General features: G+C 44.6%; 3 protein-coding genes and 1 pseudogene across 12 annotated transcripts; 2 read left to right on the forward strand and 2 right to left on the reverse strand.

Annotated features, from left to right (window-relative positions):
• The first annotated feature begins 3813 nt into the window (after nt 1-3813).
• On the forward strand, nt 3814-27107 carry Slc7a9 (solute carrier family 7 member 9). Of its 3 annotated transcripts, XM_008759103.4 has the most exons (15): nt 3814-3935; nt 4321-4402; nt 4649-4756; nt 5113-5224; nt 7521-7668; nt 8459-8701; nt 9153-9278; nt 9664-9763; nt 11004-11048; nt 11544-11667; nt 12614-12717; nt 21049-21145; nt 22027-22176; nt 24752-24926; nt 26935-27107. In XM_008759103.4, exons 4-15 carry the CDS (start codon nt 5138-5140, stop codon nt 26997-26999), a joined length of 1464 nt encoding a protein of 487 aa, XP_008757325.1. In that variant the 5' UTR covers nt 3814-3935; nt 4321-4402; nt 4649-4756; nt 5113-5137; the 3' UTR covers nt 27000-27107.
• A 733-nt stretch (nt 27108-27840) lies between these two features.
• Nucleotides 27841-100198, reverse strand: Tdrd12 (tudor domain containing 12). 8 transcript variants are annotated; one of them, XM_063277999.1, is made up of 33 exons: nt 99982-100198; nt 95042-95200; nt 91802-91938; nt 89944-90063; nt 76383-76438; nt 75658-75743; nt 72513-72702; nt 72013-72105; nt 68949-69043; nt 68285-68361; nt 64231-64311; nt 58153-58213; nt 57711-57818; nt 55126-55200; nt 53888-54073; nt 52190-52346; nt 51481-51608; nt 50459-50650; nt 50021-50149; nt 49254-49371; nt 48436-48575; nt 47849-48069; nt 46051-46150; nt 43285-43472; nt 42411-42621; nt 40335-40427; nt 38321-38493; nt 31981-32090; nt 30901-30964; nt 30668-30781; nt 30431-30584; nt 30280-30346; nt 27841-29841 (listed from the first exon to the last, which is right to left on the reverse strand). In XM_063277999.1, the coding sequence occupies exons 1-33, from the start codon at nt 100003-100005 to the stop codon at nt 29747-29749; spliced, it is 4002 nt and encodes a 1333-aa protein (XP_063134069.1). In that variant the 5' UTR covers nt 100006-100198; the 3' UTR covers nt 27841-29746. The 8 variants fall into 8 exon arrangements, with proteins under 8 accessions (XP_063134069.1, XP_063134048.1, XP_017445552.1 ...); XM_063277978.1 differs by lacking the exon at nt 55126-55200 and adding an exon at nt 95315-95418 and having other exon boundaries at nt 99982-100191; XM_017590063.3 differs by lacking the exon at nt 55126-55200.
• LOC108349436 (40S ribosomal protein S2 pseudogene) lies at nt 34859-35829 on the forward strand (annotated as a pseudogene).
• Nucleotides 100199-108933: 8735 nt separating the features above from the next.
• Nucleotides 108934-120530, reverse strand: Nudt19 (nudix hydrolase 19). Its single transcript, NM_001004258.1, has 3 exons — nt 119828-120530; nt 115679-115886; nt 108934-109338 (listed from the first exon to the last, which is right to left on the reverse strand). Exons 1-3 carry the CDS (start codon nt 120476-120478, stop codon nt 109124-109126), a joined length of 1074 nt encoding a protein of 357 aa, NP_001004258.1. The 5' UTR covers nt 120479-120530; the 3' UTR covers nt 108934-109123.
• Between the last annotated feature and the right edge of the window lie 2614 nt (nt 120531-123144).

The raw sequence follows: 123144 nt of genomic DNA on the forward strand, positions 1-123144 counted from the left end.
TACACAAAGTAACATTAGAATCCTTTTGTCTGGGTCAATATCGTGTTCCTCAAAGAAAGCAGATAAGCTAAGCAATATGTGAAGTTTAATTAATTAATTTATTTATTATTATTATTATTATTATTATTATTATTATTATTGCCAAAGCCAAAGTCTCATTTGGAATGGTCGAATCTTTTCAGACAAATGGAGCCACATTACATTTGGTCCTTGCCATGATAAATTTAACTCATTCAAGATGGCAAAACCCGCCTTCAGAATGGCTGAGCGGTCTAAGGTGCTGCATTCAGGTCGACGTCTCCCCTGGAGGCGTGGGCTCGAATCCCACCCAAGATGACCAAAATGAATAACCAAGTAAGCTACTTTCTGTAGTTCTCTTTTATTTCTGACAAGTGCTTTGAACTGCTGTCTTGCTTTCTGATTTAAAATCATGTTGAGATCATCATGAGGCTCAGAAACTTGTTTTAAAAATGTATTCTCTCAACAACCATCTCACTTCAGTGTGTAAGAGTAGAGCTTTGTTCGCAGCACGCAACTTGTCGCACAGTTGGGAAACAGTCGCCCCCTTTACAAAATCACAGAACTCATGACTCCTTTCCCTACTTCTCGTAACTCTTGTGGCAGCATCTTCATTGCCAATATTTGCCAATGACGCATACGGTGAGTTCTGGTGACCTTACTGACTTGTCCAGTACCAGATGTTCACATCCGGATTGATGTCTTAGGATAGTTGGCATGCTGTCTGTGCAAACCAAGAGGTCTTACGGTCTTTCGGAAATGAACCAGCTGCATCAACTATGTCACATGGAGTAGCTGTTTTTTTTAAGAAGTTTGCAGAAAAGAAACTCATCTTTAATGTCATCATCATTAATACGCCTCACATAAACCAGTGACTTTGAGCACTTTTCGATGTCCATAGACTCACTGAGTTGCTTACGAAACACTGAAAGTGTCCTTGATTTCCTGGATTCCCTGAGCAAGAGTATCAGCAGGTATGTCGGTAGGCTCTGATCTTTTAAAACCTGTTTTAGTTAGGGTTCTTAAATGCTTCAATCTCCCTTTTATCCCACCGACCAGAGGTAGCAGAGAAAGGAGATTAATAGACAGGGTTGTGGAACTGTTTAGAAATAGTTCTTTGGGGGTGATTTTAATCTTTGTTGTCAGGATACCAGCAGTTTCAGTCCAATAGCAAACTCCAAACATGAATCAGTAGCAGCGCCTCCCATCCAGCAGAAACTGCAAGGCTCCACCAAATTGGCATGAGAAGCAGCCAGAGTCAGTCGGAATACCACAGAAGTTCTTTGGTGCATTTCTCTCTGTGAAGACTAATGAAGCATTACACGGCTAGACCAGCATAGTATTACAAGGCAAAGCAATGCAAGAGTGTCCTTTCACTGTCTGTGGGGTTATAATTATAGTCTTTCTAAACATCAGACACCCTCTCAGGCATCCGTTCCTGTTGCAGACAAATTTAATCCCGACCCGGGGTTTCTGCACCATCTTTGACCGTTCAGTAACAGATAAAAGACCCACACAACCTTTATATTTATAATAAGCTTTAATTGGCACAAGAGCTGGGTAAGTACCTATCCTCTATGCTATTTCATCTATTTTCCAGTCAATAATCTCATTATATAATTTGCCATGTTTTGTCTGGGTTGTTCTTAACTCCAACTAGCCAACCCATGTGGCCATTATTTTAGGATTCACCTAACACATGGCTGCTTTCTCCTCTCTTCACCTTCTCCCCGTCATGCTTCTCGTCCAATCCCAAGCCTGGGAATCCTAAACCCCGCCTATGTCTCTTCTGCCCAGCTATTGGCTGTCAGCATCTTTATTAACCAATCAGGTTTAACTTGGAGGATCAAGGTCGCACGGCATCATCTGGGTCTATGTGCAAACACTGTCTCTAGGGCAGCCAGGTCTTGGGCGCCAGCACTTAGCATTACAATACACAGCAGCAGGCCGAATCTCATTGTGGGGCTGGAGAGAGAGGGGCCTTGTGGGCTCCTGCCCTTCTGCCAATGTCTCAGCTATAGCTTCAGCTCCAATTCCTCATTTCTTAAAGTTAAAGGAAAAAATACCTAGACCATTGGCAGGCAGCAGGGTTGACCTAGGTGTCTTTCTATTGTACTCAGCAGACACAGGTAGGCCAGTGCTAGGAAGTGTGGTGCTTGGAATGCTTAGGGACAGGCCCCTTGATGGCTTCCAGCTCACCCATCCAGGGACCCAGTAGCCAGGAGCAGCTTTCTGCACAAGGCACTGGTCAGCCAAGGGAGGAAGGGACAGAGTCCTTTCGTTTTTCTTTCTCCTTCCTGTCCTCCTCCTCCTCCTCCTCCCCCTCCTCCTCCTCCCCCTCCTCCTCCTCCTCCTCCCCCTCCACTTCCTCCTCCTTCTTCTTGCCCATCTCCTTGCCCCACCGGGCAGTTTTGTTGGAAGTTGATAGGAGGGAAAATTAGGCTAGTTTGGAACTCAGAACAGGAAGCCGTTTTGCCCTTAGGCATGAAGGGCTAAGTTCAATTCCCATCCCCAAGGAAGCAGAGAGCAGGTGGATCACTGCCTCAGTAGCAACTCCCTTGGCCTCACCCATAAGCTGCAGTTCAACAAGAGACCCTGTCTCAGAAAACAAACAACAACAAAAAAGTAGGGTCCCAGGGATCAAACTCAGGCTGTCAGGCTTGGTGTCAAGAGCCCTTCCCTGCTGAGACAAAAGTTGTTCTCTGACCTCCACACTTGTGCACAGCACACACCCACACATATACCCTCAGGGTTGAATTGACCTCTGTCCTCACACCCATTGGCATTCGTGTCCAAGTTTATACCCAAAGAAAAAGGGAAAGTAGGTGGACTCAGCAGTGTAAAAGTCTAAGATTCACTGCACTAGGGGAAGGCAGGACAATGGCGGGTATCTTCAGAGACAGTGGCAAGTAAGTAGTGTCTCTAGCAAGCAGACAGATTTCAGCGGGTGTCCAGAGAAGGGCACAGAAACACAAGAAAGTGGGTTAAACTCTGAGCGCCAAGGGCAGGCTAGCAGGCTGAGTTCAGATAAACACATCAAGGACAGGGCTGGGGCATTTATTTATTTATTTATTTATTTATTTATTTATTTATTTATTTATTTATTTATTTATTTGGTTCTTTTTTTTGGAGCTGGGGACCGAACCCAGGGCCTTGCGCTTCCTAGGCAAGCGCTCTACCACTGAGCTAAATCCCCAACCCCAGGGCTGGGGCATTTAAATGCCCAGCTTTTAAAACTAAAACAAAAACTAAAAGCAAACAACTTCTCAGTCAGTGCTCTGGCTCTGGGACAATCAGTGTCCCTTGTCCTCCAGAAGGCCACAAAAGAGTACTCTGAAAAATGCATTACCCCACTCTCAACCCCACAACTCCTGCGCTAAACTTCAGTCCCACTCCACTCTTGAGGATGTCGTTAGATCTTACCCTGGGGGAGTTAGTGCTGTTACATTTAAATGAGGAGCTTTGGGGCTGGAGGGAGGAGGCCTTGCTGGCTCCTGCCCATCTGATAAGGTCTCATTTCAGCTCCACTGTTGATGTGAGAAAAGGGGGTGGTCGAGGCCTGTGGAACCAGTAGCCAAGAACCCCATTTGAGCCCAGCCAGGGAACCTCTGGCTCCTCCCACTCAGATCGGAAATACAGGGTTAGCCTCCTATTGCAGGCTCTCTCTGGGCCTCAGTTTCCCCATGGGGGAAGTGAAGATAGAAGGGGGAAGATGTGTTCCTTTCCCCCTCTATGGTCCAGCGATCCAGTCTTGGGCTCCTTGAAGAGCACGTGATAGGACTCTGAGGGCACTTGGCTGGAGTCCTGCTGAAACAGAGCACCCGGTGAGCCCTCCCGCCTTTGACGGGAAGGCCTCACCCAACCTCCTGCCTGCTCCCTCTTGGGCACCAGCACTCCCTGAAGGAAATTCCTGGGAGGTAGCAAAACAACTGGGAAAGGAAGTTACAGATTCAGCACTTTTTGTCGGGGGATCAAGTCTCCAGAGCCAGCCCGGGGAGATAGTAAAGGGCTGGTTCCAAAGTTTATTGCTGCGATTCCTCAGTTGATGAGCGGTTTCCATTGCTGCTCTGAAGAGATTTCTCCTCACAGGAAGTAGCCGATCTGGAGGAATCCGTTTTACTGCAGAAATGATCTAGATAAACAAAACCAAAATGGGGGAAGCTGGACTTGTCTGACCCCCTTATTTTTTGTCTGGTGGTGTCTATCAAGGCTTTGTTGCTTAGAAGGAAGAAAAAGGGGGAGATGGGTGTTTAATAATTACCTCTGTTGACCTCTGTACCTTCTGGCTTCCTCCACGCCTAGGCACAAGACATGGCCCTTCCTGGGGCCTGGCCCTGAGTTGCGGGCTGGGTGGTGGTCAGCAAGGCAAGCATCATCGGCAAAGGTAAGGCCCGCCTTTGTCCAGCCTGGGGTCTGGACGGAGAAGGGATCTAGACACAGGGTACCACCATCACCTCTCTGTATGTAGTAAGTTGAGCTGGTTTACTCCAGCAAATCATCCCTGCCTTAGTATGTTTCGCTGTTTCGATTCTTGGTTTATTTTTATTTATATTTTGTCTTTTTTCTTTCTTTCTTCTTTCTTTCTTTCTTTCTTTCTTTCTTTCTTTCTTTCTTTTTTTTTCTTTTAAAGACAAGAGTCTTTCTACGTATCCCAGGTTGGCTTGACTTGCTGAATAGCCCAGGCTGGCCCTGAATTTATCATTTTTCTACCTCAACTACCTCAGTGCTGGGAGTTCAGGTATGTAGTAATACATGTGCAGTATGTAATAATGTCTTCATAGCTTTGAAAAATAGTGGCACTGAGTCTTGGAAGCAGAGCATTTTTAAATGTACTGGGGGCAGGGAGGAAGACACAGATGACTTTGGAAGAGCTGTGGGGAGCCCTGTGGCTTGGACGCATTCACGTCTGACTTTCATCCTGGAGTGGAACAGAGTGTTCTTGGGGGTGGGGGGATCGAGGACTGCGCTCTGCTCAGAGGGAGCAGCTCCTTGCTTGCGGTCAACCACCTAGATGGTCCAGCCTGAGAGAGACCCTCATAAGCCCCGCCCCTTGCATACGTATTTGCACCAACTGACTCAAGAGACTCCTTTCAGCCCTTGGAACTCACAGTGAGCAAGGATGGAGGAGACAAGCCCGAGGAGACGGAGAGAGGATGAGAAGTCCGTCCACAGTACAGAGCCCAAGACCACAAGTCTCCAGAAAGAGGTGAGGGGGTAGGAGAGGTTGGGGTTGGGCAGTATTGGTCTCACTGGCCCTTAAAAAAGCACAGGATTGCTTGCTTGCTTGTTTACTCAACCAAGATCTCCCTATGTAGCTCTGTCTGGCCTGGACCTAGAGAGTCTTCTGCCTCGGCATCCTAAGAATTGGGATGACAGGCAAGCAGTACATGCCAGCACCATGCCTGGCAACGTCTCTTGTTGCCGTTGTTTTCATAGTCTGTGCCAAGTCTTCCTGGAGCTGTAACTACAGTAATTGGGAGCCACCGTGTGTGTTCAGGAAATAGAACTTGGGCCCTCAGGGCAGCCCTCACTCTAAACTGCTGGCTGACTTTAGGACATTTAAAAGTGAACAGTTATCTGGACCTGTCTCTTGCACACCCAGCAGTGAGTTTAGTAAACTCTTTTGAAGTCCGTGTATATATACTTAAAGTCCATGCATGCTTTTCTCTGTGTTAGCAAGACATCTATCCTCCCAGAGAGTCTGTAGACCAATGGCCTTTCCAAAAAGGATCAGAGAGGCCTCTGATGGCTGGTTCCCCTAGGCCTCCAGTCTCCTCACCACAGCTGGCTCTCAACTGTCCCAGCTGTGGTGCTAGGAATGGTTGAGTCTCTAGCGACTGTGCTGCTGTGCACCAGAGAGCCCAAGCTAGCGGGGAGGAGCTGAGAGGTGGGGCTAGCTGAATGCACAAGGGTGCTGGGTGGGTAGGGGTTGGGGGCTGAGATCCAGGGTAAGAGTGGAGGTGGATTGGAGCCCGGCATGCCACTCAGCACCTGTCCCAGGTACGTAGGCAGGGCAGGAGCCAAACAAGAAGGGCTAGGAGGACTTTTAGGCTCACGGATGAGGGCAACATTGGGGGACTGCGTTATGGGTGGGACACTGGGTCCCACTGCCTAGCAGTGGTCAGGAGAGGGATGACATGAAGCTATGTGGCCAGGTGGGGGATAATATATCCTAACTGAGGGTCAGCATGGTGTCTTTGTCCCCAGCGGCCAGGCTCTGGGCAGTGACATTGTCCTCTCTGACAATTGGAGTCCTGATCCCGGCAGTGTCTTCTTGGGACCCCATGACCCCAGCACAGCATGAAAACCCCAGGTGTCTACATTCAGGCAGCCAGATGCTGAATGGCCACTGATGTCCAATTTGGAAGCTACCAGTCTCTCTGCAGGGGGAAGGTTCTGGAGGTCTCCGGTGACACTAAGACAAGCCCACACCCGGGGAGGGAGGAAAGGAAGCCCAGGCAGCCTTGCTCAGCCTGAAGGCGAATGGAAGCTGATCTTGCTTCTCGTGATTCTCCATTTGTGTTTGCAGAGAGCCCTGGGCAGCCTCCAAGGGCCAGCGGTGTTAAGTAGAAACCTGCGGCAGCTTTTTCCTTTATTTTATAATTTTACTTAGTTTTTTGACTCATTAATTGGTATTAAGTTTATGCAAAATAAAATGTGCAGATCCCCTCCTTTTTTTTTCTGAGACAGGATCTCATGTAGGAAAAGCTTTAAACTTACCATATAGCCAAGGATGACTTCAAACTCCTGATCCCCCTGCCTCTACCTCTCAAGTACTGGAATTTCAGGCCTGAGCCATGTCACTGTCTTCCTAAAAAATGTTCCTAGAAAGCTCAGGCCTCTGAAGTGTCACAGTAGGGCATTTTGTCACTCTCACCAGTGTTCCCCAACTGGGAGGTCCCTACTGTTCATGTGGCCAGGGCTCAGTCTTTGAGTCTTTTCCTTTCCTTTCCTTTTCTTTTTTTCCTTCCTTCCTTCCTTCCCTCCTCTTCTTCCTCTCTCTCTCTCTCTCTCTCTCTCTCTCTCTCTCTCTCTCTCTCTCTCACTCACTCACTCACTCACTCACTACGTAGCCCAGGCTGGCCTCGAAGTCAAGCATCAGCTTCCTCAGTGCTGGAAATGCTGGTCATCGCACACACTGAAGAAGTCCGTTCTGTTCTGACCGACTGAGAGGCATTTTTTTCACAGGCTCTTCTTTCTGGAAGCCTGTTGTCCAGGTCAGCGTTTACATGGAAGGCAGGAATTCCTTCCTGGCTGTCTGCCTCAGCACCCCAACCCCAGCCCCAGTGAAATGGGTGTGATAGGCTGTGCCAAAGCACAGGGCAGTTCTGATGCCTCAGCGTAAGGCACGGGCCTGGTGCTCCCATGGCAGCAGCACAGGGCGGACATGCCTGGGGCATGAGTCAGCTTGGGTTCTTCTGGCCTCACTGGGGTTGGGGGAATTTATCTCTGGCCCTGTGAACGCCCAGCTGGTAGAATTAGTTCTCTTCTTGCACATGCAGGTGGGTCTTCTCAGTGGTATCTGTATCATTGTGGGCACCATCATCGGCTCCGGGATCTTCATCTCCCCCAAGTCTGTGCTGGCCAACACAGAATCCGTGGGGCCCTGTCTCATCATATGGGCAGCCTGTGGAGTCCTGGCTACACTGGGTAATAGAGGCGACAAGCCACGCAAGCACAGGGTCTCATTTGGTAGCCCAGGCTGGTCTCAAGCTGTGGTATGCCTGTTGTGGGATGTAGCCGTGGTTCCGAGTCCTTCTTCTCAGGGTGTTTAGACACCAGGCTGGAAGGATGAAGCGGTGTCTGAAATGGGTAGGGTTCTGCGGGATCCAGATGAGGCTGGGAGTGTCGGTGTGTCTGTGTGTGTGTGTGTGTGGGGTATTCCCTGAGGATCTTAGCGCTACAGCTCTTCTAGATGAAGGCCTTCTCTGACAGTCACCAGTGAAACAGCTCTCTCAGAGGATCTTAGCTTGTATGCATACCTTTATTCTGGGTTGGTTTGTACACATCCATTTTATTCAGGGTGAACTAGGGATATATACGGACCTTTGGAGAATGGGAAGAGGTTCTTCTTAGGGTGAAGTTTCATTGGCTGGACTTAAAGGTACTAGGAACACCTCCTTTGCATGGAGAGGTGTTCCAGGAATCCCACGTACTTGCTTGGGGATTGAACTTGTAGTGCTAAGGACTATTCGACCTTCCCCATCTAGAGGCTAGGGCTCCCCAGAAAAGGTCCTAAGAGTTGGGATTATAGACTTGTACCACCATGCCCAGCTGGCTTCCTTTTGCAGTGGGTGTGTGGTAAATAAGGGTGAATCTGCTTGCAGTTAAAGGTCCAGCAGCTAGGACTGGGCTATTCAGACTGTGAGCCCCCAAAGGAGGAAGGTTCTGTGGATTAGGATGGGACCTCATAAGGAGTGGGCTCCCTCCTGTGTTCCAGGCGCCCTGTGCTTTGCAGAGCTTGGCACAATGATCACCAAGTCAGGGGGTGAGTACCCCTATCTGATGGAGGCCTTCGGCCCCATCCCTGCCTACCTCTTCTCCTGGACCAGCCTGATTGTCATGAAGCCCTCATCCTTCGCCATCATCTGCCTCAGCTTTTCAGAGTATGTGTGTGCGGCCTTTTACTTAGGCTGCAGGCCTCCTGCTGTGGTAGTGAAACTCCTGGCTGCTGCTGCCATCTGTGAGTTACCAGCCAGGGTGGGGGGATGGGAGGGGAGACAGGGAAGGCCCGAGTTGTTGACATCTTCGGAATCTAGTCTTGGCTCTTCCTTACTTAGCACAGCAGGCCTGCAGGGCCTGGTGAAACAGGCCCAGGTTGGCCATCCCAGCAGGTGGTGGGCAAACCCCCAGGCCTGTGGGAGCTGCCGGAAGGGGGTTATCCTGGAGCTGCAGGAAGGGGGCTATCCTGGGTTTTCCTTGTTCAGGGCCTGGCTGCTTCTCCTTCACAGTCTGAGATTGGGCTTGATTTTGAGTGTCAACATTGGTGTATCTTAAAGTTGCTAAAGCCAGTTTATTTAATTCTACTCCCTTTATTGAGGGTCTGGGGGTGGTGGGGGAATAGAAAAGAAGGGCTTTCCAGGACCTTGGGAAGAACGATGAATACAGAATGTTACCCGACTTGCGCCTTCCAGTGCTTATCACTACAGTGAATGCGCTGAGCGTGCGGCTTGGCAGCTATGTGCAGAATGTCTTCACGGCAGCCAAGCTGGTGATCGTCGCCATCATCATCATCAGCGGACTGGTCCTCCTGGCGCAAGGTGAGGTGTGGCAGGATGGGAGAGCAGGCCCCGCCTGGCATGTGACTTCCTGTCTTCTAGAGCAGTCTTGCCCACGAGCACGTGTGTTTTATGGTTTATGTATTTGTGCTTGCTTGTTGGCATTGATGATTGATCTATTGACTGATTGATTGATTGATTGATTGATTGACACAGGAACTTATCATATAGCCTAGGCTTGTCTCTAACTTACGATGCTCCTGCCTCAGTATCCTGAGTGCTGGGATGACAGACATGTCCTATCACGTGAAGTTTCGGTTCCTTTAATAAATGGGTCAGGAGTCATACCCTTCTTCCGGTAGAGAGGGGAATGAAGTCAGTGTCTGGCTAGCTGACATTCCCGCTTCACTGTCTGGCTTAATTTCAGGAAATGTTAAGAACTTTCAGAATTCTTTTGAGGGTTCACAGACCTCTGTGGGCTCCATCAGCCTGGCATTTTACAACGGACTCTGGGCCTACGATGGGTGGTAAGCGCTCCTGAAACACTCCCAGTCCACTGGTGGGGTCTTTACGAAGCTTCAGTTTCAGCTGCTATGGAGAGCAAAGATGTCACCTTTCCGGGGTACAGCATCTTTAGCTTTACCTTCACATGAAATGCTCAAACCCTGACCTTCCCACATCCCTGGGACACCATAGATGAGATCATGGGGCCACATGATCACCTTAACCCTTTCCCAGCCCGGAATTGGCTCCGGCCCCTGACAGTGCCCGGTGAGGGTGTCGTTGGTGAAGCTCTGTGTACCTGGAGAATTCCATCTGAGCTGCATAGAGGCAGCACAGGCTGCCCAAACACCTGACAAGACCAAGGATTTTCAATGGTACTAGCCCGGCAGTCCTGCAGACATTAGATGGACTGTGCTGTGTCCCTCAAGGCAGAAGCATGGCCGTGGTGATGCTGGCCTCCCCGTTACCACTGGTACAGGGTTCATCCTTCTTCCAACCTCTTTCCAGATTTTCAAAGTACCCTGAATATTCTTGGAAATTCACATGATTTCCACAGAGGTCAGAGACTTAACCCAGTATCAGACAGCTAGCACTTGGAAGTTGCAAGGAAGACTTGTCACCACCAGGACCTAGGGAGCAGAAGTTACCCTGCACTGGTGTGAAAGCTCTTTTTGGCCTTTTGTTTTTCTGTCAGCACTCCTTGCATTGTTTTATTTTTACTGTTGAGGATGGAACCTAGGGCTCTGTATATGCTAAGAAAGCATTCTATTGCTGAGCCTCACCCCCCACCCCTCACTGGGGGATTCTAGGCAGGGGCTCTACCACTGAGCCACGCCCCCAGCCCCTCACTGGGGGATTCTAGGCAGGAACTCTACCACTGAGCCATGCCCCCAGCCCCTCCCTGGGGGATCCTAGGCAGGGGCTCTACCACTGAGCCATGCCCCCAGCCCCTCCCTGGGGGATCCTAGGCAGGGGCTCTACCACTGAGCCACGCCCCCAGCCCCTCACTGGGGGATTCTAGGCAGGGCTCTACCACTGAGCCACGCCCCCAGCCCCTCACTGGGGGATTCTAGGCAGGGGCTCTACCACTGAGCCACACTCCCAGCCCCTCACTGGGGGTTTTTAGGTAGACACTGATGCTGAGTTATGTGTCCTACAGTAGAAATCTTAAAATGAATCAACATTTATCATTGCTCCACAAACTTAGCCAAGAGAGTCATGTAGCACGTCATGGTGTCATCCTCGTTACTTTTCTTTGTCTAGGAACCAACTTAACTACATCACTGAAGAGCTTAGAAACCCTTACAGGTAAGAGCATTGCATGGGGCAGGAGGTGATGCTCCCACAGCGAGATTCTCCTCTCTGGGCAGAAAGTGGAGCTGCTGCCTCTTTCCACTGTTCTGTTATTCTGAGTCTCTCCCACTCAGTCAATTCCTGCTCCCCGCACCTGAGGGCGTGGAGCCCAGGGCCTTGAGCGTTCTGGGCAAGTGCTCTATCACTGGGCTATGCGCTGCTGCTGAATGAAGAGCAGCATAATATGTGCTCATTATCCCTTTAGTCTGTCTCTGTCGGACAGTGGCATGGTTGGTAATTGGAAGGAAGAACATTGACTTTCTTTATCTCTGCTTTATTTTTGCTTTAAGCCATTCAATTCTCCTGCCCTGGAGTATCCTTTGAAAATGTCTCTTGTTTCTGTTGGGGCTCCTGTAGGGAAGAAGCAGGGCAGAGAGGAGGGAGGACGTAGACCAGTTTAACAGGATGCTCTGGTGTGACTCTGTGTTCCTGTGTCTTTGTCCTTCTCAGAAACCTGCCCATGGCCATTGTCATTGGGATCCCTCTGGTGACAGTATGCTACATCCTCATGAATATTGCTTACTTCACAGTGATGACCCCAACGGAGCTCTTGCAGTCCCAGGCTGTGGCTGTGGTTAGTGGCTGGCGCAGTGACCTTTGGAAGGAGGGAGACGCAGAGCAGGCAGACTGGGCACTCATCCAGCCTGGGGGCCAAAGGCTGTGGGGGAGACTGTCATCTGGCGGTCTGTGCACAGCTCCTGGGGCCTCAGCCTCCCTCCTAGCTACATATAGCAATGGCTGAAAGACCCTGGGCTGGAGTCCTCAGAGGAAAAAAGAATGCAATGAGTGACAGGAGGTAACTTTAGTAATGAATGGGTTGTTTGACCAAAGGTGAGTAAGGGTCTCAGAGCACCTAGGATGTAGAAAGGCCCATGAACCCTGAGACTGGCAGTTAAAACGAGGTCATGCTGGGCTGGGGATTTAGCTCAGTGGCAGAGCGCTTACCTAGGAAGCGCAAGGCCCTGGGTTCGGTCCCCAGCTCCAAAAAAAAGAACCAAAAAAAAAAAAAAAAAAACACGAGGTCATGCCCTGTGAGAGGATCAACAAAGTAAGCAAGGTAGGGTTAGGAAGTGAGGTAATTAAGGTGAAGCAGCTCCAGGAAGTTAGGCCATTAAGATGAAGTGGGGCCAGGAAGTCAGTGAGGTGAGCTAGGGCCAAGAAATAAGATAAGTAAGATATGTCCAGGGAGGTGAGGCGGAGCTAAGAAACTGAGGTGAGAAGAGGTAGGGCCAACAAGTGAGGGTCAGGACAGTGACGTGACTGACAGTGACACCAGGGTGGTGGGCAAGGGTCCTGTCACCTGCAGACAGGGCTGCTCTGAAGGCTTCTCCCTTCTCTCCAGTAGAGGGCCCCAGAGGCTGTGCCCAGTGCAAGGACATGGGGCTGTGGGCGCCTGTTGAAATGACATGGGGCTGTGGGTGCCCAGTGAAATGACATGGGGCTGTGGGCGCCCGTTGAAATGACATGGGGCTGTGGGCGCCCAGTGAAATCCTTCAGGATGGTATTCTGCCTTTCTGCAGACCTTCGGAGACCGTGTTCTCTATCCGGCATCTTGGGTAGTCCCACTTTTTGTGGCATTTTCAACCATTGGTGCTGCGAATGGGACCTGCTTTACGGCGGGCAGGTAGGGTAAGCCCCCCCCCCCCTTGTCACACTCTCAGGGGACAAGAAAGTCAATGAGGGGCCTCCTACATCCTTAAGCCTCTCTGCTGGCTAAACTCCACATGGGGGCTGAACCCAGAGCACACTGGCTGCACCTATATAAACTGAAGTCTAGACAAGGGATGTGTGCACTTTGGTGGTCCTGGGCTCTAAACTAGGGAACCTTGCCACTTTAGGACGAGGCAGAGGGAAGGGCCACTGGGTGTACAAGGCATGGCTTCCACTTGGCACTTTCTGCGTTTCATTTTTCTCCCTGAGCATCCCTGATCCTTCCTTTTTTTTTTTTTTTTTTTTTTTTTTTTTTATCGGAGCTGAGGACCGAACCCAGGGCCTTGAGCTTGCTAGGCAAGCGCTCTACCACTGAGCTAAATCCCCAACCCCTCCCTGATCCTTCCTGAACATTCTGGTCATTTTAATACCTGCACAGACTGACCAGGAATTGACAGATGTCAGTGGCTGTAGGCTTGAGGGCTATTATCAGTCTGCCACAGCTCAGTTCTGTGGAGCCCTGGCCTGCTGTGGGGCTCGTCACATGAGCAGGTGTAGTTTGCCACTCTCTAGATCCTGCTGGCTGTGCCATTCCTCTTTGTGGGGCACACGCTTTGACTAAGCCCCTGGTGATGGGCCAAGCATGAGTTGTTTCTATGAACACTGCTGTGGGGAATATTCTAGGGTAGTGCTCAGTATGAACAGACTTCCGAGTGGTGCTGGCTACCCAATATCATGTTAAAAGTGAATCCACACTACAAAATAATTCTGCTAGAGCTACTGTAAAGTGTATATAAGGGCTGGCCCCCAACTTTCTCCAGGTCCCGTGTTCCATCCCTAGCAAGGAAGGAGAAAAAGGGAGAGAGAGAGAGATGAAAGAAAAACACTCTTGGGGGTTGGGGATTTGGCTCAGCGGTAGAGCGCTTACCTAGCAAGCACAAGGCCCTGGGTTCAGTCCCCAGCTCCGAAAAAGAAAAAAGAAAAAAGAAAAAAAAAAGAAAAGAGAAAAACACTTTTGGCTAGTCTAGGACTTGATATTATGTGTAAATTATGTTTTCTAATTAGCAACTAACTGAACGTGTTTGTGAGCTACGCTGTGCTGCTTCGATGCCTGGACGTATTGTAGAATGAGCAGGTTAACCTAGCCACCACCGCCCATACGTACTGGTTCTTTCGCACCAACTCTTAGTTTTGAACTATGCATCAATAAAGCATCAGGAGACACATATGCAAACATACCTGTCCGTGGTGGGATCCAAGAGTCCTTCAGGTGTCTACCCAGGAGTGTTGGAGCTGGGTTCTATGAAAGATCTGGTGTGAGTTTTCTGAGGAGGCTCATAGATTCCCAGTGACTGTACTAGTTTACAATCCCACAGAGAGTGAATAAGGGTTCCTCTTTCCCCACATCTTTGCCAGCATTGTTGAAATTTGTTTTCCTGTGGTCAACTTCACTGGAATAAATGGAATCTCAAAATACTTTAAAGTTGAATTCTGCCGTGGCTGAGGATGTGGAACATTATTTTTCCATGTAAAACTTAAAATCATTTTGATGACACATACTTGTGTGTGTGCACGTGTGTATTTGTGCTGTGGCACACATGGAGAGGTCAGTACAAGTTACACTTCTCTCCTTTCACTATGTGAGCCCCAGACTCCGCTGCTAGGCTAGACAAGTGTTTTCATTTGGGGAGCCATCTTTCTACCCAACCAAATGTGTAGCTTGGAGACAGGGTCTCTCTGTGTAGCTCTGGCTGTCTTGGAACTTGCTCTGTAGACCAGGCTGGCCTTGAACTCACAGAGCTCCACCTGCCTCTGCCTCCCAAGTGCTGGGGTTAAAGGTGTTCCTCACAACCGCCCAGCTTGTTAGTTTTAAGAGCTTGCTTATTGGCTATATGTGTTTCTTCTTCTGAGGGTTCTTTATTCAGTATCCCTTTTAAAAATTGTTTCCTAGCCTCAACTTTAAGTAATTTGTGTATTCTGGATATTAATCCACTGTCAGGTCTGTGGCTGGCCAAGATTTTATCCCATTTTGGAGTCTTCCTCTTCACCCCATTAACTGTTTTCCTTTGCTGTGCAGAAGGCTTTGAATTTTACTATTTTCCATTTGTCAATTTTCATTTTCTTTCTTGAGTGACTAGAAGCCTTTTTCAGAAAGTCCTCCTGTTTCTTGAAGTGTTCCCCTTACTTTTTCCTCTGTTTTCAGAGTTTCATGTCTTATATTAAGGTCTTTCTTTGATCTACTTGGAGTTGATCCAGCTCACCCCCCAATCCCAGCCCCAGTACTGAGTTACAAGCATTTGTCACCATGCCTGGCTTCCCTCCCCTTTTGTTAAACTTGTTTTTTTTTTTTTTTTTTTTTTGACAATTTCATACATGCATTCTTACTATCTTACTGCTCACATACTTTGGACCCCACCAAAAACCCTTCTGGTTCCCTTTCACAGTCCACTTGTTTTAGCCAGGGCCATCTGTGAGACTGTGTTTGGAAGCCAGCATTAGAGCCTGGTTGAGTAAGAACATAACTGAAAATGATATCTTCCTCTCCCACGGAATTCAATACTTCAGAAAGGGGTAAGGTCCCCAGCCCCTTCCCAACCTGGGATAAACTATTGGCAGGTTGAGTCTTGTGCAGGCCCATGGTAGGCAGCCGCAGCTGCACTGAAACCACATTTGAGACAATTGGTTGTGTCGTACTCGGAGGAAATACAGCCCTCCTTCCTATCGACCAGATCTTATCCTTCTCCTTTGGTTTTTCAAGGTAGGGTTTCTCTGTGTAGCTCTTGACTGTCCTGGAACTCTCTCTGTAGATCAGGATGGCCCCAGACTCAGAGATCTGCCTGCTCCTGCCTCCCAAGTGTTGGGATTAAAGGCGTGCATCGCCCCTGCCTGGCCAGTCCCCTCTTGCAGTGTTTCCTGAGCCTTTAAGGGTTGGTATAGATATCTTATTAAGAGATGAGTCTGTGTCATTCTGAGCATCGTGAACAGCCTGCATCTCTGTATTCACTTCCATGTATTGCAAAGAGAAGCATCTTTGTTTACGGCTGAGAGTGTCAGAGCATGTCAGGAGATTCCTTTCTATGGAACTTGTCTCTCATCCAATTAGAGTGGCTGGTCACCCCCATAGCAGCTATGCTACCATCACACTTTTGGGGCCTGTTTTGTTTGTTGGGTTTTTTGTTTTGTTTTGTTTTTGTTTTGGTTGCCAAACTGAAGTTCTCATACATGTTAGCAATCATTTTACCCTTTCAGTCACCTCCCTAGCCATGGAGTTGATTTTTGTATAGATTGAGAGTTGAAAAATCTAGTTTTATTCTTCTATATATCCATATGTCCTTTTCCCCTAGATTTTAAAAGGGGGCTGTATTTTCTCCAGTGAATGTTTTTAACATCTCAAACAAAAGAAACAAAAACCTGTGTGTATGCGTATATCACATACATGCAGGATCTCATGGAGGTCAGGCATCAGACCCCTTGGAACTGGAGCTGTGGATGGTTGGGAGCCTACATGTAGGGTGCTGAGAAGTGAACCCAGGTCCTCTGTAAGCAGTAAGTGCTCATAATTCTTTAGTCATCTTGCTAGTGCCTCTCTCTCTCTCTCAGGTTTCTCTGTTCTCTTTATACAGAATTTCTTTGTGTAGCCTTGACTGTCCTAGAACTCTGTAGACCAGGCTGGTCTGGAGACACCCCCCACCCCCTGCCTCCCAAGTGTTGAGATTAAAGGTGTGAGCCGCCTGGCCTGCCAAGACCTCTCTGATTTCTTTTTTCTTCTCTTTTTTTCGGAGCTGGGGACTGAACCCAGGGTCTTGCGCTTGCTAACCGCTGAGCTAAATCCCCAACCCCTGATTTCTTAATGTAGGCATTCAGAGCCGAGTGCTTCCCTTACAGAGTATCTCATGTATCCCAGAGACGTTAGCACTTTGTTCTTTCATTTGATATGAGGAATCTTTACATTTTTCATTTCTTCTATTCCACCCCAATAATTCAACTGTGTGTTGCTTAGTCTCCATGCATTTGTGTATTCTATAGTTTTGGTTTGCTGCTGTGGTCACACAATACAAGGAATTACCTCAACTTTCCTATACTTGTTAGGACTTATGTCCTAATATCTGGTCTATTTTAAATAAAGTTCCATGGCTCATTGAGAAGAAAGTGATCTGCTACATTTAATGGAATGTTTTACAGATAACAAGTCCATTTGTATAATGTCATTGAATTCCAATATTTTTCTGTAATTTTGTTAGGATAACTTTTAAATTGGTAAAGGTGGCATATTGAAGTTAGAAACTTTTACATTAATTTTTTTTTTTTTACAATAAGCTCATTCAGTGGTGTGTTGCTTCACCCCCATGCATTTGTGTATGCTGTTTTCTTCCTTGATGCTGACTTATGGGCTTCCTTAGTACCAAGTGACCTTCTTTGTGTCTTCTTAGTTTGAAGTCTACTTTGTCACATACGACAACAGCTATGCCTGCTTATTCCCACCTTTGTCTGCCTTGTATGGTGAGATGCATTTGTCAAAGCCAACAGAGAAATGATTCCTGCTTTCTTTTTTTAAGTTTATTGATTTATTAAGACAGGATTTTCCTGCACTGCCCTGGCTTTCCTGGCACTCACTACACATACCAGTTTGGACTTGAACCCACACCACCTGCCTCTGCCTCCTGAGTTAGAGGGAGGTATGTGCCATCACACCCGGCATGAGTCCTCCTTTTTGATGTAACCTGCTAGATTGTGTCTTTTGATTAGGGAATTGAGACCACAGATGTTCAGTCATTGGAATGTGTGTCTGCCATTTTTCTGGTTTTGCAATGTTTGATGGTTTCCAGTCTTCTGATTATTCTAGCAAGGATTGTCCTTTCCTGTAGCCTCATGGGTGCAGTCCTCTTTCCCTTCAGCCTATTGTAGGAAGCTTTCTTTCTGTCTTGATAGAACCTTTGCTGGGTGTAGTAATGTGGGTTGAAAGGCCTTATTCCAAGCCCTCCTGGCCTTTTCCCCCTGAGCAATCTCAGCAGCCTCTCGTCCTGCTGGGAAACCTGCTGGTACTTCACTGGGTCACTTACACAGGAGCTGGCCTTCTCTCCTGCCTCTTTCAATGCACATGCTATTGAATATATACAACATTGTCTTGTGCATTTAGAGATTTCATTCTGAGGCATTCTCTGGCCTTGGGACCCTGATACCACCTTGTGATCAGTCTTTCAACTCAGGGGCACAGACTGTGATTTCCCCCAGGGTTTTTGAACATCTTTTGTCATGTTTATTCAAAAGTACTGTCTATTTTTCCATGCTACTATGACATCTAGTCTTTTTTTTTTCATTTTCTGTTATGTTTTTATTAACTATTAATCCTTTAAAAAACTAGCTATGGAATTCATATACCTTTGGCCCACATGGACCAGGTACTCCTGGATTTCCATCCAACCCTGGTTTCCCTGGCAGACTTTTCCCTGGAGGCCCAGCATCACCTTTCGGACCTGGAAGTCCAGGAGGGCCTAGTCTTCCTCCTGGATCTCCCTTTTCTCCCTTAACGCCTTGTTTCCCAGGGATACCATGTTCTCCTGGCAACCCAACATCTCCTGGTGGTCCTCTGGGCCCCATGGGACCTGCAGGTCCTTGCTGACCCTTTATTCCCTGTGGTCCTGGTAGACCTGGCTCTCCTCTATCTCCCTTTTCACCTTTTGTTAAAGGCTCCCCAGGTTCTCCTTTGTGTCCTTTAGGGCCAACGGACCCTGGAAATCCAGGCAGCCCAGTGTCACCCTTTTCTCCTTTGGGCCCACTAGCTCCATGCTCACCAGTTCCCTTGTTGAAGTATCCACCAAAAGGCTGTTGTAGTCCCTGTAACCCAGGAGGTCCGGGTGGTCCGGGAGGTCCTGGATTTCCTGGGCGTCCTGTTTTCCCTCATCTTCCAACCGCCATTTTGTATGGTGACTCTGCAGTTTCAGCTCCAATAAAAAGTGCAATTTAGGTGAAATAATAAATGTTCTTCAGGGGCTGGAGAGATGGCCCAGTGGTTACGAGCCCTGGCTGCTCTTTGAGAAAACCCAGGTCCAGTTTCCAGCACATACAAGACCTCTTAAAACTGGTAGCTCGGGCAGCTCGGGCTGTAGAGATGGCTCAGCCATTAAAGGCTAGGCCCATAACCCGACATCTAGTCTTTAAATGTCGTTTTCCAATAGTTTTTTGGTGGTGTATATAGGTACAAATATTCTGAGTCTTGCTTTGTAACCCTCGCTAGCCTGGAATTCACTATGTAGATCAGGCTTATATTAGACCAGGCTAGTCTCAAACTCCGAGATCCGCCCGCCTCCACCTCCCCAGTGCTACGATTAAAGGTGTGCATCCCCACACCTAGTTTACAGATGCAGTTTTGATATCTGTGCTGTTACAAGTTCCCTAAGACTTGTTCTCATTTTACCTCTTGTAAATATAAAGTCACACAAGCATCATCTATAACTCAGTTCTAAAATATATCCAACACTCGTCTAAGAGTTTTTATAAAGATGTTTGCTACTCCTTCCACCTCTAACTTGGCAGGTCTGTTTCCTGACTCTATGCTTGCTCTAGGTCTAGCATCTAAGTGATGTTTGTAACTGACTTTCAAGATAGTATGCTCTTGAGTTCATCGGAATCACAGTGTATCAGAGCTTTTCTTTCCCTTCTTAGTGCTTCCTTATATGGTAAGAAAAATTGTTTATCACTGGTTGAACCTTTGGCTGGATATTTCTATTTTTGGTGGTTAGGCATAATGAACATTCATCTTTATATTTACATGTGTGTATTTTTTTTAATGTGGAACATTTTCATCTTGGGTAAATTTCTAGGAGTAGAATTGTAAACTCACATAATAACTTGATATTTGATTTTTTTGTTAACAGAAACTCTACAAGTTTAGATTGTAGAGCCTCAACTATGTATTTGGAAGAGAAAAGTAGGATCTATTTCTATGAAGTTAGAGTAGCAGTGTTGGCCAAGGTGTGGCTCAGCAGGAGACCCTGTGCTCAGCATTTGTGGAGTCCTGATTTCATCCTGAGAACAATCAAGAGGAAAGGACTAGTATACTTAGTAAGACTTGGCTCATTTTCTTAGTTGCTTACAACATTAGGAAAATTATATTGTAGACATTTCTCGTATCAAAAGACTTAATGAAGCAGATGTCCTTATCTAGTTGGTACCTCTTCCTAAATTGTATCTCAAAGAGGCTGCCAAAGAGGTCTGGGTAGACGTCTTTGGCCTGTATAATTTTACTAAACTTGTAACTAGAAATTGTGGTCTTTATTGACATCAATACTTGAAAAATAATTTGTTTAGATTTTTTAAAATATTTTATTTATTTATTATATATTATGATTACACTGTCACTATCTTCAGACACACCAGAAGAGGGCATCAGATCTCATTTCAGATGGTTGTGAGCCACCATGTGGTTGCTAGGATTTGAACTCAGGACCTTGGGAAGAGCAGTCGGTGCTCTTAACCACTGAGCCATCTCTCCAGCCCTTGTTTAGATTTTTATGCTCAGTTTCATGTCTGTGTGTCAGTGTGTATATGTGAATGGAACACTTACAGACACAGGAGGCATCTAAGTCCCCTGAAGCTGCAGTTACAGGCAGTTGTGACTCAGCCAGAATGTGTGCTGGCAATTCCATTCCGGTCCTCTGTACGAGCAGTATGCAGTCTTTAACTACAGAGCCATCTCTATAGCCCCCATCCGACTTATTTCTCTGAGAGTGTGTGTGGGTGCCAACAGTGTCAGATCCCCTTGACCTAGGATCACAGGCGATTATGAACTGCCTGCCGTGGGCACTGGAAACTGAGCCCCTGTCCTCTGGAAGATCAGCAAGTACTCTAAATCCTTAAGCATGGCGACTTTCTCATGTGTATTTTAGATTTTTCCCTTTTGTTTCACATTTTATACTGATTGCCAGATGAGGAGGAATTTGGAAGGGGAAGAGGTCTGTCAGATGTGTCTGTTCAGGTACCCCTAATATGTCTTTAGAACATGGGGATCCCAAAGGTTCAGGTCCGTTAGCTTCCTGGCCCCAAGCTCCACACCTTGTCTAGTTTTTACCTTTTCTAAGTCTTGGGAGTTGAGCAGGTATCTCCTCATAACCACATCTCCCCTGTCCCCATCTCCCTTGTCCCCACCCGAATGAGTCCCATGGTACCAGGATGGGGGTGAGCCCTCACAGGTGCAGCCAGCCACCACACGTGCTCACCCTCCAGCCCCTCCAAAGGATTCTACCAGAAGATGGCTTTGCTGGCGACCTCAGAGGTGTCCTCTCTGTTCCCTGCATTGTTCTTTCAGGCTCATCTATGTGGCGGGCCGGGAAGGCCACATGCTTAAAGTGCTATCCTACATCAGTGTCAAGCGCCTCACTCCGGCCCCTGCCCTCGTATTCTATGTAAGTATGGGCTCCACCTGAGACGGCAGCAGAAAGCAGAGGGGTCTCTCTTGGCAGGAGATCCAGTAGAGCTGTGCTGCTGAGCCCAGACTTCTGAGAGAGCCAAGCTCCCTTCTTTCTAGACACTACCCAGAAGCTTCCAAGCTTCTGTGCCCTGTTCCTAACTTGGATGAACTTAGCTGTTCTGAGGCAAATGACAGGAAGGCCAGCTCCAGGGAGGAGAATAAGGCAGTCCATGGTGGTTGCTAACAGCCTCTAACTTTATTTAGCCTGTTAACCTGGATCATCCCTCATGGCTGTGGTTTCTTGGAGATAGGTAGGCCTGTCTCTGGGCCAGAACACTAACTCTGCTCATGTCCATTTCCCTACCTACTCTGAAGATGAGTAAGACCCAGAAACTGGGGATCCCAAGTCCAGGACCAGGCCACAAACGCAGTCATGACCAGATCTGAATTTCATCGTAGTAAAAACTCTCCTGTTAAAGTCATCCCTATAAAGCTGGCGTACAAAATGTGTGTGTGTGTGTGTGTGTGTGTGTGTGTGGTTTTTTTTGCTTAAAATCATGACTTTAGGTCAGACATGGTGGACTATAGCCAGCCTCAGGAGGCCGAGACAGGAAGATCACAAGTTTCAGGTCAGCCTGGATTACAGAGCAAGACTGTGTATGTGCATGTGTGCATGTAAGAGCACACATATCCACAGGCCTAACACTCAATGCTTGTGCAAATTCTTCCTGTGGAGCCTTGAGAACAGATATCACAGTGGGCCAGAGAGGAGACAGGAAGTCTGTGCAGGAGAGGCTGTGGCCTCAGCCTTCTGTGAGGACAAGGACAATGTCTGAGTGCACTGGCGACCTAAAACACAACTCTTCTTCCCACTAGGGCATAATAGCCATCATTTACATCATCCCCGGGGACATCAACTCCTTAGTCAATTATTTCAGTTTTGCTGCATGGCTCTTTTATGGCATGACAATCCTAGGACTCGTTGTGATGAGATTCACAAGGAAAGACCTAGAGAGGCCCATCAAGGTAAGTCAGTCACTCACTGACACAGCAGCTTTGGTTTCTGCAAAGACTAGGAAGGCAGCCATTTCTAATGTTCTTCATCCCCACTGCTCTGCTGCTGAGCATCCCCCACTTGTTTCAGTGACAGCTTATGATCCACACAGGCACTGGGGCGCCCACTCATCAAGCTGTACAGAGGACCCACATCCCACTCAGACCCAGTTCTGACAGGCCCTGACCTCTCCGACATGCTCACACACTGATGAGGACTTTGGAACCTGCTCTGCTCCAGCCTGTGTCTATGTACAGTATGCTTAGTCCTTCCGTGTCCACGGGCTGATGCATGCCCACATACCCATGAGGAGTAGGCTGAATCACCATGTTACAAGTGGACAAACACCAATCTAGGAAAGATGTAGGCAAAAGGAGGGCTGCAGCGGGTAGGGGCAGGGGAACGCAGGCTCAGTTGCTTAGAGCTGTCTGATGGCCTAGTCTAACCTCAGCTATTTACCACCTCCACATCTACGGTTCATTTAGCATTTCCAGCAGGCAACATCATGTTGACAGAATAAGTTTTTAGTCTTCACAACATCCTCATAAAACAGACAGCAATAAAATACCCAAGGGGGAAATCTCATAACCAGTATCGTCAACATGAGAAAAGGGGTGACCAGCACAACCCAAGACTGGGAACAACAGAAGCACTAGTCACCCAGTACCCATATGCTCTAGGATGGGCCTGAGGACCACGAGTGGAAGTACAAGAGCAACTACCTTCTCCCCGAAGAGTCTTAGGATTCCCCACAAAGCCTCCTTTCCAGACCAGAGGCATTTCCTGAACCATGGAAGACGACAGCAGCTGGAGACAGAGAATACAGAAGAGCATCAGGACACAGCTGGGGAGGAGGTCCCCAGGGAGGCCATGTGACACCTGAACATCAAAGCACATCAGGAAGACCATGAAGGAGCACAAGAACAAAGAAGCATGCAAGGGACCAGAGCTGGGAAGGAGATAAAACTAGCAAGTGTCTGAAAGAAAATGAGTAAGCCAGGCAGAAAGCATTACAACTCAGGAAAGAGTGGAGTGGACAGATCTAAGGCCATCCATCCCTGGGGAGGGAGGGTGGTTGGAGGTAGAACTCCACTATCCAGCCAGCAGTGAAAAGCACACTCTTCAAGGGGAAAGCCAGAGATAGTGCAGGCAACAAACTATTTTCTGGTGCAAATTATGGAGCTTTAAAAATGCCTCGGCCATCCACTTCTTTCTTGTCCCTGCCTCCATTCCCAAGTCACTTCTAGAGTAGGGGAAAAGACAACAGCAGCATCAAACCCCTTTGACCACACTCGGACCAGAAGACAGTGCCCTCCTAGCCAAGGGGAGAGGATGCAAGTCAGTCTGCTGTCCCGTCAAACTGACCCGGAAGACCAGACCCTATGAGGGATGCAGGAGATCTTGCTGCAATCTCAGCACTCAGGAGCAGAAGGGGGAAGAGTGCTGCGATCTCAGTCCAACGAGGATACATCTTTCTATAGGAGACCTTGTCTTCGGGTGGAGGGAGGCAGAGAGGGGAGGGGAGAAAGAGAGCTATCAGGCAACTGAATAAGTAGAAACTAGGCTATGATCTTATCAGGTAAGTACCCGAACTCAAAGCATTGCTTAAGGCAAAGGTAAGATCCACAACAACAACAACCCCCAACTCACTGATAAAAGCCAGAATGCAGAGCTCTAAGACAGCAGCCAAGAAGCCTATTCACCAACTTAACCAGCACCGCTGAGCCCTGTGCACAAAGCTGCAGGAGAAACAGAATCAAACACACTGACAGACAGCCTGGAAACACCCACCTTAGTCTGCAGCGGGTCCAGACCCATCACTAGGAAAAGCAACCGGAGCTCTGAGGACTAAAGCGAGGTGGACAGCAACCTGGGTTCTGAGCTTAGACACTCCCATCAAGAACTGAGCAAGCCTCCTCAAAGGCATTGTGAGTGGTCAGATGGGACCATCCTATGGCATTGTGAGTGGTCAGATGGGACCGTCCTATGGCATTGTGAGTGGTCAGATGGGACCGTCCTATGGCATTGTGAGTGGTCAGATGGGACCGTCCTATGGCATTGTGAGTGGTCAGATGGGACCGTCCTATGGCATTGTGAGTGGTCAGATGGGACCGTCCTATGGCATTGTGAGTGGTCAGATGGGACCGTCCTATGGCATTCCAGCCAATGTTCCTTCTTTCACCTGCAGCCACCTGTCTGCAGGAAGTGAGGCTTCACACGTGGAGAAAAAGCCACCCAGAGCTAGAGTCGGACAATGCATGCCACTAATCATCCAGTTTCTCTAATCTGTGCTGGAACACGGGAGGCCAGGGGAGGGAGGGAATATGGAAGTTGAAAGCAGGTAGCTTTAATTTGGTAGAGACATAAACTTTATATTCAAGTAAAACACCTGCCTTTTCACATCTAGTGAAGACTAGACAGAGGTGGGAGAGGCGAAATGATGGGGCAAAGGTGTGCTGGGCTTCCCCACGCCTGTCTTCTTTCTAACCCAGTTTCAAAGGGAAGCAGGAGCTGTGCCACACCCACGTGTTGATGTTCTGCTTGCAGGTGCCCATCTTCATCCCTATCATTGTGATTCTCGTATCTGTTTTCTTGATCCTGGCCCCCATCATCAGTTCGCCAGCCTGGGAATATCTCTACTGCGTGTTGTTCATACTGAGTGGACTTATATTTTACTTCCTTTTTGTCCACTACAAGTTCAGATGGGCCCAGAAAATCTCCAGTAAGTATCAACAGAGGGCGTAAGGAAAGTGCACAGGCTTCTCAGCACATCTCATTTCCCCTTCAGAACTGCACGCTCCCCACTGTCGCCCTCTGGACCCACCTTTGGTGTCCTCTGTTCCTATCTGTTACTCTAACAAGGAGGTGGCAAAAGCACCATGCATATTGCCAAGTACACATTCACTGCTAACAATTTTCCATGAAGACCACACCAAGGGTGTGGTTTACGAGCATCTATACTGTCTCATCAGATGAGGTCGTCCAGAGCATGGCCTTTGCTTTTGCTGCTATCTTGAGGCCAAAGTTACCCCAAAGTGACAGCTAGAACTGGAGCCAGGTACAGGACAAAGGCCTGAATCCCCTTCTTCTCCTCCACACACACAATTCTGCCATAGTCTCTATGTTCTGCTGACCTGTTCCACAGCTGTTTGGGCAAATGTTTTAAAAAGCTAGTTGCATGAGCTCTCTACTTCTACACAGAAAGTAAGGTGCCCAACACCAATCAAGACTGACCTATACCTGGTTCTGTGTTGGAGACGGGGTCTCACTATGTAGCCTAGATTGGTATCCCAATTTCCTGCCTCAGCCTCCCCAGTGCTGGGGTCACAGGTTGTCACTGCACACAGCTATCTGCATGAAGCTATGCTTCATTAAACGTCTAACTGTATCATATTTACTGTTGTGCTAGAGAGCAGACTCGGTCCCAAGACACTCCAGACTCAAGGCCCCGAGCCCCGGCAGGTGGTGAGGGACGGCAGCATGTCTGCTCACTATACAGTGTCCCTGCAGGTGGGGAGGGACGGCAGCATGTCTCCTCACTATACAGTGTCCCTGCAGGTGGGGAGGGACAGCAGCATGTCTCCTCACTATGCAGTGTCCCTGCAGGACAGGGATAGGGCTGTGCAGTTTAACCCTGGATGGAGCACAGGGTGTTGTGGTCCACAGCCACTTGGTGTTGACTGAGCGTCTGTGATTACAATGCCTCTTCCAGCTGGGCAGTGCAGCCTGTGATCCCAGCACTGGGGCAGAGTTAGGAAGGTCACATAGAGAGACCATTTCAACAGAAACAAAAAAGAAAACCTGTTTTATTTACTTATTTTTCTGTGTAGTTCTGGCTGACCTGGAACTCACTTTGTAGACTAGGATGGCCTTGAACTCACAGAGATCTGCCTGCTTCTACCTCTCAAGTGCTGGGATTAAAGGCCTGAGCCACAACTGCAGGGTTTTGAAAAACCTACCATTTAAGTACACTGTCTGGTCTTTCCCTGTTGCACACCTACATCTTAAGACAGGAACCTGTAGTTGAGAGCCAAGTGGAGCTGCAGATGGGAAAGCCACCTTCAGCTTGGGCAGTGCCAGATACTCCCTGCCCATGCCAACTCGGCTGTCACCAAGAGGGAGAATTTATTTCCTGTTGACCAAAGTAAAGTGTGATCTTTCCTTTTCCTGGATCACTAGCCCCTAACCTCTTCAGAGAGAGTGAAGCCTGCAGAAAGCTAAGGACAGTCAGCATCAGGTTGCAGCTGATGGGTAACTGGCAGTCTAGAGAACCAAGCCACTCACTGTACCATCTGCTAAGGCCTGATGACAAACCGCTATCATCATGACTATCAGGAGGCTGAAGCACGATCATGAGTTTGATTGAGGCTAGCCTGGGCTACACAGCAAGACCCTGTCTCCAACAAACCAACCACAAAAACATTGAATTGGTCTAAGGTGGTAAAACCAAAATGAACAATTTGTATTTTTAAACAAAATGTCGTCCTGGTTACTTCAGATTCATCAATGCTTTGCAGCAGATGCATACAACTGAGTCATAGAATATAGCTCTTTGGTAGGAAGTAACTTACCTCTGAAGAACCCATACAGTGACTAGGGCAGTCCTGACTGTGAACTTCAGCTGTGCTGTACGTAATGCATAGTCTAGCTGATGACGAGTCGCTGGAGGTGGACAGTGAAGCTTGTGGCCACTGCTCTAACTGCACCTATGCCTCCTTCTTCTGTTCCAGGGCCGATCACCAAGCACCTGCAGATGCTGATGGAAGTTGTCCCACCAGAGAAGGACCCAGAGTAAAAGGCCCATCACTCGTAGCCCAAAGCTGTGATCAATTTATTTTTGTAAGCAATTATTTGTGGTTATTTCTTCCTGGTGTTTTTCTTAATGAAAACATGTATTCAGATATTTGTTTAATATTATTATTTTTAGCTACCCTTAATTCTTTTGAGTTCAGGGTCTTAAATAGAGGTAAGGTATGTTTTCTGACATTATCAGGATTGTTAGATGTGGTGGCACAGGCCTCTAATCCTAGTACAGGCAGATGGACCTCTGTGACTTTGAGACCAGCCTGAGTTCCAAGCCAGCCAGGACTACATTGAGACCCTGCTCCCCCACCCCCCCACACAAAAAAAAAACAACACAAAAATATGAAAAACAGAAACCCTTAAGTTACCAGGAGAAAGGAAAGTTATCAGACAGGATGGATGACTAGGGAAGGCTGCATAGCAGCTCACCCATTGCAGAAGTGCTAAATAGTAAACAGCCAGGCACCACACCTAACTGAACGGAGGGGGAGCTGGGTGGTAGCTAAGGCTTAGCACTTGCCTAGCACAGGCAAGGCAGACAACATAACAGGCAATCCCTAAACCCAACCAAGACCACACACACATAAAGCTGCTGCTCACAGTTCACTGGCAGGTTTAAACTTGCTTTCCTGCTGCTCTTCCTCCGCACAGTGCCGCCACTCCCAGTTTTTACCCTGTGTTGTGCACAGCTGGTCTGTGGCCCCTGCAACTGTTCAAGGCAACTCCGCTGGGGTCAGCATCACGCACAACCAACTCACTGCCTTTGCTGGCATTTTACTTTCTAGAAGTGTGAATGTTCCTTTGCATTCGATGCAGAACAAAAACCTGTGACCAACATTACACTGGAGCTTTATTGATAATCCACCACAAAGATGCTCATATCATATGGGAGCAATTCTAGAGCACTAACTCTTCAAGTATTTCCATGTCATATTTCAGAAGTGTACCTCAATCAGTAGAGTTTAGTATAATACAGAAGGCAATAGCTGACTGTCAGCATAGCCTCCCATGTGCTACAAGATTTTGCTCAGAGGGTTAAGTATTGGAAAATCTGACCACCTGAAAAAAAATGATGTAAACAGAGCTGTGTCCCATTTCGCTGGGTCTTCTGAGACAGTCTGCCACTTGCACTCAACTCAGTGTTCAGTGTCACCACAGCCCTCCACCACCTGGGTGGACCTGCATCTGTACAAATGGACCAGTCTCACAGTTGAAATGTTCCAGCAAGACACCATGCTTTCTGCTTTGTCAAGAACCACTTTGCATTATGGCCCTCTGATATGGGACTACCAACCCAAGAGTCATAGCAGCAAAAAGGATGTCTTCCTGGTAGCGGCCCAGGCTAGGCAGTCTCTGACTCCTGGCACAGGTCTGACCCCCTCACAGTCACTGTGAAAGCCAGGTGCCCACCCCACAACACCCTGGACTCTCGTGGGCTGAATGTGCTCAGGTCTTATTTTACAGATAAGAAAACCAAGAACCAGTGTGGGCCCAGCCCTCTGGCACAGAAAGCCAGGAGACGTTGCCTCCTCGCCTGTGCAACGGCTAACTCTTGGGGTTACAGAACTCTTGACATCTCTGTTTCTTTTTCTTTTTTCTTCAGGTTTTGACACTAGTTCTTATGTAGCCCAGGCTGGCCTGACACTTCTTGGTCCTCCTGTCTCCACCTCTCATATGCTGGAATGACAGGCATGGGCGCATCTCTGAATATCGGTACTTTCTGATATGGAGAGCATAGGATATGCTTAGGGGAGTCCGTCCCTCAACAGTGCGGCTCCATCCATGTCCCTTCTCACTTGAGGGACACTGATGCGGAGATGCTAAGACACTGGGTTGTGAAGTTCCCACACTCACCTTCCCAACTGTGTCAGTGACATTTAAACGATAACCACACACCCTGTCCCCAAACCGGGGTGTTACAGCTGCATTCATTCAGATTTGCCATTAGTGTTCTCAGGACTCACCACATCCGGGGAGTCTGAAGGTTAGTAAGTCCTATAAGCATTTCTGAAAGAAAGTTCTGCCCAGGGTTCCACTGAGCTGAGGCAAATCTATCTTGCCTTTGGGGAAAAGAAGTCAATTTGTATCTCTTAGTAGCTGTCAAAGCCAGGAAAATTTAGGGAGTTTTTGTATGGCGCAGTTGGGCATTTAGGTCCTGTGGTGAAAGGGGCTGGCAAGTCCGGCTGGGTGTAAAAGTGTAAGACAGACTCTCCAGTTTCTGCGTGAGAGACAAGTTTTAAGCAGTGCCACACACGGGTCTACACGGCAATTGAGTAGACTAACTCCTTACAAGATCAATCTACTACCTAGTGTTAGGGTTTGCTCTCCGTCTCTACGATCAGTAGTCAGGATGAGCTAAGAGAGTCAGTGAGAGGACACACTGCATACACTTGGGTTACACAGGACCTTTGATGGAAAACACATTTTTGGAAACAGAACCTCCCTATATAGTCCTGGCTGCCCTCAAACTTGTAATCCTCCTGCCTCAATCTCCTGAGGGCTAGAATTAAAAATGTCCCTAACTTTCTGTGTCCCTGATTGTGGACTCTCCTTTGACAATCTCATCATAACCTATCACTTGGCTTGTCTACCCACTTTAAATCAATTAAGAACTTCTCATCATCATCCATGGCAGTGCCACACAATGACAGTGACAAGTCACTCTCCAGGTGAAAAGGGTTGGCCGTGACTGTGTGTGCAGTTGTCTGTCTTCTCGCTGGCGTTGGTCCATGCACGGCCTCATTCGCTCTCACTCCCGTCAGTCATGTCTGAAGAGGAGCTGCTGCTTTCAGCCAGTGCTGCCGCTTTGCAGGACAGGGTTTTAGAACTTACGACTAGAAGAGTTGGTATTATTGAAAACAGTTTAGTACAGGCTAATTACCCAGGACCATTGTTTTGGTTAGTGTAGCAAATGTCCCATGGGTCTAGCTCTGGTTTTCTTGCAAATTATTTAACCAAATAGTTCTAAGGAAGGATATCGTAAAAGGGTTTAGAAGGTGTATTACGGAACTGATGGTGTAGCTCAATGGTATAGTGCTTTCCTATCATATATACAGCTATGGGTTCCATCCTGCACTTAAATAGTTGAAGACGCATGCTCATTACAAGGGTCAGTACGCACTCATATTAGAACATTTAGCACCAAGGTCAACCCTAGTGTTTAGGGACTTTTGTTAGTAGCCTATTTCCACAAAGGTAGACTCCCTGAACACAGCTTGTGTCTACCCAATCTCCCCGCACCGCCCTGCCCTCACCCGAGAAGCCCATCTCACCCTTGGAGAAAGGGCTGTCCTCTTCACACTCCTCCCAGTGGTCAAAGTCAAAAGCCACATTAGGATTCTGTGCAACACAAGAGTGGACGCAGGTGTGTAAGTGCATGGTGCTCATGGTCAGCAACAGCCAGCCACAAACACACCAACTCACCCTCTGCTTGAGGAGGCCACACCAGCATGCCCGTTTCTCTTTTGCAAGTGTGATTAGAGGCTCATCATCCTTAATTATGCATTTGCAGTCATCTTTCCTTATGTCACCTTGCAGTTCCATATCAGCCAAGTAAAACTTGTCTCCTACCCAGGCACTAGGTTTTCAGTAAAAATAGTCAGTCATCTAAAATGTTGTATGTGATTTCAATTTTACTTTATCAGATACACACAAACCTACCTGAAAATGACTCTATCTGTAAAGAATTTACACTTATAGTCTTTGACATTCCTTATTTTTATCTTTAAGATGATGTGGTCATCCTTTTGGAACCACTTTATTTGTGGGTGAAAGCTAGAAGGAAAGAAAAGGGTTTTGTACTTATGAGCATGCAGCCGCAGGTGGAGGTTGGGGGGAAGCTGCCCAGCAGCAGCCACAGGCTGGGAGAGGTGCCCAGCAGCAGAAGCACATACCTTCTCACATGTGGCTGTGTAGCTTTGCTAATGGTCTCATGGCCAATGTCTTCAGATAAAACTCCTACGCAAAATCAATGTTAAAATTTCCAGATTATTTAAATACCACACACACACACACACACACACACACACACACACACACACACGCACACACACGCGCGCGCGCGCACACACAGACACAGAATTATGGTAAGAGTATAGTCTTGGCTGGCTATCGCGGTGTACATCTTTAATTCCAGTGCTGAAGAGGCAGAGGCAGGCTATTTTGTGAACTGGAGGCCAGCCAGGTTTATACAGTGAGTTCCAGGACACCCAGAGATATAGTAGAGAGATTCTGTCTCAAAATACAAACAGGAAGAAAACAAATTTCATTAAAACTCAGGTATCTAGTAGTGAATAATAGTTAGAAGAAGCTGAAATGCACACCATTTAGGAAACTGGCACAATAATGTAAACTACAATAAACTGTCGAATGGAACTCGGCAGGAAAGTGCAGCTGCTCTGGGGGCAGCCGTGCTGCACTGCTGTGTGGTGTGCAGGCAGCCAGGCTTCCTCTGCCCTTAGCCTGCAGGCTTCCAGAACAGGCAGACATCAGAACATAAGACAAGGCTCTAGGTGTGATTCACAGCGATGCAAAAGAAAATGGTAAACAGTTTTAATCACACTAGCATCTACTGAGAAACAACCTTAGTGTTCTCAATAAACCCTTGGCACAAACTAAGCGCCAGTAATTCAGATTGCAGAATATAACCTAACATCACTGGCTGCAGTGCTACAGACTGGAAGGCGCTGCAGTGTATGACATGCTTCTGACTCAGCGGAAGGAGGAGGAAGAGCTGGCTCACTGGGGAGGTTCTGCACACTTCTGGCCAGTAGATTTAAGTGTGGATGTTCCCTTCACTGGTTAAACCCTTCCCACAGAGACAGCCACACTGAGGAAAAGTCCCTGGTAGCCAGCACACAGTTCAGTGTTGTCGGTGTGGGCTGTGCTGTGTTCAATACCTCAGTAGAAGGGGAAGTCTAAATATGGGAAAGTCACAACTTGAGGTTAGGCTTCCTTTAAATACAGGTACTAACCAGGCTTTTGGTTGTCTGGGTCCACCTGGGAACCAGCTCCTCTTTCTGTACCTCTGTCTCCTCGCTGAGTGCCCTGCAAACACATGGTGCCTTCTACTGTTGTGGGTATCCTAAACATAAGAGGCAGAGGTTAAATGGACTTGAGGACTCTGGCAAAAGAGGGTACAGACATTAAACAACTCAGGTGCTTGTCATCCTGCAGTCAGACCTACCTGGAGTCTGTGTGGGCTACAGACAGTGAGAGTGTAGGCTTTGCTTAGTGTGCTCTTGCTGCAACCAAGCACAGCGGGAGGGGAGAGAGATGGGGTAGCGGGTAGGGAGTAGAGGTGCACCTGATCAGAGAAAGGCGCTCTCTCAAAGGCTCAGCTGGCCTTCCCTTCAAGCTCCCTGAACTGGGGAGAGGAACACATGCAGCTTCCCCACTCACAAAAGAGAGAAGAGCCCAGGCACCGGGTCAGTTTCTTGTCCTCCCCACCTGTCTCCTTGCGAGTCTTTCCCAGAGTCTATTATTACTAGTTTGGGTCAACTTCTAGAAATATTGGTTTCATAAAAAATAAGTATTAGTGGGGTAGGGGCAGGGAGATGGCTCTCCAGTTCTGAGGTCAGTGAGGCAGGAAGGTCTAGAGGTAAGAGTAAAATGTGGCTTGAAGGGGTTGGGGATTTAGCTCAGTGGTAGAGGGCTTGCCTAGGAAGCGCAGGCCCTGGGTTCGGTCCCCAGCTCCGAAAAAAAAAAAAAGAACCAAAAAAAAAAAAGTGGCTTGAAAAAAAAAACCATTTATATCTTTATGCACAGAAATCTACTAAATCCAGTGCAGTGCTCTTTCACTTTTGCCTATTAGTTAATTAGAGATTACCTCTTTTATGTGACCACCTCTTTAAAAAAAATTACATGCGAACGCGCATGGACACACACACATACACTGCAGCCTGGAGTGATGGCACACACCATTAATTCCAACTCTTGGAAGGCAGAGGCAAGCAGATGTCTTGAGTTCAAAACAGCCTACTCTATACAGTAAGTTCTAGGACAGCCAGGACTGTGTATAGACATTATCTCAAAAAAAAAATATGTATCACTAATCTTTTGGCTCTTTAAGTAGACAATCAGTTCTTAGTCAGGGTTTCTATTGCTGTGCTAGACCACCACCACCAAGAGCAATTGGAGAGGGAAAGGTTATTTCAGTTGACAGTTCCACATCACAGCCCATCAGTGAAGGGGGCCAGGCCAGGAACTCAGGCAGGGCAGGAACCTGGAAGCAAGAGTCAATGCAGAGGCCATAGAGAGGTGCTGCTCACTGGCTTGCTTCGCTTGGGTTTTCAGCTTGTTTTCTTCTACAACCGAGGACCAGCTCAGGAGTGCCAACACCCACAGAGAACTGGTCCTCCCTCCCCATCAATCTCTAAGAAAATGCCCTACAGGCTTGTCTACAGCCTATTTTATGGAAGCATTTTCTTAATCCAGGCTCTCTCTTCCAGATATGTCTAGATTTGTGTCAAACTGACAAAGACAACCAGCACAGCAGTTATGTAGTTTGAAAAAAAACGGTTGGTACCAGGACACCACTTCCTTGCAGCCCTGCTCCCTAGTTCCCACGATAATGGATGGCAATGCAGTTCACCGTGCACGGGCTTTTACAGAGAACTTGAGCTGACACCTGCGTGACACATACAGACATCTTTAAAGTCTCTGGAGGCTTCCGATCTGTTTATATCAATCTAGCCCACAGTCCGGGAACTGGCAGAGGGCCTCCATCACTGCCTCTGCCAAAGCACTCACCTCCCTGGATATGAGCACGTCCATCCACCATGGTCTGCCCCTTCCTCCTTATATGCCATCTTCAACCTCACTCCACCAGGCCAGGCCAGGCCAGGCCTTTCTCTTAGCTGTTTCCTCATCCTCAATACAGCTTGTCCTTTCAGTGACCTTAAAACTTACCAGGTCCCAGAGCAAACTCTGGGCCTTTTCTCTAATGGGCTTCCCCCACTCAAACATCTCTTCTTTCCCACAGCATCAACTTTTTCTGTTACTGCATCTTAGAATCCCCATCCCTGTCAGCCCCTCAATCCTGTGACCCCTCATCTGCCAGAACCACCACCACCATCACCATCACCACCACTTCCTCTTCCTCCTCCTCCACCTCCTCCCCCCCCAGGGGTCATTCCCACTGCTCACCCATCTCATCTCATTCCCACATGCTGCTTTCCCTTCTAAACCAATTACACAGGCAGAGATACCAAACCTGCCCACTCATGCTCCATCTACTGTGACTCAAATGTCCTAGACTTGCCTGGCTCCTGAATTCTTCTCAAAGGCTTTCTCCTCCCACCCTCTATCAGAATCTCCCAAACTTGGAAATCTAAGTGCTATCTATGTAATAGGAGTCTCTTTCCAGACTTCATCCTATACCTCAAAGGCTCTGCATCTCTCTCTGCCCTGACCTTGGCTGTGCACAGCTCTGCCCAGGGTTAGGATTCAATCCCAACAGTAATGGCATCTTCACTGCTAAGTAATACCTTCTAGTAATAGGAACATTTGTTTCCTTGAAGTATGAGGAAAACCACTAGTATCCTCATTATTCCACAAATATTTAATTTGCTTTAACAAAAAGCTAAAATCATTTCACATTATAAACTATTTTATCTTTGCCAGACTCTTTGGCCACCTCTCCATTCACCTGTAATTTAATAACCTTCCAAAGTCACAGCGGAAGCATGACAGTGAACCCGGAGTCAAGTGGGTCCTCACACCATGGCCAGGGCTCCAGAGCACAGCGAATTATTCCAAGAATTGACAAAGGAGATTATGACATTGAATCACGGTACAGCAAAGGACACAATCACTAGAGTGAATAGAAAGACTACAGAAGCTTCTTCTTCTTCGGGAAAACACCAAATGGCGGATGACGCTGGTGCAGCGGGAGGGCCCGGAGGACCCGGGGGCCCAGGATTAGGAGGCCGAGGCGGCTTCCTCGGAGGATTCGGCAGCGGCAGTGGCCTTAGGGGCCGTGGTCGGGTCGTGGCCGAGGCCGTGGCCGCGGTTGAGGCCGCGGGGCTCGTGCAGGTAAAGCTGAAGACAAGGAGTGGATCCCCGTCACCAAGCTGGGCCGCCTGGTTAAGGACATGAAGATCAAGTCCTTGGAGGAGATCTACCTGTTCTCCCTGCCCATTAAGGAGTCTGAGATTATTGACTTTTTCCTGGGTGCATCTCTAAAGGATGAAGTTCTGAAAATCATGCCAGTGCAGAAGCAGATTCGGGCTGGCCAGCGGACCAGGTTCAAGGCCTTTGTCGCTATTGGGGACTACAATGGCCACGTTGGTCTTGGTGTTAAGTGCTCCAAGGAGGTAGCCACTGCCATTCGAGGGGCCATCATCCTGGCCAAGCTTTCGATCGATCGTCCCAGTGCAGAGAGGCTACTGGGGGAACAAGATTGGCAAGCCCCACACTGTGCCATGCAAGGTGACAGGCCGCTGTGGCTCTGTGCTGGTTCATCTCATCCCTGCCCCCAGAGGCACTGGCATTGTCTCTGCTCCTGTGCCCAAGAAGCTACTGATGATGGCCGGTATAGATGACTGCTACACTTCAGCCAGGGGCTGCACTGCCACCCTGGACAACTTTGCCAAGGCCACCTTTGATGCCATCTCCAAGACCTACAGCTACCTGACCCCTGACCTCTGGAAAGAGACTGTGTTCACCAAGTCTCCTTATCAGGAATTCACTGACCATCTTGTGAAAACCCACACCAGAGTCTCTGTTCAGAGGACCCAGGCTCCAGCTGTGGCTACCACATAAGGGTTTTTATACAAGAAAAATAAATGAATTAAGTCTGTTAAAAAAAAAAAAGAAAGAAAGACTACAGAAATGGAGAAAGGTTGTTGCCAACTACATATCAGACAGGACGTATAAAGTATTGCAAAATTTAAACACAAACAGTAAAATTATCTGGTCAATAAATGAATTGATAAACTGACTAGACAGTCCTCAAAAGAAGAAACACAAGTGGCCAATTAAAACTGCTTTGAGGGTCCATTTTACCCTGTCAGAATGACAATTAGTTTAAAAAAAAAAGACCACAAATCAGGGGAGGATGTAGATCCTATGGTCAGCATCTAAAATGTGCAGTCACTATGGAAGTCAGGTCACAGGTGCTCAGAACTGAACTTAGGTCCTACGTAAGAACAGCAGGCACTTTTAACTGTGGAGCTCTCTCTCCAGCCAGCTCCTCCCTCACCCCCATAGCACTGACTTGCACATTCCTCCTGGCAAGTAAAATGAAACAGAACAAGCAATAACTCGAAGTTATGGATAGGAAAGTGGATTCTAATAGCATAGAGGACAGACGTCTGCCAGCTCTAGTGCTGTTTAAGGCGTGTTGTAAAGAATGAAGGTTGGGTGTATCTTTTATCTTTTATCTGGGAACTAAATGGTCAAAGGTGGGGTAAAACCCCAGATTGTGGTTAAGAACTTCTACAACAGACTGGATAGGAAACACTTTGCCTTATGGGTATACCTTTATAAGTTTCTGCAAAATGCAATTCACCTCCATTTTCAGAAAATCTCAGAATGGATCTAGCCAAAGTCCATCATCCTGGCCAGTATTTAATTAAAGTTTGTTTCAAATTTATAGTAGTGGTCTTAGTCTTCAACAGTGGGATTAATACTTCTCCGAGCACTTCACTGTTTTTAAGATTGCTCCATCTTTAACCCCTGAAAGCTGGCCTGGGTCATGAGTGAGGGGAAAGATGAAAGATGGCCCTGCCCTTCGTCAGCTGCATCGCTGAGAGGAGCTCCAGTGAGGGTCCAGTATTGATGGTGCAGCAGAAGGCAGACCAGTGACTCACTGCAGTGAACATGTGCAAGTGAAGATGCGTGGACCAAAGGGTGTACTGTGGGACATACCGTGACACACCAGCTTCCATGATGACATTTCTTTTTTATGTTTTGCGTTTTTATTTTTATTTTGTTTTTGAGATGTTGCAAGGACAGAGGGCAGACACAATGGGATGGGGAGATGAGTGGGATTGGGGTGCATGATGTGAAATTCACATAAAATCAAAAAGTTAAAAAGTAAAAATGGGTCCATATCAAAATAGGTGCTCTATTGGGAATATTTACATCTATTAAATTCTATATGTTGTGGGGACCACTGGCATCTCTAGCACACATGTGGAGATCAGAGGACAACTTTCAGGAGTTGATTTTCTCCTTCTATATGAGTTCTGTGGATCAAATTAAGGTCATGAGGCTTGGTGGCAGCACCCTCTCCTTGAGGCATCTAGCAAGTCCACAAGGGCATTTAGGCTGGTGATAGCCAATATGAGAACTGGTCAGTGGCTGCATCTGTGTGACACTTGAACAGCAGCCAAACCATGCAACCAACGGCTGCCTATCAATAGGACACAGAAGATATGGAGAATACACAGAGTGGGTTTTTTCTCATCTGTAAAACTGGGAATCATGCCACTTACCGGAAAATAGAACTGGAAATAACTGTATTAAGTAAAGTAAGCCAGACCCAGACAAACACTGCACACCTTTACTTTCACATATGGAATCTAGATTTTTTTTTTTTGAATCTAGATTTTTAAGAAAGATGTCAGAGTACCTGGGGGGAAGGAGAAGGGTGAGAAACAGGGGCAGAAGCAACAGAGGCAATGGAGACATGGTCAACAAGCACCATGTGCATGTGTGAAAGCCTCGTGATGAGACCCCTCACTTCCTGCAATGTACACTCATGAAGAAAAGCTGAACGGCAGTCAGGGAGCACAGCTCACTTCCACTCCAGAAGCCACTGGGAAGCACAGCAGCAGATGTGCAAGGAGGGTAGGTGGGAACCTCCTTCACCAGCAGCAGACAAGATGAGCTGGGGGACGTGCTCAGAAGGGACACGAAGAGTGCATACTTAGACGACAGCTCCATACACACTATAAGTGAACTGTATGCTCAGTGTGTGGTCATGTAGCCAAAAATGGAGCAGAAAAGCATATGTGTTTTCCACTCAAACGAACTGCACAGCCTGGGAGCCCCATCTCTGTCTTCCCTGGTGTCCCCAGTATACTTTGAGTATACCCGAGTGAGTGAACCATCAAACCGCACACTGCGTTACCTGCAAACAAGATGTCAACAAAAGTCCTTTCTGTAAAAGAAACACTTAAAATGATATGCCTGGGGCTTGCTTCTGTCACTCCGGCAACACTAGAGAGTAAGTTGCGTGTAGGACAACCCTGAGCTCTGAAAGCTCTCAAAGCTGTGTGTTAAAACATGGAGATTCCTCGAACTTAACCCTTGTTGTGTTTTGTAAAACCAAAGAGCTTTTCCAAAGGAAGACAGAAATGCACTTACGAAGTCTGGCTTGGAAGGTCCACAAAGGCTGGCAGCTTAGCTTCTTTGTGTAGTTTTTTCAGTTGTTCTACATGTTCTGAATTATCAATACCCATTCCCATGGACAAAATTTCAGCTCGAACATTATAATCAATGACAGAAGTTTTTAAATTTGAAAGTTTTGTAACATGCACCTTCAACAAAAGGGGGAGAAAAAGGTGACATTTGTAAGAGTCACATTCTGGGTCTTGGCTGGGTCATGAGCACGCTCACAGCCTCGTTTTCCTAGATGCTTGGATACGTGTCTCAGTACGCAAGGACTTCCTGTAGCAGCTGGATATTTAACACTGAGCTGATGGCAGAATCCTCTCAAGGCCCACCCCATGCTTCGGGGCAGAACTGCGGGGATACCTCAGTGGACAGCAATCTCAGAGGCCGTGAGGCAACCGGACACAAACCCTTTGTGCTTTCTTCCTTCTTCCTTTGCTTTGGCCTCCTTGACAAGGCTCAGATTTCTCATGTGCCTTGAAAGAACTCATCATGCCAAGGCTCCAAGTCCTGTGTTCTACACCCTTTTCTCTACATGTGTTTTCTCCAACCAAAGCATTTCAAGTTATGCAATTTAAGGAAGACTTGTATAAAAAGCCACGACAGTGGGATTCCTGTGTAGAAAGGTGTGGACACAGGTCAGGTGGCTCCCATCTGTGGGAGGACAGAGATGGGGACAGGCTGGCCTGCTGAACGGACATTCCAACTGAGGGATACACAGAAGAATCTACCTTCACTCAGAGTGAGCGGGGATTGCTCTGGGAAGACAAGCTGGGTGCTGCTCCCCTTCAGTGTGTCAGCAGACACTGGCAGTCACTGTACAGCTGTGGAAACATGTTCTCAAGTAGGTTTTTCGTTTTTGTTCCCTCCTTAGAAACATTTATTTTTATGTGTATGGATGCTTTGCTTACATGTATGTTTGTGCATCATATATGTGCCTGGTACACACAGAGGCAGAAGAGAGCATGAGACTGCTGTGAGCTACCATTTAGGTGGTGGGAATACAACCCTCCAGAAGAGCCTCGGTCCCCTTCACCACTGGGACACCCTCCAGCCCTTCATTTTTGCTTCTTATTCTGATTGTTATTAAAAAAACAAAACCCCACAAAACCATGTTCTACACAGAACAACTATAATCCTAACTCTGACAACACTACTCTAGACCTCCCCGCTTTAATGTGGTAGAGCTTTCCCAACCTTATGAAATTTATTTTCAACAGATGGGAACTGAATTTCTTATAATATTTTAAGTAATCAGAATAAGTAAGGTTTGTCTGACGCAGCAGAGCTGTGAAGAAGTCATGAGGTGCAAACAGAAAGTGTTGGCAAAGACATACCGGCCTCCGAGCCACATGCCACTGGACCACACTTTCTTTTCCACTTTGGCAACATAGGATCTTTTTACCCCACATGTGGGACTCAAGGGTACAGTATGGCCTTAGCACATAGTGGGGGCTCAACAAATGTACACTGAAGCAACAGGGAAGAAGCGGTGAACATAGGAACAGCTCTAAGTGCCAAGGGCTGGACTCCTCACTCGTGGTTGCCCTGTATGCCCCAGGGCTTTAGGAACTAGGGAAGGCAATCACTCCAGCCACAGACTCTGACCTGTGACTTCTCAAATAGGGTGGGGCAGCAGGCTCAGAAACCCATGTAATGATCTGCGACTTATAATTCAAAGGGTAAAATGAAGCGCCACTGTAAATATTGGAGAATGCCACATGTGGTAAGGAAAGGTTCATAAACTTAAGTTATGGTACAGATGTGTAGTACACACAAGGCCCACATGCACTGTTGCCACGAAAAAAATATCTCACCAGACAAAAACAAAATCCATACCAAACCCATGACCCAAATAACATGAGAAACATCTCCCCTATGACAGCACCTTAAATGAACCCCCATTCCTAACAACAAATTGGAATCCTCTGCATCATCCTGGGGGCCACCCAAGCAGAGTTCTTTTAAAGAAAACCCAGACACTTACCATTGGATCAATCCAAAGGGTATTTCCCAAAGCGAATACCACCTTGGCCTCATGCATTTTCCCAATAATTTTATGATGAATGTATCTAGTAACCTGAAAAAAAAAGGCTCCTTTGTTATTCAACTGAGGTTTTAGGCAAGCATCTTACCTTACACATGACATACGGTACCGTATGGTACATATGGTACATAGCATCCTACATATTGCACCTGCTTCTCATAACAGCTCAGGGAGGTCAGCCTCCTTTCTTATCAGAGGTGAAGCAGAGTTTAACAGAGCAGGTGTGCCATGGGACAGGACCTGCCCAAGCCCTCATGTGAGCTCTGACAGACAATAGGAGGTGGTCAGTGCCTTTGGACCTGTAGTGCTGTACCTCTATCAGCCTTCAGCATGTTACCACTTTCCTCTCAGGAAGGGCCACATCAGACAAGACCTGACTGAGTTATTTCTCACGCTATTTGAATCCCTATAAAGCAGGACAGGAGAGAGTTGGCCCTTGTTATGAGATGGTTTCAATGCCCTCTGGAACAGTTAGTGAATTGGGAACAACTCACAGGAGAGGAGAGCTTGTCCCATGTGCTGTCTAGTTTTATATCAGTTTGACACAAGACAAGTTATCTGAAAGGAAATTGAGAAAATGCCTCCATTGAGATCTGGCCATATGGCATTTTTAAAATTCAGATTGATAAATTAGGACTGATGAGGGAGGCTCAGCCCCATGGTGGGAGGGGCCATCCCTGGGCCTGGTCCTGGGTTCTATAAGAAAGCAGGCTGAGCAAGCCAGGGGAAGCAAGCCAGCAAACAGCATTCCTCCATGGCCTCTGCCTCCAGGCTCCTGCTCTACTCCCTTCAGTGATGGACTACAGTGTGAAAGTTGAGTCAAATAAATCCTTTCTTCCAGAACTTGCTTTTGGTCATGGTGTTTCATCACAGCAATTGTAACCCTAACTAGAACCTCCCATTTCTACAGACTTCCTTCAGTGAAGACTCTTGGTCAAGCCATCTTTACAGACCAAAGGTTTCACAAAGGACAAGAACTATGTCCTTCTTCCTGATGGGTGCAGAACTCAGCATGGTCAGTCAGTTCTTATTAGAATGAATGAGGAAGATTTCCAGGTGGAAAAAGCTAACGTTGACTAAACTTAGAACATCACAGTTGCATCTAAATCTACACTGACTCACTGCCTCAGTAGTTTTTAGTCTTGTTTAAAACACAACCAGTTTTCAATTTGCATCATAATGGCTGATCTCATCTCCCATTAACCAGCATACACTTAACTTTCCAGAATCAGATGCATTATCATAAACAGAACTCATCATCGCTTTGGCAATAAGTGGGACTGTCCATCAGCCCCAAACCTGTCTTAGACTGCCATGGACTCAGTGTTACATTGCATGGAACAGGCATTTTTCTCTGCTGGTGGCACCCTAACTGACTGACAACATTCTTGTCATCTCCTGTATCTTTGTGACTTGTTCTGGTATGCATCCCTACCCCCCACCCCACCTGTTTCTCTGTCTGTCTGTCTGTCTGTCTGTCTGTCTGTCTCTCTCTCTCTCCCCCTCTCCCTCTCCCTCTCTCTCAATCCATGCCCCCAGTCCTGACAGAATCATCTGGCCTCTCCAGGGAAAGTTCATAACCTGTGCCCTTATTTGCCCAGGTACTCATTGTCTTCTTTTTCAGTTGGAGTCCATTCCAAGACAGAACACTAACGACTAAGGCTACAATGCCAGAAGCCCTTGGTGCCTCTAGTGTGGTACAGTGGCACATTTTCCTCTCAGAAAAGGACCTCAGGAAATCATGCTTTTAGTGACCTAAAATTGTGAGGCAAAGGTTTGAATTTAAGACTCTAATAAACACTAGGAGCTATAGTCCCAGCTACTTACAAGGATGACCCAGAGGACTGTTTGAATCTAGGAGTCCAAGATTATCCTGGGCAACATAGTGAGACTCCATGTTAAAAATAAAAATCCCTCTACATATAGAAATTCAAACTATGTAGCAATTCTTTGTATGTTCTGGGTTTTAAATATACTGCCTAAGTCAATAAAACATAAGAAGCTACAGTAACCCACCTTTGGGTTCCATTCAATTTCACTGTCAGCTGGTTTAACCCTACAAACAATGAACTCCACAGCCTGAGGGGGCAGAGTGTGAAACTTCTCTGGGAGCAGCAGCAGCTGGTCTCTTGTGATGAGCTTGGTCCTGCCTTCATCTATGAATTTCACCAGGACACTCCCCAAACCCCAGGTGTCTTCCTTCTGGCTCGCTTCCAACACCTGAACCCTAAAGAACAGCAGGGACATCAGGGAATCCAAAGAGAAAGCCTCCTTATTCCGCTACACTGCAGTACTGCTCTACAGCAGAGGAGACCTTAACCGACAGACTGTCTACAGCACACACAACCATAGCGCAGACAGCACTTCTGATCAGAACAAACCCTGTGCCTGATACTGTAACAACAGTTAACCCAGGAGAGACTCTGGGCCCTGAGAGGAGGCTAAGAGTGCAGGCCATGTGCATTCAGAAAGGTGGGTGCAAATCAGCACATGGGTGGGGTGCTGGACACTCACTGTGCCAACCACTGAGCTGGCCTTAGACAACTTACTCAACCAGGCCATGGCTCTGCAAGCTTTTCTGTAAAATGAAAGCAGTGCCTCTTTTATAGGAATCTGAGGGAAATTCAATGAGTTGCAAGGAGTGTGCTGCACAGTGATAGACCAATAACTAGTTGGAGTAATATGGCCACTGTACTCTGTGCTCAGGAGCTAGCAGGATGTCCTAAGCACATCTGTACAGGAAGTTTTCAGTGCAGTGTATAAACACCACCTTCCTGGGAAGTGACCAGGCTCAAGGTCCACACATTCACATAACAGACAGAGGTGAGGATAAGCATCTGACATAAATTACTCACGTTTCACAACTGTAGAGAGAGTACAGACAATTTACCTCTGGAAAAGTGTTTTTTCTTCTAATCCATACAACCCCAAATTTTCCACCTTTTCAGCAGCTGTTTTATTACTGGGATCCTTAAAATATTCATTCATTTCTGCATTGAGAGTTTCATAAAGATCCACATGTTTATCAATTATACGGCCAAAATAATTGGTTGCATTTGAAATGTAAAAAGGTATTATCTGAAATGAACACAATGAACACATGTAGAAGACAATGAAATAAAACCCATGCTATTGAGGCTGCAGAAATCAGCAAGTACACTAGGAACCCAAGGTATGCATGAAAGACAGAAGAATAAGCAGGAAGCAGGCTAAACACTGGACCAAAACAAGAGAAAAACTATATGCACAAATAATCATGTCTCACTTTAAACTTAACACAGGATATTTTAGAGAAAATTCCATTTTTCTTTTTTTTTGTTTTTTTTTGGGGGGGGGGTTCTTTTTTTTCGGAGCTGGGGACCGAACCCAGGGCCTTGCGCTTCCTAGGCAAGCACTCTACCACTGAGCTAAATCCCCAACCCCGAAAATTCCATTTTTCAAAAACTTCATTTGGTGCCAAAAAGATGGCTCAGCTGGTGGAGGTACTTGCTCATAGCCCTGCTGGCCTGAGTTGGATCCTTGGATTTTAGAGCCCACAGAAGGGATAGAGAGAATGACCTTTGACCTCTGACCTGTGCACTCACATGCATACACATAATAAAAAACTTTTAGTGATGTGCTCCTTTGTTCACTTTGTAATTGAAATTATTAAAATATATAATGTATTTTAAAACTGCCTGTGTGTTTTAAAGTTTTTGTAAAAGTGAGTATGTTCAACATATTACCTCACATATATCCCAATTCCCCACCCACCCCTTTCTGGATCTCCTACCTCATGTTTATCCTCTTTGTTACCCTAGACAATTCCACTTCTACTTTCTTTTTTTAAAAATATTTATTTTTTATGTATGTGAGTACACTGTCGCTGGCTTCAGACACACCAGAAGGGGGCACCAGATCCCATTACAGATGGTTGTGGTTGCTGGGAACTGAACTCAGGACCTCTGGAAGAGCAGTCAGTGCTTTTAACCTCTGAACCATCTCTCCAGGCCTGTATTTTCATTTAATGTATACACCCATAATTTTATATGACTATATAAAATCAATAGGAGAAATATATATTTCCCTTTTTGAGATTGGCTTAATTCACTTACTATGACATCTCCACAGAACTTTATTCTTCTTTATAACTAAAGAACATTCCATAACTAGGACTGCTGATAACAATTCTCCCATAGCAGCCTGCATGAAACCTCCCGCCACTATGGATGCTGGCCAGCAAGAAGCTCCTGGCTAACTAGAGCCACACAGAGACCTTATCTGATAAAACAATCGTTGGAAGGATTATTACTTATACATATTCAACACTAAAGGGAAGCATGTTCAAGGGGCTCTAGAGTCACTCTTCAGCACTGTTCCTCAGAAAATATTAACATAAATCTGAATTAGGAAAACTTAAAAATGAGTTGGCAAAGTTAGAAGTTAAAGAGAGAGCCTGTCAAAAATGGAACTACATTAGATTGGGATGGTGGCCCCTCAAAAGGTACATACATATGGTGACCAGTAAGGCTGGGTCAACAAGATGCCCAGTGTGTAAAAGCACTTGCCCTCGAAGTCTGAAGGCCCAAGTGAGAGCCCAACTCTATGTTAAGAAGTCACATGTGGTGGTGTGCACTCAGAACAAGGTGGAGGTGAACAGGAGCACTGGTGCTAGCTAGCCTGGAGCCAGCAAGACAGAAATAAGAGCACCCCTGCCTCAACAAAGGCAAAAGCTGTCCATTTAACCTCTATGTGCAAACCTCGGCTTTTTTTCTGTGTCTCATACAGATGGATTCACACACGCAACACAAATATACATAAAAATTTTAAATGTATTTTAACACCCAAAGTCACTGTAAGCATGACTTTATTTGGAAAAAAAAGGAGTCTTTGCAAATACCATTAAGTGTCTCCACATGAGGATACATGCAATTTTGCTTTACATCAGAGAAATCCTTAAATGGCAGACCATTTAAAGTACATGTGAGCATGTAGTAGGTAGTATTTCTGAATAAAACAAATGTTCTAGGAGGGACAGCTTTAGACTAATGGGTGGGCCTTCCACACAGTGACAAGCACTTTTAATTTTAATAGGGAAAAAGAGAGAAGAGGAGAAGCCTACTTGAAGAAAGGAGCAGACTAAAGGAGATATAATTCCAAACCAAGGCATGTCAAGCTGGAAGGTTCCTGGGGCTAGGTGAAGGCAGCAGGGGCTGGGAGAGACAACAGAGCCAAGGACTAGACTGTCCTGCATAGGCCGGAAGTCTTGCCCATGCTGGGTGTAAAATTGTGAGAACAGCGCTCTTGTGTGGGTCACCAAATAAGTGCTTTGTTACAGCAGCCCTCAGAAGCTAACACAATAGACAGTGCTTAATTTTTTCTGATGCTTTAAAAACACTTTGTTTTCTCTAAGAGCACAGCCCCTGGCAGATCCAGCACACTCAGTAGAAAGCCACACGTCTAAACACATGTGGGCTGCACAGACTGGACTCGACAGCTTCGTGCCATCCAAGTCAGGTGGGTAGGTGGTTGGAGCTGGGGAGGTGGAGGAGCAAGATGAATATGATCAAAGCACATATAAAACTCTCAATAAAACTAATAAAAATTAAAACAAAACGTGTTCATGCAAATAATTGTTAACACTGTTAACCAGTAGACAAAATATACTAGAACTTACCCTAATGTGCCCAAACACTGGTAGAGTTTCATTGGATAATTTCCTTGGGATGTCCATTTCTGGATTAATGTGGTGCCGGTCAGGACAGATCCTTTTGTCTCTGGGAAAAAAAGGACTAGATTTTAAAACAAGAAGAAAATACATTAACACAAACAGTGTTAATGTAGTGGGTTGGTCTGCTGCTGCTTGTGTGTGGAGTACTGCTTTCCAATGCTAAGAAATACTGGTTACTCAGGATGTGGTTGCCCCCAACAAGCAGATCCTCCCCGCTCCCCAGTTTAACTGGTCAATAAAAGGCTAGAGCCTGTGCAAGAAGGAGGAGGAGGAAGAGAAGAAGAAAGAAGACAGAGGGGGCGCCATGAGAGGAGATGGACCATGAGTGGCCAGGAGGAACAGCAAGTAACAGGGACTTTGTGGCTGGAGAGTAAGTTAGAATAGCTACAGACCTGCCCAGTGTAGGCTTACGGCTTGGAAAGGACATAGCCGGAGTGCGTGTCCTCTGTACGGGCTGGCTAGGGCTCTCCCTTCATCCTACGTGTTAAGACATATCTGGGAAACTGACCTGCAGCTAATATCCGAAAAGTTTTACTCCAAACAGTTAAATGCTAAGCAGCTAAAGACCGAAAAGGGCACTAACAGTACAAATGTAAGAATAATTCACTCTTTAATCAATCCTGGATGAGCTCAAAGAACAGAGCTCTTGATTATTCCTTGAGATGTTTTTATTTATTAAATTTTGTGCTTTTATTTTATGTGTGTGGATGTTTTGCCTGCATATATGTCTATGTACCACATGAATAACTATTGCCCAAAAAGGCCGGAAGAGAACACTGGGTCCTCTGAAACTGGAGTTACAGATGGTTGTGAGCCATCACTGGGGTGCTGAGAATCCAACCTGAGTCCTCTGGAAGAGCAGCCAGTGCCCTTTCCTGCTGGGCTATCTCTCCAGACCCTCAAGACACATCACTATAATCTACAACGAAGACCAATTAACTCTAAAATACAAACCTCTCCTCTACTTTGTCACCCACAAGAGGGCACATCTAATCCCTAAAACCATGCATGAGGACATTCAGAACAGCACAGGACATAACAGCACCAACTGCAAACTGCCACAGGCCCATTACCTAAAAGTGGATACATACATGGCGATACAGTCACAGAACAGAGTACAGAGCCACAAAATAAAAATAGAAACTGAAATAAACCTTCTCTAAGTTGCTTTTGATCAGAATATTTTATAATACCAACAGAAAAGCAACCTAACACAATCAATACTGATCAATAAATTAATGTAAAAAGAAAATAGGGTGCAAGCATAGCACTGTAATGTTCAGTTACGGAGGAAAATGAGGTCCTATCATTTGTAGCAAATGGAGGAAATAAGTAAAACTAACCAGTCACAGAAAAGCAAGTACTATCTGTCCCCTTCCACGTGGCAACTGGAAACTCAAGCACATCAGGAAGTAGAGCTGTGGCTGCTACGAACTGGGAAGGGGATTGTGAGGTCAGAGAGTAAGGGGAGACTCGGCCAGGGTACTGTATGCACATGTATGGATCTAGGACTCCGATTCCACTGACATGTATTGTATGTCTCACTTAAAACACCCCAAGCCTGCCAGTGCTCACAGCTCTAGGTAGCTGGTCATTTCTACCACGGGGGAACCTCTGGGTGCTCCTTTTGCATTGAGTGGGCTGACACAGGGAGTAAGAGTATGATAGTTTCATCAAGGGTCACGTTTATTACCTATGAATTTCAAAGCACGGCACTACTCAAGTTAAAAAAGCACTGGCTTACTTGCAAAAGCCAAAAGCTTTAAGATATGGACAGAGAGGTCTTCTAGCTTTCTTATCTTCTTTGGCTTCCAGGACCCCTGCAGTAAACTCATACAGCTCCGATGGAATTTTGGCATCTGCTCGCTCCAAGTATCGCAGGACCCCGACGGCATGGCTGGCATTCCTCTCCGTCAGCAGTAGGACAGATTTCGTTTTCTTACCTCCCTGCTCTGCAGGTGAGCCCTTAAAATTGGACGTGAAGAAAAGATGCAGGCCATCCTCACCATCTGTTCTCCTTCAACACACACACACACACACACACACACACACACACACACACACACACACACACACACACATATATACATACACACACCACACACACACATATACATACCACACACACGCATATACATACCACACACACACATATACATACCACACACATATACATACCACACACACATATACATACCACACACACATACATACCACACACACACATATATACATACCACACACACACATATACATACCACAGACACACACACACACACACACACACACACACACACACGAAACAAGAAACATTATAAAAATTGATCAAACCTGCTCAGTTAAACTCTGAAAATGATCAGACATGCAATACAGGCGTCCACCAAATACTTTTGGTGAGGAAGGAAAGCTGAAGTGAACCACGCATGTGGCATCGGTGATGGCCAAGAGCGGTATGCAGTCATCTGTTAAGGCTGGAGAAAAGAGTTTCTCTAAGGTCCCATAAATGGGTGTTTCTGCATAAACTCTGATTAACAGGCCCAGAACCCACACTGTACCATGTTTCTGTATGATATTTTGTTTCCTTATTTGAGGTGCAGAGGACTGAAGTCAGGGCTCATGCCTGCTAGGCAGAAGCTCAACCATTAAGCTATGCCCACAACCTGCATCACACTTTAAATATGCAAAGCACCATTTTTCTCCCTCTCCCCGCCACAAAAAAATGCTACAATATACTGATAAAATTCCAGAGGACAGTGGGCTCTCTTTTAGCTTGAAAATTCCCTTCCTCTGGTGTAATCAGGCTGCCCAGAGAGTTTTCCCTTGCTGTGGACATCCTGACCTTTATGTTTCTGTGATTAACCTTAATATCATTTCAGATGTGTACATGAATGTATGAATGAATGGACAAACAGATGCACAGACCAGCATAGACTTTATACATAGGGGAACCAAACTGGAACTCCAGGAAGAACTCTGCCTGCTAAGCTGAGAACCCTGTGGTACCTAGATTTGCCTTTTAAGAAGGAGACTAATTTTTCATTTTAGACTGAATTCTGAAACCTTAAAAACCATGAGCCATCTGAAGATGAGAAATTGGAGAGATGATCCCTACTGCTCAGTCTTGTCTGAATAGAAATTAAAGTACTTACTTAACACAATATGGGAGCCAGAGCTTAACTTCTTCTTCCACTGTTCCAAAATACTTTTTAAATTAAAAGCCATTTCTTTATGCATTTTCAAGCAAAATATTGAATTGCTTTCTACTACCTAAAGATGAAATCAAAGCCGTCAGTTCATCGCCACGCCCACGTGAGCTCAGCCCATGGTTCCACTGGTACCCACCAGGGTCGAGTCTGAATCAGCAGCAGTAGTATAAACCATCCCCAAGGGTCTACAGATCTCACCTAAAGATCTGCTTTTAGTGAAACACTATTTGCAAAACTATTTCCCTTTTAGATAACATGGACGTCTGAGCACACATACACATGTGTACAGCTACATCAGATATGCGTGCTACCCTTAATAAGGCCTTTTAAGCTGTATGTTGTAGCTTATTATGATGGAAAGAAAGACATGGTGCTGGGTTTTTCATTTTGTATTTGGCTTTGTTTCTACTCTTTAGCATTAATGTTTATAGAATTAGATTAAAAAGGCTAAACCTTACAACGTGTTTGACTCTTCCGTCCACAATGTAGACGACCGACTTAGTTTTCTTACGAGTACTGATGCTCACGTGTTTTCACCAAACAAAGCTTGCACACTTCCTCTGACACAGCCTCACAGCCTCACAGCCTCCAGAGCCTGTGCTACCCTGTGAGACTGCATCTCCCTAGCCCTCTCCGCACATTTCTGTCCAGCAGAGTCTGCTCTGGCTCCCACCAATGGTGGACATGTCCCAGTGTGAGCACAGGCTTACCTTACATACAATCTCTGTCTCTGCTACGGAGCAGGTAAAGATCAAGGTCTTCTGGGCCTGACTTGGAACAAAGTCAAGAACTTGGAGTAAAGTCGAGGTTTTCTCGCACTCCAGGCACAGATGCACTACCTGCCGATGAACACGGAAACAAGTGGTTTCTGAGCTGTCAAAGCTCCGCAGCTGCACTTCTCCCAGAGATTATTCTTGTAACAAGAAAGTGCAAAGGAAATAAATATAAATGTAACTTATGCTTACAAATTTGAGGACAAAGCACAGTTATCATCTAACAGGCAGCACGAATACAACTTGTTTGTATTCAAGGGGCTGCTTTAAGTGAAACACCATTTGCAAGACTATTTCTCTTTTAAATGACATGCACAAGAGTGTGCGAATACTCAGGTGTCTATTCACTCATGCACACCAGTCCCTCCCCATCACCTGCTGGACACTGCCGTAGAGGGCAGCCTCCTCCAGGGCAGTGATCACGACGTGGGGATCCTTCATGAACTCTCTGACTAGATGCTCTATGTGTCTGTTCCAGTGAACACCCACGGCTACAATCTGGTGTGGCGCAGACTCCCGCTCCTCCACTTCAACGTTTTTTTTAAAGTTATCTAATATGGCAAACATCTGAAAAATTAGTAAATTTAATCTTTGTTTCAAAATAAAGAATTAGCTAGAACACAGAATTCAGGGACTCTAATGTTTTTAGTGTGTTGAAAGACTTTCCAAAAATAAAAATGAAAAAACGTTTTCAAAAGAAGAAAATACACTGTCAACAAACACTATAAAATTCTACTGGATGTTTGTGACAAGGGGTTAGCATGCTTATGTTAAAGACTTCAAAACTCACTTACAGAAAGATGACCCCAGCAAATAAAAACAACCAACACATAGGACGAATAGACACAATGATCAATTTGCATTATTTTCTAACAAGCCAAGGAAATAGAAACTAAGCAAATAGGAACCCACTGTTTACAAGTTGGCATGGAAAACAAAGCAAAATACAAGGCAGGCCCCAGTTTCTGCAGGGCAGACATGCTGACAACAACAGACTGTCCGCTGCTCAGACAAGCACTGATGCAAAGCAGATCAGGTAAGAACCAGCTTGGGAATGCGCTCCGACTTCAAAGGAGCCACAGTCACTAAGAGACAAAGCCTGAGCCCTACCTGGGGCTACCATCACTCCCAAAACTACTGCTCTTGGTTGGCTTGTCAGCTCCTAACAAATGCTTCAAAAAACTCAGAGTGTATGGCTCAGCAGGAGAGTGTCTCCCTAGCATGCACAGGGCACAGGTTTAAAATAAGTTGTTACAAGCAATAATAAGCATGCTACAGAACAGTATAGCACTATTAACTACAGAGTTTAACTCTTAAATCAGCGAGGAGCTGACACATTTCAGAAACATTCGTGATACTATGATGAATAGCAGTGGACACCCAGTATGTCTACTCACTTGTTCGTTAGCTTCGAAGAACAGTACGTGCACTTCATCCAGAACCAGGTGGCAGAGTCTAAGGAATAACAAGCTTCGGTACGTGAGAAGTCTCAGAAGGCTGTGTGGCGTTGTGACAATCACATCACCTACATTCAGAAAAAACAATGAGCATCTTTAGGTTTTCTACGGGTTTCTCCAATACTTCCTTCACCATGATTCCACTTCCTTCTCAGCGCTCATTTTTCTACTGGGTGAGCAAGGCAAGTAAGCCCCTGTCCACCCTGTCTGAGCCTGCAATATCTGACCACCCGCCTGCTGCCATGACTCTGCTTGCCTAAGAGGCAGATTTCCTCAGCCCTGTGCACAGCATCTGACAGTGAATGTTCAGTAGCATTTGATTTGACAACTGAAGGAAATCATGCACTTTTCACAGACCCGAGTCAAGACCGAACCTTCACCACTGACACCCACTGGTAACTAAGAAGTCAAGTCAGGACCAATGGCTAGCAACTGAGGTCCCAGCTACCTAGGCAAGCTCACTGACTTCTTTTTTTTTTTTTATTTTTTTTTATTTTTTAGATCCAATTGGTTAAGATATAATTGCCCACTTAAACATACAAAGCCCGGTACTATCCATCCCTTGAGAACATTAATAACAACCCTGTAAATACACAGAAGCTCACTGACTTCTGCAAAAAAACCCAACAAGCTTGGAAAGGATGCTTACATCCCCTTGGAAGCTTCATATTTTTGGCTTCGTCTTTGTGAAGTCCAATTGTTAATAACACAGGATGAAGAGGCCTGGAGGACATGCTATAGTCTCCCAACAACTCAAAAATAAACTGAGCCTTTTTCCACCCTGGACACACGATGACTGCAAGAGGCTGCAAAGACAAACAGATCCAAGTGACTTCGGATAGTCGTGAGGAATCAAACACAGCATCTGTGAAACATCCAGACCGTCTCCTATCACCACCATACAGATGAGCAAAGTTATCATTTCACTAGAGTGGGTTTAGAAACACTGAACTAGTTCTTCAGCTGAGCTAATGCACTCCCTCGGTCTTTTAAACCCTAGCATACTCTTACACGGTAGGGCCAATTATTGTTTTATTCCACAGGATAAGAGTCTGAGGCTCCACAGAGGCGGAGTCGGTCCTCACGGCTGCACAGCTAATGTATCAGCAAGAAACTAAGCACCCAGAAGTCTGGCTCCGCTCCTGCTCCTAAGCACTGGAATGAAGGAATGGCTTAAGAGAGGCACTGCCTCTTCCCCAGGAGACTGCCTCCTGAACTCAGCTCTCCACTGGCCTCACTCCCCAGGTGGCCTGCCTGCCACCACTTAATGGTTTCATCAATGAGCCTAGTCTCCTCCTCCTTCTAGGAAGGTCCCAACAGGTGCCAACTTCTCCACGGGCCTGAAAGCAGGCTGTCTGTGGAGACAAGGAGAAAACAGAGGACACATAGGGTAAGGGCTGGATGTCACTTTCAGCCCTAAAAGAGGCTCTGGTCTGCCTCAGCACAAAATGGCACTTCCGCCATCAGCTGGGCCCAGCTACTTGCTAACCTAACTCAGGGGCGTAAATGCATCCATTGAAGTCCATACAAAACTAGTGTAAATTTCCAAGATAAATCATCATACTGCATGGTAGGATTAGGAAAAACAAACAACAAAACACACACAACTCAGTAAGCATCTGTACTGCATCTTTTGTGCTGTGATCTGGGATGGAGGTTTTATAACAACTGTTCTCTACAGTGCCTTACTATCCATCACCAGTTTGTCCTTGTGTCCCATTTCCCTCCTTTCTTATTCATGGGCAAAGATTATTAAAACATCATCTCGTGCTATCAATCATAGCACAGAGAATTACAACAGAAACCGAACTTCTAATCACATACTCACCACTTGTCAGTTAAGCCAGCAGCTTCCCTTGCACCAATGCAGTAATAAGACATGGCCTGACCATCTCATCCGCTGGGGTGACAATTATATGAATTATGCTAACATCATTTTACAGACTCTACATTCAACTCTAAAAAGCCACGACTCTTGTGCCCAGCAAGGCCCATGGATGGACCTCAGGAAGAGTTATTGTGAACTTGGAGACACAACACTGAGAAAGCAAAGGCTACTTTCTAATAGCCCAGGTTTACCGTGTTCTAACAGTGTCTTAATGTGTATCCAAGGCTGACCTCAAATTCATTATTTAGCCCAGGCTGGCCTCAAATTTGTAATCCTATTGCCTCAGTGTCCCAAATACTGGGAAAATCGGCCTGTGCCAACAAGTCAGGCTGATAATTCAGCTTCTAGTCTAGTGGTTTGGGAAAATTTTAGTAATACAATCTTTTCTTTACCAAACAAATATAGACGTGTCATTTGAAAGCAAACATTTAATCCATTTCAAAATGATCTCCAACTTACTCCATTTCTACTTGGTAATGACTTGTAGCAGCCCCCCATCTGCAAAATCGTAAGCAGCGGTGGCAGGTACAACAAGGGGTCATTTCCACAGTGAGAAATGACAACCACATCACAGCCACGTGCAATAGGAGGCCAAGAGTAAGATGCAGTGTGGCTGGGTCCTGGAAACTTGTTTCTTTGAAGAGCCTACAGAGAAGACAGTGGGGGGAGGGGAAGAGAAAGACATAAATGACAAGGGAACCTTCTGTCTCCAAGCTCCACGCATCTCACTGTCACCACCAGGACACCTGCACGCATGGCCTATTCTGGTGGTCTAAGACCTACTATGAGCTCTGCACGGACACTTCCCAACTATCAAATCCCTATTTTAAAACTACTGGTTCTTTGACACTATTAAAGGGTCTACTGAGTAGCCAGCCCAAACCAGATGACTAAAGCACACTGCAACAAGAATATGGCTTTGTCTCCTAGTCCCTTAATAATCTGCCAGGCCATCTGCCTCATTGTAAAACTATTCCTTATTTGATTTTTGAAACAGGATCTTGGTAGGCTAGCCCCAGGCTCTTTTTTCCACATGAATGGGTGCTCTGTCTGCATGTGTTGTTTGTGCACCATATTCATGCCAGTGGAGGGCCACAAGATCCACTGGAATTGGACAGACAGTTCTGGGCCACCATGTGGGTGCTGAAGAGCAAACTGGGTCTTCTGCAAGAACAACAAGTACTCTCTAATGTTGAGCCATTACTCTCTAGTCCCAAACTTTTGATTCTCTTGCCACAGCTTTCCAGGTGCTGGGATTACAGATATATGCCACCTTACCTACATGCTTTTATTGGCAAATTATTCCCTCTACCTATCACTAAAACCAGAATGTTTCAGAAGTCTGAGACCACAAGTATGCTTTCCCAAAAGGTATTGAATTCTCTGTGCTACCCTCCTTCCCAAAGCCCTGAGCTTCCAGCTGAGCTCAAGGGCCATGTGGCAGCTTCCTCCTTTGCCTGCAGCTCATGTGATCTTCATTCTTGACACTCTTGAGAAGAGACTTCAGTAGTTTCTGGACATGGGGTAGAGGAAGTACATTTTCTTGAGATTTTACAAACCTGAAAACCTATTTCTACCCACATAGCTCACTGAGAACCTAAGTATAGACCTCTTTGTAGGACTGGAATAACTAAATGCTCAAGCCCTAGGTCCCCAGAGCAGCTGGGTACAAGCCTGTGGTTATTCTGAAACTTGACCTCTGCAGGGATCACTTCTTCCATAGCAACTTTCATGACCTCTATATCTGAGTTCAGACGGGTCAAAGCCATGTGCTTATCCAAAGTCTGTTCATTTGTGCTAGTTAGGAACTGTCAACATCAACATGCGAATTCATGTCATTTGGGTCCACAAAATGTTCACTGTCCCTCCTCAGAGAACCTCTTGCCCTGTTCCTTTTCCTAGCAATCTAGTTTCAGACCTTAGTTAAACCTGAGTCTCGATTCTATGTTGCTCTCTCCGCTCACTTGCATTTCATACCTCACACCTACTACTTATAAAGATGCTTTTGTTACTTCTTACTCTTTGGTTTCTGAATGTTCCTGCCCTTCAACTTTGTGTGTGCTGAGAGGGTTTCATGTAACTCTAGCTGTCCATGAATTGTTCTTCCTGAGATTGCAGGTATAAACTACATCAGCAACCATTTAAAGTCTAAGTCCGGTCCTTTTCTTCTTGCACATTAAGCCATGAATCCACAGGGAACAGATCCAGCAGCTCAGCTCTTCTGTTAGCTCTCACAAAGTACTTCTCTGGCTAGACAGCTGGAGCCCCAGTTGAACCCTGTTGTTACATTCATCTTTGGCTTGCTTTCCCCTCATTTTCCTGTACATGTTTCAGGAACCAATCAGCTCTCTACAATGTATGTTCAATCAAGACACATACTGATTTTCTTGGCTTGTTTACAACACTGCCAGCAGCATGCCGAGAGGTTTGCTGTGGTAATGTTCACAGGGCGTTCCTTTTTAAACAGTACCCCTTCCCTTGACACTTTCAACACCAGCCTTGTTGTAGATTTGGATAGATGTGGTCACAGCACAGCTGCTTGCTTCCCCCAGGCCTGGAGAACATCAGTGAGTACAGCTTTCCCTTCACTGAAAGGGCTAGGGACACATCCAGCACGGAGCAAGGGTTCCTTCTCTCCCTTTGTGTTTGCCACTATGGTCAATTGTAACAAGATCCTGATCCAGCTGAAAGGAAGTTCCTGCACCTCAAAAGCAGAAATACAAAATGTTACTGTCAAACAGATGCAATATCTTCTTGTATTTATGGCAGTAGTTTCCTTGTTAGAAATCAAGTCTCATTGTGCTGCCCATGCTGACTCCAAAGTCCTGAGCTCAGGGAATCCTTGTGCCTCAGTCTCCCAAGTTGCTGGGAGTGCAGGCCCATAGCATTTCGCCTAGTGATGCCTACTTTCTAGCAGTCTCTACTCCCTGCATGGAGTTTGGTTTGGTTTCTCCTTTTTTAGGTGAAGGATTATCATCAGAATGTTTACAGTCGGCAGTTTGTTCACACTGAAGAGAGATACTGTCCTGACAAGCAGCTTAGACAGTGAGGCAAATCTTGTCATCATGGAACCTAACACAGCAGGAAGACAGGGTGGCAGGGTGAAAATGCCTGGAACAGTTTTAAGTAGTACCATGAAACATTCTCCAGAAAGTGACTCTAGTTATCCACCACTTAGAATAATACACACTGGTAGGGCACAATCAAGAAACAGACGAGATAAAAACCAAACCAAACCAAAACAAACAAACAAAAAAAAAGCTTTTAATCCCAGCATTTTGGAGGTAGAGGCTGGAGGATCTCTGTAAGTTCAAGGCCAGCCTGGTGTACAGAGTGAGTTTGAGGACAGCCAGAATAACACAGAGAAACCCGGTTTTGAGAAACAAGCAAACAAATCTAAAACAACAACAATAATCAACCAGCAGAGTGTGGCTGTTTACTTGTCCCCGTGTCCCTCCTGCCCTCTTAAGTCAGCCACTCTGCACCTGTCTACTATCTTTTACCCCGTAAAAGCTCCTCTCTACTCAAAACCTCACAATCTCTTCTCATTCTGTTCATTCTTATGCTTTGGCTTCTTATTATTCAAAAGCAAACCTTCGCCTTTTCTTTAAAATCAGGAAGGAAACACAAATATGTTTAACTGATTTACCAAGAGAAATCTCTAGGTTATAATGAAATTTTGAAAAGGATGGGCAAACAACTATTACAACTGTCCTAGAATGTGTTCTAACCTCCCTCCAAAGGCCTATCTGAAAATTTACTTCAGAACATCTGGGAGGTGGTGGCACATGCCTTTAATCCCAGCACTCAGGATGCAGAGGCAGGCAGATCTATCTGAGTTCGAGGCCAGACTGGTCTACAGAGTCAATTCCAGAACAGTCAGAGCTACACAGAGAGACTGTGTCAAAAAAAAAGAAAAGAAAAGTTACTTCAGAACAGGACCAACAGTTGCACAATGGGGTTTTGTATAAAATAGTTAATCTTCTGGGAAGTTAGTTAATCTAGACTTTATGACTACATGAGAAATAAATCACAAAAGATTTCAAGAGAACTTCAGAAGCAAGAATTATGCAATGTAGCCTTAGAAGTGTTTATTTAAAATTCTCCTATGAGGCTGGGGTATGGTTCAGCGATAAATGCACACCCAGGATGCACAAAGCCCATCGCTCGGATTCCATACCCATCGCTCTTAGAACGGAACAGACAAAGCAAAACAAAGTAACCCTCTGTGCTGGAAAAGGCTGGCATTTCCTCAGGAGTCTGGCTTTAAGAACACGTTCACCTTCTTCAGGTCTGCTGACAGAGGTGATTTATCCAGTGTGAGGCAGGGCTCGATCCTGTTCCGGAGCACCACACCAGGCTGCAATGTGCCCAGCTTCACCTTCTGCAACTAACCAACACAGACATTAGACAACAGCAGCCAGGTCTTCCTTACGAGGCGGCAGAGTATTAAGGGCTTTACCAAGAAGAAAACTGTTTTCTTGGAGATCATCATGTAAAAACCTAGAATACATGCTTCCTGGAAAACACTACGACCACCCAAACTAAAGACCATTTGTTCCCCTAATAAGACATAGGCACTGCACTATAGCAGTGAATCTCTGGATTCTGCAAAAACCAGGACTTGGGGAAAACCAATCTAAGGGAATCTGAAGGGAGAAAGGAGGCTTAATAACAATACTAGTTTCTCTTGTTTGCTCTTCTATCTTTAGAGTTTGTAATACCTGGTGCAGGTCAGAGATCTCATCAGCTCTCAAAGGATCAGGATTTAGAAACTGTAGTAATCTGTAAACAAGTTTAAAGGACAACTTAAAGAAAGAAGTAGCTTACATTTCCCCACTGAAATCCTATTTAACTCTTCCCCTGTGGAGGGAGACACAGTGGGAAAACACTGTGCTCTGTCTTGCTGGCTTCACTACCATGTGAGGATCAAGGAGGTCACACTAGTTTCCTGTTTTCCACTCGAAACCTGGGCTACCTCAATCACCAATGTCCTGCAGGGTTTAAAAGGAGCCCCAGTTAAAATCAGAACCACTGGTCCAATTATCACCTTTATTTTATAGTCAGAAATACCAGATGAGGAATTGTCTCTGCTAATGCAGAGAAGAAGTTATTTGAAAGCACTTTTCTTTATACCCAGACCAACTCACTCCTCAATATTGGTAAAGACTGCTGAGAGCAGCAAGGAAGTCACACCATTTCCTGCGATGGGAACTTGAGATGTGTGGTGGTCACATAGTGAACCACATTCTTTCCTGAAACACCATTCAAGCCTACAGACTTTTTTTGTGGTTGTTGTTTTTGTTTGGTTGGATTTTTGTTTTGTTTTGTTTTGTTTTGAGAACAGGGTTTCTCTCTGTAGCCTGGCTGGCCTGGAACTGGAAAAGTGACCAGGCTGGCCTCAAACTCACAGAGCTCTGCCTGCCTCTGCCTCCAGAGTGCTGAGATTAAAGGTGTGCACCAACACTGCCTGGCTGAGATTCTTTTTTTAATGCAAAAGCTCCAAGGCCTTGCTCTCTCTCAGCTGACGAATGAGAAAGTAAGTGTGCAGTGGACGCTCAGACTCATGCTGAGTGGAGACCACACATCAGGGAACTCTGCTTAGCTTACTAGGCCCTAGAACACAGCACAGAGAAAAGTCTCTGCCCTTAAGAAGTCAAAAAGAACAGGGAAAAAAAAAAAAAAAGAAGAACCACAGCATCAAGAGCAGCAACGATACCTCCCAAAACGACTAGCACCATTAAGAAAACTGAAAGACGTCACATGTATGAAAAAGGACATGACACTATGGTTCATCTTAATTCTAACTTGATTGGTTTGAGAAAATCCTAGGACATTAATAAAGCACAACCTGGTGTGCCTAGGAAGGCATTAGGATGCAGTCAGCACATTCAACTGTAACTGAGGGTAGACGAACCCTAAACGTGGGTAATAATATCCTGTTGGCTGGAGGCTAGCTGGAACAAAAGCAGAGGCATACCAGCGCAGGTATGTGATCTCTCACCCTGTCTCTTAGCCACCGTAAGGTAAGCCATCCACTCACCTACACCCATACCAGATATCTTAACCTATTATCAAAGTAGTCCCCAGTACATCTGGCCTTAGTGTCAAAATCTTTCAAAATAATGCTACAGGAAGGCACTACCAACAGAACTGTGCAGCTCGTCTCACCTATGGCCAAGGTTGGCTGAGGAGGTTGGCAAGAGGTTTTAACTATGCTTTAGGCCCAACATAAAGTTCTCGGCATCTTCAGAGGCCCTCAGAGGAGCAGAGTAGGTTTCTAACTCAACACCCAAGAAATTCCTAAAGAGATCTGTTATACTGCAGCTCCTCACACACCCTGGAGGAAAGCCGAAGACACAGGCAGTTATAGGGGAGTTGAAACAACAGGACCGAAGGAAGCTCCAGGACACAGAAGTTTGACAGGCAGATGAAACCAAAGGGAGTTCTCTGGGAACTCTCTCTTTTAAGAACACTCTTTCAATTCAGAAAGTAAACGGTTTCAGGGATCCCCTGAGATTGACAGATGTACCAGGCCCTCCTCCTCAGGAATGTGTAAGTTGTAGGATTGCTGAGAGACAGCCTCAAACAGCAACCCTGCTGCAAGATCAGAGAGAGCTGGGCTATCTGGAAAGAACGCTCTTCAACCTGCTGAGCTGCCTGCAGTCTTGCATGTGGTGCACTGCAGGATTCCAGGTTTTGGAAACTTGGCAATGCTGGGTTGGGCCTTTTGTGATTCAGCTGTCTTGAGTGATTATTGCTCAGGCAAGAGACCCCATTCAACTTACCAGGTTGCAAAGTTGTATTTTGTTAGTGTCTGTATTATGTCTGTTAGTTTCCTGGCTGAGGTAAATGGTCATTGGCCCATGCCTCCCCAGAAATAGTGCGTGGCCTACAACACTGCTGTATGGACCTCTGCTCTGCCTATGGATCCACATACTTCTATCACCCATTTCAAAAGAATGGGTGGCATGCAGTCCGGAATGGGTATGGTGGCCCACTATTGGGAGATGGAGTTATGTGAAGGACACAGGTCTAAGAAAGAAGCACAGTGGGTTGAACAGTGCCATTAGCATGACAGATAGGAAAGGAAGCCCTGGGCTCCAGCAGAAAAGCCTAGCTGGGTCCCTCAAAGGCAAGAATGCTGGAGGAAAGGGCGTCTTCCAGTCCTCCTTCACTCCTCTAACCACAAACCGTGCACATGGCTGCACAAGCCTTCAGACAGCGCTGCTGCTCTCAGGTACTCCTTTTCTGGTTATGGGGGATGGTAACTCGTGTTTCCACCACTGTCATAAAGCATTAGCCAAAAGCAACTTGGAGAGGAAATGGCTTATTTGGCTTACACATCCCAGGTCACAGTCCTTAGAGGGAAAGCAAGGCAGGAACCTAGAGGCATGAACTAAAGCAGCAATCATGAAGGTGCTGCTTGCTGACTTGCTGCATCTTCTTGATGGAGGCTGGCTCCTTGAGGATATACTCTTTGAAGACCTTGTACACTATTTCAAGCTCCAAGCTGTGTTGTCTGGCATCTCTTGGGTTGTTTTATGGTTTTTAAATAAGACTCTGTGACCTAGGAAGCATCTGTCACCCTAGTTCTTCCTCTTCAAAGGCAAGTCTGACTGATGTGAGCAGTGTCTCTCACTCTTCCAGGATTTCCACTGCCCCGGCTGTTTCTTGAGCACATGCAGTCCAAACCTCTGCCAGGAGTTGCTGAGGACTGGATGGCGCCCTTGTACTTTTCTTCTCTGAAATACAACTCAGCTTGGGCACAAGCCTGGCAATCTGTTGCTAAGTCTTCCTGGCTCACGCTCCATTTGGATGGCTTCTCATAAAGCTCCTCATACTGACTGTGGCCACCTTTTTCAAATTACACAGCTGCTTGATTGTAATAAAATTCAGTATGGTAGGGTCTAGTTCCTCGGCTCAATCCTAATGCTTCAGGGCCATTTCAGATCTTTCTTCTTGGTTATATCACTCCCTAACTCTTCTTTCCTTTAGTACCTCTTCTTACTCTACAGTACATCTTTTGACTTAGCCTTTTCTGAGAGGAAAGAGGGTTGGGGGATACTGTGGTTTCTCCCTCTTCATTTTTTATGCTCAGATGAACCCTGGGGAGTACATGGAGAATGGCCATGATCTGGTAATCTCACAGTCCAAGACTGGATGGCTTTGTAGTTTCTCTATTAGTAGGTAGGATCCCTGAGCAGTGTCCTCATACTGAAATCACATTCTGACTTTGGTATGGGTTAGACATGTTGAAGGGTATGTAAATTTCCTCTCCGCCAATCACCTTTCTCTCTGTGTTCTATAAGACCTTGTAAATTGAGAGTTATCTGCTTTTTCTTTATGTTTATGTGGTGTGTGCATGTGCGTGCTCGCAAATTTGTGTTTGTGTTTGAATTTGTGGGGAGGCGGAGATTGGGGACAAGAGTCATCTTTGAGGCATGATCTCTCAGTCAAACCCACAGCTCACCAATACAGGCAGTCCCAAAGCCAGCTTGCACCAGGGATTCCATTTCCATCTTTTGAGGCTAGAACTAAAGGAGCACTACTATGTCCATTCAGCATTTACATGTGTTCTGGAAATCTAGGTTTCTACACTCTTGCTTGCGTGGTAATTGCATTATTGCTCAAACATTTCCCCAACCCATTTTATGTATTAAAATCATTTTATAACTTTTAAAAATCATTTATGTACATGTATGTGCACACAAGTATACAGGTACAGTTTAGCAGACAACTGATAACAGTTGGTTTTCTCCTTCCACCATGGGAATCTTGGGGATGGATCCACTCAGGCTTGGCAGCAAGAAACTGATTGCTGAAACATCTCACCAGTCCTAAAGCCTTTAAAGATAGACATGTAGCAGGGTAGTGGTCTTTAATCCCAGAACTCAGGACACAGAGGCAGGAGGATCTCTGTGAGCTCCAGGCCAGCCTGGTATACAGAGTGAGTTCCAGGACAGCCAGAGCTGCATACAGCTACTCTGTCTCAAAAACACCAAACCAAAGCCCCATGTGTATTATTTTTCTTTATGCAGGGGTGAAAAAATCAAAGAACTACTTGAGGCAGTCAATCTTTCTTTCCATATGGGAGCTGGGGATTGAATTCATGATTAGTTTGGTGGCAAGCACCTTCACCCACTGAGCCATCTTGCCTGCCATTCTTTGTTTCAAGTCATCTTCACAGGGCTTAGCGACTCGATTTTTTCATGAATAGCCCTTGTTTCAGTTGGGTTTTAGGTCAAAGATACTGTAATAATCTCTGAAAGCCTTCTGGTAGTTTCCTTTCCTGGCAGAGGCTTCAGATGATTGCTACAGATAGAGTTCAGGGCTCAAGGGATCAATAACAGCCTCAGAGTAGCATGGGAAGTCATCACTGATGTCACTGGCACTCAGTGCCTCATTGCCATGCTGGATAGCTTTACGTCAACTTGACAAATGCTACATCTATCTAAAATGAGGGAACCGCAATTGAGAAAATGCCTTCATAAGATCTAGCTGTAGGATATTTTCTTAATCAGGGATTCATAGGGGAGGACCCAACCCATTTTGGGGGTGCCACCCCTGGGCTGGTGGCCCTGGGTTCTGTAAGAACACAGGTTGAGCAATCAATCCATGGTGAGCAAGCAACTAAGCAGTACCCTCCCCAGTTCCCGGCATCAGCTCCTGCATCCAGGTAACAGCCCTGTTTGAATTCCTGTCCTGACGTCCTTCAGTGATGGACGGGAATGCTGAAGTATAGGAAGCCAAAGAAGCTGAACCCTTTCCTTCCCAGTTTGCTTTGGCCACACAACAGAAATCCTAACTAGGACACTGACTTTCTTCAGCTCCCTGGAATGTATGGCAGATGACAAACAACCACTGTATCTTTTTCCTTCAGTCAGGACTAAGCAAAGAGCACTTAGCAAGATAGTAGTAGGTAAGACAAGGCTTTATGAGGCATGAAAATAAAGAGTCTGTCATGGTTCACTCAATTATAACTTCAAACTAAATTATAATTTAAAAAATTCTTTGTTCCAAGGAAAATAGTCACTTATAATAGCAATTGTCAAGCAGGAGAGCTTCTCTGGGAGGGGTTGCCAGCATTAGAAGTATTAACCATCAGCCTCACTGTAAGCCCCACACCAGCCTTCAACATACTTGACTCCCATACACGGAGAGGCCTGTACTGGTCAGAGGCCACACAGGGCATGGTGGTTCTGAAAGGTGCCTAAGCAACCTGACAGTGATAAGAACAGTGGGAGAGCATGGACACAAACTATTGTAAGCTGTCAGTCTGGTAACTACAGAGCAGCCAATTACCCAGCTCTCACTGTTTAAGCTGGTAGCATCTAGCATTAAAAAAAAAATCAGAAGCATGGGTATGAACCAGTTTTGTGAGTCAAACAAGCATAAAATAAAATTATTCTGCTGTTAGGAGGAGGTAGACCCATTTAACGTCAGAAAACTGGTAAGGAAAGCAAGCATCACCCACCAAAATCAACAGTCACAAGGTGTAAAAACTGCACCCAACAACATTCAAACACTGCCCACCTCACTGACAGAGTCAGGGTGAGGACGACCCCTTACCAGAACCAAGGTTTAACCCAACCCCACCCTGACATAGCTTAAAAACCATATAGGGGACTTCCTGAATATTTTCTGTTTTATGAGAATGGAGGTTTGAAGTCAACAACAATAGAGGTAAATTCTTGCTTATCATTTTATACAATTATATCAATAAACAATTCAAGTCAGGAAAAAAGAAACTAAGCAAATGAACTAATTCAGCCCAAACAAGCAAACAAACACAGCCTTACTTTACACAGCCATTCTTCTCGTCACAGTCTTTCTTTTCAGTCAACCGCAGTGGCTTCTCACTTGGCTTCTGGCTAAACACACTGGAAACCGGAACACATGAAAAGATTTATTCACAAGTTAACACAGGCAATCCTCACTGCTATTGGTTGCCCACCAGAACCTCGATGACAAGATCCTGCTGCTGAGAATACCACGTGCTTCAGTTGTAAGACACTGAGAAATTGTTGGGGTCAGGGTCCTTTGAGGTCTGTATGCACTACTCACCCACCCCATGAAGCTTTCTGAGAGCTGGTAGCCTCAAGCCTTTAGCACAGCAGGAGTAGTTGCTAAAGAAATAAAAACAGAAACCAAACAACAAAAACCAAAAAACAAAACAATAACAACAAAACAACAACAACCAAAAAAGCAAAACAAAACAAACAAACAAACAAAAACCCAACAAACCAAAAGAAAAATCCCCCAAACTCAAGCAGAGTGAAATCCCTGGTGGAAAGAAGCCAGAAAGCAACAGGCACCCTCCAAAGTCTGCTGCTGAAGAAACCAGGAATGGCCAGCAGTTTCCTTATCAGTTCCCTATCCCTGCAAAGGCAGAGGCCTGGGTACCTGTCTTCTCCATCAGTGAGCTGGGGTTTCAATCCCAGAGTTGCCTAGGATCTTACAGAGAAAGAGAAGCCTCCAGGGCCTAGCCCCAGGGGCTCCTGTTCCCTTATGGGTCAGAAGCCAGAAGACTTCAGAGCCCAGTTCCTACCTGGCTCACTCATTAGTCTGTCCTCAAGACTTGCAGGGGACAGGCTGAATGAAGCTGCAACTCTGAGCTCACTCAGCCAGCTCTCAGCACCTCTAACACTCACTCGCTCTGCAGGGCTGTGGAAGGAAGGTTTCCCTGAAGCTGCTTTCAGCTTCCAAGACCCACAGCTTCAGATTCCAGCCAGTCCAAACCTCAGATCTGTAGCTTCAGAGATTCCTGGCCGTAAGACCTGCTATTCCAGAGACCTGATGCAGACAGAAGACTGGTCCTCCTGCTACTCCTGACCTGCAGACTTCCTCTGCCAAGGGGCTGCTCTCAGCGAGCATCCCAAGGCTCTCTGGAAGCCTCAGAGTTGTAATACTTATCCCAACTGCAATGTCTCTTGGCTAGCATCTCTTGCTACTGACAGTTTAAATGTTTTATTTAAATCTGACATGGCACTCTGTTTTACATTGTTTTCTCCTGTTTAAGGAAGTTAGTCGTAAACTGACAAAGTACCTCCCTGTATTTTATATTTTTGCCATCTCCCTACTCTATCCTTGGAGGAGTATTTGACAAAAGAACAATTCCCTCTCACTGCTTCAAAATAAGGCTGCGACTGGGCTGCAAACTTTTATCCAAATTGTTGAACCCACAAAGATAACTATTTTCTGGGGAAATTTTAAAATAGTAGCCGTAAGGAAGCCCTTAATCTACCCGAACATTACTGTGAGAACAGAGGCTAAACTAACTGTGAAATCATGCGTGGGCTGGCCAGTGCTACTGGAACTACTTTAGTTCTACTATTAGAAACTGCCTGAGTACCAAAGCAACCAAGGGGTAAGTAACAAACAAAATTCTGGAGATTTCTTGGTCTTTTCCCTTCCACTATCAGGCTGAGGGTAGACTAGATGCTAAACTGCACAGCAAATGTAGATTCTCAAAACTTCTGATCAAGACTCCTCTGGCATGGATGACATTAGCTGAAATATCCCACAAAGCGGAGGGAGAACCTGTCAAGACCACATCCAGAGGTGAGGCATGGCCCCCAGGTTGAGGGATGGGGCCACCCACCCATCTCCAAAATTTTAACACAGAAGTGCTCCTGTCTAAAGGAAATACAGGGACAAAGAGTGGAGCAGAGACTGAAGGAAAGGCCATCCAGAGACTGTCCCACCTGGGGATCCATCCCACATGTAGCCAACAAATCAAGACACTATTGCTGACGCCTGGAAGAGCTTGCTGACAGGAGCCTGGTACAGCTGTCTGAGAGGCTCTGCCAGATCCCGACCAACACAGATGCAGATGCTCGAGGCCAACCATCTGACTGCTCACAGGGACCCAACGGGGAAGTTAAGGAAGGACTGAGGAGCTGAAGGGGCCCTATCTGGCATCACTGGGAGGGGAGGCCCTTGGTCCTGTGAAGGCTTGATGCCCCAGAGTAGAGGAATGCTAAGGCAGTGAGACAGGAGTGGGTGGGTGGGTAAGAGGGGTTGGGATAGAAGGGAAACCAGGGAAGGTGATAACATTTGAAATGTAATTAATAAAATATTCAATTAAAAAAAAGACTCCCCGGCATGTCAAAGAAATGAGAGGCAAGGCACTTCAGCCTAAATATGAGGAATTCTTGTTTTCTTTCGGTCTCTGTTTTCTTCTGGTCCTGCCCAAGACCATATTCAATCTCAGTAATTCCAACCCTGCAGCTATCAGCAATGTGTCCTAAATTACAGAAGAAAATTCATCAGTGAACTCAGAGGAAACGGTGAGCCTGTGATCCATGTAAAGGGGAGTCTCTACCCTCTTATTCCTGCTGCTCATCTGTTCCCTAAGTGGCCCAAACAAAACACACAGCAGATTTTCCCAGAATCCCCGTCTAGCCTGGCAGATGTGGAAGAAGAGTACCTGGGATGCTGAGTGTATGTGTGAAGTCTCTATTGCTGCTGGAGTCTAAGGACAATCCAGGCTGAGCACATGCATACCAGCCATGAAGCCACTCACCAATCCAGAAAGAGCTGGTACCGCAGCCACAGAGAACCTGAGACAGCTACTGTGTGATTTCATTGATGTTACCATGTGCACCTTTTTTTCTTTTTAAAGATTTATTTATTATATATAAGTACACTGTAGCTGTCTTCAGACACACCAGAAGAGAGCATCAGATCACATTACAGATGGTTGTGAGTCACCATGTGGTTGCTGGGATTTGAACTCAGGACCTCTGGAAGAGCAGTCAGTGCTCTTAACCTCTGAGCCATCTCTCCAGCCCTCCCATGTGCATCTTAATGAGTGCAGGAGTATAGTCAGACACTCTAGAGAAGATGAGAACTATTCTTGGCGTTCTCCAACCTTGCAAGCTGTAAGCTGTGCTGCTGTGGCCTGTGCTTACTCACTCTGTGCATCACGGGATGAACATGTGTATGATAGAGCTGTGTCCAACTAGGCAGCAAGGAACTCTAGACCCACTACCAGTTTTCATTCCACTGTGTTGTCAGCTAACCAGTTGTTAAGTAAGAATTTTTTTTTCCTTTAAAGTAGTGTGTTTTGGGCTGGAGAGATGGCTCAGTGGTTAAGAGCACTGACTGCTCTTCCAGAGGTCCTGAGTTCAATTTCCAGCAACCACATGGTGGCTCACAACCATCTGTAATAGGACCTGATTCTTTCTGAAGACAGCAACAGTGTACTTGCATACATAAAATAAATAAATCTTAAAACAATAAAAAACTGTCTCCCAAACCAAACCAAACAAAAAAGTGGCCTCTTAAAAAAAGTAGAATTTTGAGCCAAAATTTCCCAGACGACCTTGTTGTTTTGGGTGGCGGGGGTTGGGAGCAGGGGTACTAGTCTACCATCATCATCATCATCATCATCATCATCATCACCATCACCACCACCACCACGACCATCATCATCATCAACCTTTTACATTCTTACTGACCATGTGACTTTCTGTATTTGTGGCATCCACATGCCCTCAACTAACCACAATGGAATATTTGGCAAAAACAAACGGCCTATTTTAGACATGGAGATTTCTTCCCTTGACAAAATTCCCTAAACAATACAGTCCTAACAACTACGTAGAGTACTGACATTGCGTTCAGCATTAGAAGTCATTTAGAGAGGACTTACAATATACATGAGGATGTTTGCAGGTTTCATGTAAGTTTCATCACACTCTTCAGTCTGGATTTGCACACACAGCTTGATCTCTCAGTGGTCTTAGAACTAAGCCTCCCCAACCCACCATACTATGAAGGATAACTGTGTAAGACTATATCATGCTGTCCTAGAACTCTACTCCGCTACATCTAATCTTCAGGTCATACCTTGCTGCTGGAATATCTGGATCAGCATATATGGTTATGCCTCTTTTTGTTGGCCAGTACATAGAAGATTCAATGCACTGTAAGAACGGAACAAAGGACGGGGAGAGAAGAGAAAAGAGAGAGAGGAAGGGGGAAGGAGCAAGGAAGAGGGGAAAAACAACTCTTTTAAGATTTATATTTTTTGGAACCAAAATACATTGCAAATTACTTTCAACAACAATTATTCAAGAAGTTTTCATGCATACACAAGAGTCAATGTTGGATGGTTATGCTGTCACATAATCATTAAAATGTCAAACAGCAGGCAATTGGCATTTCATTGGAGTGTTTGCAATGTCTACAATTACTTTCGTTTGTCTTTTGTCAAAAGAACTGTAAGACACATTAGAACTGAAATTAATTACTTGAATAGCTCTCAAATCCAGATAGTAACTCATCTATGTTTAGCAAACATAAGACAGGTTACTACTTTTATAGACAGGTTACTACTCACCTGTCAAAAGCTCGACAAGCAAGAACCAGTTACCTCTCCACCAAAACAGACAAACTACATTTTTCATTGATAAACTACTCTGGGGAGTTCTAACTATGAAGCACACACTGTTGATCACAGGATAGTGCTGTCCTGTGAGCTTTATATTCAGTGGGTATTTAAATATACAACCTTATCCATGTGTTTTAAAGGGAGGCTCTGTTGCTTCTTCTCAAACATAATTGTAGGCGAATCTGTCAAGGAATCCTTATAGTTTACAGCTTTATCTGTGAAATAAAGATAGTGATAAAAAGCTATCTTGAAAATTATTTATATAAAACAGGATAAAAATAATAAAAATAAGCACTGTTATACAGACTCAACACAAGAATTATCAAACAGATTTTATATTAAACATGTAGCAATTAGAGTGAAGAATCTTGCTTTGGAACTGACAAAAATGGCTCATCAGGTAAAGGCACTTGCTGTCAATCCTGACGACCTAAGATTGATCCCTGATCCTACGTGCAGGAAGAGAGAAACACTGTTTTAAGTTGATCTCTGACCTCCACAGGCATTCCATGGTATAGATCTGCCCATGCACATGCACGTGTACATGTTAAATGAGTGAATTTAAAAAGATCTTGCTTCAATCATTTTTTAAAAATTGTTACAGAAATTCATATTCCAACCTTTAAGAATAGAACAATTTTCCCAACTTGGCAGACTATACTTTCAAAAGGAGACCACAATTATGTCTCCAACACACGTTCTTCCTGAAATGTACAGGACATATTCCCCTTGCCCCCCAAAAAAGTCAAGGCCCTAAACTGAGCTCAATATACCAAGAAACCAGCTATTTGGGAATTGCCAAAGAAAAGCACTGCCCTGTCCCCAAATTCCTGGAGACCGCAGAAGTAAAGCAGCTAGCTAGTTGCAAAGATAACAGACCCTGCAGTTTCAAACACAACTCTTAAAGGAAACAACTAACTTCCCATCCTGACCCTAACAAAACCCCTTCCCTCTTCCCTATCCTTAGCCTCAGAAGTCCCAGCTTGAAGCATGTAATTTGCATGATCACTGTATTGCCGGGTCCTGTGCCAGACCCAAGACACCTCCTCTCTGGTTAATTAAAGTTACTCTACCTGTTGAGTTTATCTAAACTCTTGTCTTATTTCTTCCTACAAACTTAACTCTTACGCAATGTTCCCAAGAGACAGAATCTAGCCTGGTGTAGTGGCTTATGTCTTTTATCCCAGAACTCAGAGGCAGAGTCACTCTATGAGTGGGAGGCCAGCCTGGTCTACAGGGTGAGTTCTAGGAAAGCCAAGGCTATACAAAGAAACTCTGTCTCAAAACAAACAAACAAACAAACAAAAAAATGGAGAGAGAGACAGACAGACTGACAGACAGAGACAGAGACAGGATATATATTCCTATCCCACAGACTGGGGTAGAAAATTCCAGTGGCAAAGCAAATAGAAGGAAAAATTTTTTTATAGAGAAATATGGAAGGACTGTGAAATAACTGCAAAATTTATCAGTCTCAGTCAGTTTCTTAAAAAACAGAAAATAATTTTCTGGGCTGGAGAGATTGCTCAGTGGTTAGGAGCACTGACTGCTCTTCCAGAGTATCTGGGTTCAATTCCAGTACCCACGTGGCTGTTCACACCTGTCTGTAACTACAGTTCCAGGGGATTCAACACCCTCACACAGACATACATATAGGTACAACACTAATGCACATAAAATTAAAAATCATGGGGCTGGGGATTTAGCTCAGTGGTAGAGCGCTTACCTAGGAAGCACAAGACCCTGGGTTCGGTCCCCAGCTCCGAAAAAAAAGAACCAAAAAAAAAAATTAAAAATCATAAATTATTAATCATAAAAGAAAATCAATTAATTTTCTTATAGTTCTGGATGCTGCAAATCCAAGATCAAAAAAGTGTTGGCCATTGTGGGTTCTAGAGTGCTGTCATCCTGGTGCGCAGATAGCCACCTTCTCCCTAAGTCCACAAGAGCTTCCCTCCCCTCTGCTAAGGGCTCTATATCTAATCAGAGTAGGGTCACTCTTATGGCATCACTGAGCTAAATCTAAGACACAGCCACACTGCATGCAGGGCAGGACTGCAGCATATGGATTCTAATGACACGGAATTTACTCCACAGTATGAGCAACAAAATCACTAAGCCTCTTGGTTAGTGGGTAGTGGAAGGGAGATGAAGAGAGCAGCAGGAAAAGAAGGAAGAAGGGACATGACTACTAACCCACTGACACTGAAAGGCTGATAAAGGATATTCCCACATGTTTATAAGCATGCCAAGACATTTATAGATGGTGGGAATGGACATTTCTATGCTCACAATTTGATCATCTACATCAGTGGTTCCCAAACTTCCTAATGCTGTGACCCTTTAATACAGTTCCTCATGTTGTGGTGACCCCCAGTCATAAAATGATATTGTTGCTAATTTTTAACTGTAATTTTGCTACTGTTATAAATCTGACACCTGTCACAGGACCTACAGGTTGAGAACCACTGTTCTAGATAAAACAAATTTCTTTAAAAAAAATTTTTTACAAAATTCCCAAACAAAACAAAAATAGGCAAGAAGGATATATATGTCTTGAAGAAATTGGTTTTTTTTTTCCACATGGAGAGGTTTTAATGGGAGAACAAGACAAGGGGGAGGGATGAGAGAAAGAAGAGAAAGAGCATCTTGAAGAAATTAAATTAATGATTAATAACATCCTGAAGAGGGCACTAAATTGAAATGGGCCCACTGACGAAGTCTACCAAACATTTAAGGAAGACCTGACACCAACCCACAAGCTCCGTCAGAAGTCAGAAGCAAAGGAAACATTTCCTAGCTCATCCTACAAGACTCTCACTATCCTGATGCCTAAACCAGAAAATAGCATTTCAAGTCAATGATGGACCGTTATGTCTTATGAAAATCTTCTGCAAAATCCCTTAAAATCGAAGACAAATCAAATCAAGCACTGTAGAAAAGATGCCACTAAAGAACGGGAAAACAAGCTGTACGCTAGACAGACATGACTGCAAATGGTACATCTGAAAAAGGACTAACGTTATCTAACGCAGGCAAAGAACACGTAAGGCCAACAATAGAGAAGCAAGAACCTCCTTTTTAAACAGACAAAAAGGACTGAGATTTACTAAAACTCAGTGGCACTGCCCTGGAGAGTATGACTTGGTGCTGGTATGAATGACACCACACTGGCAAGACTCACCCAGTACTGCAGCACGTGGTCCTAGGTCACCGACAACGTCCTTACACCATGTATGCTGGAGAGACTGTGCCAGAAAATCTAAACTCTGTGAGTCTGAAAGAACATACCGTATTTCAACACCAATACATAAAACAGGAAGCAGTCATTACTCACTTCTGCTCGTGCTTATGCTGTAAGTGGGAGAAGACCTAGCAAAGGATGGCAGTTTGAGGAGCTAAACATTTTAAATTGTATCTAGAGCCCATCAAGTGTAATAAAAAGCTCTCTAGGTGTCTGAAAACTACACAAAACCTAAATTTGTTAAAATCTTTAAACCACGAACTCTTTGAACTGACAATGTTGCCCAGTGTTAACAGGAAGATCAGGATTTCCTAGTCTCATGCTCCGGAGAAGTAAACTTTGATCACTAAACACAGAGTCTAATGAAGTCTCTGTTTCCAAGCAGAAAATAGCTTAGATAGAACCTAGTATGACGAGGATGGGGAACACAGAATACTCACTTTCCATTCTCTGACAGTCTTTTCCTTGCAGAAGCATTGGCCACAGAGTAAGTGATGGGCTGAGCTTACTGGAGCAGGGCACCGAATTGAGACTCAGCCTGGGTTTCTCCAAAGTATTGAGGTTTTTGTTCCCCATTGGTGACACATAATAAGCAAAATTCTTTGCAACTAGATCATCATTAACACAAACCTATAAAAATTTTAAACGTTTTATGAATTGCCATTTAGACGGGTGTAGTCAATGTACAAGAAATCAATATCACAAACTCAGCCCCAAATTCCTAAAATGTTACTTTATGGAGTATAATTTGACAAAAGCATCTCTTGGTTCCTGCTATGTTAGGAACAAAATAAAGGATTCTCATGAGCCCCTCATCAGAAAGTAGCAATAAATTTCATAAAATATAAGGTATACCCTGGAGAAAGAGGGTGCTCACACAATCTGGCAAGGTACAGTTCAGGTGAGAGACCACTAACAACAAATGGGGAAACTGGGAAAAACTAGACTTTATCAAACCTTAATTCTTTGCCAGGCTGGGATTCAAGGTGGTGCTTGCCTTTGATCCCTTCACTGGGGAGGCAGAGGCAAGTGCATCTCCAAGTTCAAGGCCAGGCTGGTCTACAGAACTAGTTCCAGAACAACCAGGGCTACACAAAGAAAAAGTCTCTAAAAACCAAAAACCAAACCAAACCAACAGCAAACAAAACCTGCTTCAAAGCCAGGCATGATAGCAGTGCCTAGAATCCCAGTACGTGGAGGCAAAGACAGACAGACAGGCTGCCCACAATGGAGAGATGGGGCAAAGACATTATAGAATGAAGTCACTGGACAGAGATACATCCAAAATGAAGCACTTGGAGGCTGAGGAGATATGGTAAAGGGCTTTTTGTGAATGTAAGAATCTGAGTTTGATTCTCAAGACCCAAATAAAATGGCACAAGCCTGGTGGGCTACAATACAAATCCCAGATCCAGGGAGGTGGTGGTCCCTAGAGTTGGCTGGCCATCCACTCAGGCCACTGAGAAACCTTGTCAGGTGAACAACATTTCTGAAGAAGCCAAGGTTGTGCTATAGCCTCCACATGCATGTATACATACAAGAACATATACACACATGTATACTCACATACACATTCATAAAACTTTCAAAGGAAGAACTCTCAATATAAAATAAAAGCAATCTAACAGGCAAAGTATGACTATCTATCAAAGCATAGTTACAAATAAACAGGTGAACATGTCACCGGTGTTTGAGCAAATGTGTAACCATCCACAGTGAGATCCTCCACACACTGACGGAGTGACCAAGTGTGGGAGCACACATGAACAAGTGAAATCTCTCACACTGATGATAAAGACGTAAAGTGCTGTCATTTTGGCAGCTTCCAAATGTCAACAACGCTATCCAGAAGTTAGACTCCTAGGTATTAACCCAAGAAGGAACATGTACACCCAGAGAAAAACAATTACATGAGTGTTAACTGGACAAAACTCAAAATCCAGAAGATACTAGATAATATACTCTTCCACGGGCGCATACAGGAACTAGATAATACACTTCCACACAGGGGCATACAGGAAGAGCTCTTCATAAGGGTCAGAGCACTGACAGACGCAGCAATATGGATGTGTCATGCAATTCTGCACCTGAAAGAGGCAGGGCAGTGTTGTGGGCCCCCCCCAACTGTTTGTATTTTGATGCTAATTCTGCTTTCCCAAGAAGGGCTGCCTAGTCACTATTCAGTATTCAGGTAACTTCTTCAGAACCTTCTCCCCATTTTAACTTGCAAAATAAAGGTGAGAGCCAGTGACTGGGGAGGGGAAGGGAAGGTGGAGCAGAAGAGTTGGGGGGGGTGTGTCCATGGAAGAAGAGGAGGTAGAAGGAAGATGGAGCTGAAGCACGTGGCCTAGAGATGCTGCAGTTAGTGCAGTGGTAGACCTGGTGTACAGATTGTATCCATACTAATCGAGTCATGTTTTCTTTGCACGGGCTTATTTGGGTTGGAGAGGTTACTGCAACAAGGCTGAAAAAGACAGGATCCTTGACTTCCTTTGGATTAGAAAGGAATTTGCTGGGGTTGGGGATTTAGCTCAGCAGTAGAGTGCTTGCCTAGCAAGCACAAGGCCCTGGGTTCAGTCCCTAGCTCCAAAAAAAAAAAAAAAAAAAAAAAAAAAAAAAAAAAAAAAAAGAAAAAAAGAAAAAAAAAGAAAAGAATTTGCTGGCTTACATCTTTTCTGAGCAATTGTGATCACTGTATCCAATATAAATTTGCTCTCTACTATGAATGGGCCTCCCTGTTACCTGTACTTACTCCATCACTTAAAGTGAGAGTAAGTTGTCAGATACAAAACACAGTACAAAAGAGGGACCTACTATTTATTTATTTATTTATTTATTTATTTATTTATTTATTTATTTATTTATTTATTTATTTATTTATTTTTTGGAACTGAGGACTGAACCCAGGGCCTTGTGCTTGCTAGGCAAGCGCTCTACCACTGAGCTAAATCCCCAACCCCTACTTTTTTAAAGTAAGAAGAAAAAAATGTATTTTAAAAACAATATTTAAGAGACTCATCACCAAGATATAAAATAAGCAAAACGAGCTCAGGATATAGAGAACCAGAATACAAGAAATGAGAGAGAGAGAGAGAGGGGGGGGGGGGGAAGCGTGAGCATGAATCAGAGCAGCTTTTGAAAACTGTATCTTTGCTTACTATCAAATTTCTTTTCCACAGGAACACAGTAATGCTTTGAAACTGCTGCGTGTCAGTACTGTCATTAATAAGTTAATGGCACTGTGACTAATGCCGAGTATGTCTCACAGTTCCGAGAAAGTGTGAGGAATATTATGGTGGGAGCCTCGTGTCTTCAGTTCCAGCACTTAGGCAGCAGAGCAGACTTCTAGAGTTCCCAGCCATCCAGGCTTACAAATTGAGTCCTTATCTCAAAAGAGAAGGAAAATGTCCTCTCTTTCCACTCTTGTTCAACATAGACCCAGAATCCCTATTTTTCAGATCACATGGTCCTACACTTAAACCCTAAAGATGACACCAGAAAATTCTTGAACTTCATAAATATTTTCAGTACTTAGACATAAAACCAACCCTAAGACATCCCCACCCCTACATGTCTTTCACTTACTTTTTCATTTTTTATTGTTGCATAAAGGTAAACCTCAAAAGTATCTTCTTCCACAGCGCATAGCTTTGCTTCCACTTGGGTAGTTGCTAAATGGCAATAAATGAACAAAGAAATAAGCTGAGATTAGCATTTATCTAAAGTAAATATGGTCTCAAGAGGCACCCAGCAACTTCCAGGCCTGTCCAATCATACTCAGAGCAGTCCTAGCAGGTAGGCACAGCCATAGGAATACTGACTGACAGGAGTTGGGACAGATGCTACAGGCAGTATTTTACAATTACCAACACAGTTAAAGACATTTTTTTAGGCTTTGACTTAGCAATGATGTTTATTACACAACAAATGTCCACTTCCTATCCCTTGCTCAGTAAAAGAAGCTGGGTTTTTCATCAACTGCCTGATCAAGAAAATATAACACATTCACTCTGTATCCCCTTAGCATTTAAAAACAATCTGACAAGCAGGGAGTGTTTCTGTAAGAAAGACCCTCTACAACAACCAGACAGTTCTTTATTTCAGCAGACAATACTAGCATCCAATTCTACCTGCAAAATTACAGGGGCATAGTCAATGTGATCCCTGGCATGGAAGGGGCTTCAAGTAACTTAAGGCCATATAAGGAGAGCCAACAGTTATGCATGTGGAGCTTAAGAAACCTGGCAACAGAAGAAGAAGCCACCACAGGTATTGGCGCAAAGCACTCTGCAGGCATACCCTGGCCTTACCTCTTAGAATGTTCTGAAAGTACTGGATAGCTGCACTGTCCCATTTTGTGGCAGGTCTGGAACAGCAACAGATGCAACCTCATTAGGTAAAAACCACAGGCTAACAATACCACAGCTACGTCGCTAGCTGGATAGTGGGTGTTTCTGACCCTGAACACGAGCATCCAACACAGACAGGAACCTGTGCAGCTCTACATCAGGGTACAGACTCCAGATGTGTCTAAGAATGCCACCTTCACAGAGCAGACAGATACAAAGGCCCTGCTGAGATGAAACCCCCCATGGCAATGTATGGCACCTTTTGTCATACCGCCACTGTCACTAGTTATCTACAACAAATCTACTTCCCACAGACACAGTACAAGTTCCTTGAAGGGAAAGCCAAAGCATGCACCATCCCTCAGTGGCCACCAGAGAGAATGGCAGCACTGATTAACTAACTCTAGAGTCAGCCCACACTCCAGGACTAGTTAGTACTTTGGCCCCAGCTCCTTTTCATCTCCACCAGCTGGCTCTGTCTACACTTTACAAAGACTTTCAGAGGAAGAGTTGTAGGCACTGCAAACACAGGACAGAGCAAAGCTTAGGAGGGACAAAAATAAACTAAAGCTTGTTAATGTCAGGTCCAGAGGAAAACTCCAATTCCCCAAACCCCAAAAGGCAGTCCAAATATCCAGAAATGGGCCCAACCCAGACTAGAGGAGAATTTCTGGTGATTAGGTAAAAGCAAGCATTCCTCAGGAAAGGGTGAAACCTATTCCCTCTATAAAAGGAGTCATTTCCTTCACCTTTGGCAGAAGGGACTTAAGGGTACACACTTATCACCTGCTGGCCTGCAGGCTCCTTCCCTGTTACATACTTCAGAGTTCATCCTGCTAGCCCTCCTCACTGCCTCCCTCCCTACACTCCTTCCAGCTGCTGGCCCCCACACCTTGCCCTCCTCAGCCTTGCCATTTTGGCTGGCTCTGCCCTCCTGGCAGCCTTCTCTGAGCTCTGGTCCTGCTTCTCAGTGTCCTCGCTCTTCTCTATCCCTGCTGTTTTCACTTCTCTTGTCCACTGCCCTGGCCAGGTCCAGTCCGCTGGCCATATTCAGTCTACTACTTTCTTTCTCTGCTCTGGACCCTTCCGGATGCCTCCGGCTATTTTCTCCCTCCTACCAACAATAAAAATGTTCCCTTTAACCATCCCAAGCAGCAGTCATGTTATTGGTTTCTACAATTAGCACAAGAAACCTCATGTTTCTAATGCTTTTAGCCATTAAAGAGAACCACATTGCCCAACAGCTGCTTTAAAGATCAAATGAGTGACATGCATGGCCAGTGCCAACATGATTGGTATTCAAAATATATATGTGATTTTTACTGTGAGATTAACCACATTACCTTCAGGGAATTGTAAAGGTGTAGAATGATGTCATTATGCAGGTGAAGGCAGGTACAAGATAGAACAAGGCCTTTCATTGGACAAGGAGGAAGGATGGGAGGGAGAAAAGTTATAGAGAGGAGGAGGGAACTGGAGCGAGGGCAGGAGCAGTGCAGAGAACATGGAGGCGGATGATAAGATTCCTCTCTGCACATCTACAGGTTGTTATGAATATTCTTAAGGGATAGATGTGTACAGGGCTTTGTATGTCTAGATGTGCAAATTATATCTTATCAAGTGGATCAGAGGTTATTGTGTTGTGTGTTCTTTCACGTGGCAATTTGATTGAGTTCAAGAGTGTGTGTGTGGTGGCTGGAGACACTGGGCCGCCACGGAATTGGGATGTGTATGTCTGACATGGTGGTGACCTGCCTTAGGAACTAGATGGGTAGAGAGATTGTTGCTGGGCTCAGAGAGTAGCCCGCGGCAGTGGAACGTGGGATGGGGCTGAGCTGGTGAGACACTTTGCTGACTTGAGATGAAAATATGAAACAAAGATGTCATGGGGCACTATGGTGCCAGATCTAGTGCGGGATAAAAGAAACCATTTTATTTAATTTTACAGCAACATAAAGGATTTCTAAAAACAGCAAAATAAAAAATGACTTCAAGGGGTTGGGGATTTAGCTCAGTGGTAGAGCGCTTGCCTAGGAAGTGCAAGGCCCTGGGTTCGGTCCCCAGCTCCAAAAAAAAGAACCCCAAAAAAAAAATGACTTCAAGTCATATTATATATGAAAAATAACCTAGTAATATTTTTTAGAAAAAATAAATTCTTATCAGGCAACAAACTCAAGAGAAAACTCAATATAGTATGAATGGGTGTCCGTCTGTCTATCTAAATGTGTGTGTGTGTGTGTGTGTGTGTGTGTGTGTGTGTGTGTGTGTGTGTGTGTAAGGATAAACACAAGAGAACACAAGAAGAGAAATCTAACACCACCACTAACATTCAACATTGTGTGGAAAACCAATAACTTTTAAGAGAATCTTTTATGTGGTTTATATTTGTATATGGTATAGCTATGCTGTGTGTACACACATACCTGTAGTATGTGTGGAAGGTCAGGTCAATGTCAGATGTCTTTCCTCTATCACTTCCCTTTTGGGGGTGGGAGGAAGAGTATATCATCAGTTTTCTCAGGCTGGTTGGCCAGCCAACAACAACAGACTAGACTAAACCTGAAGCTTATCAGTTTTCCTAGGCTAACTGGCCAATACATTTCAGGGACCTTGTCACCACTCCTCCTTCCCCAGGCTAAGGTTACTGGCACACACCACAGTATCTAACCTTTTACATGGGTTCTGGGGATTCAAACTCAGATTTGTTTGCAAGACAGGCACTTTACTGATTGACCCATATTCTCAGGCTCATTAAAAAAAATGTATTAGGTATGTGGAAGTTTGCTCGCATGAACGTCTGTGGACCATTTAGCATATGCCTGGTGCCTGTGGAGGTCAGATTCCCTGGAATCTGGATTCTTTGGCACTAGGAGTTATAGATGATTGTGACCACCCATGTTGAGTGCTGGAGATCAACCCCAGTTCCTCTGAGAGAACAATCCGTGCTATTAACTGCTGAGTCATCTCTTCAGCTCTCAAGAACACTCTATTAATATACAAAAAAGATGGGGGAAGTTGCTAATCTTTTTGAAGGGCAACTTGACAAGAATCTCCCTGAAAACCACTGCAGTCCTGGGATCAGGATCCTGCAATGGCAACAGGAAGAAGGAAATAACTTTTCTGAGTGCTATGATATGCAGGCTGGTGTCCACCTCATACCTAGAGAACCAGCAGCTAGTGACAGGAACATAGTAAGCACAGGCCACCATTCCAGAGCCTCATTCCCAGTCCCCAAGGGCCAAGATACCTAGGTGGCTGGCTGGCTGGAAGGCAACTACATAGGAAGCCCCAGCCTCCAGGTTAGTAACAACCAACTTCCTACCCTATTTATATACAATCCATGGACAACCACAAAAGCAATAAATCATCTCAAGCAAACTAGTAATGGTATGAGGAAGACTGAGCAATGGAGGATGGGCTTGTCACAAAGAGCCCATGAACGCTTCCAGATATGTAGCTTCTATAATGCAACATCTCCGGGACACAACAGAAGAGTCAAAATAGATCTGTTCCCTGAAGCGTTTCTTTCCATAATAACCACACTGCTTGAGGAAAAGAACAAAACTGTCTGGTAACGCTACAGGAGGCAGGAAACCAAAAACAATCCCCCCAAACTAACATCTATCCAGACAGAAGTGCTGACTATACCTAACAGCACTTCTAGTGCAGGGGGCTGCCCAGTATTAACACTGCTACCATGGTCAGATGCTGAGAGAAAGAAGTAAGGACAGAGAGGGATACATGCACATACATCTCTACAGCTACAGAGGCTTGTGTGTACGTGTTGTACACTTGTATGTGTACTTATTCATGTGCATGAGTGCAAGTACATGTAAGCGGGAGAGGAGGTAGAAGCCAAAAGCTGACATCTCTTGTCTTCCTTTAATGTGTTCCACTTTATTTACTGAAACAGAGACTTTCAAGCCAGAGCTCACCAATTGAGCTAGTCTGGCTACCCAGCTTATTCTAGGGATTCCCTGCCTGTGCAACAAGCACAGAACTCAGTTCTTCCCAAAATGAACTCATTGCAGCCTCAGGATGAAGCTGGCCTAGGGATTCTGCTGTTCCTACAGAGAGCACAGCCCTACGCAACTGCTCAGGCCTGCTAAAGAGGAAGAGATTTCAAGAGAACCCATACACTTGTTTAAAGCACATCCCAAGGTTCTCTTAGTTAACAGGCTGTATTTACTGGGAACCTGCATGACACTCCAACCAAGGAGGCAGGTAGCTAAGTACAGATTTCCATCTCTCCCAAGCCCCAGTCTCATCCGAAGCTCTGCAGCAGAACACACGCTGCAGCTTCTTACCCTGCTCCCATCCCTAGGGGACCGCACAGACCTTCCCCCTCTACCTTACCCCTAACTCACTGCTTTGTCCCAGCAGGCACCCCATGGGAACCGCAGGCCACTCTGGCCACTCTTACATACCTAACTGTAGATCTTCACCTTTCCTTCCGTTCTTTCAAGTCCAATCCCCATTCTCATTCTTAGCTCTATAACAGACCTTCTGCTGTGGCCTCTCCTTATTCTTTGCCCCATTCCTGGGGTACTAAGCAGATTCTGGTGGAACACCCTACCTTCTTCCTTCCTGTGGATACTTTCAATCTGATTCCCAACCTGTCCCTATCCCTAAGTGTCAGTTCTTAATAAACAGAAACACAGTTTTACTTGGAATTACCTATCAGGAACTCAGAAGAATTTCCTACCAGGCAACATACAGTCACTACTCTTTCAAAAGAATGAGAGAGGACAACAGAAACCAAGGAACAAAATACCACTCAAAGACAAGACCAAATATCAGCACCTAGAATTACCATCTTTCTAATCCTAGACACCTAGATGCAAGTACGAAATTAGTAACAGCCATGACAACATGTCTCCACTTTAGCCAGAAAAACATACCACAACAGGCCCTGAGCATTCCAAAACAGCTGAGGCACAAGAAAACACATCAAATAACCCTTAGGAGGAAGACAGAGGTCTGTAAGGAGGGATGAACAAGTCCCTTAGAGAAATCTATGAGACATAAACAGTCAAAGGAAACAATAAAACACTTCAAGATCTGAACGTAAAAACAGAAGCAATAGAGAAAACCAAAACTGGAGGAAGTCTGGAAACGAAAAACGTAAGAACTCAAATGAGAATCTATTGATAAGAAGCCTTATCAATAGAATACAAGGGTTGGAAAAAGACATTGAAGACACAACAGAAGAAATGTACAGATCAGTCAAACAATGTTGAATTTAAAAACAAAAATATAAAAATCCCTTCTGGCACTGAACATCCAGAAAACCGGGGACACTTATGAAAAGACCCAATCTAAGAATAATAGGAATAGAGGAAGGAGAAGAAAACAAGACTAAAGGCCCAGAAAAACATTTTCAACAAAATCATAGAGGAAATTTTTCTTAACGGAAAGAAAGAGATGCCTATCAAGATACAAGAAGCATATAGAATACCAAATAGACTGGACCAGAAGAGAAGAGTCCCCTAGGTACACAATAATCGAAACACTAAATATACAGGACAAATAATATTAAAAGCTGTAAGGGAAGTCACATGTAGACAGACCTATTAGAATAAAACTGGACTTCTCAATGGACGCTCTAAGAATCAGAAGGGACAGGACAGATGTGCTGCAGACCCTTGAGAGACCACAGACTACATCCCAGACTACTTTACACAGTAAAATTTTCAATCACCATAGATGGAGAAAATAAGGTATTCCATGTTAAATCCAATTTTAGCAAGATCTATGTACAAATCCAGTATTAGAAGGAAAACTCCAACCTGAAGAAGTTAACTACACCCAAGAAGACAGAGGGAACAAATAGTCCTGGACCAGCAAATCAAAAGAGGGGAAACACAAACTCACTCAAGCACATGCGCACACACAAACATGCATATGCACACACCACCACCACCACCACCACCACCACCACCACCACCATACGAACACTGTGCTATCTCAACACCAATGGTCTTAATTCCCCAATAAAAAGGCACAGACTAACAGAATAAATGAAAAACAGGATCCATAAAACCATCCTGCTGAGGGGCTGGGGATTTAGCTCAGTGGTAAAGCGCTTACCTAGGAAGTGCAAGGCCCTGGGTTCGGTCCCCAGCTCCGAAAAAAAAGAACCAAAAAAAAAAAAAAAAAAAACCAAAAAAACAAAAAACAAAAAACCATCCTGCTGTATCTAAGAAACACACATCAAGGATAGACATCATCTCAGTGTAAACAGACGGTAAAAGATAGTTCAAGCAAATAGACCTAAGAAGCAAGCTGGTAGATACATTTTAATATCTAACAAAATAGACCTTAAATGAAAACTAATCAGAAGAGATAAAGAAGCACACAACACAATCAAAGAAAAAATATACCAAGAGGACAGTGCAATTCTTAACATCTCTGCACCAGGGGTTGGGGATTTAGCTCAGTGGTAGAGCGCTTGCCTAGCAAGCGCAAGGCCCTGGGTTCGGTCCCCAGCTCCGGAAAAAAAAAAAAAAAAAAGAAAAGAAAAGAAAAAAAAACCCCATCTCTGCACCAAAGGGGCCCCCAAACTCATAAAAGAAATACGCTACAGCTAAAATCACATGCTGATCCTCACAAAGTGGTAGTGGGTGACTTCAACACACACGTAGTTTTTCTCATGTAGACAGAAACTAGGCATAAATGTTAGAGCTAACTCAAGTTATAAACCAACCAACCTAACCTAACAACTATTGACAGAACACTTCACCAAATACAAAAGAAAAAACCTTCCTCCCAGCAACTCACAAAACTTTCTCTAAAACTAACCACATATTTACACACAAAACAGATACAAGAAAATTGAAATAACACCCTGTATCCTATCTGACTACCACAAATTAAAAACCAGGTATCAACAACAACAGAAACAGAAAGCTTACAAATTCATGGCAGCTGATCAACTCACTACTTGATGAAAAAATGGGGCATGACAGAAATTAAAAATAAAATTAGATTTCCTAGAATTGAATAAAGATGAATATACAACAAAACCAAATATAATATATAATCTACATATTAACAAACTAAAAGACAAAACCTACACGATCATCGATTAGATGCAGAAAAGGTCTTTGACAAATCTAACAGCCCTTCATGATAAAAGTCCTGGAGAGATTGGGGACACGGACACACCTTCAACATAATAAAGGCAGTTTACAGCAGGCCCATAGCAAACATCAACTTAAAGGGAGAAAAACTCAAAGCAATTCCACTAAAACCAAGAGTAAGACGAGACTGGCCACCATCACCTACTATAATATAGTACTTGAAGTCTTAGCTAGGACCGTAAGACAACTGAAAGAGACTAAGAGGATACAAGCAGGAAAGTAAAATGTCAATGTATGTTTATTTAAAAGTGATATTATATAGGACTCTAAGAATTCCACCAGCAATTCCTACAACTAGTAATCCCTCTCAGCCAAGTATCTGGACATAAAATTAACTCACAAAAATAAGTAACCTTCCTATATACAAATGACAGACTGAGAAAAAAACATTACAGAAACAACACTCTTTACAACAGCATCAAATACTACAAAATATCTTGAAGTAACTCTAACCAAGTAAGTGAAATACTTATATGATAAAAAAAAGAAAAGAAAAAAACCCAAAAACTTCAAGACACTGGAGAAAAGAACTTGAAGACAGAAAATGGAAAGATCTCTCATATTCTGAAGATTAATGTAGTAAAAATGACTATTCTGCCTGTGAATAGGTATGACCAAGACAGAAGTTGGTATCAGAAGTGGGATAATGCTGTGATAGACCTGACCATGCATTTTGTTTTTTAAAGATTTATTTATTTATTTATTTAATGTATGTGAGTACACTGTCGCTGTCTTCAGACACACCAGAAGGTGGCACAGGATCCCATTACAGATGGTTGTGAGCCACCATGTGATTACTGGAAATTGAACTCAGGACCTCTGGAAGAGCAGCCAGTGCTCTTAACTGCTGAGCCATCTCTCCAGCCCTAGTGGCCAATCTTATGCAGTTCTATAGCAAAAAGAGCAAGCTAAGCAAAGAAATAGACAAAATTTACAGTTTGAGGAGAGAGGGGGCAACAGGAAGACTAATGAAACTAAGTCCTGTGCTCAATGGATAAAAAAATGTTTAAAGCTTGATGCTATATTAATAAAGCCATCATGGTAATGGCACAAAAATAGACATGTTGATCAATACAATCAAATTGAAGACCTAGACATAAATCCGTGTGTGTGTGTGTGTGTGTGTTTGTGTGTGTGTGTGTGTGTGTGTGTGTGTTTGTCCACGGGCACCTGATTTTTTTTTTTATTATGAAGCCAGAAACACTCTGGAAAAAAAGAGTTTCTTTGTATAGCCCTGACTGTCCTAGAATTTGTTATATAGACCAGGCTGGCCTTGAACTCAGATCTGCCTGCTCTGCCTCTCAAGTGCTGGGATTAAAGGACTATGCCACTACTACACAGCAAGGTCTCATTAATTAATTGTTAATTTTAGTGCCTGTCCTAATAGTGTTCTGTTCAGAAAGTCTTTTCCTGAGCCAACGAATTCAAGGTTATTCCTCATTTTCTCTATCAGGTTCAATGTATCTGATCTTATGTTGAGGTCTTTGACCACTTGGAGTTGAGCTTTGTACAGAGTGTTAAGTATAGATCTATTTGGATTCTTCTACATGCAGCCATCTAGTTTGACCAGCATCATTTATTGAAGATACTGTCCCAACACTCAGGAGGCAGAGGCAGGTGGATCTCTGAGTTCAAGTCCAGTCTAGTCTACAGGGTGAGTTCCAGGATAGCCAGGGTCATGCAGTGAAACCCTGTCTCTAAAAAGCAAAACAAAACAGCACAACAATAACAAGGGGCCTCATGGAACTGAAAAGCTTCTGGATGGCAAAGGATACCATTATTCAGACTAAGCACCAGCTACCAAATGGGAAAAAGATGTTCAACTCTGTATCAGAGAGCAGGCTAATATCTAAAATATATAAAGAACTCAAGAAACAAGTTAGTGTTCTACTGCTATGAAGAGACCCTATGATCATACAACTCTTTTAAAAACAAAGCATTTAACCAGGACTGGCTTACGGTTTCAGAGGTTTAGTCCATTATCATCATAAAAAGAAGGATAGAGGCACACAGGCAGACATGGTGCTAGAATAGTAGCTGAGAGTTCTGTATCTTGATCCACAGGCAGCAGAACATAGAGCCCTCAAAGCCCACCCTCAGTGATTCACTTCCTCCACAAGGGCCATACTTCCTAAACTTTTCAAATAGTGTCAGTCTCTGGTGACCAAGCATTCAAATCTATGAGCCTTTGAGGGCCACTCCTATTCAAATCACCAGAGCTAAATATCAAGAAAACAAGTAACTCAGTTAAAACACGGTATACAGATCTAAATAGAAAATTCTCAAAAGAGGAAACTCAAAAATGGCTGAGAAGCACTTAAAGAAATGTTCAATATCCTTAGCCATCAGGAAAATACATATCAAAACTGCTTTGAAATAATATCAAAACTTATACTCATCAGAACGGCTAAGATCAATAAAACAAGTGACAGCTCATGCTGACAAGGATAAGGAGCAAGGGAAACACTCCTCCATTGCTGGTAGGAGTGCAAACTTGTGCAGCTTCTGTAGAAATCAGTGTGGTGCTTCTCATGATCTTCCCAGCACTAATATACCCAACACCCAGCCATACCACTGCTGGACATGTCCAAAAGATACTTCGCCTTACCACAGAGATACTTGTTCATCCATGCTCATAGCTGCTCTATGCATAGTAACCAGATACTTAGAAGCAACCTAGATGCCCCTCAACAGGAGAATGGGTAAAAAAACAAACAAACTATGGTATATCAACACAGTGGACTATTACTTAATATTTTAAAAAGACATGAAATTCTCAGATAAATGGATGAAACTAGAAAAAAAAATCCTTAATGGTGTGTCTCAGACCCACAAAGACAAACAATGGCATATATGCATGAATATGAAAATATTAGCTGTTAAGTCAGTGATAACCAAGCTACAGTCTGTAGAACCCGAGGTTAGGTATAAAGTTAGGGACAAACAGATCTCATTAGGAAGGGGAAACAGAATAGAGTTACGGATGGATGCAGGAGTTGGAATGCAAGGATCAAGAGAAGGAGAGGGAACGAAGGAGGGAATATTAGGGAAAAACAATTAAAATTAGGGGCCGTTTGAGGAGTATGAAAACAATACGGTAGAACCTCCCTCAAATATATGAAGGCAATCTACAGGAAATCCTCAAGTAACAGGGGAGACAGGGTCCCAACTAACCATTGAGTTATATCAAATTAAGCTGTTGGCCAAAGGGGTCTCATGAAAATCCCTAAACAATTCAGGCTGCTGCCAAGACGACACCGGACAGAAAAGTGCCATTGCTGAGGACAACAGCAATGCAGCTCACTGGACATACAGAAGTCCATGGCGCCTAAGCAGCACCTCCACCTAGGTCTATGTCTCTGGTGCAGGAGAGACTCTGAACACCAACAAGAGAATCGTAAAGTAAACAGAAACCCAGCCTGCAGTGGGAAAATTAGGAAAGCTACTGTATCCGGTATGAATACGGGAGTGCTGGGATTGTTTTGAGGTAGACCTAAGCCATGAGGAAAGCTTTTGGATTTTGGGATCTGTTGGGGCTGTATTTCTGAAGTAGCTTTACGGCCTTCACAGGACTTCAGCTGCATGACACCCCTGGTGAACCTGGAATTCCGGTATCACTGAGCACTGCAAACAGTGCGTAATAAGAACCGAGAAGAGTGTGCTTCATGTGTTCCTGCAGGCAGCACATAGACCAGATCAGAGGCTCTGGTATGAACAACTTGATTTCCTATAAAATTAACTTTTGGATAATAATGAATACGCTTCTGCAAAGCTACTGGGGGGGGGGGTTCAGCCCACAGAGGTTCTTCTCTCCCTGTTGCTTGCAAAGCCTTATCTCATCCTTGAGTGCCTCTCTTTCTTATTTCCTAGGTTGTCCTGCCCAGCTAAGAATACTGGCACCAGCCACAAATGCTTTCATCTACAATACTGTCCTGCCTGCAAGCTATGTTAGTGCAATGGTGGCAGGAAGTTGTGTGAGTAACCAACCATTGTCTGATTTGACGTAAGGCCCACTCCATGAGGCAGATCCCATATCTGATACTGCTTGGGTGACCAAAAACCTAAGACAAGATAGCACAGAGACCCTAAGGTAAAATCAAATTGTAGTGTTCTTTTGTAATTTTTTTGGAGACAGGGTTTTTTCTGTGTAACCCTGGTTGTCTTACGACTCAAGAGATCTGCTTGCCTCTGCCTCCCAAGTATTTTTTAAGGTAGTAATAAAATGACATTTGCTATACTCATAGATCAGGGCCGTGCTCAGCCATCATCAGAGACACTTTTTCCTGTAGCTTACAGGAACACATACAGAGAGACCCACAGCCAGATATATGCAGAGAGTGAGAGACCTTAGTACACTCAACCTGAAATGGAATGACCATCATATCACTCCCCTGAAAGATCAGGGAACCCCAAGGAAGAGGAGTTAGAAAGATTGTAAGAGCCAGAGGGGACGGAGGACATCAAGACAACAAGGCTGTCTAAATCAACATGAGCAAAGCTCGTATGAACTCACAGAGACTGAGGCAGTATGCCCAGGGCACGCACAGGTCTGCGGTCTGCACCAGGCCCTTAGTGTATTAGCTATGGCTTCCAGTTTAAGGTTTTTAATGGGACCCCTGAGTTTGGGAACAAGTGGATCTCTGTTTCTTGTGCCTTCTCTTGGGGTTTGTCTTGTCTAACTCCAATGTGACAGTTTTAATTTTATCTGTATTATCTCTTAGAAGCCTGTTTTCTAATGAGAGAAAGAAAGTCCATCCCCTCCGGTGTGGATACGGAGGGGAGGGACTGAGAAACTAATCAGAATATATATTATATGAGGGAAAAATATTTTTTAAAGGGGGGAAATAATATTGAGGCTCAGTCATTTTCAAAGCAATTTGGTTACATCGGCAGAATGCCTGGGAAAAGATTTGGTAACAAGATGTCATTATAAATTTCTCACAAGAAAAATTATAAAAATGGAAAATATTTACACATTTTAGTATTAGAGTTATCAAAACTTATAGCAAACCAGATCTCACAGTAGCACCAAGGCAACAAGCAGTCGCCTCACCTCAGCCTCTGGAGTATGTGGATTATGGGAATACACCACCACATCTGGTTTTATTATGTTTATGTTATCTTCTTTATCACACCCTGATTTCCTTGTTTTTAACTTTAGAAAAATTCAGAAGTAAAGCAACTTATCATAGCTTTCCTTGCTAGCAAATGAACCTAAAGGGTAACAAAACCACTCAAAACAAAAAGAAACAGAGAGGGAACTGGAGAGCCCCCACATACAAAATCTGTATGTGTGAACAGTTATTTTATTGACTTCAGAAACAACCAAAGGGCTACATTAGGATGCTGTATAAAATTAATGTCAATTTCTTTGAAGAAAAAAAAAAACAAGAAACAAGAAGAAATCCATATTATCCGTCTCTCAAATGGCCTGGCATCCGCCTCGGTCTTTCAGCGCATTCCACTGCCTTCTCATCTCATTTTCTATGTCAACATGTACTGACTTTTATTTTCACTCTAAGATAACCAAGACATCAAATGCTATCCCCTTATTCAATGAGTTTGTTTTATGTTCTATCTGGAAGTGAACAGTTGTTGGGAGCATAACAGGAAGGTCCTTGTGCCCACAGATCTCTAGAGAAACCAGGAATGCTACGCACACAAAATCATCTTTCCAATGGGAAAGATGAAAAACCTGTTCTTCCATCCAGAAAGCCAAGAAATAGAAGCAATTAGTAATCTGGTGATCTTCAGTTGTTATCTGTTAGGCCAGGCCATATCAAGCTCCCACAACCAGGACCAGAGGTGGCTGGTAATCTAAGCGACCCTTACAGCCAGGGGCTCCCCAAGTTCTTACAACCAGGATCAGAGGTGGCTAACCATCCAAATGACCTCTGTGCTCTCTGTATGACTGAGACTTGACAGAGCCTTTGGCCCTTAAGGTAGTACAGATATCATCTCTAGAATCCATCTTCTTGGGGAAAATGATATGTAGCCTGAGTTGAGTTTCAATGTAATTATGCTTCCTTGTGCACCCGTGATTGTATTACACCAAGATCCTCTTATTTTTTCAAATTACACTAGGCTAAACCACACTGGGAATAAACCGCCTCTTATTAGACTCCCTGAAGTCCATCTAGGTTGATCTCTTCGCAATCCACTTTCCTGTATGACATCTACAGGGACTCCCCTCAAACAATGACCGCACAGTGCCACGCCACGGTATTACAGGGCTACTCCAACCTGCACTTGAGTGGAATCAATTGTTAATTAACTAGAGTTTACTCTTTGATTGTGCTCTTCATAACAGATAAGAATGGAAATACATACAGAAATAAAAGGAGTGCCAGTATTTTAAGCTTTCAAAAAAAAATACTTACACAATTTCAGCATTGTCTTCACAGAAGTCAATGTGCAATGTCACAGGTTTTGTACAGTAAAGTCTGAATTTTTTTGCTCTGTAAGGAAGCTGCATAAAAGACTCTACTGCAACTCGGATGCTTAAAAGTAAAATACAAATAATTTTATTGTAAGTAAATATATATATATAACAAATTCACTTAAAGCACACTTATATATTAATACATTGTTCACTAAGGAGCAAAAGAAAACTTAAGCTTTATGTATAAAGGCCTACACACTGCACATAATCTATGGTATTAATATTCTGTGGCATAAGAGTTTAGGCAAATATATATACATATATACATACACATATATGTGTGTATGTGTGTGTGTGTATATATATATATATATAGTGAGGTTATAAATGTTAAGAAATACTGAATAATAATTAAACTTGTGAAGGGGTCTATTTAAATTTTTATTTTTATTCTTTTAGATAAGGTCTCATTACGGTTCAGACTGGCCTATTTCCATGTCCCAAGTACTAGGATTACTGGCATGTGCCACCACCACCATGCCTGGCTACTTACTACTTTTTAATACCAAATGCAGGCAGGTGAAGTGCCTAGAGGATTAAAGCACCAGCCACCAAGCCTGATGACCTGAGCTTGATCTCTGAGACCTACATGGTGGAAGGAAGGAACTGACTCCTGTAAATTGTCCTCTGACCTTCCCACATGCACTGTGGCTTGATTATCAATCTCAACACACACAACAAATGCATAAAATTCCAATTTTATCATATGATCAGGATCACACAAAAATTCCTTTAAACAGATGATGTTGCCACAAAAGCTGGAGGACTGAAATTTGATAATCTGGTCCATTCTTCTTCAGGCAAACAAACTCCAGGCTACTCTAACCTAACATATTTCAAATGCCAACTGGTTCTCTTCCTGGGAGGCCACCCTCTACAGCATCCACACAGGCTGGTTATCCAGAGCAGGTTAGCCAGGACAGGTGGCTGTACTGAACTTCTTACACTCATTTGTCATGTAATTCTCTTGCCCTAAATAAACTAACCAAGGAGAAAATAAGTAAACAAGGAGAAAAGTTCCCAATGGGGACACAACAGTTCTTTTGAAACAAACAATAAATTAAAAGCTATAACGCTCTGAACACTAACTGCTTCTTCCTGTACTCTGTAAACCCTAACGTCCCACTCGCCACATGCCTGACTGTTACAGTGCCTTATTCAGTGGGAACAAGGGTCCTCATGTTTAAATAATGACTTTTTACTCTGGGAAGAAAGTTTGAAAGGTTGTCACAAAATGAAAAAACTAATCTATTAGGTTCCAGTAAACTGTAACGGGTGGTCCCAGAATCAGAGCAGCCTGCCCAATGGACATTTGGCTCCTGTGTCCTACACCTTAAGAGACAGCCAAACTCTCTCCTTGTTATACAAGAGAATCAAGAATGTATGCTTGCCTTGCCCTTTCAGGAAAGAAGCCACCTATGAGCCCCATTCTGACTCCCTGTGCTTCCAAGTCTCTCCTTACTTTAAAAATCAACATTGACTTGGTTGGAGAGGTAGCTTAGCAGTTAAGAATACATGCTGCTATGGCAGAAGTCCTGTGTTTGGTTCTCAGTACCCACATTGGGTGGCTCACCCTGCCTGTAAGTCTAACTCCAAGGATCTAATGGTCTTCTGGTGTGAGCACACACATACATGCATGTACATACCAATATACAAAACACATGCACACATAATTCAAAATATATCTTTAAAATTGTTTAAAACAAGAATTAAACGTTATTTCCTTTATTGACATTTTACTTTAAAACTGCCATCTGTCTCCTTAAAGCATATAGACAAAATTAACACGCATGTACTTTTTAGATTTTACTGGAATATACTTGGCAAAATCCACAAGGAAACACTCCGCCAGGTAATGGTCTGCAGAAGAGATGATCGACTTAATCACAGCCCTGCACCAGCACTTCAGCTCCTGACAGTACACCACACACACCTGCGGAATGAGAACAAGCTCAGGGTTAAGTCACAAACGAGAAACTTAAGGTGCCTCAGCTGACCACGGGGCAGAGCAGCAGGGAGCTGGACCTGTCCTTCCTCAGGAAGCACTGTCCGCCAGGAAAGCGGTTCGGGATGATTTTTCTTACTATAGTAGTTCCCGTTAGCAACAGTTTCTGTGCTTACAGTTAACTATAGTCGGAAAAGATTAATGAAAGTTTCAGAAATCCAAAATTAATAATTTTCAGTAGCCCCTGCTCCAGGTAGCATAAGGAATTCTCACACCATCTCGCTCGACTGACCCTAGCACCTGAGCTGCTCACTTGTGCAGCACAGACTATGTGAACAGTACTGGCCTCTTAGTCACCATCCTGTCCTGGACATCAGGCCAGCTATCATAGGACTGAAACGTTTGCTTCAAATAACCTTTATTTCACATAAAAATAAATAAATCTTATAAGTTAAGTAAATAAACAAATAGAGGAGAAGGAGAGAAGACTCTGAATACTGAAGGGGATACCTGGGCACTAATCAGTAAGATGAAAAGTGGAAAGGATAGGAATCATTCTTAGGATGAAGAAAATGTGGTACATTTACACAATGAAGTATAACTCAGTCAATTAAAACAATAACATCATAAAATTTGCCGGCAAATGGATGGAACTAGAAAAGATCATCTTGACTGAGGTAACCAGACCCAGAAAGACAAACATGGTATGCACTCACTTAAGTGGATATTATCCATAAAGTAAAGGATAGCCATGCTACAACCCACAGACCCAAGAAGCTGAGTGATAATTAAGGACTAATGTGGGGGGGGTGACACATGAAATTCACTGAGAAGGGGAAATAAAATCGACATCAAGGGTGGGTGAGGAGAGGGAACTGGACAGAGGTCGGGGTGGGACTGGAAACAGGCAGGAGGTATCTCTGGGACAATCTAGAAACCTAGGGCAATGGACACCCTGGGATCGATGAGGGTGATCCTAGCTAAGACTCTTAGCAATGGAGGATACGGAGCTTGAACTGGCCATCTCCTATAACCAGGAAGGGGTCCAGTGGAAGGACTGGGACACCAACCAAGCCACAAAACCTATCTACAATTTTTCCTGCCAACAAGATGTGTTGGGGTAAAGGTGGTGAAGAAACTGTGGGAGTGGCCAACCACGGAGTGGTCTAGCTTAAGACCCATGCTATAAATGGGAATCCACCTCTGAAACGCCCAGAAGGCCCGGAGCCAGAGGCTGGATAGTCCAGAGACCCACAACACAAATGGGGGAAAAAAACATGAAATGATTCCTATACTCATGGATGGGCATCTAGCTCAACTGTAATTAAAGAGGCTTCACCCAGCAACAGATGGAAACAGATGCAGAGATCCGCGGCCGAATATTAGGCAGAAGTTGGAGAATACCTCTGAAGAGGGGGAGGAAGGATCGTAGGAGCCAGAGGATATCAAGGACACCACAAGAAAAACCACACAACCAACCAGCCTGGGCCCATGAGGGTCCACAGAGACTGAACTGCCAACCAGGAAATCTGCATGGGACTGACCAGACCAGGCCTCTGCACATGTATTGCAGTTGTGTAGCTTGGTCTTCTGGTGAAACCACTGTCTCTAACTCTGGTGCCTGTTTTGGGGACCCTCTCTCCTCCTAGGTGGCCTTGTCTAGCCTAAATAGCAGGTGCCTAGTCTTACTGCAACTTAGTATGCCAGGCTGGTTGATATCCATCAAAGCCAGCCCTTTTCTGAAGAGAAATGGATGAGGAGCAGCTAGGGTTTGGGGGAGCAATGGGGGGGGGGGGAGAAGTGGGAGGGAAAACTGTGGTCAGGATAGAATATAAAAATTTTTAAAAAGAGAACCATTCTTAAGTGTTTAGACAACAAAACTTCCTTTCTTTTTGCTTTGTGTTTGAGACAGGGTCTCTCTACATAGGCCTGACTGTCCTGGAACTCACTATGCACCAGGCTGGCCTTAAACTGATCTACCTGCTTTTGCCTCCTTCTAAATGCTGGGATTAAAGGCATGAGACACTATACACAACTATTTCATATTTTATTAGTTAATAAATGAGAAGTTCTACATAAATGAATGCTAACTCATAATGCACGAGAATGAGAAAAAAATCTCATGTCAAAACCACAAAGGAAAGCTGATGGTCACTACTGAATGGAGCAGAGTGACCACTAAGTGAAACACTGCACTGGTGATGTCTAGAATGAGACCAGGCTGTCACAACCTCAGTCCATGGCATCTTAGCACCTCTCAGAGTCTTACCTTCCAAGTTACTACAACAGGATACATATTCACAGAATACATACTGAGGGAAAGAGACCTCAAATCCATCCAAAAACATTTATCTATGCTTATGTCTATACAAAATATAAAGGACAAAAGGAAAAGTTTAAACAGACTCTGAAATATACAGACACAAGTGCACACACACTTTCAAGGACCAACTGATCAAGTTTCATTTTAGAAGCTAACATCAAAAACAATACATCATGTTACTAATGATGATGGGGTGGGGAACTCAAGTGTTTCCTAATCTTTTTCTTAAAACACACTTAATAAATCTTTCCTACCACACTATAATAAAAATTCCCTCTCCTGGAAAAGGCCTGAGGGCCACACTGCGGACAGTGGCAGTTTATGTTGCAAGAATACACAGGGGCCAGGACACGGAACAAGTAGAAGTTTCCCAAAGCCTGAGTAATAAAACAAAAACAAACAAACAAAATAACAAACAAACAAAAAAAGGCAGCCCCAGCCCCATGTCCCACTTGCTAAAGGCCTGCATTTATATGTTGGGCCCTGGAAACTATGTGCTGTCTCCTTTGCCCATGTTACAAAAAATCAGTTGACTGAGATATCTCTGCCAGTAAAAGTCCCTGCTGCCAAGGCCCAAGTATGATCCCTGGTAGGAGAACCTTGCCTAACCATCCTCCACCAAGACTTTGTTCTAGCGTGTGCAAAATAAACCAGTACCAAGCAGTGACAGAGCTAAAGTATTCCCAAACTTTTACTATCTAGGAATTGACTATTTTGCATTTTCAGCTGTTTTGAGACCCTGAGATCAAAGCACATTTAGGTACATACCTGGCCTTCTTCTAGCATTAACGGCTTTATTTCTATGTCTTGACACATGCTGTTATAGAAGTCATTCATGGCACTGTTTAGTTTTTGGTAGTCAACTTCTTGTTCTAAAAAATGACTACATCCTTTTATAATTACCCAGAAGCAACCTGGATCTTCAATCTGTAGTATTAAGAAGACAAAACAATGTATGACTTAGAAGTACAGTCATATGACATAAAGCCTGAAACCGCAGTGACAGTAATGTCAGTGACCTAACAAATCTTTGACAAGAACCTTTGTCTTAAACGGTTGGACTGAAGCAGAGAAATGGCACATTTATGTGGGTTGATGCCAGCCTGGTCTACATAGTGAGTTCCAGAATAGCCAGAAGTGAGACCCTGTTGGAAACACAAAACAAAAAGATCTGATAGAAGATAAAATCCTGAAACACATAAACAAAAATAGGCAAGCAATTCTCAATTATGTGCAACTCAAAAAGCAAACAGCATAGTGGGCATGGTGGCACACATATGTAACTCAAGAGGCTGAGGCAGGGTGATCACAAGTTCAAAACCAGCCTAGACTATGAGTCTAAAACCTGTTTCAAACCCTGCCCCCGCAAAGGCAAAAAGATGCCCTTCATCGCCAATATTTAAAAAGTATACATGATATACATAAGCAAGTTATAGACAGTATTTATAACCTGTTAAAGAAACAACCACAACAAAAACCCAAAACAAGAACAGAAGTATGGGAGCCAAGAAAGGCCTGAGTCTGTAAGAAACAGATAAAATCCTATGTGAATGTCTTGACACGGGCACAGGCATGTCAAGGATAGCACTGCCTCAGACCCATGGGAACTAGCAAAGCCTTCCTCTGGCCGGAGAGCCAGTAAAAACAACTGGCTGCAAAAACTACCATGCTTGCTTACACTTTGTTAATCTATGACAAATTGCATAGTTAGGACAGGGTGTGGGTTCTGGAGAGTTAATTTGTTTTCTTTTCCTGTAGTAAGTAATGTTATTTCTTGTAAAGACATTGGAAAACACATTGCTTTTCATAACTACTCACTAAAAGAAAACGAAAGTGTAATCATGTTGTAACTGTATACTGCTTAAAAGGTTTTGCTGGGATATATAAGTTATGGAAGAAAGAGTAAAGGATGGGGGCTGGAGCATCCGCCAACCATGTGTATGTGTAATGTTTGTGTGTGGTGGGTTGGAACATTGATGCTTTCATCCATCAACTATGTGTATGTGTATATGTGCAAGGTTTGTATGAGAGTGTGCTGAACATTCTTCCATCCATCGCTATGTGTGTGAATATGAGTAAGGTTTGTGTGAATGAGGGCTGGAACATTGTTCCTTCCATCCATCAACCATGTGTATGTATGTACATATGTGGAACTTGTCTGGTTTTGTCTTGGAGCTTGCTCCATCCACCAATTATGTGTATGTATGTATGTATGTATGTATGTATGTATAGAATGCTTGGAACCTGCTTGTTGGAGCTTTGCTCTAACCATTCTATGTGTGAATGTGTGTTTCTGTTTGTGGTTATGTATGTACATATGTGTACATATGTATGCATGCATGTATATATGTATGCACACATATGTGTGTGTATGTATGTGTGTATGAAGTTATTGGACACTGCCTTTTGTTTCATCCATGAAGTGTGTGTGTGTGTGTGTGTGTGTGTATGTGTGTGTGTGTGTGTATACACGTGTGAATTCTTTCTCTATCCTCTTTCTTGCTGGCCCCAAGGAATCCAAAGAATTCATAGTTTTTCCACTGGCCACAGGGAGTGCCTGCCCCAGTAAATTAAATTTTGCTTCCTCAGATAAAATCCCCAATCTCTGACTGCCTTTGTCAGCAGCCCCTATAGTTATCTGGATCCACCCCCGTCAACAGCTCTAAACACTGACCCCCAGTGGCTGTCTGCCTCAGTTTACCTACCACATGGATGCCAAAGCCAGTTATTGGCAGCTTGCCTAGCCGTATATGGAGTCCTAGGTTGAAGCCCCAGCACTACATAAAATTCACCATGGTAGTGCATGCCTGTAATCCCAGCCCTCCTGAGAGGGAGGATTAGGCTACTGAAGAAGACAGAGGCCAGTCTCAGCTGAAGACACTGTATCAAAACAAAACTAGCTGGAGGAAGTCATACCTGGTTTCAAAACCTACTACAAAACCACAGTAATCCAAACAGTGTGGTGCTACTGTAATCAGACACACAGACCAGAAGGATAAACGTCCCAGAGCCACCTCCTTTACAATGTGGCCCAGTAATAGCTGACAAAGGCAGTACAGTCATTCTAGGGGAAATGATTGTTTGTCCAAAACTTTTAGTGGGAAGCTGAGTACTTCATGCCAAAGGATGAACCAGCACCAGACAGAAAAATTAATCCCCGGGGCTGGCAGAATGGCTCACTTGCTGGGGAAGCCTGGTAATTTGAGCTCAGTTTCTGAAACCCATAGAAACAAAGGAGAATTAACTCTGCAGCTTTCACAGGGATGCCAGCCACAGCATGTGCCTCCTCATAATAAACATGAATGCAAGATGGCTATAAAACTCTTGGAGGCAAACAATACAAAAGCCTTCCACTATACTTGGCATTGGCTGCTTGGCTATGACACAGCAAAAGGAAAAGTAAACTACTAAACTGATCGAAAGTGTATCATGGGTTGGGGATTTAGCTCAGTGGTAGAGCGCTTGCCTAGCAAGTGCTAGGCCCTGGGTTCGGTCCCCAGCTCAAAAGAAAAAAAAAAAAGTGTATCATATGACTCCAAAGAGACTATGACTGTAACAGTCAACCATGTATTCTAGTCTCCTTTCTGTGGCTGTGACCAAAAACAATGCAAGAGAGAAACAGGCTATCTGGCTTACAGTTCCAAGCTGTAGTCCATTACTGCAGGGAAATGAAGCCAAGGTTGGAACTAGAAGGAGTGAGTCTCCCAGAGTGGAAACACCTGGATCTTTACTTGCTTCTGCTCAGCTAGCTTTCTCATTTATACTATCCAGGAGGGCCAAAGCCCTCAATAGGGTGTGTCTTCTCACATCAATTAACAATCAACACACACACACACACACACACACACACACACACACACGCCCACAGGTCAGGTTGATCTAGGTAATTCCTAATTGAGATGCTCTTCCCAGATGATCAATTCTAGGTTGTATCAACTCTTAAGTAACCAGCACATCATGGAGTAGGAGAAAATCACTTCTCTGTAGAGGAGAAAAGAGCCTTGTGCACACAGATAAGCACTGGAGAAGCCAGAAGGTTAAACACACAGATTACCTATTCAGTGGAATGAGGTGCGAAGCCGCTCTTCCTGGAATGCCAGGAGCGATGGAGTTTAACAACCTGGTGACCCTTTGCTGTCTGATGAGACAGGCTCTGCCCATATCTCCCAGAATTCATGTTTTTACTTAGCCCAGATCTTTCTTCTATGCTTTTAGATCATAAACCTATTCTCATGAATGATGTCACTTGTGCTTTCATCAGCCTAAGTGACTTCTGTGTTATCTCTGTGCCAGGCCAACCAAAACACCAACCGGCGTGTTACATTTACCTCAGTCTAACTCCCTAGACCCTAAATCTTGGGCACTATCTCTGAGCCAACAGTACCCATTCTTGTGAAAGAAACCAGGCGCGGTTTGTAAAGAATCTCAACATCTTAAACAGGTCTTAAATTGCTGTACTCTTCAGACTGAGTTCATTGTGATCTGAATACTCGCCACCCCCACCCCCACAATTGTGCTGTGCTTAAACATGGCTGAAGTTAAATGATATGGGCCAGATTCTAAAAGGCCAGCAGCAGCTACAATATAATTACTTCACCTCGTGAAGCTTGTAAAGCCTGCAGGGGAATCACCACACTTTTCAGGTAAGGGACTAATAATTCAGAATGTAAAGAGAACACTGTGTTGTGAGACTCGAGCACCACACTATAAATCCAAACAGCTCAAAACAAATAAACAAACAAAAAAACAAAACAAAACAAACAAAAAAACAATGCACTGAGGACTTGAGGTGGCATTTTTTCCAATGGAGCTAATCACATGAAAAGATGCTTGATGGATTATGGAGACTGCTCTGTGGTTAAGAGTGGTTGCTCTGGCAGACCCGGAATTCCACTCTCATCAATCAGTTGCTAGCACCTACATTGGGTGGGTGGGTGGGGGGGAGACCTCACAACGGCCTGGAGCTCCAGCTCAGAGAGTTCCTGCACTCATGCACATATCCATACACAGACACATAAAAAAATAATTGTTAAAAGATGCCTGACATTGCTGGGCGCAGTAGTATACAACTTTGACCCCAGCACTGGAGAGGCAAAAAGGCAGGTTGATCTCTGTAAGTTCAAGGCCATCTTGGTCTACATAAAGAGTACCAAGCAAGCCAGAGCTAGAGTTAAGCAGCTAAAATAAATACATTTGTTAAACTAAGCAGGAGCAGTAGGATGATTGAGTAAAAGGTGATTGCTAACAGGCCTGACGACCGGAGTTCAGAAGCCTCACGTCAATTGCCCTCTGACCTCTACACGTGCACCATGGCACAGGCACTCCCACAAGGATAACACACGCACAAATTTTAGAATGAGTGACCTTACCAAGGTTACAAGGCCTAAGTTTACAGAATAAATTCAATTGTAACTGATCGGTTCACCAATGAATATTTAATTTGGGGAGCTGCTGTTTGTGAGGTTGCGTCTCACTATGTAGCCCAGGCTGGCCCAGAACTCACTGTGATTTCCCTGCATGCTCCACTGTGCCCAGTTCATATACTGAATATTTGAAGTATATTAGCATTTGCCACCACATCTGCAACCAGGGTGCAACTGCTCCACTCGCTCAGCTGAAAGCGAGCCTAAGGCACCCGAGTTTTGGAGACCTAAGATGGCAGCGGCACGTGGGGAAGCTCCTCGAGGAAGGCCTCAGGCACTCCTCACCTTCAGCACCAGGACCTCGAGCATCCTGCAGACACTTCCTTGCCCTTCTCTCACAGAGGAGCTCACACCACACAGACAGGTGAGACAGCACACGGAGTGAGAGTGCACGTCCTTCACCGCCAACAAATTGGACGCTTCGACCTTGCCTGGGAGATTCTGCACTAGCAGCCTTCGCAAGGCCCTCGCACGCACTCTTAACGGCCCGCGCTCACCCCGCGCCTGCGCACAGAGCTCCAGAGGGCTAGAAGCACCTGCGTGCTAACGGCCTGGATAACGGCCTGGCTGTCCACAGCGCCACCCTCAGGCTGGGCGGTGAACTACAGATCTAGGGAGGCTGCATGGTTCATCTCCCCCAGAGCAACCTGTACAGGGTTTTTACTTGTCCCATCCCCCAGACCCCCAGGATAGAATGACTGCATGCAAGCTAACTCTTTAGCAGTGCCTGCCAGGAGACTCTGCTCTCCACTCCCCCCAGGGCCAGCTTGCAGTCTCCATCACAGCACTTACATTGGATCTCTTCCATATCAATATCTGACTTTGGCTTGCAGCCATCGCGGGGTGCTCAAATCAGCCACCCAGAACTTGTATCTTCCTGGCATTTCCACCTGACTACATTTTGGAACAGGCCCCACCTCCTGAGCCAGGTTCTACCCACACCTGTACTTTATTGTGGTAGCATAGGGGTTTTTAAAACTATTTTCCGATCTTGTATCCTGAGACAGACATAGTGGTTCTAAATTACATGTGATTACACTGAAATAAAGGACACATAGGAGCATGGAGAGGGGTAGCTATCAGTGCCGTCTTGGGCATCGGCAACAAACAAGAAGTGGAATAATAATAGTCTGTTAAAATTGAAGGAACCATGACTCTGCCCACCAAAATGATTTTACAAAAGAATTCTTCGATGGTTGAATTTTGAAAAAACAAAATTGCTTGAGTTCATATTTCAATTGTATTCATCTTCCGGTAAGGGAATCAAGATGGCAACAAAGAGACTTCCGGTTTGTTGCCACATACGTATAAAGATGTGAGTTTGATCCCTAGATCCCATTTTTTAAAAGCTAAGTTTGGTGGTGCAGTCCCAAACAGAAAGGAAGAAACAGGCAGATTCCACGGACTTGATGACCAGCAAGCCTGACCTGCTTCATAAGCATCAGGAGGATGAAAAGACAAGAAAAAAAAGTGTGGCTAGGTAGATGTTTCAGTGAGTGAGAGGACTTGCTATGCAAACATGGGAACCTGAGTTCAAATCCCCAGTACCTATGTAAAAAGCTAGGCATGGCTATAGTTGCCTATAATCCTAGAATTGAGGTAAAGAGACAGATGGTTCCTAGGAGCTCACCAGCCAGACAAGCTACTCAAAATGGTGACCTTCACATTCAGTGAGAGACACTGTCTCAAGGGAGTCCAATTTAGAGCCTATGCTCTCCTCTGGCAACCTTATGTTGAATTGTGAGTGTGCACATTGCACGTGTATATCCATATGTACACAAACAAGGTAGATGGCTCCTGAGGGATGTCACCCAAGATTTTGGACCCTCAGGAACAAATGCACCTACACAAATAAGCCTGAAGAGGTAGGGTGGCTTACTGCTACAATCCCAGCAGGAGAAGCATGAGGCAGGATTGCTGGACTACAATAGGAACTTTTCCCTAAGGCAAAATACCACACAAGTGGTTGATTCACCCGTGGTGCCAATGTGTATTTAAAGGCTCAGGAAGGAAAGTAGGAGAAAAAAACCCTCTCTGTAGTTTGGGAAAATCACTTTCTCCTTTTATTAGGTTCTGTGTTATAGGATTGTGCTTTATAATTTTTTACACATGACTTGTGAAAACCAGAATGATTCTGAATGGTCAAGACTCCTGTAATCCTGACACTCCAGAGGCTGAGGCAGGAGGATAATAAGTGCAAGGCTAACCTGCATTACCTATGTAGGTTCTAGGCCAGCCTGGGAAGCTTTGTGAGACCCTGCCTCAAAATAACAATGACAATAGTAGCAACAACAGCAGCAATAATAATTTCACTTTGTATTTTTGAGGCAGGGTCTCACTATGTACCCCGGCTGGCCTTGAACTCACAGAGACCCATCTACCTCTGCCTCTTTCTTGAGTGTTGGCATTAAAGGTGTGTAGAGAGAATAGCTAATAAACAACACCTGTCAATAAGAAAGCTTTTGGTCAATGAGCTGAGGCATCCAGCAGGAACTGAGAGGATACTCAGAAATAGTAAGACGTGCCCGGGATTCGCCTGGAACTCTGAGAAGGCTGTAAACCAGTCACATATAGGAACTCAGGTTAGAATGAAGGGAGATTTGTCCCAGGAACTCTGAGGAGGAGACAGATGTAAGAAGACAAGGACAGGAAATCAGCCATGTTGCTGAACCCAGGTTAGAATAAAAGAGATAATAAGTTAAGGACAAGTCAGAGAACAAGCTGAAGCTTATGGCGTAGGAATTAAAAGTCACAGAGTCGTTATTTCTGGGAATTAAGTGGACAGAAAGGAAGAACTTGGATTATTTTTTTTTACAGTGATATCTGCCTTTGTAAAAAAAATGCTTTTGTTTGATTCACTGACTTTGATACGGTGGTATCTGTATCATACCATACATAGGTCTTTTCCTGTTCTGTGTAACATACACATTTTATGGAAGTATCAATTCTCTCCTCTCATATTCTTTCCTATTCTTCCCATAGACACTTCTATTTATGAAAAAATATAGAATTTTATGAGTTTTACATGAAAAATCTGAGGGTTTTTTTATTCTTTATTTATTTATTTATTTATTTTGGTTCTTTTTTTCGGAGCTGGGGACCGAACCCAGGGCCTCTACCACTGAGCTAAATCCTCAACCCCGGAGGGTTTTTTTTTAAACAGCTAATGTTTAAGTTCTTTTAAGCACTGGCAGTCTATTCAGACATACTGCTGCTAGTTAATTGATTCCTACACTTGTCATCAGGGTTTCTACTGTATACTGCCATTTTAAGAGGTCACGTGATGGGTTGGATAGCTGGTTTGGTGGTTAAAAGTAATCACTGCTCTTTCAGAGGACCCAGTCAGGATCCTAGCATCCACATCTATATCGGGATGCTCACACACACCAGTAACGATAACGCCAAGGGATCAAATGTCCTGTTCTGCCCTCTGTGGGTACCAGCAACACATACAGGTAAACATAAACACATAGACATACAATATAAATGTTTTATTAAAAGACCTTTTATTTAATTAATCTTTCAGTTGTCTACGGAGAACACAAATTTCTACTCATGACTTTTTCTCAGAGACAGAGGAACTTCAGAGTTCACACACATTAAGTGATTATTTCTACTGCTTTTACATGAGACTGATACAGAATTATTATTAGGCACACACCCTTTCCCCCATAAGCATTTCATATATATTATTCAGCTATCCCATTACTGATTTTGGATGTTTGTAACTTACTTCTTTTATTTTTTAAAACTTGGTTATTTTATTTGTATGTTATTTATTTGTTGTCTCACTTTCTATCCCAGCCAGGCTCTGAAATTACTGTGTAGACCAAGCTGACCTTAAGCTAGCCTCAAAGTCAGCATCCTTCCTGACTGAGTCTCTCAAGTTCTGAAATTACAGGTCTAATTGTATAATCACCAGATAATCACCTGGCTCTGTGTGTGTGTGTGCCTGCCAGAGGTTGACATTGGGATGTCTTCCTCTTACCATTTTCCCCTCTATTCCATATCTTTTGTTATTTGACCATTTCATACATGTATGTCTACTTTCGTTTCCATTGTTATGATAAACAACGTGGTCCAAAGCAACTTAGGGTAGAAGAGGGTTTATTTGGCTCACAGGTCACACAATTCATCACTGAGGGAAATCGAGACAGGAACTGAACTCAAGAATGAATGGAAGCGGGGTTAGGGATTTAGCTCAGTAGTAGAGCGCTTGCCTAGCAAGCGCAAGGCCCTGGGTTCGGTCCCCAGCCCCGAAAAAAAAAGAAAAAAAAAAGAGAGAGAATGAATGGAAGCAGATACCATGATGGAATGCACCTCAGTGGATTGCTTTCCCTGGCTGCTCACCTAGTTTCTTCTAAAGCCCAGGGCCAGGTGTTCCAGATAGTACTGCCAAAAGTGGGCTAGACTTTCATCCATCAACAAGCAATCAAGAGAATGAATGCCCACCAACATGCCCATAGACCAATGTGATGAAGGTAGTTCCTCAGTTGAGGTTCCCTTTTCCCGGCTGATAACCAAGATTCACCAGCACATTTTATACTAAGAGTTTTAGTCGTTCTAACACCTCTCCCTCTCCTACTGAACCCTCTCTTCTCAGGAAGCCCACTCTGCTTTCCTGTCTCTTGTGTGTGAGCCACTGAGTTTACTTAGAATCACCCACATGAGTGTGGGCAGGCAGTTATTTACTGGAGCATGCTATACCGCTGAAGATAACAGCACGAGAGCACCCAGAAACCTTTAACTGCTGTATGAGGTCTAACTTGAACCTATTCTGGGATCTCTTGAATGAGACTCACGGAGGCGGTGATTGATGCAAAAGCAAGAGGAATTTTATTGTTCCAACATGTTGGAGCCATCCCACCTCAGGAGGGAGCCAACACTGAGTAGACTCTAACGGGGAGTTAAATACCTTTGATAGAGGCAGATTTCAAACAATAATGGCAGAATTCAAACAATAATAACTAGGCAGGTACTATTGATAGGGCAAAGAGACCTTCAAACTGACTTGTGGTCAGTGGACTTTCCAAGGGAGGGGGGCCTGTTGGGAGTCACAGGTAGCTTTGTTTAACAGTTTGACTTGCAGCTGTTCCAGGAACTAAACTAGCTTTACTCCTCCTGGAAGGGAGGGGTCTCTGTGCTCAAAGGTCTTTGGTGGAATTTTCCCACTGGCCTTAGATGTACCCCAACTCTGGCTCTTTCAACTGATAGTCCCTCACAGAGGGCCCCTCCCACCAATGATGAGATGCTGGCAGGTGCAGGTCACCACAGTCGCAGTGAGTTCATGAGTGTGATCCTGATGTCAACTATGTCCAGAACATAGTTTTGCTGCACATCCTTTGATGCTTGGTTCTTTATGCCCCTCTTCCACAGTGTTTAAGCCTGGGTGTTGCAAATGTTCTGTTTAGGTCAAGCTCTCTATCATCTCTGGTTCTCTGCACTTTGGCCAAGTATGGGTTTCTGCAATAACATGTCTCCAATGAAGGCTGGAGACTAAGCTAACCGAAGCAGAGTTGGGGCTAATCCACCTTACTTTATGAGACAGGGTCTCTCAATGGACTTAGCACTTACAGCTTTGGCCTCAATGGGTTGGTTTTAACCAGATCCCGAAAATCTGCCTGTCTACACTTCCCTGCACTGGCATTTACAGAAAACCAACATGTCTAGTTTTACATGGGTACGTGGGATATGAACTCAGGTCCCCATGGTTGTACTGCAAGTGCCTTACCACTGAGCTATTTCCCCATTCCTATCCATGAGTTTATCAACCACATAGATGTATGGGTACCAAACTGGGCCTGATGTCAAAGCACTGTAACATCAGCTAGTCAGGAGGCTGGGGCAAGATGATCACAACTCCAAGATCAGCCTGGGCTACAGAGTGAGTTCACATTCAACCCAGGCAATTTTTTTTTTATTGTTTTTGGAGCTGGGGACAGAACCCAGGGCCTTGTGCTCGCTAGGCAAGCGCTCTACCGCTGAGCTAAATCCCCAACCCCCAACCCAGGCAATTTTATGAGTCCTGTGCTGCAATTAAAAAAATGTCTCAGTGCCACAAGGACTTGAGTTTGGATGCCCAGCACAAGTGTAAAACCCTGGATGTGGTAGCAAGTGCCTACAGCACTCGTGCTTGGGAGGTAGAGACAGGCACATCTCTGAACCTAGTTGCTCAGCCTCGTCATGGTGAGCAGTACAGGTTCAGTGAGAGACTCTGTCAAAAAAGTAAAGTGGAGAGTGATTGAAAAAAATGCTCTAACATCAACCTCCAGACTCTACATATAGGCAGACTCAAGTACACACACACACACACACACACACACACACACACACACACACACAATTTTGTTGGGCCTAATAGTACATTCGTACATTCATTTAGTCTCAACAGTTGAGAGTCAGAGGCAGGCAGAGTTCCTATGTTTGAGGCAAGCTTGGTCTACATGGTGAGTTCCAGACCAGCTAGGGCTACCAATTGTCTTGAAAATTTTATAAAGAACAACTAACAAAGGGTGGGTGATGTAGCTCAGTGGTAGAGCACCTGCATAGAATCCACCAGGGAGAGAGGCCCAGGCAACCTATTGGGTACAAAATACCAAATGAGACCTGGCTGGCTTGGTGCGAATGCCTTTAATCCCAGCACTCTACAGGCAGAGGCAGATAGAGCTCTGTGAGAATTTAAAAAAAAAAAAAAAAAGACTACAAAGATAAAAGTAATGAACTTGATCTGAACTCTAAAACAACTTTTCAGAGTCTGAAGACAGCTGTTATTTGGGGCTGATGGAGAAGGCTGTTACTGCTAGTGGGAAGTTATATAAGTTTCTCCAAATGACTCTTTGGGGGAAACAAGCTTCATTCAGATTAAAAACATCAGCAATGAGTTTGGCAAGCAATGACTCAAACCTGTAATCACAGAACTCCACAGGCTGAGACAAGAGGATCAGGAATTCAAAGCCATCCTTGGCTACACAGCAACTCCAAGGCCAGCCTGGACTACACAGGGCTATGTCAAAACAAACGGCCTCAAGGCATGATGTGTGCTCTTGTAATACCAGATCTCAGGTGGCAGAGGCAGGAGATATGCAGTCTGGGAGTTCAAAGTCAGTCTGAGTCACATAGGGAGTCCCTCTCTCAAGAAACAGACATACCTATATGGTTATTATTATCTTAGACATCTCCTAAGATCATCAGAGAAGACAGCGACTTAACAAGGTCAGGCCTTCTGCCCAAGCTCTCTTAGCCAGGATGGAAACTCAAAGGGTCCCATCTACCTCCCAGCCTCCTCACTGACAGAACGGTAGCATTCACCAGGGTCCCTTCCAGCAGTGACACTACGTGAGAATGAACACTATGGCTAATAATCCTAAGAATTTTGGTAGATTGAGAAGGCACATAGAATATTATTATCTCTAGATCTCACATTTGCGTACTGGGACCTTCTTTTTAAAAAAAACCAACAACTAGATTCGGGGCAGGAGAGATGGCACAGCAGTTAATCAAGGAGACCTGAATTCAGTTCCCAGTAGCTCACAACCTCCAAAAACTCCAATGGGGGATCCAACACCCTCTTCTGGGTCTGTGGGGAACTCCACTTATTTGCACTTTCTCTAGACTCCGCCCACCCCATAGTTACCTGGTAACAGGCAGGTAGGTATGTCTGGCTTACTATAAATGGGACTACTTGGCCCCTCCTCAATCTTACTCCCTTCTCTTTCTCTCCCTGCCCCTTCCCTCTCAGTCCTCATTCCCTTACCCACTCTCTCTCTCTCTGTGTTCCTGGCTGGCCTTCTTTCTCCTCTTCTCTTCCTCTTCCTCCTCTCTCTCTCTTTCTCTCTCTCTCTCTCTCTCTCTCTCTCTCTCTCTCTCTCTCTCTCTCTCTCTCTCTGTCTTTCTATCTCTACTCCCTTCTCAACTCCCTCACCCATGCCCTAAATAAACTCTCTTCTATACTATACCTGTCATGTGGCCAGTACAAAGGGGAAGGGATGCCTCAGCATGGTCCCGCAGAGGCACGCCCTCCCACTCACCATACCTCACTCTATCAAACATATCCTTGGCTCCTTTTTCTTTTTTATAAAACACAACACCACTAATATGTACACACACCAATAGGGACCCAAAAGCACAAACACAGAGTTAAGAAAATATGCATTTTATGTGTGTATGTGAGGAATCCCTGTTAATTTAATATTCTCTCTCTAGTCTCATTAACTACTACTTTGTAAAAATATAAAGGTCGATGTGTTTTATATCTGTGTATGCACTATATGTGTGGGATGACACAAGCACTGTGGCACCCATGGAGGTAGGGGACAACTTTGTAAAGTAGGTCCTCTCTTCACAGCTTTACATGGGTTCCAGGGATCAGGCTCAGACTGCCAGGCATGCACACTTAAGTGCCTTTACCTGCTGAGCCATCTCACCAGTCCATGTTTTTTATGGCTTCCTGACCTAAGCTTAATCTGCAGGACTCACATCAGCAGGAAAGAAGTCTCCTGTAAGGTATTCTCCTCCACAATGCTCCATGGTATGCACTCCAGTGTGTGTGTATGTGTGTGTGTGTGTGTGTGTGTGTGTGTGTGTGTGTGTGTGTGTGTACACATAAATAAGTAGAATGAAAAATAAAATCTCGGGGTTGGGGATTTAGCTCAGTGGTAGAGCGGTTGCCTAGCAAGCGCAAGGCCCTGGGTTCGGTCCCCAGCCCCGAAAATAAAATAAAATAAAATAAAATCTCGATGTCAAAATGAATGCCACTTGGTTTTAAACCACTGTATGTTAATTATCAAGTTGAGTATATGGCAAGACCCCGACGTCACCCTTGAAGGACGTCTCAGTCACTGTTTCCCTACTTTCCTTAGTATGATCAAATGCCGGACAGAAACATGTGACCTTCATGGAGGCAGAAACGTGAGGCAGCCTGCTCACATCTCCTCAGATGCTGGCACAGAAGTGGGACTCAAACCCTCAAGACCCACTTTTTCTAGCTAAAGCCTGCCTCTTAGTTTCCACAACCTGCCAAAACAGAGCTGCCAACTAGGGACCATGTGGGAGAAATCTCATATTCACCCCCTTGCACTATTTAATTAGGTCTCTCTGGATTAACTCCTGTGAAAATATAGGAGATCCGGAGCTCAATCCCCACAGCACAGCAGGAAACCTCTACCCCACGGGACAGTTAGAAGATGGCAGGACACCCCTTCCCAATGTTCAACCAATAAGGCAACCATTGTGAAACCATTTATCTTGGTAACAAGAGCTTTAATACTTTGTACATTCTATACTTGGCTTGCTGTGTGGTTTGACAAATGGCAAAGGGTCCCAAAATGCAGGTGACACAGAAAACACCTCATTGTGGCTTTTATGGACACGTTCCTTAGCTTTTGGACAGGTCCGGTCAGTCCTCACTGACAGTGCACAGGAGTGCAGCTCACAGGCGGGCAGTGCAGCTCTTCTTCGCTGTGTAGCTCTTTGGGTACCCGTGCTCGCTCTTTGACGTTAGAGTCATGTAGATTTCGTAGAGATGGGGACTGTGGATCACAATCCGGTTAACTACTTTGCCTTCCGTCACGATTTCTTCAGTCTTTTTGTCAATAGACATATTCTTTTCTAAGAAGTCTGAGCCTTTCACATACAGCTCATCTCCTGAAAAATATTAAAAATTTATTTTCACAGAGCATTGTTTCATAACCTCCCCCAACATATCAAGGACATAAAGCTGTGTTTTTTGCATATATTTCATGTTGGTGTTTTTCTTGTTGCTATTTTTTTAAATTCATTTTATTATTAATCCATGTGTGTGCATGTGTGCATGTATACAGCCTGGGGTGGGTACTGGGAACTGAATTCAGATCCTCTGAGAGAGCAGCAACACAGCCTCTAACCACTGACCCTAACCCTAACCCTAACTCTTATCATTTGTATTAAAACTGCTAGGAGGTGAAGAGATGGTTCAGGGGTTAAGAAGCCCTGCTGCTCTTGCAAAGGCCCTGAGTACTGGACCCAGCACCCACATGGCAGCACAGTACAACCTGTAACTCCAGTTCCAGGGAACGAATTCTCTCTTCTGGCCTCTGTGGATATTAAGCACATTGGTGGTACACACACACACACACACACACACACATATATATGTACGTAAACATTCATATACATAAAATAAGAGTAAATCTTAAACCCTGCTAAACTATCCCTCTGTAGGGTGAGTAACAACTCTTATCAGGATTATCAGGAACTGAAGAGGCAACCATGAAATATGACAGGACACACAGTGTTTGCCCCAACACTAATCAGTGTTTGCCAAACTACAACTGATCACCAGCAAACCTCCTAATTCAAATAAGCTGACATTCTATAATATCATAATTTCATAATTATGTCAAATAAGCTGACATTTCATAATTTGAAATGAAAATGTAAAAGTGAAAAAAAATGCATGATTAGAGAATTTTGTTCATGCCTAGGAAATATATATGCATAAATTCAGAATTTCCAGGTATGATAAACATTATGGGCTGGGCACAGTGGTACACCTGTAATCCCAGCAGAGGGGTAATGAAGGCAGGAGGGTGTCAGTCTGGGATAAACAGCAAGTTCTATGCCAGCCTGAGATCTATAAATAAATAAAAATAAATAAACACTGTGTGTCCTAGAGTTAACATGGACAAAACCATACAGCCCATAGTCACCTGAGAAAAAGTCTTAATCGAAGGACTGCCCAGATCATATTGGCCTGTGGAAGTATTGTCCTGATTGTTATGTGATATAGGTGGACCTGGCTCACTGTGGGCAGAACCATTCCTTAGTCAGTGGGTCCCAAACTGAAAAAAATTGAGCTAAGCATAGTCTTTTGTGAGCCAACTAGCAAGTAGAATTCTCCATGGTTTTTTTTTTTTTTTTTTTTTTTTTCTTTTTTTCGGAGCTGGGGACTGAACCCAGGGCCTTGCGTTTGCTAGGCAAGCGCTCTACCACTGAGCTAAATCCCCAACCCCTCCATGGTTCTGATATGTGAAGTGAGTTCGTTGGTTGGAAGAAATGCTATGTGTGGTAAAGCTTGAAGCCTGTTTTGAAGTTCCTGCCCCAGCTTCTCTCAATAATGAACGATAACCCACAGTCTGACATAAACCACCTTCCTCCCCAAAGTTGCTGATGGTCATGGTATTTGTCACAAGAACAGACTCAAACTAGAAACATGTATATTTTATGACTCTGACCTTCTTCCCGTCTCCCTGCTCAGTTTTTTGAGATAGGGTTTTTTGTGTAGCCCTAATTGTCCTGGAACTCTCTCTGCAGACCAGGCTGGCCTCCAAATCACAGAGCTCCGACTGCCTCTGCTTCCCAAACTCTGGGATTAAAGCATTCAGCACACAGTGGAGTGACAGCGATCTTCTTTTAATCACTATGCCACCAGGCAGGCCAAACCTCTTGATTAAAGGCTAGAGCCTGTGATTGAGCAGTGAAAGGGAAAGGTGGGGCTGGAGGTTTTAGAGATGGAGAAGAGAGGAAAGAGGAGACGAGGAGACAGAGGAAGATGAAGGCAGAGGAGGTGGGAGGAGGATGGAGCAGAACCATGAGGCCTGGAGAAGCCACAAGTAGCAAGGGATCTCATAGCTGGGGAACAGAGTAGTCAGTGGTCGATCTGCCTGATCTAGACATGTGGCTTATAAACATTGTAACTGAGTTGTGTGCTCTTTGCACAGGCTTATTGGGGTTGGTGATTTACTGTAACAAAATGGCGTACAATGTAGTGATTAGAACCCAACTAACCTGAGACAACAGTCCTCTGCTCCTTCCCCCACCCCCGAAGACAAGGCTAAGAGTCAATTTGAAAATCTAAATTATTTACAATATTCATGGTGTTGTCAGGTTTTCAAGAGTTTTTTAATATAGTAACTGACTCCAAATATACAGAGTTGTTTTACACAGAGAGACTGCTGAACTTACTCAGGATGGTTCTGAATTGACTTCACTATTTACTCAGCTACATCAAATGATCCGAAATAGGAGTTACCCACTATATACAACACATGTTAGATCCCATACAGGTCTGCCAGGCCCTGTCGAAAGGTAATAATGAAATGGGCCAGATATTGATAGGAAGTGTACAAGAGGCTTCAGCATTCCATAAAAAAAGCCATGTTAACAACAAAGGTTTAAGGAAAGAATTCTCTATCACTTGGCAACAAGCCAAGGAAATTGTGAGGCAATGTCCTACTTGCTCATTATAAAACCAAACTCCACTGCCTACAAAAAATAAACCTAAGGGTACCCCCAAAAATGATATTGGACAAATGGATGTCCTCCATTTTACAGATTTTAGTAAACTGAAATATGTGCATCATACTACAGACACATATTCAGGATTCAGCTGCCTTAGCATTGGAAAAGGCCGACTCTGTAATTACACATCTGTTAGAAGTTACGGCCATTATGGGAACGTCCCTACAAGTTAAAATGGTCAAGGAACGGCCCAGCATATGTCTCTAATAAGATGCGGCAGTTTAGTACATATTATAATATAAAGCATGTTACATATCACATAATCTTGCAAGACAACCCCGTAATCACTTGATTACGGGGAGATCTAATCAAACTCTAAAGGAGATGCTTAACCAACAAGAGGAGACAACAAAACCCCCCAGGGATAGATCACATAGTGCTTTATTAACCTTAGGTCTTTAAATGCTAATGAACGAAACACTACAGCTGCTGAAAGACATTAGATTGTAGAAAAAAAAAAAACTACTGAACTAAATCAGCCTGTTTATGTTAAGGATATTCTGACATCAGAATGGAAAACAGAAAATGTTATGCTGGGGGAGGGGTTATGCCTATGTTTCCAGAGAAAAAGAAAAGCTATGGATTCCTTTCAAGTTGATAAAAATCACACATGACAAATCCATCTTGGTGATGGAGAAGAAAAGGGAGACTAACACAATCAACAAGATAGGTGACACACACACACATATATATAATGTTTATGTCTTTGTATATGGAGACAACTCTGAGACCCGTTGAGATTTAAATGTCTATATACAGCCAATAACACTTATTGGGTACAAACTTCTCATGACTTGTTATTTATTACACACCATCCTTTAAGATGGCATAAATGGACATTTATATTGTAGTCTGATTATGTGATCAAACTAACTTCTGAAGAAAGGCATTTATCTTTCTTTATTGGTCTTCATTAACCAATCTGTGCACCCTGCATGCTCCGTGTGATGTCTTTACAGAGCTATATGATGCTTCTAAGCTTTGAGTACTGCAGGATGAAAGAAGAGGAAGCCAGCCCTGACAAGATTCACACTCCGAGATGCTGAGATTCTGGAACCTTCCATTCTGGCTCCTTGTTTGATTCTACCTCAACTACATCGAAGCTGTTTCTTCTAAAGACTTGCTTCCAGAACTTTTCCAGAACAGCTAGCTCACCTATTCAGCCTTTCAGACTGCCACAGTCAAGATGTCAGCTAAGCAATGAACTTTCTCAGCACAGTGTGACTGGAAGGCAAATGATGCCAGCTCTCCTTTGACAAAGCCATTTTCCTATTTCCCCTGGGGCCCCAGAAGTGAATTCTTCACCCCAATTCGGCTAGAAACAGACAAAAAAAGATTGTCATCCCAGTCCCTTATGTTGGGGTGGATGGTTCTGGTAATATTATGAATTACAGATATGTTATCATTTTAAGGAATACTTTACAAAAGTTGTAACTTTGGACAGGAAGGAAACTAGAGAGCTTTGACTCAGGGATTTCTACCTTTCCTTTCCTCTTCTCTATCCTTCCTTCTTAGATAAGGAAAGGGGGTGGAAGAGAAAAGGGGGATATAGTAATATCATAGAAATTAGAGGAATAGACAAAGATCGGTTATCAAATTTATTCTTTTTTTTAAAGATTATTTATTTATTTTATGTATATGAGTACACTGTAGCTGTCTTCAGACACACCAGAAGAGGGCATCAGGTCTCATTACAGATGGTCAGGAGCCACCATGTGGTTGCTGGGATTTGAACTCAGGACCTCTGGAAGAGCAGTCAGTGCTCTTAACCTTTAAGCCATCTCTCCAGCCCCCTCAAATTTACTCTTAAATAGAAGATTATATAGCCATATCCTACACTAATAGAAATCTTTATAATTGATGCAAAGTTAAAGTTATAATTTCTTACATTGGTACAAAATTTATTTGATACAAATTTAAAGTTTTTATTGGTATTTCTTACATTAATACAAAAATTAAGAATAATATTGTTACTCTTAGATAGACATTGTGCTTATACAACACATTTAAGAATTCAAAGCTTAGACCTAGTCCTTCTGTGATTGCTATTATAAACTGTTTTTAGATTATTGAGCAATATGAGTCAAGGGCTAGATAACAAACTATAAAAGAATGTTTTCAAGATATTTCAATTAGAAATGGCTGAGAGTAGTCAAGGCCTAACAGTTCAGATATACTTTACAAAGATAGATAGTCTTCAAAGGCATCAGAAGTCCACAGAATATGACAGTTAAGGCCATTTCATTATTAAAGATCATTTGACTAGAGACATGTCTGCTCCTGACAGCACCCCTTTCTTGGTGCAAAGAATAAATTGAACATTAACGGAGTTTCTCCAATTGTGACACGATAGCCACCAGGCTAAAATTGCCTCAATTCATCTGCAGACAAAAATACTGTCCAGGAAAAGTACACACTATGGGGAAGAGTTGACTGATAGCTCTGCCAAGACAGGGTAAGCAGTGCTTCCCAATCCTGCTTTACAAAGGTCTGTCAGGTGATCCTGGGCCAGAAGGTTGAAGACTGATATTCCAAGGTTATAAGAAATTAGGAGACTGTCCAGGTAGTCAGCTGTCTCTACAGATTGGTTGAGTTTTAGAAGCTATGTTTTGTGCTTCCTATGTTTTCAGATAATATTTAAGTCATCCTCAGATTTCTGACGGGGTTGAAGACTGGTTATAGTCTCTGAGCCAACTCAAGCTGTTTAAGAGAGATGATATAGATTTGAGAAGATGGTTTTCAGGTGGTATACAAACTAAAACCAAGACTTAATTCAAGTACAGAAGCCTTTAAGCCTTTTAGGTTAGGATAGATGATAGAGTGCTTTATCTAAATTGACAAAATTGATAGGCTACATGTTAGGTATATCTTATACTTTATATATTACATAATTATAATAATTGTGCTCAATTTATACCTGAGAAAAAGAAGCCTTTTAATTGCACAAAGAGTGGGAAATGTTGTGGATTGCCCTGGTGCTGTTTGTATTTTGATGCTAATTCTGCTTCCTCAAGAGGGGCTTCCCCAAGGAGGAGTGGATCACATACTCAGGTGATTTCACGGGAACCTTCTCCCCATTTTAACTGGTCAAATAAAGGCTAGAGCAGTGGAAGGGAAAAGTAGGGCTGGAGATTTTAGAGATGGGGATGAGAGGAAAGAGGAGAGGGGATGAAGAGACAGAGAAGATAGAGGAGGATGGAGGAAGAGGAGGTAGAAGGAAGATGGAGCAGAACCACGTGGCCTGCAGAAGCCACAAGTAGCAAAGGATCTCATAGCTGGGGAATAGAGTAGTCAGTGGTGGATCTGCCCAATCTAGGAGTGCGGCTTATAAATATTGTAACTGAGTTGTGTGTTCTTTGCATGGGCTTATTGGGGTTGGAGATTTACTGCAACACTTGACATAAAAGTTTGTGTCTGAGAACCACACAGCTGAGCAACAATAAAGCAATAAGCAAACAAAAACCTTAAAACAAAGAAGCAAAGAAAAAATATCCCTCAATAGTTTAAGGAAGGATAAGATTTTGTATTGGGCTGCATTCACAGTTCCCAGGAGGCACATGTGGCCTATAAACAGAGGTTGCCACACCCACAGGCAGAGGCCATATAAAACAGGCTGTAACTCCTGTCTCTACTGGGTGATGCTGCCAAGAAGCCTGGCTGTACCAAACGTGAATACTAACAGAGCACTGGTACTTCTCTGACTCACCTGGGAGAAGATGGATGGAGCCATCAGAAGTTAAAAGTACTATTGGCAGCCATTTCTCGGGTACTTCTAATGGGTGATCCAAACAAAATCTGTACAGCGCAGAGAGAGAGGCAAAGTTTTCAAGTCTTCTCACTTCGTAGAACTGTGGTGGTGCCAGCCAGATTTCTTTTGACAGGAAACATTCAGTTGCCTCTGATGGGGACAACCACTGTAGGAGACAAAGGAAGAAGCTTTGTAAGATTTATTCAGTCATCAGCCAGATCCGTGGCTATTAGATGGGGATACAAGATCTACTTGATGTGAAAAACATTAACTTATCCAAAGGCCTTGCTAGATCTCTCCAAGATGGCATGAGAACATTCAGAGGCCCAGATGCTGTCAGGTACCCATTGTCCTGCTTAGTCAGGAGGCTGAAGCAGGAAAACTGCCAGTGTTCAGGAAGTGAAGATCTGCCTGAGTAAGATAATGAGGTCCTGTCTCAGAAAGAAAGAACCAGAGGCTAGAGAGCTGCCTTGGTGGTTAAAAGCAGTTGCTGCTCTCCCAGCGTTGGGTTCCCAGCACTCACATCGTGACAGCTCACAACAATCCATAACTCAAGTTCTAGGGCATCCAATGCTCTCTTCTGGGCTCCATGGTCAGCTGCATGTATGTTAAACAAAACTATGAACAACAACCAAATAATAAAAATAAATAATAACCCTTAATAATGAAGAATGGCAATTAAAATATTAACAGTAAGTAAGTAAAATTCTTTCAGGCACAAGAGCTAAACTCACACACTACACAACAACTTAAAAATACTATTTTTGGGCTGGAGAGATGGCTCAGTGGTTAAGAGCACTGACTGCTCTTCCAGAGGTCCTGAGTTCAAATCCCAGCAACCACATGGTGGCTCACAACCATCTGTAATGAGACCTGAGGCCCTCTTCTGAAGACAGCTACAGTGTACTTTTATATAATAAATAAATAAATCTTCTTCAAAAATTCTATTTCTAGGGGTTGGGGATTTAGCTCAGTGGTAGAGCGCTTGCCTAGGAAGCGCAAGGCCCTGGGTTCGGTCCCCAGCTCCGGAAAAAAAAAAAATTCTATTTCTAGACACCAAAAATGCCTAACTATAAGTAAGTAAATACATAACAGAATGAAGTGGGCCCACCTTTCTGCTTAAGGTCAATCCCAGGCAGAGCAGTGGGGGAACCTAACAGCATCCGGGAGTCTTACTGACTAGAGCAGGCTCACACAGGGTAGCATCTGCAGAGCCGTGTGCCTGAAACGGTCTACCCAGAACGGAACTCCACAGTTCTACATACCGGTGCATGATGATGTCTGAGGAAAGAGCAACCACCTGGGAGGCTGCTGGCTAAATTCTCCATGCGTACCCAGAGCCAAGATGCTTTCCAGTTTTTCCTCACAGTGTACTCACAACAGAGGGAAAGTCTTATTTGAATGTAAGGAGCTCTTCCACTCAACTGACCAGAGAAGGGCCACATAATGCAACTGCAGCTAAACGAACTCCAGGATAAAAGCTACTATAGACCCACCTGCAAAGTATTTAAAACATGCCTCAAAAGGATAAAGTCCATCTCCAATAATGTAAGTGCCTTCCGGGAAAAGTGCAATATGATTTAAAGGAATAGGACAAAACGCAGCATCCAACGTCCTAAAAACAATGCTAACATGCACTCAAAAACGTCAGGGCATGTCAAGCCCAGGGAAAGGTGGACCATAACTAAAACACATGCACATGCATACAATAAAACCTTTTGTTAAAAGATGAAATTAGGGCTGGAGAGATGGCTCAGCAGTTAAGAGCACTGACTGTTCTTCCAGAGGTCCTGGGTTCCATTCCCAGCAACCACACGGTGGCTCACAACCATCCGTAATGGGATCCAATGCTCTCTTCTGGTGTGTCTGAAGACAGCTGCAGTGTACTCATATAAGTTAAATAAATAAATAAATTTTACTATAGTTTAAGAGAGCAAAGCTACAGATCTCAGCAGGGTGCTAGCAGGAGGGACATGAGGTGGATAAAGGGAGGGAGCCACTCTATAAGTGGTCACCTGGTGGAGGGAATAGCGGAGTAGCTCTAGAGAATGTCTGGGCAAGCACATCCAGCTTTGTACAGTACTCCAAAGGAAAGGGTAGATGAAAGAGGCATTTGTGAGTCTGCATCCTACATTATGGAAGGTCTCTGGGCATCTGCACCAAGAGGCTCCTGGAAGTCTAGGTCGTGGCAAACTGACAAAGCTATCACACTGCCTGACTCTTTCCTATCTCCTGCTCTCAGCAATCCCATTAACCCTAAAATGATAAAACAAAAAGGGGACATTTAGTTTTATATTTAGTTACTTTTTATTCTTGTGTTTTGCCTGCTTAGACATCTGTGCACCAGAAGAGGGCGTCAGGTTCTCCAGAACTGAAGTTACAGGCATCTATAATGCTTCCAGAAATACTACTTTTTTTTTGAGTCATTTCTCCTGCTCGATTCTAGAAATGTTTAAATTTCCTTTTCGAGTCCTTCCTTGATCCAGTTGTCATCTGGTGACATGTTGTTCTGGAGAATGTTCCGTGTGCTGGGGTTGCTGTGGATTACAATTAGAACCCTATTGTCTGTTTTATTTGGGGGGACTGTCGGTGCCAGCACCGACACGGTACCGAGAATCGGGCGAAAGCCTACGGGATGAAAGAAACACACACACACACACACACACACACACACACACACACACACACACACACAGGTTATCGTGTCAAGCCAGGAGAGGAAGGGAGGAAGAGAGAGAGAGGGGGTGGGGGAGAGCAGAGGAGCGGAAGAGTGGAAGAGAGTCAGAGAGAGAGTGAGCTACTATTTACTTTTGATAGCTCATAAGAAATGTGCTAACTTAAAAAAACAATTGAGCTAGGTGTGGTGGCACATGCCTTTAATCATAGCACTTAGGAGACAGAGGCGACCAGAACTCTGAGTTCAAGGTCAGCAATAGTCTACAGAGTCAGTTCCAGGACAGCCAGGGCTACAGAGAGTAACCCTGTCTCTAAAAAATAAAACAAAACCAAACACAACAAAACAAAAAACAGCCATCGAGTTTACTTAATTGGAGTACTGAAAGAAAAAGGTTGAAACAAGTGAACAAGGAAGGCATCCAAGCCCTGTGGGAGGCCAAGCAGTTCAGCATATGCGTAACTACAGTTAAAAGAAAAAGGGAAGGGAGCAAGAGCTGTGGCTCAACTGAGATCTGGAGAGGAACTAACCTGCAGAAGACCTGAGTCCAGTCCCCAGTACCCATTCAAGGTGGCTCACAACCTTCCTTAACTCCAGCTCCAGGCGATTAGACACTTCTGGCATCAGTGGGCACCTGCACACATGCGCATCTACTCACACGTGGACACGAAATTTAGAATAAGTCATTTTGTTTATTTTACAAAAGGAAAACAAAGGACAGTTGAAAATATTCTGAATAAAGATGAACTTGAAGCAGTGGCACACTCAAGGCCTCGGGTTCTAGGCCTGAAGTGTAACTGCCTGGTGCAAGGGACACAAAAAAAGGGAGACAGAGATACAGACTGACACACACAGAGAAACAGACAGACAGACAGAGACAGAGAGACAGAAAGGGGTTAGAAAAGGGAGAAAGATGGGGAAGGAAAGGAGAGAGGGAGTGAAATTTGAGGGAGATGGGAACAGAGAAATAGGAAGAGTTGAAGAAGGAAGAAGAACGTTAATGGGACTGTAATCCTATAATGAGTTCTAGAAACCCGAATTAAAATGACTTAGGACATGGGGCTGGAGAGATGGCTCAGCGGTTAAGAGCACCCGACTGCTCTTCCAGAGGTCATGAGTTCAATTCCCAGCAACCACATGGTGGCTCACAACCATCTGTAAAGAGATCTGATGCCCTCTTCTGGTGTATCTGAAGACAGCTACAGTGTACTTATATATAATAAATGAATAAATAAAAAAAAATTAAAAAAAATGACTTAGGACATGAAGCGAATTGTGAAGTGTCCAAAACAGGTAGCTAGGAGCACTGCTGAGCCCCTGCTTAGACAACCGGGTGGGGTTTAAGAGTCCTTGAGCAAGGTCAAGCTTTTGGTCTGGGATAAGGCTCAGTTCATCCCCGGGGGGGGGGGGGGGGCGGGTCCCGCGACTCCTACCTTGTAGCCCACCACCTCAGCCAAGTCGGGCTCCACGCGCGGGGTCTCGCGCAGGCAGCACAGGAGGAAGGTGGTGTCGAAGCGGCGGCTGCTTCGCCCATACGGCGTGAGCCAGCCGCCCCAGTCATGCAGCGCCCAGATGTCCGGTGTGCAGTCCAGATGCGCACACAGCTGGAGGAAGCAGCGTGGGTCACTGCGCACGCGCGAGCGCCAGTCCGCCAGGCCGGCCGGAGGAGACAGAGCGATGCTGGGCTCTTGAGAAGCCCTTGCAGAGTCCCGCGGCCTCAACAGCAGCACCCCTGCCTCCTCGAAGGTCTCGCGGATAGCACAGATGCGTAGCGCTACGTCATCTGGCAGCGCCGCGCCGTCCGCGTCGCCGTGAAACAGCCCGGGAAAGGAGGGTTGCCGAGGCGGCTCAGGGCCTAGGCCGAAACGCGGTGGCGTGTGCCGAGGTGCGAACAGACTTACCCAGTCAGGCGAGCTGTCGGCCGCGTCCAGCACGCCACCGGGGAAGACGTGCGCGCCGGGCATAAAGCGCTGGTTTTGCGCTCGCTGGAGAAGCAGCAGCCGGAAGCCGGCGGGGCTCGCGTGACTCCAGCCCGCGGCCAGCATCACAGTGGCTGCCCGCCTCCAGCTGCTCGGGCCGCTCATGGCCAGCGGATTTCAGATCTCTCTTAAGAAGTGGTCGGATCTTAGAGTGGTGTCCGGAAGCCTAATAAATTTCGAGGGCCTGAGAAAGAGCGGCCTGGAAGATCCCGGAGGTTTGCTTATGGGAGGAGCGTGATTCCTGCGCCAGAGCACCTCCTCGAGTGCCCTGCTGTTCGTCAGGGTCATTCTCGCCCTGTCACAGCTGCTGCAATCATCAGCCAGCGACTGGGAGCAGGCGTGCCGGACAGGGCGGAATGGAAACCAGTCTCTAGTTGTGAACCTTTCCCACTAATCGCAAGTGACTAGGACTTTGTCCCCCACGCTGGTCTGTTGTCTGTAGGGCAGTGGAATATAGGAGGTTCCGAGGACAGATAGGTGTCTGAGCTTTGCACGCTCCCTTGAACCATGCTAATAAGAGACGAATGGGCGGATCAGATGCCAAGTTAGAAACTGCTGTGTAGTTTTGAATGTCTTTGGTGAGTCCCTGTCCCTCGAGGTAGTTTGTCTTAAGTTGTAGATGCTGTTATTGCCAGGGTACCTGAGGATCAGGGAAAAATTATCTTCGTGTGATTAGTTCTCTTTTTACGTGGGAGATGTTTAATCCTAGTCTAGCAATGTTTTCCCTCCTCTCCAACTTTTAAGTGGCCAGAGGACTTGCACTTACGAGAACACCATGACTATTTTCTTTTTTCTTTTTGGAAACTGCTTGTTTCTGTCTCCTTTTTTACAGCTCTTTCTCAGTCACCAACTCTTCCAAATCCCATCCTAATTGATCACGTATTTTTTTTTTTTTTTAGGTTTTTGGATGAGTTACGTTGTATTCTTGGGGATAGAGAGAGCATTTTGATTGTTTTGTTTTGAGAAAGTATCATTAATGTCCTCTTGGCTTTTTGGGAACTTGCTATGTAGACCAGGCTGGCCTTGAACTCACATTGAACTCACAGAGATCTTCCTGCCTCGGCCTCCCAAGCTCTAGGACTAGCGGTGTGTGCCAACATTTTTTAGTTGACTTTTGTTGTTGTTAACATTAACGTAAAGATACAGGTGTCTATGTACTGACTGCATTTTTTTTACACTGATTACTCATATTTGCAAGTGCCATTGAATGCATGTGTCTGCCAGAGGACAACTTGTTCTCTCCTCCCACAATGTAGGTCCTGAGAATCCAACTTGGGTCATCAGGTTTAGCTGCAAGTTCCGTTACCTGCCTCCCCACCCCCACCCCCCAGCCATCTCATCAACCCCCTGCATTTAAAAAAAAAAAAAAATCCTCTCTCCTCCAGGTAGTAACAGGGTGGCTCCGTGTCTGTAAAGGATGTACCGACAACTGTAGAGTTGGACTCAGTTGGGTGGGCCTGGCCCACAGGCCATAGAATGTACTAGGCCAGAAACAAGAGCTGCAGTGAAAAGAACGGCAGTAGAATGGGAAAAAGGGACTGGTTTAAAGTGCACTTCGGAAATAGACAACACAGCGTGATACTTAACTGACTATGCAGAGCCATGGATAGGAACGAGTTAAGTTCTGACCTGCGAGAAGGGTGACCTTCCTTCAAATCCTAGGAGTGATATATTACGTGAAAGTCACTTCAAGCTTCCTCCATGTACTTGTGTAATGTGTGCCAAAGCCAATAAGGTTAGAAAGTTCTAACTACAGATGACTAACCTGTTAGACGAGAGATTTAAGTGTTTTAAGGAAGGGCACATTCACTAAAATGGCTCTGTGGGTTTGTGGCTCTTCTTTGTTTGGTTTGATACCAGCTTATTTTTTTCCCAGATTCTGGTCTCGCCAGAGCAAATCAGCCAAACCCTGGAGTACAAAGCAAAGCAGCAGAAGTGGTGCTCATGCATTTATCTTTTAGTGCTAGGAGTCATACCCACAATGTCCCACCTCTACACTGCATTGCTACGAGCCTTACAGTGTAGGCCAAGATGGCCTCAAGCACCTGATTGTCCAGAATTAGCCTGTGGAGTCCTGGTGTGCACCTGCACAGTAAAAAAGAAGCTGGATTTTAAAATTATTTATTCTCATTCTCTCTCTTCCTCTCCCTCTCCCTCTCCGTGTGTGTGTGTGTGTGTGTGTGTGTGTGTGTGTGTGTGTGTGTTCATTTGAGTGTTTGAATTGCACAGAAGTGCCTGTCCCTTCGGAGGCTAAAAGAGGTATCTGACCCCCATGGTCCTGAAATTACACGCAATGATGAGCTGCCTGAAGTAGCCTCTAGGAACTGAACTCAGGTTTTCTGTAAAAGCAACAAGCACTCTTGACCATGAGCCATTGCCAACCAGAAACTGGATCTTACCAATATAAAACCGTCTCCCAAGCCATCTCCCCACCATGGCTGTTCTGCCCAGTAGGCTTTGTAGTGATGCAGTACCAGTTTTATGAAACCAGAGATGAAATCAGTACCCTGGACTGTAGCCAAGGATCCAAACAGAAGCAAGGAGTTGAACCTCAACATCAAGAGGTAGAAATACAGATCCAATCTTCTGAGCTCAGAGAACTAATCGCATATTAACTACTCCAGAGCTTGGTGACTTTAAACAATGAGCATTTGTTATACCTTCTGTGGATAAAGAATTTGGGAACATTTGTTTGAGTGGCATTGGCTCCGTATATCCCTGATGAGACGTAGGTCAGCATGTCATCTAAGGCCTGACTGGGCTCGATGGAT

The sequence above is a fragment of the Rattus norvegicus genome, chromosome 1 (genome assembly GCF_036323735.1).
Source record: "Rattus norvegicus strain BN/NHsdMcwi chromosome 1, GRCr8, whole genome shotgun sequence".
Lineage (NCBI taxonomy): Eukaryota > Metazoa > Chordata > Mammalia > Rodentia > Muridae > Rattus > Rattus norvegicus.

Bases quoted from the DNA above. Each gene is read 5' to 3' on its own strand.
- Tdrd12 (XM_063277999.1), bottom strand. From the start codon at position 100,005: ATGCTCGAGGTCCTGGTGCTGAAG. The intron at 90,064-91,801 runs GTACATGCGTGT...TTTACTTTTAAG, and splicing joins ATTCCAGTAAAATCTAAAAA to CATCCGAGTTGCAGTAGAGT. The intron at 46,151-47,848 runs GTAAGCCAGTGC...TTTTTTTCCCAG, and splicing joins AAAGCTTTTGGCTTTTGCAA to AGACAAAAGGATCTGTCCTG.
- Nudt19 (NM_001004258.1), bottom strand. From the start codon at position 120,478: ATGAGCGGCCCGAGCAGCTGGAGGCGGGCAGCCACTGTGATGCTGGCC. The intron at 115,887-119,827 runs GTAGGAGTCGCG...TGTCTCCTACAG, and splicing joins CTGAGGTGGTGGGCTACAAG to TGGTTGTCCCCATCAGAGGC. The intron at 109,339-115,678 runs GTGAGTCAGAGA...AATATTTTTCAG, and splicing joins CTCCATCCATCTTCTCCCAG to GAGATGAGCTGTATGTGAAA.
- Slc7a9 (XM_008759103.4), top strand. From the start codon at position 5,138: ATGGAGGAGACAAGCCCGAGGAGACGGAGAGAGGATGAGAAGTCCGTC. The intron at 8,702-9,152 runs GTGAGTTACCAG...TGCGCCTTCCAG, and splicing joins CCTGGCTGCTGCTGCCATCT to TGCTTATCACTACAGTGAAT. The intron at 9,279-9,663 runs GTGAGGTGTGGC...GCTTAATTTCAG, and splicing joins ACTGGTCCTCCTGGCGCAAG to GAAATGTTAAGAACTTTCAG.